The following is a 144,179-nucleotide window of genomic DNA, read 5'->3' as shown; positions in this document are numbered from 1 at the left end:
ATGCATCGCCCCGCCTCCAGAGTGAAATACACTATATCATTCTTTGCAATTGGGCAAAATATTTCTCCACCCATTTTTGTTTTCTTTTGTCAGAAAACGCAAATGCACTTTAGTTGCGCTGTACACGTGTCAGATCGTGGTGGAATAACGTTAGTGGAAATAGAAACTTGGCTATGGGATCGCATTTCTTGGTGGAGAAGAGCGCTGAGTGACAGCAACAGAGGAAAAAAGTCATTTCACTCTGGGAAAAATGTATATCTTTAATGTATATATTTCAATGTTTACAATTTATCATGACAGCGGTCTGTTAATAACTTAACTGAGAACTCTGCAGCCTCTCTGCCTTCAGTCCTTCATAAAGCGCTGCAGTAGTCCATGCCAAGCACTGATGAAGGGTACAGAGCTTGGAACAGCTGCTATCTGCATAGCTGGACTATACGGCTCTGTACGATGGCCAGAGGTATAATATACACCAGCAGTCCTGCATCCGTTCACCCCAGGCTCTGGTGAAGGGTACAGAGCTTGGAACAGCTGCTATCTGCGTAGCTGGACTATATGGCTCTGTACGATGGCCAGAGGTATAATATACACCAGCAGTCCTGGAAGCATTCTTGGCTTTTCAGGGAAATAAAGGAATGGTTTGCATCATCGCTCTCAGGCCTGAAGTGAAGCACTATGGGAGAATCTTCTAGCTCAAGTGAAGCAGAATATTTCCAAGTACCATCGGTTTTATAAAGCTAAATGTGTATTTTGATGAGAATGTAATGAAGAGTACAGATGTTTATCATGTGACCCCCTGCGTCTCTTTACTCTGATAGAAGCATTACACCACAAGCTGATAATGTAGCAGCCATTATCCAGAGTCACATCAGAGAGGGATCCTTCTGTTTGCCACATTGGCTGGCAATCTATTGATGTATGGCCACCTTATATGCCAGGAATCATGACTCCCTCTCCGTGCTCTCGTTCCACCGATGTCCCCGATGAGATTCTGTGCCTTCGGGAGTCGGAAGCATGCGGGTCGCTGAGTGCTTGAGAAGACAGGCGCAGCCGTACTGCACATGCGCAAGCCTGGACTGACATGTGCGCAGTGCGAATCCGCTCGTCTTACAAAGTACTTGGTGGTGCGAGGACTGCCGAAGCCTTCATGAGGAGTCCCGAAGGTGTATCCGACCAGCTGACTGAAAAGCTTCTAAGGGGCGACATTGGTGGAACGGGGGAATGGAGAGAGGGCTGGGAAAGCACTACGGAATCCCTAGACTTTATTTCTCAGCGTCGCTACACAAGCGCTTTGGTACAAAGGCCTTTGAGTTCAATTTGCAACATCTCCCTCACGACGAGCACTCCCCAATCCATCTTCCTCCATCCTCCGGCCCGCGAGTATGCGCGATGTTACACGACGGGCAGGGACAGATCTAGACCAAGTTGCGCCTGGGGCAAGGTCAGGTTTTTGCACCTAAAGGTCAGGTTTTGGCGCCTAAGCTGCCATTCCCCATCCAGTTTTGGCGCCTAAAGGTCAGGTTTTGGCGCCTAAACTGCCATTCCCCATCCAAATTTTTCTGCCTTTTTAAGAATTCAACAAGCTGCGCCTGGGGCAAGAGACCCGTCTGCCCCCCCCCCCCCCCCCCCTAGATCCATCCCTGACGACAGGAGTCGTTGGGAATCTACCTGGTCCGAACCGCTGTGTCCGATGCTTAAAGGGGCACTTCAGCCTGGAATAAAAAATCAGTTTTACTTGCCTGGTGCTTCTACCAGCCCCCTGCAGCCGTCCTGTGCCCTTGCAGTCTCTCACAGAGGCTCCGGTCCCCCGCCGCCAACTGGTTTCGTTTTCATTAACCAGTTCGGCCTATCTGGACGAGCTTCCTCGTCCAGATAGGCACTGGTGCTGCCGCCGGCTCGTGCGCGCGATCGGGCGCGCCCCCGCGCGCGCTCCCGCTGCCCGCCGCTAGCCCCCCGATCAGTGAATGGGAATATAATTCCCATTCACCGATCTAACTTCCCCGCAGAAATACCGACGCTTTCTCTCCAGAGAGCGCGGTATTTCTGCCCCCAGGAAACAACTTCTCAGCATTTTAGTTCCTAGATGCGAGCTGGTTCGCATCTAGGACTTTTTTCACTGTGGCCATCTTGTGGCCAAATAGTAAACTGCACCCACATACATTTTTGATAAAAAAAAAACATTATTTTACATTTAAAATTAGCAGTTTCCCTCCCACACCAAAAATTACCCACATACACTTTTTTTATTTAAAAAAAAAAAAAACAACAATTAAAAAAAAAAAAAAAACAACATAAATAGTTACCCAAGGGTCTGAACTTTTTAAATATGCATGTCAAGAGAATATGTTATTATATTATTTAAAATTATAAGCTTATAAATAGTGATGGACGCAAATTGAAAAAATGCACCTTTATTTCTAAATGAAATATCGGCACCATAAATTGTGATAGGGACATCGTTTAAATGGTATAATAAGCGGGACAGATGGGCAAATAAAATACATGCGTTTTAATTACGGTAGCGTATATTAATTTCAAACTATAATGGCCAAAAACTGAGAAATAATGAATTTCTTCCGTTTTTTTCTTATTCTTCCTGTTAAAATGCATTTACAGTAAAGTGGCTCTTAGCAAAATGTATCACCCACAGAAAGCCTAATTGGTGGCGGAAAAAACGAGCTATAGATCAATTCATTGTGATAAGTAGCAATAAAGTTATAGGCGAATGAATGGGAGGTGAACGTTGCTCGGATGCATGAGATTTTCGGACCGCGGCGCTGAACCGGTTAACAGGCCCTGACAGGGAGTAGGCCACAAGTCTCCTTCTTCATGTTCCCGTCCTCAATAGCGTCCTGCACAGACGCAGGACGCTATTGCAGACAGGAGTGCAAAGAAAAATATGCGTGTCCAGGTCTGTCGGGCCTGTTAGCGAAAACTAAACTAGCTGGAGGCGGGGGACCGGAGGCTCTGTGAGTGACTACGAGGGCACAGGACGGCTGCAGGGGGCTGGTAGAAGCCCCAGGCAAGTAAAACTGATTTTTTATTCCAGGCTGAAGTGTCCCTTTAACTATGCGCTTTTTCAGCGCTGCGTAATATGTTGGCGCTTTATAAATACAATAAATAAATAAATATGTGCTTATCGCTGCGCAGGGCAACATCGTTTAACATGCTTGTGTTAAACAATGTTTCTCGATGTCAGGTAACATCGCCGCAAGTACTGCCCGGTGGGTACACAGCCTTAGTTTAAGCCCCAGCTACACAAGCAAATGGAATCTAGAGGTCGACCTGGGGTCAACATAAACTCAATCTGAGCTTCGTACACACTAGCCCTCACTGATTAACTGACATTTTTCTGCAGTTGGATTGCCTGTTAAACTGACATTAAGCTGAACTCAAAGGTCCGAGTACTTAAAGAGAACCTGTACTGAGTAAAAATATTTAAAACAAACACATGAGGTAACTTCAAATGAACATTACATAGTTACCTTGCCATCAGTTCCTCTCAGAAGCGCACCATTTTCTTCTGACAATAATCCCTTCCAGTTCTGACAATATTTTGTCAGATCTGAAATATATCAGTTGCTGTCAGTAAAATATCAGTTGCTGTCAGTTACAGCTGAGAGAAAAACTGATGTACCAGGTAATGTCCATGTTTCCCTATGGCTCAAGTGGGCGATGTTACAGTTTAACTGTGTGCTGACCAGAAAGCTGTTATGGGTAATGGCCATTTTCAAAATGGATTACGGAAAATTCCCTTGATCACAGTGAACAAACAGGACGCGGGAGAGGAGAAAGACACTGAGGAGTAGACTACATGGAAGGTAAGTATGACTTGTGTGTGCTTATTTTGACTTTTAATTTTCAGTTCAGGTTTTCTTTAACCTCCTTGCCGGTTATCCCGAGCTCAGCTCGGGGTAACCTGCGCAGGAGGATATCTCAGGCCCCGCTGGGCCGATTTGCATAATTTTTTTTTTGTTACAAGCAGCTAGCACTTTGCTAGCTGCTTGTAACTTCCGATCGCCGCCGCTCGCCGCCGATCCGCCGCAATCCGCCGCGCCGAGTCGCTCCCCCCCGCCCCAGAGCCCTGCGCTGCCTGGCCAATCAGTGCCAGGCAGCGTTGAGGGGCGGATCGGGATTCCCTATGACGTCCCGACGTCCATGACGTCGGTGACGTCATCCCGCCCCGTCGCCATGGCGACCGGGGAAGCCCTGCAGGAAATCCCGTTCTCAACGGGATTCCCTGCATACTCTGATCGCCGAAGGCGATCGGAGTGGGTGGGGGGATGCCGCCGCTTAGCGGCTATCATGTAGCGAGCCCTTGGCTCGCTACATGATTTAAAAAAAAAAAAAATTAAAAAAATGTGCGCCGCTGCCTCCTTGCCGGATTTTTTAGACCGGCAAGGAGGTTAAAGGGAACCTGAAGCGAGTAAAATTATTGAAAATAAACACTTGACGTAGCTGTAAATGTATATTACATACTGACCTCGCAATCAGTTCCTCTCAGCTCACCATTTTCTTCTTAAAGTGATCCCTCCCAGTTCTGACATAATTTTGTCAGAACTGAAATATACCCGTTGCTGTCAGTTATATATCAGCAGCTGTCAGTTTCAACTGAATGTGTAAGGTAACGTCCATGTTTCCCTGTGGCTCAAGTGGGTGATATTACAGTTTAACAGTGTGCTGACCGGGAAGCTGTTATGGGGTAATGGCCATTTTTAAAATGGAGGATGGAGAATTCCATTGATCACAGTGGACAAGCAGGACGCAGGAGAGGAGAAAGAGATTGAGGAGTAGACTACACAGGATGTAAATATGACCTGTGTATGGTTATTTTGACTTTTTATTTTCAGTTCAGGTTCTCTTTAAATTGAAAAGCTAATACAATTTCTATCCCTTTACAACTTACAGAATTGTTTTCTTTTTATTGCTGTCTGTGCTCCAGTTAGAGGTATGGGTCCTTATTCAATTGACTTTTTCTCCAAGGAGATTATTTTTCATCTTCTGTTTAAAATAACTTTTCATCCCTCTGCAATTGAAAAAGTACCAAAAAGTACTGTAAAAATTACTCTGAGCATTTTCTTGCTTGCTGGTGGCTTAAAGAGAACCCGAGGTGGGGTTCTAACAATGCTATCCGCATACAGAGGCTGGGTCTGCCTATACTGCCCAGCCTCTGTTGCTATCCAGATCCCCCCTAAGCCCCCCCTGCGCTCTGCTATCCCCCATAAATCACAGCGTGTTGCAGAGGGCTGTGTTTACCTCTGTACTGTCAGTCTCGGCACTCCCCCCGCCTCCTGCATGGCTCTGGTCCCCGCCCGTATCCCTTCCCTCCCTGCTGATTGGAGGAAAGGGATGTGGGCGGGGACAGGAGCTTTGCAGGAGGCGGGGGGAGCGCCGAGACTGACACTACAGAGGTAAACACAGCCCGCACAGCGCAGCTGTGATTTATGGGGGATCTGGATAGCAACAAAGGCTGGGCAGTATAGGCAGATCCAGCCTCTGTATGCGGATAGCATTGTCAGAACCCCACCTCGGGTTCGGGGGGGGGGGGGGGGGTCAGGGGCAGATGGAAAACAGAGGCATGTTCTCTGCCTCATGGTGTGCTGCTTTGTCCCTACACCGCCACTCTGACACCCCCCCCCCCGACCCCTCCCCGTCTGCCCCCCGGATCAGGTAGCCTACTTTTTTATTTTATGAGCCAACCTCTGGCTCTCTTTAAAAGGCATTTTATTTATAAGCTGTGAATATCTCATGTAACTCAAAAAAGTGAACTGAATAAAGGCTGGAGTCTCACTTGCTGTCATTAGTGACATAATATCCAGTAAGGGGAAATCACACAGGGGCAAAGACAGCAATACAAAACATTTACTATCATTACCAATCCTACAAAAAAAGCCTTGAATGGTTTTCAGACTACAGCAGTCCTGGGCAGCCCGATGACCAGCCGCCAACAATGATGCTTTGTCTGATAGTGGAGATTTAGGACAAAATGTGCCCATGTGATGTTTTGTTTGTGGCATGTTACAAATGATTACTGTTATGTTGGATTATTGACCTTTCCATAGTGTGCCGCTTCAGACGCTCATGTCTGGGACGGTTCCTTGCGTCGTGTATTCAGCTCTACTGCTCCTCCCGATTCTTGTGATGTTGTCAGACGCTCACAGCTGGGGCAGTTCCTTGCATCGTGTATTCAGCTCTGGTGCTCCTCCCGATTGTTGTGATGTTGTCAGACGCTCACAGCTGGGGCAGTTCCTTGCATCGTGTATTCAGCTCTGGTGCTCCTCCCGATTGTTGTGATGTTGTCAGACGCTCACAGCTGGGGCAGTTCCTTGCATCGTGTATTCAGCTCTGGTGCTCCTCCCGATTGTTGTGATGTTGTCAGACGCTCACAGCTGGGGCAGTTCCTTGCATCGTGTATTCAGCTCTAGTGCTCCTCCCGATTGTAGTGACGATGTCAGACTATCATGGCTGGGGCGGTTCCTCGCGTCGTGTATTCAGCTCTAGTGCTCCTCCCGATTGTAGTGACGATGTCAGACTATCATGGCTGGGGCGGTTCCTCGCGTCGTGTATTCAGCTCTGGTGCTCCTCCCGATTGTTGTGATGTTGTCAGACGCTCACGGCTGGGGCGGTTCCTCCTGTCGTATATTCAGATCTAGTGCTCCTCCCAATTGTTGCATGCTTGCCTGCATGCAACAGGCACGCATGCCTGTTCTGTGGATCCCAGCTACGGCTTCGTCTATCGATTGAAGAAAAGATTTAATTTTTTAAGCGTGTTTTAACACTTTTTTGTATAATATGAAACATTCTTGATGAGTAAAATAAAAATTAAAAAGTAAAAATAAAACGCTGTATGTTTGATGATCTCAATGTCTTTCCTTCTGATGTGCTGCTGCTATTTCTGCACTAATGGTCAGTGTTCTCCCCAGGCTCTTTTAGCCGGGTGCTGCACCCGGCTAGTTTTGGTGACCACCAGGGCCGGATTTGTACTTTTTACCGCCCTAGGCCAACTATCACCAGCCGCCCCATGACCAACAGCAATCCCCCCCACTGCCAATCTCTGCCCCTGTCCTTCTTTGTAGTGAAGTAGTGAACCGGAACTCATTTTTTAAAACTTGTGTACCCATTATCAGGTTCAAGAGTAGTTGTTTCACATAGATCCCATAACTATCTGACTGATTCCTCAGTGTGATTACAGCAGAGCGCTCCTTCTCCTTCTCCTCCTACCTAGTTTTTCTAGTGCAGCCACATAAATGGATCTGGTCTCTGAAGTTTTCCATTGGCCTGAAGATGGTCTGTGACGAGTCACTGTGACAAGAGCATGTTCAGGCCAATGGAAAGCTGCACAGATCAGGTCCATTTATATGTGATGAGTCAGCCATGTCACTGGGAAGGAGGCTATAGACATCTCACATTAAATGTTGTCCTTTGCTGCAGCCAAACACCTCCCTACACACACAGAGCGTCATGGGGCCCTAGTGCAGTACCACTGCATGGCCTATTTCCACCACAGCCCTACTTATAAAGGAATACCTGGGGAGGGGGAGGTGCCCTGGGAAGATCAGATCCAGCTCCCAGCAGTCTATCAGATCCTTTGCTTTACTTCTGATTCTCTCCATGGTGCCGCTTTCACATTCAAAAGATCCAGCTACTGCGCATGTACGGGCCTGTCTGCACACCTACTCGATCATACCTTATGGCCAGGAGCGGTTTGCAAATGCTCCTGGCTATGGGGGCGTGATTGAGGAGGCACCCAGATGGGCCCACGCATGTGCAGTAGCATTCGACACTGGGTGACTATCAGATGTTTTGGAGGGGCCAGTGGTACTCTGGAGGAGGTCCAAATTACAGCTAGTTAGGGACCTGATAGACTGGGGGCCTGGAAGAAGCCCCAGGGAAGAAAATCTGAACCAGCCCAAATCCGTGTTCATTTAAAGTGAGCCTTTCGCTGCAGCCTAGCCCTTCTTCCCCACAGACGCCCCTTCAGCCAGAACCCCCCCCTCCATTAAACATGCCTTTAAGGAAACCTAAACTGAAAGGAGTGTAGAATCTGTCATATTCATTACTTTTTAAAAAGATCAGTTGTTTCTAGTGCAATGTTTTAGCCTGGGTACATAGTCACACAACTGCAGCAAGCATGCAGCCAGTGAAAGCAGATGGGAGTAAGAAAACCTGGTCTGCATGCATGTTATACCTGAACATAATATCTGAGGAAGAGATAAAACAACACAACAGCCAGGAACATGTTAAAAACAGACAGACCTCTGCCCCGAATCCCTGGAAATTCCCTCACATCCCCCCACACCATTCCAGCACAGGCAGACTGCTAATACCATACACTCACCCACATGCACACAGTTAGTTCCATTTGCAGAGCGTCCCTCTCAGCAGGAGATGTGGAGAAGAAGATAAGCCTGACGCTCCGGTCTCCTCCACGTGAAGCTTCAGGGGGCGGGGAGCAGGGGAAGACTGGGACCTTTTGGCCTGGAGGGAAAACACAAACTAGAGGCCCAGTTGCATGGCAGCCCCAGCCCAAATGACGTCACATGCGCCCCACATGCTATATACCTATAGTCATGTGGTCGCCAATGCAGAAAAACTTCAAGAATACTAGAGGGACAACATGACAGGTAAAGTATAAATGCACAGGCACCGTGGGGCACATAATACATTTTGAGAGGCAACGGCCATGGTTTCCATCGCGTTCATAGTTTATTATTGTACTTCACAACCACATCGGCCTGAGATTTCCCAGCATCTCAGATTAAACTACTTTCCACCCAAAATAAGTCAAATTGTTGATTGAGCATGCTTGTGGTGGCACAGATTTTTATCCGATTGGATAATAATGATTGATGAGGTTGGTGGATCGGCCAGCCCTAAATCATTAAATGAGAGGCAGCCTGGGGGGAAATCTCCCCCCTTCCCCCCTGGCCAGTCCTCCCCTGGCGGGGAGGTGAAACCAACAAATCACCAGCCAAAACACCAGCCAGTCTGGATCGAAACTGGAGTTGCATGGATGCTGCCCTGCACGTCTGTGTGCGTTATCCTTGCTGACTGCTTGCGTCCTTGAAGTAATCCCGAAGAGGCAGGCCCCACTCTGTTGTGTGCCTCTGTACATTTGGACTGGTCCATGGGCTTCCGATGCACCTCTGCATCCTAACGATGTCTCTTAGCAGCTTCCCTGCCTCGCCACCGCAGAGTTCCTTCTTCCCCCTGCCGCTGCCAACCACGTGTGCTTTCATCCCTGTCAGCGTGTTAGTCACACATGCCTGCCTCACTTACTGCAGCCGCCGCTGCTATCTGTAAACTTATGCAGGGCGGCTCTGGAAGGACCAGGTCTGACTGCCTCTTGCTGGCTGCTGCTTCCATCTGCAGTGTGGAGGAGTCAGGACTGAATCGGCATAATATTTAGCGCGGTCGGTGATCTTGTTTGCTGTATACAAATGCCTCCTGCCCATCAGCCGCCCTACACAAGGTTGATTTTTCTGCCGCCCTAGGCCATGGCCTAGGTGGCCTAGCCAGAAATCCGGCCCTGGTGACCACCCGGCTGTCATCGGCTCACCTCCTCCTATGCTATAAGCAGAATTGCTCTGAGAAGCACTGGCCCTGCATTCTCATCTCGCCCCACCCGGCTACATTTTCATGCCACCTGGCTGGAAAACATTTCTGGGGAGAACACTGATGGTGTTTGGGAATAAAGGAACCTGAAGTTTATAAATTCAATAAATAATAATAATAGAGTTTGAGTACATTCGAATTCGGGTTCGGGTCAAATTCGGATTCGGCCGGTTCGAATGGACTTGAATTCGATTCGGGTGGATTCGAATCCAGAGGAAAATTTGGCCATGATCACGAATTCGTGATTCTAAACCCGCCGACTTTAAGGGTTAATTGTAAAGCCCCCTTAAATGCCAGAATCAGCAAATTTGCAGGTTATGTTAACCTCCTTGCCGGTTATCCCGAGCTCAGCTCGGGGTAACCTGCACAGGAGGATTTCTCAGGCCCCGCTGGGCCGATTTGCATAATTTTTTTTTGTTACATACATGCAGCTAGCACTTTGCTAGCTGCTTGTAACATCCGATCGCCGCCGATTCGCCGCTACCCACAGCGCCGCCACCCCCTCCCGCCCCAGACCTGATTTTGGTGCCACCCCCCAATCCTCTTCGCATGCACGCACGCACACACACAGGCCCATTGCAATTCACCTTTTCCTCTGGAGATATCTCCTAGGACAGTGGTTCCCAACCTTTTTGAAGTTGTGACACATCACACCAAACGCTCAGATCTCCGTGACACATATTTATAACAGAAAAACACTAATAATAACCACAAAATGGATGAAAAGAGTCCATTATCCTGAATACACTTAAAAATTAAGCCTAGAATCTTTTAGGAATATTAATAAAAACATCAGTTAGACAGTTAGGGCCCCCCCGAAATTTGGAATGATAGCACGGCACCAACAATTTGCACCGAGCGTTATAGCCGCAGTGCATCCCCCACCCAAAAAAAAAATGTTCTCAGACTCAGTATAGGTAGGAAGGTAGCCAGCCAGGTATAGGTGCCCCCAGTATGGGATCTCATGTGTAGGTGCCCTCAATATAGGTAGCCAATCATAGGTGCCCCAGTATAGGAAGTCAGATGTAGTTAGAGCAGGGCTAGAAGGAAATGGGCCTGGTACACACAATGCATTTTCCCATCAGATCAACAGGAACTTTCCCATCGCTCTTTAATTTCCAGCATGTCTGATCTACTTCTGGTTGAGAAAGGGATCAGTTTTTGAGATTAGTACTGCACATTGAAAGCAGATTACACAAGCAAGAAATTATCGAATGGTGGGAAACTTCCTTGTTGACCTGACTGGAAAATTGTATGAGCTATACCCAGCCTTAAAGGTGGCCACACACCATACAATTTTTTAAATATCTGTTCAATTTAAGAATTGCAATCAATTTTTCTGACTGATTGTAACATTTCAAAAATATGACCAATGTACCACACACGTATCTTCAATTTTCCCCCAATTATGATAAAAAGGATTGGAAAATCTGAGAAAATTGCTAGGGTGTGTATATTAACCTCCCTGGCGGTAAGCCCGAGCTGAGCTCGGGCTATGCCGTGCAGGGGGAGATCTCAGCCCCTGGTGGGGCGATTTTCATGCTGTAAATTGCTGTGCGCGCAGCCAGCACTTTGCTAGCCGCGCGCACAGCTTGATCGCCGCCGCTCTGCGGCGATCGGCCGCACGCAGCGGCGAAAGAGGCCCCCCCCCCGCCAGAGCCCTGCGCTGCCCGGACCAATGAGTTCCGGGCAGCGCTATGGGCTGGATCGGAGGTGTCTGACGTCAGGACGTCGGCTGACGACCATGACGTCATCCCGATCGTCGCCATGGCGACAGGAGAAGCCAAACAGGGGAACGCGTTATATACGCGTTCCCCTGTTTGCTATAGATGCCGGCGACGATCGCACTAGAGGGACACATGCGCCCTCTAGTGGTGTTTCATGTAGCTACCACTCTGGTAGCTTTACATGAAACAAAAAAAACAAAAAGTTTTTTTGCCAATTTGGCAAAAAAAATTAACCGCCAGGGAGGTTAATAAACTGACAATCTAACACACACCATACAATCTTTAAAAACATTGAAAAGAAATATCTGGCATTCTGGATCGACATAAATGCGCTAAAAAAGCGCACCCATTCACTTGCATTGAGGTGCGCTTTCCAGCTCAACGCACAGAAATGCAGCAACCCTACGTTTCTGTAACGCTGCTCAGTGCAGCGCAAAGAGGTGAACCAGCTGCATTTAGTTACATGGGAAAGTAAATACCTTGCTGATCGCACAGGGCAGTGCGCTGGGAAAAGCGCACAGAAACGGCCCTGATGTGAACGAGGCCATAGTGATCTCGCTCTGCAGCGAGTGAACACATAGATACAGTGACCAGATTTTTGTAGGCTCAACCTGGGACGGGGGGAATTGGGGGGGGCTGCGCGCCGCGCCGAAAAATAGGGGGTGTGGACGCGCAGCGCACCGCGCCGAAAAGTGTGGTGTCTGCAGCACGCGCGAAAAATGGGCGTGGCCATGACATTCTATGGGCGAAGCTAACGTAATGATGCAACAGCGAGGCATAAGAAAGCAGTGTTTACGCCGTGATGTGGTCAAACGTGGATTCACATCATAGGTGTGCAGAAACTGTGTGATGCTATTTAATAGTATACCGTCACCCCAAAGCAGCAAACACAGCCAACTATGACCATTAAATAATAAATGCAGCAACAGTTACCCCGGACACCAGAAAATAAATGCAATGGGCAACATGTCAGCACAAAATAAACGCATTGCGGGCAACATTTCAGCACAAAATAAACGCATTGCGGGCAACATTTCAGCACAAAATAAACGCATTGCGGGCAACATGTCAGCATAAAATAAACGCAATGGGGGCAAACATGTCAGCACAAAATAACCGCAATGGGGCAAACATGTCAGCACAAAATAAACGCAATGGGGGCAACATTTCAGCACAAAATAAACGCACTGCGGGCAAACATATCAGTACAAAATAAACGCACTGCGGGCATACATGTCAGTACAAGATAAACGCACTGCGGGCAAACATGTCAGTACAAGATAAACGCACTGCGGGCAAACATGTCAGTACAAGATAATCGCACTGCGGGCAAACATATCAGTACAAAATAAACGCACTGCGGGCATACATGTCAGTACAAGATAAACGCACTGCGGGCATACATGTCAGTACAAGATAAACGCACTGCGGGCAAACATGTCAGTACAAGATAAACGCACTGCGGGCAAACATGTCAGTACAAGATAAACGCACTGCGGGCAAACATGTCAGTACAAGATAAACGCACTGCGGGCAAACATGTCAGTACAAGATAAACGCACTGCGGGCAAACATGTCAGTACAAGATAAATGTACTGCGGGCAAACATGTCAGTACAAGATAAACGCACTGCGGGCAAACATGTCAGTACAAGATAAACGCACTGCGGGCAAACATGTCAGTACAAGATAAACGCACTGCGGGCAAACATGTCAGTACAAGATAAACGCACTGCGGGCAAACATGTCAGTACAAGATAAACGCAATGCGGGCAAACATGTCAGTACAAAATGAACACAATTTGGGCAAACATGTCAGTACAAAATGTACACAATTTGGGCAAACATGTCAGTACAAAATGTACACAATGTGGGCAAACACTTCACCTGCAAGAAAAAGCATTTACTCACCTGGCAGAAGACATCCCCTCACGCAGCCGGCCTCTGGTGCCTCTGGTGTGTGCAGCTCCCCCTGGCCTGGACGATCTTCAATCTCCCGCTCAGTCTCTCACAGGCAGAGCAGGGCTACGGCAAGATGGCGTCCGGAGGCGGAGCCCTGTACTGGAGACACAAATAGTCTCCAATACAGGGCTCCGCCTCCGGACGCCATCTTCCCGTAGCCCTGCTCTGCTTGTGCCTGCCGGAGGAGGACAATGCAGGCTGGAGCGGGGCTGCGGGGAATGAACTAGCGCATGTACGGTTCATGTACATGGACGTCCCGCTGCTAAAAGCGGGACGTTTCCCGGGACCTCATGCAGCCTGGGACAGCGCCCCCCGAAGGCGGGACGCGTCCCGGGTAAAGCGGGACGTATGGTCACCGTAACATAGCTCAGCTCCCAGTCTCTTGCCTGACCTGAAGTCTTGACCCTGGCTGGCTTGCAGTGAAGTGTGCTTATCCTGGCCAGGCCTGTCTCAATCCCTATGTCCCCCTCTAATAAGGATGGAAAAGAGGGCTGCTGAAGGAAAGCACTATGTGAGAAGAGGGCTGGAGCCTGAAGGCAATTTGCTAGCAGCTGCCAGAAGTCAGTGAAAGACACCCTATGTGATTCCAGTCAGCTTTCCAGCAACAGCAGCGAACTTGTTTGAAAAACAGAAGCTGGCAGCTTGTGAGGTTAGGTAATACACACCCTCTACACAGACACCACACACACTTTATATACACACTTCACTTGGGGGAGCGGTGGAGAGGCTGGGGGCGGGGCTCTGCAGACTCCTCCAGCATCACTACAGTACACAGCACTTAGAGAGGGGTGGAGAGGCTGGGGCGGGGCTCTGCAGACTCCTCCAGCATCACTACAGTACACAGCACTTGGGGAGGGGTGCGCACTCCCGCATGTAAACACGCCGCCCGCCGCTCGCCCGGAGATCAATGAATGGGAAAATCCATTCCCATTCGTTGATCTAAGCCCTGCAATGATCCGCTGCTTTGCCGATAAGCAGCGCGATCATTGTAAAAATAAAACTTATCCTAAAAAATCTGCGCTCATATGCCACAAGTAGACCTCAACAGTTTACCACAGTGCTCCAATAAAAGTTCAGTTCTTTCCCTCCGGTACACTGTGTTGCATCCACGCTGTTACCAGTATCACTTTAGGCCACACGTCATATGCAAAGAAAGGGAAGAAAAAACACATATAGTGTAACACTGCGATTGCCTTAGAGCCACCACCTCCCACGTGTGGTAATCGCCGTCACCTCACTCCAAACAAACACCTAGTGCCAGGGACACCCCCCTTCGTGCCCGCACTCACCCCTGAGTCCTCCCAATTATCCGGAGGCAGGAATGATAGCTTTGGGGGGTCAGATGTTAAACTCCGTAGATAATATCCACTTTCTCCAGAAGAGAACTCTAAAACTAAAAAGCGCCACAATAGTGTAAAATCTTCTTTTAATAATAAAAAAAGGTAAAGAATATTGCACTCACAAGCGGAGGTAGATCACAAGCATGTAAATACAGATATAGTTCCCGGGCAACCGCTCTGTAAGATGCCGTCCTGGATTCAACTCTCACGCTCGCGTCCTCCCCACTACTTCCTCCTTCCTTGTTTGCCAGTTACGAGTGCCGTAGCTCCGCCCTATGCATTTCGTCAGCTAGTGACTCATCAGGGGCTGACGGCACTCAGGTAAACCGGCGGCTAAAAGCATCATTAGCTCCTCCCCCTCCACGGCGCATTGAAAAAATCTTTATTAAAATTGTGAACAAAAATATAAAATTTAAAAATCGCAACGGCATTCCTCCAGAGCCGTTCCCCTTACATATATGCACCTATCCTAGTACATATCAACACTCCTAATCTAAAACATTATATAGCATCTCCCTCCGCGTACTGTTTGAAGTACCCCCAATCTGCGTTAAACGATCAATACCCTCCACTCTCCAGTCTGTTATTGTAACCAACATATAGGTAAATTGATATTAGAAATAGATACAGAATAAAAATAAATTAAAATAAACACATCCTGAAATCAACCCTTCCCATACATATTCAGACTCATGCCGTACTGATAAAACAGTTTAAATCTAAATCCACATTTAACCCTTTAGGGGCCAATGTATCTAGTTTGTATATCCATTGCGTCTCTTTTTTAGATATTTCCCGAACTTTATTGCACCCCCTCCAGGCCGGAATTAGTTTATCCACACCACAAAAGAACATATGTGTAGGATCACATTGATGCACTCTCTTAAAATGTAGCGACACACTGTGCAATTCAAATCCTTTACGGATATTCACAATGTGCTCACCAATCCTGTCCTTCAGTGGCCTGGTGGTGCGGCCCACATATTGTAGGCCACAAGTACACCAGATCACATAAACGACATAGGAGGTAGAGCACGTAATAAAGTTCCCTAATTTAAATGGACAGCCACTCACGTTGGAGATTATTTCCTTTATCCTTACTCCTTTTGCTTCTCTGCAGCATTTACATCCCTTACAAGGGAAAAAACCTTCTGATTGCCACCCAGTAAACCGTGACTGGGTAGGTGGTGACACACAACTCGGAGCTAGTTGGTTTTTCAAATTAGGGGCTCTTCTATATGTAAATGATGGTTTAGAGGGTAATACCCCCTTTAGGACATGATCCCCCCGTAAGATATCCCAATGTTTTCTGAATATAGATTCCACCTGTCTATGTTGTGAGGAAAAATTAGAGAAAAAAGAAAAACGATCCAATTCGTTTATACTCACCTCTTTCTGTGAATGTATCAAATCCCTCCGATCTAAACCTGCAACTTCCTGTTGTACCTCTCCTAACCAATCTCGGCTATACCCCTTCTCAATAAATCTCTCCTTCAAAATATCAGACTGTAAAAAGTAGTCCCCCATGTTTGAACAGTTCCTCCGAACACGGGTGAACTGTCCCTTAGGGACCCCCCTTAACCAACTAGGGTGGTGACAACTCATTGTCTCTATATAACCATTCCTATCTGTTGGCTTAAAATGACATCTTGTGTCAAAGCCTGTTCCCTTTCTGGTGATCTCTAGGTCTAGGAAGTGTATACTCACCTTACTATGTTCAAAAGTTAGTTGAATGTTAGATCTCAGGTTATTAACATCAGACATAAATTGCATGAATTCCTCCTCATCTCCTTTCCAGAAGATGAGGAGGTCATCTATATACCTTTTCCATAGGACAATCCGGTCACCCCCTAATTCTATCGCCTCCTCCTCCCATAGGGCCATATAAAGATTAGCCAGGGAAGGGGCAAACGATGCCCCCATGGCACAGCCGTGTATCTGTCTAAAAAAATCCCCCTTATGCCAGAAAAAATTCTTTCTAAGGGCGAAATCTAAAAGCTCAGTGATGAAATTAATCCGGGCTGTAGGGACTTCCACTTCCTGTGCCAAAAGGTCCCTAACTGCATCTATCCCCCCTTCGTGTGGGATGTTGGTATATAATGAACCAACATCTGCAGTGGCCATCAAGATATCACCTTCTATACAAAAGGAATCCAAAATTTGTAATACGTTTGGTGTCCTTCAGAACCCTCGGCAGAGCCTGCACCACCGGCTGTAGATAACTGTCTATATATTGACCTAATCTGTGGGTCAGAGAACCCACTCCACTTAGTATTGGTCGGCCAGGGGGATTGACAGGGTCCTTATGGACTTTGGGCAACTGATAGATGACGGGCACTCTCGGGGCGGAGGGAACGAGAAAATCACATTCCCTCTTCTCCAAAAGCCCCGCCATCATGCCCTCATCCAACAGGAGTGCCAATTCCCTTTTGTATTGCACTGTTGGGTTACCCGGAAGCTTCTCATACGTAGACACATCATAAACTAATTTATCCAGTTCTTGGAAATATTGTTCTTTCCTCAAGATCACCACCCCACCCCCCTTATCCGCAGATCTCACCACAAGGTCCTTTCCCTGTAACAGTGAGGTGACGGCGATTACCACACGTGGGAGGTGGTGGCTCTAAGGCAATCGCAGTGTTACACTATATGTGTTTTTTCTTCCCTTTCTTTGCATATGACGTGTGGCCTAAAGTGATACTGGTAACAGCGTGGATGCAACACAGTGTACCGGAGGGAAAGAACTGAACTTTTATTGGAGCACTGTGGTAAACTGTTGAGGTCTACTTGTGGCATATGAGCGCGGATTTTTTAGGATAATTTTACTTATTGTTTACACAAACGATTTAAATACGCGAACCACGTCTGCAAAGTTTTACTGTTGATCCTAAGCGCAATTTTGTGGATTTATTTGTAAAAATAAAACTTACCCAGCCTCCAAGTACTTCCTCCAAGCGCTTGGAGGTCACATTAAACAAAAATTTACTGTTGCCATCTTGTGGCCAAATAGTAAAACTACACCCTAAAGCATTTTTCACATACAAATTCATTACTTATACACAAAAAATTAACTCATTACCTCCCACACTCCCCATTTTTTTTTTTTTGTAATTCAAAAAAAAAATTACAAAATGTATAATTAAAAATAATACATAAATAGTTACCTTAGGGACTGAACTTTTAAAATGTTTATGTCAGGAGGGTACAACACTGTTACTTAAAGGAGAACTGTAGTGAGAGGTATATGGAGGCTGCCATATTTATTTCCTTTTAAGCAATACCAGTTGCCTGGCTATTCAGCTAATCCTCTGCCTCTAATACTTTCAACCATAGGCCCTGAACAAGCATGCAGGAGATCAGGTGTTTCTGACAAATTAGACAGATATGACAAGATTAGCTGCATGCTTGTTCCTGGTGTGATTCAGACACTTCTTCAGCCAAATAGACCAGCAGGGCTGCCAGGCAACTGGTATTGCTTAAAAGGAAATAAATATGGCAGCCTCCATATCCCTCTCACTACAGTTCTCCTTTAATAAACTGCGGGCTTGTAATTAGGGATGGACGCAAAACTGAAAAAAATGCACCTTTATTTCTAAATAAAATATTGGCGCCAAACATTGTGATAGGGACATAATTTAAACGGTTTTATAATCGGGACAAATGGGCAAATACATTTCATGGGTTTTAATTACTGTAGCATGCATTATTTAAAAACTATAATATAACTATAAACGTATCCATGACAACTCCAGACTGCTTCTCTGACTGGGGCAATCCCTCCTGCTACTGCTCTGCTCCGCCCCATACACTCCTACAAGCTGCGAGAGGAGGACTACATCTCCCAGCATGCCTCAGCGCCCTTTATTTCAGAGAAAATCAGAGCTGTGTGGGGCGGCTGAGGCATCGGCTCTTTTAAAACTGAGAGCCGGCTCTTGTCGTTCGCAGCAAAGAGCCGGCTCTTAGAGCCGACTCGTTCGCGAACGACCCATCACTAGTACACAGCACTTGGGGAGGGGGTGGAGAAGCTGGGAGCAGGGTGCTATACAAAAGACCATGCTGAACACTGAATAGGGACTATCTACAAATCTTTGTATGATTCCTTATCAGTGGCTGAGCAGATGCAGTCATTTGAAAAATTGTGCAGAAAGCTGTTTTCTCTCCATGCCCATAGCTCAGGAAAGGGCTAAGAAACGCCCCCCCCCACCAGGGCCCCTGTCGGTTCTGGGTCCCCCTGCGGCTGCATCCCTAGCAGGGTCTATAGTTTCACCGCTAATTTCAGGGGCCCAATGCTGGACTGGGGCTGCGGAGGGGAGGCTATAACACCGGTATTACTAACATCACTGAAGCCTGCCATGGCAGCGACACGTCGGACTGAGATATGATATATTCCTCCTCCGCACCTGTTGAAAGTCTAATTATCAGGCGGCTGGGGAAGCGGTTTGTACATGAAGGCTGTAATGACTCTATCAATGTTTGTTCAGAACTGCAGAAAAATGTTCTATTTATTTGTTGATACCAGGAAAGTGTTCCATTTTCTAGTAATTACTTCCTGATGAGGCACCTTTTTATAATTCCGCTCACAAATTAACTGGAAAGAACTGAATAAATGGAGGTGATTAAATGTCCAGCAGAGCAAGGCATTAAATCCCGCGGCTGGAGAAGCAGAGATTACGCCTCGCGCCTCTCACCCTGCTGGCGGGAATCGCTGATTGCTACAGGTCAGTCTTGGGGATTACGCACAGGATATGTTCCTCATCACTGCACATTGTACAACGTATATTAGACACACAACGGGAGCGTTCCAGAAACACCGGCCAAACCAAACACCTGCCACACAGGTTAACCGGGCAGTAGAAAGCAAGAGAAATACTGATCATTTCTGTGCCCTCAGACCGGGTGCTCAGAAAGACGGCAGCTCCATACTGCACATGCGCAAGTGCATGAGAGAGGGCGTACTCGCGCATGCGCAGTATGGAGCTGCCGTCTTCCGCAGCACTCGGCCTCCCGAAGACTTCCCCAAGCGACAGAAAGCAGTATACGGTCCATCGGTCGAAGACTGCTAACGTGGGAGCCCAGCGCTAGAACGCGGGCACCGTAGGAGGAACAGGAAGGCTCTGTATGACCCAGAGCCATTCTTCTCTTTAGGTAACTATATTTTTGCTTTTTTACAAAAAAAATACGCTTCAGACTCCCCTTAACACTTAACAAACAAAAAAAACTTTATTTTTAATGGGATACTGTCACTTTAATTTAAAAAAAAACTATTTTTTTTTCCTCTTTGTAACTTTATGCTTATCAGGGGCATTCCCCCAAATGTTAATGTGTCCTCACTCGTGCTCCCACGTCACCCCCACCCCCACGTGGGAGCACGAGTGAAGAAGGAGCGGCTGGACTCGTGGCGACCACATAGGTGAGCGATTTTAATGCACAGCCATGGCGGGGGGAGAAGGGGAGGGGGAGGGCATTAACATTCGGGGGGACAGCAGCTGGCGTTCTGTCACATTTAGCACTTGCCGTGATATTGAACGCTGTGCAACCAATCGACCACATCGGCTCGAGATTTTCCAGCTTCCTTAATCGATACAGTGGACCAATTTAAACTTGAAATCAGTCATATTGCGGCACCGATTTTCATGCAATTTGATCATTCTTGAATTGAATAGTTGATAGTCTGCAAAACTGCCAGATGTATGGCTACCTTAAAGAAGATCTGAACTCAAAACTTTCTCTTTGCTCTAAAAGATAAGCAACAGCATAATAACCATTACATAGTTACATACTTATTTGGGCTGAAAAAAGACATACGTCCATCGAGTTCAACCAGAAAACTAAGTACAACACCAGCCTCACCTGAGGAAGGGCTCCGCCCGAAACATGTAGTGTTATCGCCTGCTCCAATACAGCTTGTTGCTGCATACAGCTCCAGAGTGCCGTGTCTTTCTTTATCGTTCTGCTCCCTCACATATCCCTGCTGATCCAGAGGAAGGCACAAAACCAGCCTGCTCCCTCACATATCCCTGCTGATCCAGAGGAAGGCACAACACCAGCCTGCTCCCTCACATATCCCTGCTGATCCAGAGGAAGGCACAACACCAGCCTGCTCCCTCACATATCCCTGCTGATCCAGAGGAAGGCACAACACCAGCCTGCTCCCTCACATATCCCTGCTGATCCAGAGGAAGGCACAACACCAGCCTGCACCCTCACATATCCCTGCTGATCCAGAGGAAGTCACATCACCAGCCTGCTCTCTCACATATCCCTGCTGATCCAGAGGAAGGTACAACACCAGCCTGCTCCCTCACATATCCCTGCTGATCCAGAGGAAGGCACAACACCAGCCTGCTCCCTCACATATCCCTGCTGATCCAGAGGAAGGCACAACACCAGCCTGCTCCCTCACATATCCCTGCTGATCCAGAGGAAGGTACAACACCAGCCTGCTCCCTCACATCTCCCTGCTGATCCAGAGGAAGGTACAACTCCAGCCTGCACCCTCACATATCCCTGCTGATCCAGAGGAAGGTACAACACCAGCCTGCACCCTCACATATCCCTGCTGATCTACAGGAAGGCACAACACCAGCCTGCTCTCTCACATATCCCTGCTGATCCAGAGGAAGGTACAACACCAGCCTGCTCCCTCACATATCCCTGCTGATCCAGAGGAAGGCACAACACCAGCCAGCACCCTCACATGTCCCTGCTGATCCAGAGGAAGGCACAAACCAGCCCGCTCCCTCACATATCCCTGCTGATCCAGAGGAAGGCACAACACCAGCCTGCTCCCTCACATATCCCTGCTGATCCAGGGGAAGGCACAACACCAGCCTGCTCCCTCACATATCCCTGCTGATCCAGAGGAAGGCACACAGCACCAGCCTGCACCCTCACATATCCCTGCTGATCCAGAGGAAGACACAACACCAGCCTGCTCCCTCACATATCCCTGCTGATCCAGAGGAAGGTACAACACCAGCCTGCCCCCTCACATATCCCTGCTGATCCAGAGGAAGGTACAACACCAGCCTGCACCCTCACATATCCCTGCTTATCCAGAGGAAGGCACAACACCACCCTGCACCCTCACATGTCCCTGCTGATCCAGAGGAAGGTACAACACCAGCCTCCACCCTCACATATCCCTGCTGATCCAGAGGAAGGTACAACACCAGCCTGCTCCCTCACATGTCCCTGCTGATCCAGAGGAAGGCACAACACCAGCCTGCTCCCTCACATATCCCTGCTGAACCAGAGGAAGGCACAACACCAGCCTGCACCCTCACATATCCCTGCTGATCCAGAGGAAGGTACAACACCAGCCTGCTCCCTCACATATCCCTGCTGATCCAGAGGAAGGTACAACACCAGCCTGCTCCCTCACATATCCCTGCTGATCCAGAGGAAGGCACAACACCAGCCTGCTCCCTCACATATCCCTGCTGATCCAGAGGAAGGCACAACACCAGCCTGCTCCCTCACATATCCCTGCTGATTCAGAGGAAGGCACAACACCAGCCTGCACCCTCACATATCCCTGCTGATCCAGAGAAAGGCACAACACCAGCCTGCTCCCTCACATATCCCTGCTGATCCAGAGGAAGGTACAACACCAGCCTGCTTCCTCACATATCCCTGCTGATCCAGAGGAAGGTACAACACCAGCCTCCACCCTCACATATCCCCGCTGATCTAGAGGAAGGCACAACACCAGCCTGCTCCCTCACATATCCCTGCTGATCCAGAGGAAGGCACACAGCACCAGCCTGCACCCTCACATATCCCTGCTGATCCAGAGGAAGACACAACACCAGCCTGCTCCCTTACATATCCCTGCTGATCCAGAGGAAGGTACAACACCAGCCTGCCCCCTCACATATCCCTGCTGATCCAGAGGAAGGTACAACACCAGCCTGCACCCTCACATATCCCTGCTGATCCAGAGGAAGGCACAAAACCAGCCTGCACCCTCACATGTCCCTGCTGATCCAGATGAAGGTACAACACCAGCCTCCACCCTCACATATCCCTGCTGATCCAGAGAAAGGTACAACACCAGCCTGCTCCCTCACATCTCCCTGCTGATCCAGAGGAAGGTACAACACCAGCCTGCTCCCTCACATATCCCTGCTGATCCAGAGGAAGGCACAACACCAGCCTGCTCCCTCACATATCCCTGCTGATTCGGAGGAAGGCACAACACCAGCCTGCACCCTCACATATCCCTGCTGATCCAGAGGAAGGCACAACACCAGCCTGCTCCCTCACATATCCCTGCTGATCCAGAGAAAGGTACAACACCAGCCTGCTCCCTCACATATCCCTGCTGATCCAGAGGAAGGTACAACACCAGCCTCCTCCCTCACATATCCCCGCTGATCCAGAGGAAGGCACAACACCAGCCTGCACCCTCACATATCCCTGCTGATCCAGAGGAAGGCACAACACCAGCCTGCTCCCTCACATATCCCTGCTGATCCAGAGGAAGATACAACACCAGCCTGCACCCTCACATATCCCTGCTGATCCAGAGGAAGGCACACCAGCCTGCTCCCTCACATCTCCCCGCTGATCCAGAGGAAGGTACAACACCAGCCTGCTCCCTTACATCTCCCCGCTGATCCAGAGGAAGGTACAACACCAGCCTGCACCCTCACATATCCCTGCTGATCCAGAGGAAGGCACAACACCAGCCTGCTCCCTCACATATCCCTGCTGATCCAGAGGAAGGCACAACACCAGCCTGCACCCTAACATATCCCTGCTGATCCAGAGGAAGGCACCCCAGCCTGCTCCCTCACATGTCCCTGCTGATCCAGAGGAAGGCACAACACCAGCCTGCTCCCTCACATCTCCCCGCTGATCCAGAGGAAGGTACAACGCCAGCCTGCACCCTCACATATCCCTGCTGATCCAGAGGAAGGCACAACACCAGCCTGCTCCCTTACATATCCCTGCTGATCCAGAGGAAGGCACAACACCAGCCTGCTCCCTCACATCTCCCCGCGGATCCAGAGGAAGGTACAACACCAGCCTGCACCCTCACATATCCCTGCTGATCCAGGAGGAAGGCACAACACCAGCCTGCTCCCTCACATATCCCTGCTGATCCAGAGAAAGGCACAACACCAGCCTGCAGTCTCACATATCCCTGCTGATCCAGAGGAAGGCACAACACCAGCCTGCTCCCTCACATATCCCTGCTGATCCAGAGGAAGGCACAACACCAGCCTGCTCCCTCACATATCCCTGCTGATCCAGAGGAAGGCACAACACCAACTTGCACCCTCACATATCCCTGCTGATCCAGAGGAAGGCACAACACCAGACTGCACCCTCACATATCCCTGCTGATCCAGAGGAAGTCACACCAGCCTCCTCCCTCACATATCCCTGCTGATCCAGAGGAAGGCACAACACCAGCCTCCTCCATCACATATCCCCGCTCATCCAGAGGAAGGCACAACACCAGCCTCCTCCCTCACATATCCCCGCTGATCCAGAGGAAGGCACAACACCATCCTGCTCCCTCACATATCCCTGCTGATCCCGAGGAAGGCGCAACACCATCCTGCACCCTCACATATCCCTGCTGATCCAGAGGAAGGCACAACACCAGCCTGCTCCCTCACATATCCCTGCTGATCCAGAGGAAGGCACAACACCAGCCTGCTCCCTCACATATCCCTGCTGATCCAGAGGAAGACACAACACCTGCCTGCTCCCTCACATATCCCTGCTGATCCAGAGGAAGGTACAACACCAGCCTGCACCCTCACATATCCCTGCTGATCCAGAGGAAGGCACAACACCAGCCTGCACCCTCACATGTCCCTGCTGATCCAGAGGAAGGCACAAACCAGCCCGCTCCCTCACATATCCCTGCTGATCCAGAGGAAGGCACAACACCAGCCTGCTCCCTCACATATCCCTGCTGATCCAGGGGAAGGCACAACACCAGCCTGCTCCCTCACATATCCCTGCTGATCCAGAGGAAGGCACACAGCACCAGCCTGCACCCTCACATATCCCTGCTGATCCAGAGGAAGACACAACACCAGCCTGCTCCCTCACATATCCCTGCTGATCCAGAGGAAGGTACAACACCAGCCTGCCCGCTCACATATCCCTGCTGATCCAGAGGAAGGTACAACACCAGCCTGCACCCTCACATATCCCTGCTGATCCAGAGGAAGGCACAACACCACCCTGCACCCTCACACGTCCCTGCTGATCCAGAGGAAGGTACAACACCAGCCTCCACCCTCACATATCCCTGCTGATCCAGAGGAAGGTACAACACCAGCCTGCTCCCTCACATATCCCTGCTGATCCAGAGGAAGGCACACAGCACCAGCCTGCACCCTCACATATCCCTGATGATCCAGAGGAAGACACAACACCAGCCTGCTCCCTCACATATCCCTGCTGATCCAGAGGAAGGTACAACACCAGCCTGCCCCCTCACATATCCCTGCTGATCCAGAGGAAGGCACAACACCAGCCTGCACCCTCACATATCCCTGCTGATCCAGAGGAAGGTACAACACCAGCCTGCTCCCTCACATATCCCTGCTGATCCAGAGGAAGGTACAACACCAGCCTGCTCCCTCACATATCCCTGCTGATCCAGAGGAAGGCACAACACCAGCCTCCTCCCTCACATATCCCTGCTGATCCAGAGGAAGGCACAACACCAGCCTGTTCCCTCACATATCCCTGCTGATTCAGAGGAAGGCACAACACCAGCCTGCACCCTCACATATCCCTGCTGATCCAGAGGAAGGCACAACACCAGCCTGCTCCCTCACATATCCCTGCTGATCCAGAGGAAAGTACAACACCAGCCTGCTCCCTCACATATCCCTGCTGATCCAGAGGAAGGTACAACACCAGCCTCCTCCCTCACATATCCCCGCTGATCCAGAGGAAGGCACAACACCAGCCTGCTCCCTCACATATCCCTGCTGATCCAGAGGAAGGCACACAGCACCAGCCTGCACCCTCACATATCCCTGATGATCCAGAGGAAGACACAACACCAGCCTGCTCCCTCACATATCCCTGCTGATCCAGAGGAAGGTACAACACCAGCCTGCCCCCTCACATATCCCTGCTGATCCAGAGGAAGGTACAACACCAGCCTGCACCCTCACATATCCCTGCTGATCCAGAGGAAGGCACAACACCAGCCTGCACCCTCACATGTCCCTGCTGATCCAGATGAAGGTACAACACCAGCCTCCACCCTCACATATCCCTGCTGATCCAGAGGAAGGTACAACACCAGCCTGCTCCCTCACATATCCCTGCTGATCCAGAGGAAGGCACAACACCAGCCTGCTCCCTCACATATCCCTGCTGAACCAGAGGAAGGCACAACACCAGCCTGCACCCTCACATATCCCTGAAGATCCAGAGGAAGGTACAACACCAGCCTGCTCCCTCACATCTCCCTGCTGATCCAGAGGAAGGTACAACACCAGCCTCCTCCCTCACATATCCCTGCTGATCCAGAGGAAGGCACAACACCAGCCTGCTCCCTCACATATCCCTGCTGATCCAGAGGAAGGCACAACACCAGCCTGCTCCCTCACATATCCCTGCTGATTCGGAGGAAGGCACAACACCAGCCTGCACCCTCACATATCCCTGCTGATCCAGAGGAAGGCACAACACCAGCCTGCTCCCTCACATATCCCTGCTGATCCAGAGGAAGGTGCAACACCAGCCTGCTCCCTCACATATCCCTGCTGATCCAGAGGAAGGTACAACACCAGCCTGCACCCTCACATATCCCTGCTGATCCAGAGGAAGGCACAACACCAGCCTGCTCCCTCACATATCCCTGCTGATCCAGAGGAAGGCACAACACCAGCCTGCTCCCTCACATATCCCTGCTGATCCAGGGGAAGGCACAACACCAGCCTGCTCCCTCACATATCCCTGCTGATCCAGAGGAAGGCACACAGCACCAGCCTGCACCCTCACATATCCCTGCTGATCCAGAGGAAGACACAACACCAGCCTGCTCCCTCACATATCCCTGCTGATCCAGAGGAAGGTACAACACCAGCCTGCCCCCTCACATATCCCTGCTGATCCAGAGGAAGGTACAACACCAGCCTGCACCCTCACATATCCCTGCTGATCCAGAGGAAGGCACAACACCACCCTGCACCCTCACATGTCCCTGCTGATCCAGAGGAAGGTACAACACCAGCCTCCACCCTCACATATCCCTGCTGATCCAGAGGAAGGTACAACACCAGCCTGCTCCCTCACATATCCCTGCTGATCCAGAGGAAGGCACAACACCAGCCTGCTCCCTCACATATCCCTGCTGAACCAGAGGAAGGCACAACACCAGCCTGCACCCTCACATATCCCTGCTGATCCAGAGGAAGGTACAACACCAGCCTGCTCCCTCACATATCCCTGCTGATCCAGAGGAAGGTACAACACCAGCCTGCTCCCTCACATATCCCTGCTGATCCAGAGGAAGGCACAACACAGCCTGCTCCCTCACATATCCCTGCTGATCCAGAGGAAGGCACAACACCAGCCTGCTCCCTCACATATCCCTGCTGATTCAGAGGAAGGCACAACACCAGCCTGCACCCTCACATATCCCTGCTGATCCAGAGGAAGGCACAACACCAGCCTGCTCCCTTACATATCCCTGCTGATCCAGAGGAAGGTACAACACCAGCCTGCTCCCTCACATATCCCTGCTGATCCAGAGGAAGGTACAACACCAGCCTCCTCCCTCACATATCCCCGCTGATCCAGAGGAAGGCACAACACCAGCCTGCTCCCTCACATATCCCTGCTGATCCAGAGGAAGGCACACAGCACCAGCCTGCACCCTCACATATCCCTGCTGATCCAGAGGAAGACACAACACCAGCCTGCTCCCTCACATATCCCTGCTGATCCAGAGGAAGGTACAACACCAGCCTGCCCCCTCACATATCCCTGCTGATCCAGAGGAAGGTACAACACCAGCCTGCACCCTCACATATCCCTGCTGATCCAGAGGAAGGCACAACACCAGCCTGCACCCTCACATGTCCCTGCTGATCCAGATGAAGGTACAACACCAGCCTCCTCCCTCACATATCCCTGCTGAACCAGAGGAAGGCACAACACCAGCCTGCACCCTCACATATCCCTGCAGATCCAGAGGAAGGTACAACACCAGCCTGCTCCCTCACATCTCCCTGCTGATCCAGAGGAAGGTACAACACCAGCCTGCTCCCTCACATATCCCTGCAGATCCAGAGGAAGGTACAACACCAGCCTGCACCCTCACATATCCCTGCTGATCCAGAGGAAGGCACAACACCAGCCTGCTCCCTCACATATCCCTGCTGATCCAGAGGAAGGCACAACACCAGCCTGCTCCCTCACATATCCCTGCTGATCCAGGGGAAGGCACAACACCAGCCTGCTCCCTCACATATCCCTGCTGATCCAGAGGAAGGCACACAGCACCAGCCTGCTCCCTCACATATCCCTGCTGATCCAGAGGAAGACACAACACCAGCCTGCTCCCTCACATATCCCTGCTGATCCAGAGGAAGGTACAACACCAGCCTGCCCCCTCACATATCCCTGCTGATCCAGAGGAAGGTACAACACCAGCCTGCACCCTCACATATCCCTGCTGATCCAGAGGAAGGCACAACACCACCCTGCACCCTCACATGTCCCTGCTGATCCAGAGGAAGGTACAACACCAGCCTCCACCCTCACATATCCCTGCTGATCCAGAGGAAGGTACAACACCAGCCTGCTCCCTCACATATCCCTGCTGATCCAGAGGAAGCCACAACACCAGCCTGCTCCCTCACATATCCCTGCTGAACCAGAGGAAGGCACAACACCAGCCTGCACCCTCACATATCCCTGCTGATCCAGAGGAAGGTACAACACCAGCCTGCTCCCTCACATATTCCTGCTGATCCAGAGGAAGGTACAACACCAGCCTGCTCCCTCACATATCCCTGCTGATCCAGAGGAAGGCACAACACCAGCCTGCTCCCTCACATATCCCTGCTGATCCAGAGGAAGGCACAACACCAGCCTGCTCCCTCACATATCCCTGCTGATTCAGAGGAAGGCACAACACCAGCCTGCACCCTCACATATCCCTGCTGATCCAGAGGAAGGCACAACACCAGCCTGCTCCCTCACATATCCCTGCTGATCCAGAGGAAGGTACAACACCAGCCTGCTCCCTCACATATCCCTGCTGATCCAGAGGAAGGTACAACACCAGTCTCCTCCCTCACATATCCCCGCTGATCCAGAGGAAGGCACAACACCAGCCTGCTCCCTCACATATCCCTGCTGATCCAGAGGAAGGCACACAGCACCAGCCTGCACCCTCACATATCCCTGCTGATCCAGAGGAAGACACAACACCAGCCTGCTCCCTCACATATCCCTGCTGATCCAGAGGAAAGTACAACACCAGCCTGCCCCCTCACATATCCCTGCTGATCCAGAGGAAGGTACAACACCAGCCTGCACCCTCACATATCCCTGCTGATCCAGAGGAAGGCACAACACCAGCCTGCACCCTCACATGTCCCTGCTGATCCAGATGAAGGTACAACACCAGCCTCCTCCCTCACATATCCCTGCTGAACCAGAGGAAGGCACAACACCAGCCTGCACCCTCACATATCCCTGCAGATCCAGAGGAAGGTACAACACCAGCCTGCTCCCTCACATCTCCCAGCTGATCCAGAGGAAGGTACAACACCAGCCTGCTCCCTCACATATCCCTGCAGATCCAGAGGAAGGCACAACACCAGCCTGCTCCCTCACATATCCCTGCTGATCCAGAGGAAGGCACAACACCAGCCTGCTCCCTCACATATCCCTGCTGATTCGGAGGAAGGCACAACACCAGCCTGCACCCTCACATATCCCTGCTGATCCAGAGGAAGGCACAACACCAGCCTGCTCCCTCACATATCCCTGCTGATCCAGAGGAAGGTACAACACCAGCCTCCTCCCTCACATATCCCCGCTGATCCAGAGGAAAGCACAACACCAGCCTGCACCCTCACATATCCCTGCTGATCCAGAGGAAGGCACAACACCAGCCTGCTCCCTCACATATCCCTGCTGATCCAGAGGAAGATACAACACCAGCCTGCACCCTCACATATCCCTGCTGATCCAGAGGAAGGCACACCAGCCTGCTCCCTCACATATCCCTGCTGATCCAGAGGAAGGCACAACACCAGCCTGCTCCCTCACATATCCCTGCTGATCCAGAGAAAGGCACAACACCTGCCTGTTCCCTCACATATCCCTGCTGATCCAGAGGAAGGTACAACACCAGCCTGCTCCCTCACATATCCCTGCTGATCCAGAGGAAGGTACAACACCAGCCTGCACCCTCACATATCCCTGCTGATCCAGAGGAAGGCACAACACCAGCCTGCTCCCTCATATCCCTGCTGATCCAGAGGAAGGCACAACACCAGCCTGCTCCCTTACATATCCCTGCTGATCCAGAGGAAGGCACAACACCAGCCTCCTCCCTCACATATCCCCGCTGATCCAGAGGAAGGAACAACACCAGCCTGCTCCCTCACATGTCCCTGCTGATCCAGAGGAAGGCACAACACCAGCCTGCTCCCTCACATATCCCTGCTGATCCAGAGGAAGGCACAACACCAGCCTGCACCCTCACATATCCCTGCTGATCCAGAGGAAGGCACAACACCAGCCTCCTCCCTCACATATCCCCGCTGATCCAGAGGAAGGCACAACACCAGCCTGCACCCTCACATATCCCTGCTGATCCAGAGGAAGGCACAACACCAGCCCTCTCCCTCACATATCCCTGCTGATCCAGAGGAAGGCACAACCCCAGCCTGCACCCTCACATGTCCCTGCTGATCCAGATGAAGGTACAACACCAGCCTCCTCCCTCACATATCCCTGCTGAACCAGAGGAAGGCACAACACCAGCCTGCACCCTCACATATCCCTGCAGATCCAGAGGAAGGTACAACACCAGCCTGCTCCCTCACATCTCCCTGCTGATCCAGAGGAAGGTACAACACCAGCCTGCTCCCTCACATATCCCTGCAGATCCAGAGGAAGGTACAACACCAGCCTGCACCCTCACATATCCCTGCTGATCCAGAGGAAGGCACAACACCAGCCTGCTCCCTCACATATCCCTGCTGATCCAGAGGAAGGCACAACACCAGCCTGCTCCCTCACATATCCCTGCTGATCCAGGGGAAGGCACAACACCAGCCTGCTCCCTCACATATCCCTGCTGATCCAGAGGAAGGCACACAGCACCAGCCTGCACCCTCACATATCCCTGCTGATCCAGAGGAAGACACAACACCAGCCTGCTCCCTCACATATCCCTGCTGATCCAGAGGAAGGTACAACACCAGCCTGCCCCCTCACATATCCCTGCTGATCCAGAGGAAGGTACAACACCAGCCTGCACCCTCACATATCCCTGCTGATCCAGAGGAAGGCACAACACCACCCTGCACCCTCACATGTCCCTGCTGATCCAGAGGAAGGTACAACACCAGCCTCCACCCTCACATATCCCTGCTGATCCAGAGGAAGGTACAACACCAGCCTGCTCCCTCACATATCCCTGCTGATCCAGAGGAAGGCACAACACCAGCCTGCTCCCTCACATATCCCTGCTGAACCAGAGGAAGGCACAACACCAGCCTGCACCCTCACATATCCCTGCTGATCCAGAGGAAGGTACAACACCAGCCTGCTCCCTCACATATCCCTGCTGATCCAGAGGAAGGTACAACACCAGCCTGCTCCCTCACATATCCCTGCTGATCCAGAGGAAGGCACAACACCAGCCTGCTCCCTCACATATCCCTGCTGATCCAGAGGAAGGCACAACACCAGCCTGCTCCCTCACATATCCCTGCTGATTCAGAGGAAGGCACAACACCAGCCTGCACCCTCACATATCCCTGCTGATCCAGAGGAAGGCACAACACCAGCCTGCTCCCTCACATATCCCTGCTGATCCAGAGGAAGGTACAACACCAGCCTGCTCCCTCACATATCCCTGCTGATCCAGAGGAAGGCACAACACCAGCCTCCTCCCTCACATATCCCCGCTGATCCAGAGGAAGGCACAACACCAGCCTGCACCCTCACATATCCCTGCTGATCCAGAGGAAGGCACAACACCAGCCCTCTCCCTCACATATCCCTGCTGATCCAGAGGAAGGCACAACCCCAGCCTGCACCCTCACATGTCCCTGCTGATCCAGATGAAGGTACAACACCAGCCTCCTCCCTCACATATCCCTGCTGAACCAGAGGAAGGCACAACACCAGCCTGCACCCTCACATATCCCTGCAGATCCAGAGGAAGGTACAACACCAGCCTGTTCCCTCACATATCCCTGCTGATTCAGAGGAAGGCACAACACCAGCCTGCACCCTCACATATTCCTGCTGATCCAGAGGAAGGCACAACACCAGCCTGCTCCCTCACATATCCCTGCTGATCCAGAGGAAAGTACAACACCAGCCTGCTCCCTCACATATCCCTGCTGATCCAGAGGAAGGTACAACACCAGCCTCCTCCCTCACATATCCCCGCTGATCCAGAGGAAGGCACAACACCAGCCTGCTCCCTCACATATCCCTGCTGATCCAGAGGAAGGCACACAGCACCAGCCTGCACCCTCACATATCCCTGATGATCCAGAGGAAGACACAACACCAGCCTGCTCCCTCACATATCCCTGCTGATCCAGAGGAAGGTACAACACCAGCCTGCCCCCTCACATATCCCTGCTGATCCAGAGGAAGGTACAACACCAGCCTGCACCCTCACATATCCCTGCTGATCCAGAGGAAGGCACAACACCAGCCTGCACCCTCACATGTCCCTGCTGATCCAGATGAAGGTACAACACCAGCCTCCACCCTCACATATCCCTGCTGATCCAGAGGAAGGTACAACACCAGCCTGCTCCCTCACATATCCCTGCTGATCCAGAGGAAGGCACAACACCAGCCTGCTCCCTCACATATCCCTGCTGAACCAGAGGAAGGCACAACACCAGCCTGCACCCTCACATATCCCTGAAGATCCAGAGGAAGGTACAACACCAGCCTGCTCCCTCACATCTCCCTGCTGATCCAGAGGAAGGTACAACACCAGCCTCCTCCCTCACATATCCCTGCTGATCCAGAGGAAGGCACAACACCAGCCTGCTCCCTCACATATCCCTGCTGATCCAGAGGAAGGCACAACACCAGCCTGCTCCCTCACATATCCCTGCTGATTCGGAGGAAGGCACAACACCAGCCTGCACCCTCACATATCCCTGCTGATCCAGAGGAAGGCACAACACCAGCCTGCTCCCTCACATATCCCTGCTGATCCAGAGGAAGGTGCAACACCAGCCTGCTCCCTCACATATCCCTGCTGATCCAGAGGAAGGTACAACACCAGCCTGCACCCTCACATATCCCTGCTGATCCAGAGGAAGGCACAACACCAGCCTGCTCCCTCACATATCCCTGCTGATCCAGAGGAAGGCACAACACCAGCCTGCTCCCTCACATATCCCTGCTGATCCAGGGGAAGGCACAACACCAGCCTGCTCCCTCACATATCCCTGCTGATCCAGAGGAAGGCACACAGCACCAGCCTGCACCCTCACATATCCCTGCTGATCCAGAGGAAGACACAACACCAGCCTGCTCCCTCACATATCCCTGCTGATCCAGAGGAAGGTACAACACCAGCCTGCCCCCTCACATATCCCTGCTGATCCAGAGGAAGGTACAACACCAGCCTGCACCCTCACATATCCCTGCTGATCCAGAGGAAGGCACAACACCACCCTGCACCCTCACATGTCCCTGCTGATCCAGAGGAAGGTACAACACCAGCCTCCACCCTCACATATCCCTGCTGATCCAGAGGAAGGTACAACACCAGCCTGCTCCCTCACATATCCCTGCTGATCCAGAGGAAGGCACAACACCAGCCTGCTCCCTCACATATCCCTGCTGAACCAGAGGAAGGCACAACACCAGCCTGCACCCTCACATATCCCTGCTGATCCAGAGGAAGGTACAACACCAGCCTGCTCCCTCACATATCCCTGCTGATCCAGAGGAAGGTACACCACCAGCCTGCTCCCTCACATATCCCTGCTGATCCAGAGGAAGGCACAACACAGCCTGCTCCCTCACATATCCCTGCTGATCCAGAGGAAGGCACAACACCAGCCTGCTCCCTCACATATCCCTGCTGATTCAGAGGAAGGCACAACACCAGCCTGCACCCTCACATATCCCTGCTGATCCAGAGGAAGGCACAACACCAGCCTGCTCCCTTACATATCCCTGCTGATCCAGAGGAAGGTACAACACCAGCCTGCTCCCTCACATATCCCTGCTGATCCAGAGGAAGGTACAACACCAGCCTCCTCCCTCACATATCCCCGCTGATCCAGAGGAAGGCACAACACCAGCCTGCTCCCTCACATATCCCTGCTGATCCAGAGGAAGGCACACAGCACCAGCCTGCACCCTCACATATCCCTGCTGATCCAGAGGAAGACACAACACCAGCCTGCTCCCTCACATATCCCTGCTGATCCAGAGGAAGGTACAACACCAGCCTGCCCCCTCACATATCCCTGCTGATCCAGAGGAAGGTACAACACCAGCCTGCACCCTCACATATCCCTGCTGATCCAGAGGAAGGCACAACACCAGCCTGCACCCTCACATGTCCCTGCTGATCCAGATGAAGGTACAACACCAGCCTCCTCCCTCACATATCCCTGCTGAACCAGAGGAAGGCACAACACCAGCCTGCACCCTCACATATCCCTGCAGATCCAGAGGAAGGTACAACACCAGCCTGCTCCCTCACATCTCCCTGCTGATCCAGAGGAAGGTACAACACCAGCCTGCTCCCTCACATATCCCTGCAGATCCAGAGGAAGGTACAACACCAGCCTGCACCCTCACATATCCCTGCTGATCCAGAGGAAGGCACAACACCAGCCTGCTCCCTCACATATCCCTGCTGATCCAGAGGAAGGCACAACACCAGCCTGCTCCCTCACATATCCCTGCTGATCCAGGGGAAGGCACAACACCAGCCTGCTCCCTCACATATCCCTGCTGATCCAGAGGAAGGCACACAGCACCAGCCTGCTCCCTCACATATCCCTGCTGATCCAGAGGAAGACACAACACCAGCCTGCTCCCTCACATATCCCTGCTGATCCAGAGGAAGGTACAACACCAGCCTGCCCCCTCACATATCCCTGCTGATCCAGAGGAAGGTACAACACCAGCCTGCACCCTCACATATCCCTGCTGATCCAGAGGAAGGCACAACACCACCCTGCACCCTCACATGTCCCTGCTGATCCAGAGGAAGGTACGACACCAGCCTCCACCCTCACATATCCCTGCTGATCCAGAGGAAGGTACAACACCAGCCTGCTCCCTCACATATCCCTGCTGATCCAGAGGAAGCCACAACACCAGCCTGCTCCCTCACATATCCCTGCTGAACCAGAGGAAGGCACAACACCAGCCTGCACCCTCACATATCCCTGCTGATCCAGAGGAAGGTACAACACCAGCCTGCTCCCTCACATATCCCTGCTGATCCAGAGGAAGGTACAACACCAGCCTGCTCCCTCACATATCCCTGCTGATCCAGAGGAAGGCACAACACCAGCCTGCCCCCTCACATATCCCTGCTGATCCAGAGGAAGGTACAACACCAGCCTGCACCCTCACATATCCCTGCTGATCCAGAGGAAGGCACAACACCAGCCTGCACCCTCACATGTCCCTGCTGATCCAGATGAAGGTACAACACCAGCCTCCTCCCTCACATATCCCTGCTGAACCAGAGGAAGGCACAACACCAGCCTGCACCCTCACATATCCCTGCAGATCCAGAGGAAGGTACAACACCAGCCTGCTCCCTCACATCTCCCAGCTGATCCAGAGGAAGGTACAACACCAGCCTGCTCCCTCACATATCCCTGCAGATCCAGAGGAAGGCACAACACCAGCCTGCTCCCTCACATATCCCTGCTGATCCAGAGGAAGGCACAACACCAGCCTGCTCCCTCACATATCCCTGCTGATTCGGAGGAAGGCACAACACCAGCCTGCACCCTCACATATCCCTGCTGATCCAGAGGAAGGCACAACACCAGCCTGCTCCCTCACATATCCCTGCTGATCCAGAGGAAGGTACAACACCAGCCTCCTCCCTCACATATCCCCGCTGATCCAGAGGAAAGCACAACACCAGCCTGCACCCTCACATATCCCTGCTGATCCAGAGGAAGGCACAACACCAGCCTGCTCCCTCACATATCCCTGCTGATCCAGAGGAAGATACAACACCAGCCTGCACCCTCACATATCCCTGCTGATCCAGAGGAAGGCACACCAGCCTGCTCCCTCACATATCCCTGCTGATCCAGAGGAAGGCACAACACCAGCCTGCTCCCTCACATATCCCTGCTGATCCAGAGAAAGGCACAACACCTGCCTGTTCCCTCACATATCCCTGCTGATCCAGAGGAAGGTACAACACCAGCCTGCTCCCTCACATATCCCTGCTGATCCAGAGGAAGGTACAACACCAGCCTGCACCCTCACATATCCCTGCTGATCCAGAGGAAGGCACAACACCAGCCTGCTCCCTCATATCCCTGCTGATCCAGAGGAAGGCACAACACCAGCCTGCTCCCTTACATATCCCTTCTGATCCAGAGGAAGGCACAACACCAGCCTCCTCCCTCACATATCCCCGCTGATCCAGAGGAAGGAACAACACCAGCCTGCTCCCTCACATGTCCCTGCTGATCCAGAGGAAGGCACAACACCAGCCTGCTCCCTCACATATCCCTGCTGATCCAGAGGAAGGCACAACACCAGCCTGCACCCTCACATATCCCTGCTGATCCAGAGGAAGGCACAACACCAGCCTCCTCCCTCACATATCCCCGCTGATCCAGTGGAAGGCACAACACCAGCCTGCACCCTCACATATCCCTGCTGATCCAGAGGAAGGCACAACACCAGCCCACTCCCTCACATATCCCTGCTGATCCAGAGGAAGGCACAACCCCAGCCTGCACCCTCACATGTCCCTGCTGATCCAGATGAAGGTACAACACCAGCCTCCTCCCTCACATATCCCTGCTGAACCAGAGGAAGGCACAACACCAGCCTGCACCCTCACATATCCCTGCAGATCCAGAGGAAGGTACAACACCAGCCTGCTCCCTCACATCTCCCTGCTGATCCAGAGGAAGGTACAACACCAGCCTGCTCCCTCACATATCCCTGCAGATCCAGAGGAAGGTACAACACCAGCCTGCACCCTCACATATCCCTGCTGATCCAGAGGAAGGCACAACACCAGCCTGCTCCCTCACATATCCCTGCTGATCCAGAGGAAGGCACAACACCAGCCTGCTCCCTCACATATCCCTGCTGATCCAGGGGAAGGCACAACACCAGCCTGCTCCCTCACATATCCCTGCTGATCCAGAGGAAGGCACACAGCACCAGCCTGCACCCTCACATATCCCTGCTGATCCAGAGGAAGACACAACACCAGCCTGCTCCCTCACATATCCCTGCTGATCCGGAGGAAGGTACAACACCAGCCTGCCCCCTCACATATCCCTGCTGATCCAGAGGAAGGTACAACACCAGCCTGCACCCTCACATATCCCTGCTGATCCAGAGGAAGGCACAACACCACCCTGCACCCTCACATGTCCCTGCTGATCCAGAGGAAGGTACAACACCAGCCTCCACCCTCACATATCCCTGCTGATCCAGAGGAAGGTACAACACCAGCCTGCTCCCTCACATATCCCTGCTGATCCAGAGGAAGGCACAACACCAGCCTGCTCCCTCACATATCCCTGCTGAACCAGAGGAAGGCACAACACCAGCCTGCACCCTCACATATCCCTGCTGATCCAGAGGAAGGTACAACACCAGCCTGCTCCCTCACATATCCCTGCTGATCCAGAGGAAGGTACAACACCAGCCTGCTCCCTCACATATCCCTGCTGATCCAGAGGAAGGCACAACACCAGCCTGCTCCCTCACATATCCCTGCTGATCCAGAGGAAGGCACAACACCAGCCTGCTCCCTCACATATCCCTGCTGATTCAGAGGAAGGCACAACACCAGCCTGCACCCTCACATATCCCTGCTGATCCAGAGGAAGGCACAACACCAGCCTGCTCCCTCACATATCCCTGCTGATCCAGAGGAAGGTACAACACCAGCCTGCTCCCTCACATATCCCTGCTGATCCAGAGGAAGGCACAACACCAGCCTCCTCCCTCACATATCCCCGCTGATCCAGAGGAAGGCACAACACCAGCCTGCACCCTCACATATCCCTGCTGATCCAGAGGAAGGCACAACACCAGCCCTCTCCCTCACATATCCCTGCTGATCCAGAGGAAGGCACAACCCCAGCCTGCACCCTCACATGTCCCTGCTGATCCAGATGAAGGTACAACACCAGCCTCCTCCCTCACATATCCCTGCTGAACCAGAGGAAGGCACAACACCAGCCTGCACCCTCACATATCCCTGCAGATCCAGAGGAAGGTACAACACCAGCCTGTTCCCTCACATATCCCTGCTGATTCAGAGGAAGGCACAACACCAGCCTGCACCCTCACATATCCCTGCTGATCCAGAGGAAGGCACAACACCAGCCTGCTCCCTCACATATCCCTGCTGATCCAGAGGAAAGTACAACACCAGCCTGCTCCCTCACATATCCCTGCTGATCCAGAGGAAGGTACAACACCAGCCTCCTCCCTCACATATCCCCGCTGATCCAGAGGAAGGCACAACACCAGCCTGCTCCCTCACATATCCCTGCTGATCCAGAGGAAGGCACACAGCACCAGCCTGCACCCTCACATATCCCTGATGATCCAGAGGAAGACACAACACCAGCCTGCTCCCTCACATATCCCTGCTGATCCAGAGGAAGGTACAACACCAGCCTGCCCCCTCACATATCCCTGCTGATCCAGAGGAAGGTACAACACCAGCCTGCACCCTCACATATCCCTGCTGATCCAGAGGAAGGCACAACACCAGCCTGCACCCTCACATGTCCCTGCTGATCCAGATGAAGGTACAACACCAGCCTCCACCCTCACATATCCCTGCTGATCCAGAGGAAGGTACAACACCAGCCTGCTCCCTCACATATCCCTGCTGATCCAGAGGAAGGCACAACACCAGCCTGCTCCCTCACATATCCCTGCTGAACCAGAGGAAGGCACAACACCAGCCTGCACCCTCACATATCCCTGAAGATCCAGAGGAAGGTACAACACCAGCCTGCTCCCTCACATCTCCCTGCTGATCCAGAGGAAGGTACAACACCAGCCTCCTCCCTCACATATCCCTGCTGATCCAGAGGAAGGCACAACACCAGCCTGCTCCCTCACATATCCCTGCTGATCCAGAGGAAGGCACAACACCAGCCTGCTCCCTCACATATCCCTGCTGATTCGGAGGAAGGCACAACACCAGCCTGCACCCTCACATATCCCTGCTGATCCAGAGGAAGGCACAACACCAGCCTGCTCCCTCACATATCCCTGCTGATCCAGAGGAAGGTGCAACACCAGCCTGCTCCCTCACATATCCCTGCTGATCCAGAGGAAGGTACAACACCAGCCTGCACCCTCACATATCCCTGCTGATCCAGAGGAAGGCACAACACCAGCCTGCTCCCTCACATATCCCTGCTGATCCAGAGGAAGGCACAACACCAGCCTGCTCCCTCACATATCCCTGCTGATCCAGGGGAAGGCACAACACCAGCCTGCTCCCTCACATATCCCTGCTGATCCAGAGGAAGGCACACAGCACCAGCCTGCACCCTCACATATCCCTGCTGATCCAGAGGAAGACACAACACCAGCCTGCTCCCTCACATATCCCTGCTGATCCAGAGGAAGGTACAACACCAGCCTGCCCCCTCACATATCCCTGCTGATCCAGAGGAAGGTACAACACCAGCCTGCACCCTCACATATCCCTGCTGATCCAGAGGAAGGCACAACACCACCCTGCACCCTCACATGTCCCTGCTGATCCAGAGGAAGGTACAACACCAGCCTCCACCCTCACATATCCCTGCTGATCCAGAGGAAGGTACAACACCAGCCTGCTCCCTCACATATCCCTGCTGATCCAGAGGAAGGCACAACACCAGCCTGCTCCCTCACATATCCCTGCTGAACCAGAGGAAGGCACAACACCAGCCTGCACCCTCACATATCCCTGCTGATCCAGAGGAAGGTACAACACCAGCCTGCTCCCTCACATATCCCTGCTGATCCAGAGGAAGGTACAACACCAGCCTGCTCCCTCACATATCCCTGCTGATCCAGAGGAAGGCACAACACAGCCTGCTCCCTCACATATCCCTGCTGATCCAGAGGAAGGCACAACACCCGCCTGCTCCCTCACATATCCCTGCTGATTCAGAGGAAGGCACAACACCAGCCTGCACCCTCACATATCCCTGCTGATCCAGAGGAAGGCACAACACCAGCCTGCTCCCTTACATATCCCTGCTGATCCAGAGGAAGGTACAACACCAGCCTGCTCCCTCACATATCCCTGCTGATCCAGAGGAAGGTACAACACCAGCCTCCTCCCTCACATATCCCCGCTGATCCAGAGGAAGGCACAACACCAGCCTGCTCCCTCACATATCCCTGCTGATCCAGAGGAAGGCACACAGCACCAGCCTGCACCCTCACATATCCCTGCTGATCCAGAGGAAGACACAACACCAGCCTGCTCCCTCACATATCCCTGCTGATCCAGAGGAAGGTACAACACCAGCCTGCCCCCTCACATATCCCTGCTGATCCAGAGGAAGGTACAACACCAGCCTGCACCCTCACATATCCCTGCTGATCCAGAGGAAGGCACAACACCAGCCTGCACCCTCACATGTCCCTGCTGATCCAGATGAAGGTACAACACCAGCCTCCTCCCTCACATATCCCTGCTGAACCAGAGGAAGGCACAACACCAGCCTGCACCCTCACATATCCCTGCAGATCCAGAGGAAGGTACAACACCAGCCTGCTCCCTCACATCTCCCTGCTGATCCAGAGGAAGGTACAACACCAGCCTGCTCCCTCACATATCCCTGCAGATCCAGAGGAAGGTACAACACCAGCCTGCACCCTCACATATCCCTGCTGATCCAGAGGAAGGCACAACACCAGCCTGCTCCCTCACATATCCCTGCTGATCCAGAGGAAGGCACAACACCAGCCTGCTCCCTCACATATCCCTGCTGATCCAGGGGAAGGCACAACACCAGCCTGCTCCCTCACATATCCCTGCTGATCCAGAGGAAGGCACACAGCACCAGCCTGCTCCCTCACATATCCCTGCTGATCCAGAGGAAGACACAACACCAGCCTGCTCCCTCACATATCCCTGCTGATCCAGAGGAAGGTACAACACCAGCCTGCCCCCTCACATATCCCTGCTGATCCAGAGGAAGGTACAACACCAGCCTGCACCCTCACATATCCCTGCTGATCCAGAGGAAGGCACAACACCACCCTGCACCCTCACATGTCCCTGCTGATCCAGAGGAAGGTACAACACCAGCCTCCACCCTCACATATCCCTGCTGATCCAGAGGAAGGTACAACACCAGCCTGCTCCCTCACATATCCCTGCTGATCCAGAGGAAGCCACAACACCAGCCTGCTCCCTCACATATCCCTGCTGAACCAGAGGAAGGCACAACACCAGCCTGCACCCTCACATATCCCTGCTGATCCAGAGGAAGGTACAACACCAGCCTGCTCCCTCACATATCCCTGCTGATCCAGAGGAAGGTACAACACCAGCCTGCTCCCTCACATATCCCTGCTGATCCAGAGGAAGGCACAACACCAGCCTGCTCCCTCACATATCCCTGCTGATCCAGAGGAAGGCACAACACCAGCCTGCTCCCTCACATATCCCTGCTGATTCAGAGGAAGGCACAACACCAGCCTGCACCCTCACATATCCCTGCTGATCCAGAGGAAGGCACAACACCAGCCTGCTCCCTCACATATCCCTGCTGATCCAGAGGAAGGTACAACACCAGCCTGCTCCCTCACATATCCCTGCTGATCCAGAGGAAGGTACAACACCAGCCTCCTCCCTCACATATCCCCGCTGATCCAGAGGAAAGCACAACACCAGCCTGCTCCCTCACATATCCCTGCTGATCCAGAGGAAGGCACACAGCACCAGCCTGCACCCTCACATATCCCTGCTGATCCAGAGGAAGACACAACACCAGTCTGCTCCCTCACATATCCCTGCTGATCCAGAGGAAAGTACAACACCAGCCTGCCCCCTCACATATCCCTGCTGATCCAGAGGAAGGTACAACACCAGCCTGCACCCTCACATATCCCTGCTGATCCAGAGGAAGGCACAACACCAGCCTGCACCCTCACATGTCCCTGCTGATCCAGATGAAGGTACAACACCAGCCTCCTCCCTCACATATCCCTGCTGAACCAGAGGAAGGCACAACACCAGCCTGCACCCTCACATATCCCTGCAGATCCAGAGGAAGGTACAACACCAGCCTGCTCCCTCACATCTCCCAGCTGATCCAGAGGAAGGTACAACACCAGCCTGCTCCCTCACATATCCCTGCAGATCTAGAGGAAGGCACAACACCAGCCTGCTCCCTCACATATCCCTGCTGATCCAGAGGAAGGCACAACACCAGCCTGCTCCCTCACATATCCCTGCTGATTCGGAGGAAGGCACAACACCAGCCTGCACCCTCACATATCCCTGCTGATCCAGAGGAAGGCACAACACCAGCCTGCTCCCTCACATATCCCTGCTGATCCAGAGGAAGGTACAACACCAGCCTCCTCCCTCACATATCCCCGCTGATCCAGAGGAAAGCACAACACCAGCCTGCACCCTCACATATCCCTGCTGATCCAGAGGAAGGCACAACACCAGCCTGCTCCCTCACATATCCCTGCTGATCCAGAGGAAGATACAACACCAGCCTGCACCCTCACATATCCCTGCTGATCCAGAGGAAGGCACACCAGCCTGCACCCTCACATATCCCTGCTGATCCAGAGGAAGGCACAACACCAGCCTGCTCCCTCACATATCCCTGCTGATCCAGAGAAAGGCACAACACCTGCCTGTTCCCTCACATATCCCTGCTGATCCAGAGGAAGGTACAACACCAGCCTGCTCCCTCACATATCCCTGCTGATCCAGAGGAAGGTACAACACCAGCCTGCACCCTCACAAATCCCTGCTGATCCAGAGGAAGGCACAACACCAGCCTGCTCCCTCATATCCCTGCTGATCCAGAGGAAGGCACAACACCAGCCTGCTCCCTTACATATCCCTGCTGATCCAGAGGAAGGCACAACACCAGCCTCCTCCCTCACATATCCCCGCTGATCCAGAGGAAGGAACAACACCAGCCTGCTCCCTCACATGTCCCTGCTGATCCAGAGGAAGGCACAACACCAGCCTGCTCCCTCACATATCCCTGCTGATCCAGAGGAAGGCACAACACCAGCCTGCACCCTCACATATCCCTGCTGATCCAGAGGAAGGCACAACACCAGCCTCCTCCCTCACATATCCCCGCTGATCCAGAGGAAGGCACAACACCAGCCTGCACCCTCACATATCCCTGCTGATCCAGAGGAAGGCACAACACCAGCCCTCTCCCTCACATATCCCTGCTGATCCAGAGGAAGGCACAACCCCAGCCTGCACCCTCACATGTCCCTGCTGATCCAGATGAAGGTACAACACCAGCCTCCTCCCTCACATATCCCTGCTGAACCAGAGGAAGGCACAACACCAGCCTGCACCCTCACATATCCCTGCAGATCCAGAGGAAGGTACAACACCAGCCTGCTCCCTCACATCTCCCTGCTGATCCAGAGGAAGGTACAACACCAGCCTGCTCCCTCACATATCCCTGCAGATCCAGAGGAAGGTACAACACCAGCCTGCACCCTCACATATCCCTGCTGATCCAGAGGAAGGCACAACACCAGCCTGCTCCCTCACATATCCCTGCTGATCCAGAGGAAGGCACAACACCAGCCTGCTCCCTCACATATCCCTGCTGATCCAGGGGAAGGCACAACACCAGCCTGCTCCCTCACATATCCCTGCTGATCCAGAGGAAGGCACACAGCACCAGCCTGCACCCTCACATATCCCTGCTGATCCAGAGGAAGACACAACACCAGCCTGCTCCCTCACATATCCCTGCTGATCCAGAGGAAGGTACAACACCAGCCTGCCCCCTCACATATCCCTGCTGATCCAGAGGAAGGTACAACACCAGCCTGCACCCTCACATATCCCTGCTGATCCAGAGGAAGGCACAACACCACCCTGCACCCTCACATGTCCCTGCTGATCCAGAGGAAGGTACAACACCAGCCTCCACCCTCACATATCCCTGCTGATCCAGAGGAAGGTACAACACCAGCCTGCTCCCTCACATATCCCTGCTGATCCAGAGGAAGGCACAACACCAGCCTGCTCCCTCACATATCCCTGCTGAACCAGAGGAAGGCACAACACCAGCCTGCACCCTCACATATCCCTGCTGATCCAGAGGAAGGTACAACACCAGCCTGCTCCCTCACATATCCCTGCTGATCCAGAGGAAGGTACAACACCAGCCTGCTCCCTCACATATCCCTGCTGATCCAGAGGAAGGCACAACACCAGCCTGCTCCCTCACATATCCCTGCTGATCCAGAGGAAGGCACAACACCAGCCTGCTCCCTCACATATCCCTGCTGATTCAGAGGAAGGCACAACACCAGCCTGCACCCTCACATATCCCTGCTGATCCAGAGGAAGGCACAACACCAGCCTGCTCCCTCACATATCCCTGCTGATCCAGAGGAAGGTACAACACCAGCCTGCTCCCTCACATATCCCTGCTGATCCAGAGGAAGGTACAACACCAGCCTCCTCCCTCACATATCCCCGCTGATCCAGAGGAAGGCACAACACCAGCCTGCTCCCTCACATATCCCTGCTGATCCAGAGGAAGGCACACAGCACCAGCCTGCACCCTCACATATCCCTGCTGATCCAGAGGAAGACACAACACCAGCCTGCTCCCTCACATATCCCTGCTGATCCAGAGGAAGGTACAACACCAGCCTGCCCCCTCACATATCCCTGCTGATCCAGAGGAAGGTACAACACCAGCCTGCACCCTCACATATCCCTGCTGATCCAGAGGAAGGCACAACACCAGCCTGCACCCTCACATGTCCCTGCTGATCCAGATGAAGGTACAACACCAGCCTCCTCCCTCACATATCCCTGCTGAACCAGAGGAAGGCACAACACCAGCCTGCACCCTCACATATCCCTGCAGATCCAGAGGAAGGTACAACACCAGCCTGCTCCCTCACATCTCCCTGCTGATCCAGAGGAAGGTACAACACCAGCCTGCTCCCTCACATATCCCTGCAGATCCAGAGGAAGGCACAACACCAGCCTGCTCCCTCACATATCCCTGCTGATCCAGAGGAAGGCACAACACCAGCCTGCTCCCTCACATATCCCTGCTGATTCGGAGGAAGGCACAACACCAGCCTGCACCCTCACATATCCCTGCTGATCCAGAGGAAGGCACAACACCAGCCTGCTCCCTCACATATCCCTGCTGATCCAGAGGAAGGTACAACACCAGCCTCCTCCCTCACATATCCCCGCTGATCCAGAGGAAGGCACAACACCAGCCTGCACCCTCACATATCCCTGCTGATCCAGAGGGAGGCACAACACCAGCCTGCTCCCTCACATATCCCTGCTGATCCAGAGGAAGATACAACACCAGCCTGCACCCTCACATATCCCTGCTGATCCAGAGGAAGGCACACCAGCCTGCTCCCTCACATATCCCTGCTGATCCAGAGGAAGGCACAACACCAGCCTGCTCCCTCACATATCCCTGCTGATCCAGAGAAAGGCACAACACCTGCCTGTTCCCTCACATATCCCTGCTGATCCAGAGGAAGGTACAACACCAGCCTGCTCCCTCACATATCCCTGCTGATCCAGAGGAAGGTACAACACCAGCCTGCACCCTCACATATCCCTGCTGATCCAGAGGAAGGCACAACACCAGCCTGCTCCCTCATATCCCTGCTGATCCAGAGGAAGGCACAACACCAGCCTGCTCCCTTACATATCCCTGCTGATCCAGAGGAAGGCACAACACCAGCCTCCTCCCTCACATATCCCCGCTGATCCAGAGGAAGGAACAACACCAGCCTGCTCCCTCACATGTCCCTGCTGATCCAGAGGAAGGCACAACACCAGCCTGCTCCCTCACATATCCCTGCTGATCCAGAGGAAGGCACAACACCAGCCTGCACCCTCACATATCCCTGCTGATCCAGAGGAAGGCACAACACCAGCCTCCTCCCTCACATATCCCCGCTGATCCAGAGGAAGACACAACACCAGCCTGCTCCCTCACATATCCCTGCTGATCCAGAGGAAGGTACAACACCAGCCTGCCCCCTCACATATCCCTGCTGATCCAGAGGAAGGTACAACACCAGCCTGCACCCTCACATATCCCTGCTGATCCAGAGGAAGGCACAACACCACCCTGCACCCTCACATGTCCCTGCTGATCCAGAGGAAGGTACAACACCAGCCTCCACCCTCACATATCCCTGCTGATCCAGAGGAAGGTACAACACCAGCCTGCTCCCTCACATATCCCTGCTGATCCAGAGGAAGGCACAACACCAGCCTGCTCCCTCACATATCCCTGCTGAACCAGAGGAAGGCACAACACCAGCCTGCACCCTCATATATCCCTGCTGATCCAGAGGAAGGTACAACACCAGCCTGCTCCCTCACATATCCCTGCTGATCCAGAGGAAGGTACAACACCAGCCTGCTCCCTCACATATCCCTGCTGATCCAGAGGAAGGCACAACACCAGCCTGCTCCCTCACATATCCCTGCTGATCCAGAGGAAGGCACAACACCAGCCTGCTCCCTCACATATCCCTGCTGATTCAGAGGAAGGCACAACACCAGCCTGCACCCTCACATATCCCTGCTGATCCAGAGGAAGGCACAACACCAGCCTGCTCCCTCACATATCCCTGCTGATCCAGAGGAAGGTACAACACCAGCCTGCTCCCTCACTTATCCCTGCTGATCCAGAGGAAGGTACAACACCAGCCTCCTCCCTCACATATCCCCGCTGATCCAGAGGAAGGCACAACACCAGCCTGCTCCCTCACATCTCCCTGCTGATCCAGAGGAAGGCACACAGCACCAGCCTGCACCCTCACATATCCCTGCTGATCCAGAGGAAGACACAACACCAGCCTGCTCCCTCACATATCCCTGCTGATCCAGAGGAAGGTACAACACCAGCCTGCCCCCTCACATATCCCTGCTGATCCAGAGGAAGGTACAACACCAGCCTGCACCCTCACATATCCCTGCTGATCCAGAGGAAGGCACAACACCAGCCTGCACCCTCACATGTCCCTGCTGATCCAGATGAAGGTACAACACCAGCCTCCTCCCTCACATATCCCTGCTGAACCAGAGGAAGGCACAACACCAGCCTGCACCCTCACATATCCCTGCAGATCCAGAGGAAGGTACAACACCAGCCTGCTCCCTCACATCTCCCTGCTGATCCAGAGGAAGGTACAACACCAGCCTGCTCCCTCACATATCCCTGCAGATCCAGAGGAAGGCACAACACCAGCCTGCTCCCTCACATATCCCTGCTGATCCAGAGGAAGGCACAACACCAGCCTGCTCCCTCACATATCCCTGCTGATTCGGAGGAAGGCACAACACCAGCCTGCACCCTCACATATCCCTGCTGATCCAGAGGAAGGCACAACACCAGCCTGCTCCCTCACATATCCCTGCTGATCCAGAGGAAGGTACAACACCAGCCTCCTCCCTCACATATCCCCGCTGATCCAGAGGAAGGCACAACACCAGCCTGCACCCTCACATATCCCTGCTGATCCAGAGGAAGGCACAACACCAGCCTGCTCCCTCACATATCCCTGCTGATCCAGAGGAAGATACAACACCAGCCTGCACCCTCACATATCCCTGCTGATCCAGAGGAAGGCACACCAGCCTGCTCCCTCACATATCCCTGCTGATCCAGAGGAAGGCACAACACCAGCCTGCTCCCTCACATATCCCTGCTGATCCAGAGAAAGGCACAACACCTGCCTGTTCCCTCACATATCCCTGCTGATCCAGAGGAAGGTACAACACCAGCCTGCTCCCTCACATATCCCTGCTGATCCAGAGGAAGGTACAACACCAGCCTGCACCCTCACATATCCCTGCTGATCCAGAGGAAGGCACAACACCAGCCTGCTCCCTCATATCCCTGCTGATCCAGAGGAAGGCACAACACCAGCCTGCTCCCTTACATATCCCTGCTGATCCAGAGGAAGGCACAACACCAGCCTCCTCCCTCACATATCCCCGCTGATCCAGAGGAAGGAACAACACCAGCCTGCTCCCTCACATGTCCCTGCTGATCCAGAGGAAGGCACAACACCAGCCTGCTCCCTCACATATCCCTGCTGATCCAGAGGAAGGCACAACACCAGCCTGCACCCTCACATATCCCTGCTGATCCAGAGGAAGGCACAACACCAGCCTCATCCCTCACATATCCCCGCTGATCCAGAGGAAGGCACAACACCAGCCTGCACCCTCACATATCCCTGCTGATCCAGAGGAAGGCACAACACCAGCCTGCTCCCTCACATATCCCTGCTGATCCAGAGGAAGGCACAACCCCAGCCTGCTCCCTCACATATCCCTGCTGATCCAGAGGAAGGCACAACACCAGCCTGCACCCTCACATATCCTTCCTGATCTAGAGGAAGGCACAACACCAGCCTGCACCCTCACATATCCCTGCTGATCCAGAGGAAGGCACAACACCAGCCTGCTCCCTCACATCTCCCCGCTGATCCAGAGGAAGGTACAACACCAGCCTGCTCCCTTACATCTCCACGCTGATCCAGAGGAAGGTACAACACCAGCCTGCACCCTCACATATCCCTGCTGATCCAGAGGAAGGCACAACACCAGCCTGCTCCCTCACATATCCCTGCTGATCCAGAGGAAGGCACAACACCAGCCTGCACCCTAACATATCCCTGCTGATCCAGAGGAAGGCACCCCAGCCTGCTCCCTCACATGTCCCTGCTGATCCAGAGGAAGGCACAACACCAGCCTGCTCCCTCACATCTCCCCGCTGATCCAGAGGAAGGTACAAAGCCAGCCTGCACCCTCAAATATCCCTGCTGATCCAGAGGAAGGCACAACACCAGCCTGCTCCCTTACATATCCCTGCTGATCCAGAGGAAGGCACAACACCAGCCTGCTCCCTCACATCTCCCCGCGGATCCAGAGGAAGGTACAACACCAGCCTGCACCCTCACATATCCCTGCTGATCCAGAGGAAGGCACAACACCAGCCTGCTCCCTCACATATCCCTGCTGATCCAGAGGAAGGCACAACACCAGCCTGCACCCTCACATATCCCTGCTGATCCAGAGGAAGGCACAACACCAGCCTGCTCCCTCACATATCCCTGCTGATCCAGAGGAAGGCACAACACCAGTCTGCACCCTCACATATCCCTGCTGATCCAGAGGAAGGCACAACACCAGCCTGCACCCTCACATATCCCTGCTGATCCAGAGGAAGGCACACCAGCCTGCTCCCTCACATATCCCTGCTGATCCAGAGGAAGGCACAACACCAGCCTCCTCCCTCACATATCCCTGCTGATCCAGAGGAAGGCACAACACCAGCCTGCTCCCTTACATATCCCTGCTGATCCAGAGGAAGGCACAACACCAGCCTGCTCCCTCACATCTCCCCGCGGATCCAGAGGAAGGTACAACACCAGCCTGCACCCTCACATATCCCTGCTGATCCAGAGGAAGGCACAACACCAGCCTGCTCCCTCACATATCCCTGCTGATCCAGAGGAAGGCACAACACCAGCCTGCACCCTCACATATCCCTGCTGATCCAGAGGAAGGCACAACACCAGCCTGCACCCTCACATATCCCTGCTGATCCAGAGGAAGGCACAACACCAGCCTGCTCCCTCACATATCCCTGCTGATCCAGAGGAAGGCACAACACCAGCCTGCTCCCTCACATATCCCTGCTGATCCAGAGGAAGGCACAACACCAGCCTGCACCCTCACATATCCCTGCTGATCCAGAGGAGGGCACAACACCAGCCTGCACCCTCACATATCCCTGCTAATCCAGAGGAAGGCACACCAGCCTGCTCCCTCACATATCCCTGCTGATCCAGAGGAAGGCACACCAGCCTGCTCCCTCACATATCCCTGCTGATCCAGAGGAAGGCACAACACCAGCCGGCTCCCTCACATATCCCTGCTGATCCAGAGGAAGGCACAACACCAGCCTGCACCCTCACATATCCCTGCTGATCCAGAGGAAGGCACAACACCAGCCTCCTCCCTCACATATCCCTGCTGATCCAGAGGAAGGCACAACACCAGCCTGCTCCCTCACATATCCCTGCTGATCCAGAGGAAGGCACAACACCTGCCTGCTACCTCACATATCCCTGCTGATCCAGAGGAAGGTACAACACCAGCCTGCTCCCTCACATATCCCTGCTGATCCAGAGGAAGGCACAACACCAGCCTGCACCCTCACATATCCCTGCTGATCCAGAGGAAGGTACAACACCAGCCTGCTCCCTCACATATCCCCGCTGATCCAGAGGAAGGCACAACACCAGCCTGCTCCCTCACATGTCCCTGCTGATCCAGATGAAGGTACAACACCAGCCTCCTCCCTCACATATCCCTGCTGAACCAGAGGAAGGCACAACACCAGCCTGCACCCTCACATATCCCTGCAGATCCAGAGGAAGGTACAACACCAGCCTGCTCCCTCACATCTCCCTGCTGATCCAGAGGAAGGTACAACACCAGCCTGCTCCCTCACATATCCCTGCAGATCCAGAGGAAGGCACAACACCAGCCTGCTCCCTCACATATCCCTGCTGATCCAGAGGAAGGCACAACACCAGCCTGCTCCCTCACATATCCCTGCTGATTCGGAGGAAGGCACAACACCAGCCTGCACCCTCACATATCCCTGCTGATCCAGAGGAAGGCACAACACCAGCCTGCTCCCTCACATATCCCTGCAGATCCAGAGGAAGGCACAACACCAGCCTGCTCCCTCACATATCCCTGCTGATCCAGAGGAAGGCACAACACCAGCCTGCTCCCTCACATATCCCTGCTGATTCGGAGGAAGGCACAACACCTGCCTGCTACCTCACATATCCCTGCTGATCCAGAGGAAGGTACAACACCAGCCTGCTCCCTCACATATCCCTGCTGATCCAGAGGAAGGCACAACACCAGCCTGCTCCCTCACATCTCCCCGCTGATCCAGAGGAAGGTACAACACCAGCCTGCTCCCTTACATCTCCACGCTGATCCAGAGGAAGGTACAACACCAGCCTGCACCCTCACATATCCCTGCTGATCCAGAGGAAGGCACAACACCAGCCTGCTCCCTCACATATCCCTGCTGATCCAGAGGAAGGCACAACACCAGCCTGCACCCTAACATATCCCTGCTGATCCAGAGGAAGGCACCCCAGCCTGCTCCCTCACATGTCCCTGCTGATCCAGAGGAAGGCACAACACCAGCCTGCTCCCTCACATCTCCCCGCTGATCCAGAGGAAGGTACAAAGCCAGCCTGCACCCTCAAATATCCCTGCTGATCCAGAGGAAGGCACAACACCAGCCTGCTCCCTTACATATCCCTGCTGATCCAGAGGAAGACACAACACCAGCCTGCTCCCTCACATCTCCCCGCGGATCCAGAGGAAGGTACAACACCAGCCTGCACCCTCACATATCCCTGCTGATCCAGAGGAAGGCACAACACCAGCCTGCTCCCTCACATATCCCTGCTGATCCAGAGGAAGGCACAACACCAGCCTGCACCCTCACATATCCCTGCTGATCCAGAGGAAGGCACAACACCAGCCTGCTCCCTCACATATCCCTGCTGATCCAGAGGAAGGCACAACACCAGTCTGCACCCTCACATATCCCTGCTGATCCAGAGGAAGGCACAACACCAGCCTGCACCCTCACATATCCCTGCTGATCCAGAGGAAGGCACACCAGCCTGCTCCCTCACATATCCCTGCTGATCCAGAGGAAGGCACAACACCAGCCTCCTCCCTCACATATCCCTGCTGATCCAGAGGAAGGCACAACACCAGCCTGCTCCCTTACATATCCCTGCTGATCCAGAGGAAGGCACAACACCAGCCTGCTCCCTCACATCTCCCCGCGGATCCAGAGGAAGGCACAACACCAGCCTGCACCCTCACATATCCCTGCTGATCCAGAGGAAGGCACAACACCAGCCTGCTCCCTCACATATCCCTGCTGATCCAGAGGAAGGCACAACACCAGCCTGCACCCTCACATATCCCTGCTGATCCAGAGGAAGGCACAACACCAGCCTGTTCCCTCACATATCCCTGCTGATCCAGAGGAAGGCACAACACCAGCCTGCTCCCTCACATATCCCTGCTGATCCAGAGGAAGGCACAACACCAGCCTGCACCCTCACATATCCCTGCTGATCCAGAGGAGGGCACAACACCAGCCTGCACCCTCACATATCCCTGCTGATCCAGAGGAAGGCACACCAGCCTGCTCCCTCACATATCCCTGCTGATCCAGAGGAAGGCACAACACCAGCCTCCTCCCTCACATATCCCTGCTGATCCAGAGGAAGGCACAACACCAGCCTGCTCCCTTACATATCCCTGCTGATCCAGAGGAAGGCACAACACCAGCCTGCTCCCTCACATCTCCCCGCGGATCCAGAGGAAGGTACAACACCAGCCTGCACCCTCACATATCCCTGCTGATCCAGAGGAAGGCACAACACCAGCCTGCTCCCTCACATATCCCTGCTGATCCAGAGGAAGGCACAACACCAGCCTGCACCCTCACATATCCCTGCTGATCCAGAGGAAGGCACAACACCAGCCTGCACCCTCACATATCCCTGCTGATCCAGAGGAAGGCACAACACCAGCCGGCTCCCTCACATATCCCTGCTGATCCAGAGGAAGGCACAACACCAGCCTGCTCCCTCACATATCCCTGCTGATCCAGAGGAAGGCACAACACCAGCCTGCACCCTCACATATCCCTGCTGATCCAGAGGAGGGCACAACACCAGCCTGCACCCTCACATATCCCTGCTGATCCAGAGGAAGGCACACCAGCCTGCTCCCTCACATATCCCTGCTGATCCAGAGGAAGGCACACCAGCCTGCTCCCTCACATATCCCTGCTGATCCAGAGGAAGGCACAACACCAGCCGGCTCCCTCACATATCCCTGCTGATCCAGAGGAAGGCACAACACCAGCCTGCACCCTCACATATCCCTGCTGATCCAGAGGAAGGCACAACACCAGCCTCCTCCCTCACATATCCCTGCTGATCCAGAGGAAGGCACAACACCAGCCTGCTCCCTCACATATCCCTGCTGATCCAGAGGAAGGCACAACACCTGCCTGCTACCTCACATATCCCTGCTGATCCAGAGGAAGGTACAACACCAGCCTGCTCCCTCACATATCCCTGCTGATCCAGAGGAAGGCACAACACCAGCCTGCACCCTCACATATCCCTGCTGATCCAGAGGAAGGTACAACACCAGCCTGCTCCCTCACATATCCCCGCTGATCCAGAGGAAGGCACAACACCAGCCTGCTCCCTCACATGTCCCTGCTGATCCAGATGAAGGTACAACACCAGCCTCCTCCCTCACATATCCCTGCTGAACCAGAGGAAGGCACAACACCAGCCTGCACCCTCACATATCCCTGCAGATCCAGAGGAAGGTACAACACCAGCCTGCTCCCTCACATCTCCCTGCTGATCCAGAGGAAGGTACAACACCAGCCTGCTCCCTCACATATCCCTGCAGATCCAGAGGAAGGCACAACACCAGCCTGCTCCCTCACATATCCCTGCTGATCCAGAGGAAGGCACAACACCAGCCTGCTCCCTCACATATCCCTGCTGATTCGGAGGAAGGCACAACACCAGCCTGCACCCTCACATATCCCTGCTGATCCAGAGGAAGGCACAACACCAGCCTGCTCCCTCACATATCCCTGCAGATCCAGAGGAAGGCACAACACCAGCCTGCTCCCTCACATATCCCTGCTGATCCAGAGGAAGGCACAACACCAGCCTGCACCCTCACATATCCCTGCTGATTCGGAGGAAGGCACAACACCTGCCTGCTACCTCACATATCCCTGCTGATCCAGAGGAAGGTACAACACCAGCCTGCTCCCTCACATATCCCTGCTGATCCAGAGGAAGGCACAACACCAGCCTGCTCCCTCACATCTCCCCGCTGATCCAGAGGAAGGTACAACACCAGCCTGCTCCCTTACATCTCCACGCTGATCCAGAGGAAGGTACAACACCAGCCTGTTCCCTCACATATCCCTGCTGATCCAGAGGAAGGCACAACACCAGCCTGTTCCCTCACATATCCCTGCTGATCCAGAGGAAGGCACAACACCAGCCTGCTCCCTCACATATCCCTGCTGATCCAGAGGAAGGCACAACACCAGCCTGCACCCTCACATATCCCTGCTGATCCAGAGGAGGGCACAACACCAGCCTGCACCCTCACATATCCCTGCTGATCCAGAGGAAGGCACACCAGCCTGCTCCCTCACATATCCCTGCTGATCCAGAGGAAGGCACAACACCAGCCTCCTCCCTCACATATCCCTGCTGATCCAGAGGAAGGCACAACACCAGCCTGCTCCCTTACATATCCCTGCTGATCCAGAGGAAGGCACAACACCAGCCTGCTCCCTCACATCTCCCCGCGGATCCAGAGGAAGGTACAACACCAGCCTGCACCCTCACATATCCCTGCTGATCCAGAGGAAGGCACAACACCAGCCTGCTCCCTCACATATCCCTGCTGATCCAGAGGAAGGCACAACACCAGCCTGCACCCTCACATATCCCTGCTGATCCAGAGGAAGGCACAACACCAGCCTGCACCCTCACATATCCCTGCTGATCCAGAGGAAGGCACAACACCAGCCGGCTCCCTCACATATCCCTGCTGATCCAGAGGAAGGCACAACACCAGCCTGCTCCCTCACATATCCCTGCTGATCCAGAGGAAGGCACAACACCAGCCTGCACCCTCACATATCCCTGCTGATCCAGAGGAGGGCACAACACCAGCCTGCACCCTCACATATCCCTGCTGATCCAGAGGAAGGCACACCAGCCTGCTCCCTCACATATCCCTGCTGATCCAGAGGAAGGCACACCAGCCTGCTCCCTCACATATCCCTGCTGATCCAGAGGAAGGCACAACACCAGCCGGCTCCCTCACATATCCCTGCTGATCCAGAGGAAGGCACAACACCAGCCTGCACCCTCACATATCCCTGCTGATCCAGAGGAAGGCACAACACCAGCCTCCTCCCTCACATATCCCTGCTGATCCAGAGGAAGGCACAACACCAGCCTGCTCCCTCACATATCCCTGCTGATCCAGAGGAAGGCACAACACCTGCCTGCTACCTCACATATCCCTGCTGATCCAGAGGAAGGTACAACACCAGCCTGCTCCCTCACATATCCCTGCTGATCCAGAGGAAGGCACAACACCAGCCTGCACCCTCACATATCCCTGCTGATCCAGAGGAAGGTACAACACCAGCCTGCTCCCTCACATATCCCCGCTGATCCAGAGGAAGGCACAACACCAGCCTGCTCCCTCACATGTCCCTGCTGATCCAGATGAAGGTACAACACCAGCCTCCTCCCTCACATATCCCTGCTGAACCAGAGGAAGGCACAACACCAGCCTGCACCCTCACATATCCCTGCAGATCCAGAGGAAGGTACAACACCAGCCTGCTCCCTCACATCTCCCTGCTGATCCAGAGGAAGGTACAACACCAGCCTGCTCCCTCACATATCCCTGCAGATCCAGAGGAAGGCACAACACCAGCCTGCTCCCTCACATATCCCTGCTGATCCAGAGGAAGGCACAACACCAGCCTGCTCCCTCACATATCCCTGCTGATTCGGAGGAAGGCACAACACCAGCCTGCACCCTCACATATCCCTGCTGATCCAGAGGAAGGCACAACACCAGCCTGCTCCCTCACATATCCCTGCAGATCCAGAGGAAGGCACAACACCAGCCTGCTCCCTCACATATCCCTGCTGATCCAGAGGAAGGCACAACACCAGCCTGCACCCTCACATATCCCTGCTGATTCGGAGGAAGGCACAACACCTGCCTGCTACCTCACATATCCCTGCTGATCCAGAGGAAGGTACAACACCAGCCTGCTCCCTCACATATCCCTGCTGATCCAGAGGAAGGCACAACACCAGCCTGCTCCCTCACATCTCCCCGCTGATCCAGAGGAAGGTACAACACCAGCCTGCTCCCTTACATCTCCACGCTGATCCAGAGGAAGGTACAACACCAGCCTGCACCCTCACATATCCCTGCTGATCCAGAGGAAGGCACAACACCAGCCTGCTCCCTCACATATCCCTGCTGATCCAGAGGAAGGCACAACACCAGCCTGCACCCTAACATATCCCTGCTGATCCAGAGGAAGGCACCCCAGCCTGCTCCCTCACATGTCCCTGCTGATCCAGAGGAAGGCACAACACCAGCCTGCTCCCTCACATCTCCCCGCTGATCCAGAGGAAGGTACAAAGCCAGCCTGCACCCTCAAATATCCCTGCTGATCCAGAGGAAGGCACAACACCAGCCTGCTCCCTTACATATCCCTGCTGATCCAGAGGAAGACACAACACCAGCCTGCTCCCTCACATCTCCCCGCGGATCCAGAGGAAGGTACAACACCAGCCTGCACCCTCACATATCCCTGCTGATCCAGAGGAAGGCACAACACCAGCCTGCTCCCTCACATATCCCTGCTGATCCAGAGGAAGGCACAACACCAGCCTGCACCCTCACATATCCCTGCTGATCCAGAGGAAGGCACAACACCAGCCTGCTCCCTCACATATCCCTGCTGATCCAGAGGAAGGCACAACACCAGTCTGCACCCTCACATATCCCTGCTGATCCAGAGGAAGGCACAACACCAGCCTGCACCCTCACATATCCCTGCTGATCCAGAGGAAGGCACACCAGCCTGCTCCCTCACATATCCCTGCTGATCCAGAGGAAGGCACAACACCAGCCTCCTCCCTCACATATCCCTGCTGATCCAGAGGAAGGCACAACACCAGCCTGCTCCCTTACATATCCCTGCTGATCCAGAGGAAGGCACAACACCAGCCTGCTCCCTCACATCTCCCCGCGGATCCAGAGGAAGGCACAACACCAGCCTGCACCCTCACATATCCCTGCTGATCCAGAGGAAGGCACAACACCAGCCTGCTCCCTCACATATCCCTGCTGATCCAGAGGAAGGCACAACACCAGCCTGCACCCTCACATATCCCTGCTGATCCAGAGGAAGGCACAACACCAGCCTGTTCCCTCACATATCCCTGCTGATCCAGAGGAAGGCACAACACCAGCCTGCTCCCTCACATATCCCTGCTGATCCAGAGGAAGGCACAACACCAGCCTGCACCCTCACATATCCCTGCTGATCCAGAGGAGGGCACAACACCAGCCTGCACCCTCACATATCCCTGCTGATCCAGAGGAAGGCACACCAGCCTGCTCCCTCACATATCCCTGCTGATCCAGAGGAAGGCACACCAGCCTGCTCCCTCACATATCCCTGCTGATCCAGAGGAAGGCACAACACCAGCCGGCTCCCTCACATATCCCTGCTGATCCAGAGGAAGGCACAACACCAGCCTGCACCCTCACATATCCCTGCTGATCCAGAGGAAGGCACAACACCAGCCTCCTCCCTCACATATCCCTGCTGATCCAGAGGAAGGCACAACACCAGCCTGCTCCCTCACATATCCCTGCTGATCCAGAGGAAGGCACAACACCTGCCTGCTACCTCACATATCCCTGCTGATCCAGAGGAAGGCACAACACCAGCCTGCACCCTCACATATCCCTGCTGATCCAGAGGAAGGTACAACACCAGCCTGCTCCCTCACATATCCCCGCTGATCCAGAGGAAGGCACAACACCAGCCTGCTCCCTCACATATCCCTGCTGATCCAGAGGAAGGCACAACACCAGCCTGCACCCTCACATATCCCTGCTGATCCAGAGGAAGGTACAACACCAGCCTGCTCCCTCACATATCCCTGCTGATCCAGAGGAAGGTACAACACCAGCCTGCACCCTCACTTATCCCTGCTGATCCAGAGGAAGGAACAACACCAGCCTGCACCCTCACATATCCCTGCTGATCCAGAGGAAGGCACAACACCAGCCTGCTCCCTCACATATCCCTGCTGATCCAGAGGAAGGCACAACACCAGCCTGCTCCCTCACATATCCCTGCTGATCCAGAGGAAGGCACAACACCAGCCTGCACCCTCACATATCCCTGCTGATCCAGAGGAGGGCACAACACCAGCCTGCACCCTCACATATCCCTGCTGATCCAGAGGAAGGCACACCAGCCTGCTCCCTCACATATCCCTGCTGATCCAGAGGAAGGCACACCAGCCTGCTCCCTCACATATCCCTGCTGATCCAGAGGAAGGCACAACACCAGCCTGCTCCCTCACATATCCCTGCTGATCCAGAGGAAGGCACAACACCAGCCTGCACCCTCACATATCCCTGCTGATCCAGAGGAAGGCACAACACCAGCCTCCTCCCTCACATATCCCTGCTGATCCAGAGGAAGGCACAACACCAGCCTGCACCCTCACATATCCCTGCTGATCCAGAGGAAGGTACAACACCAGCCTGCTCCCTCACATATCCCTGCTGATCCAGAGGAAGGCACAACACCTGCCTGCTACCTCACATATCCCTGCTGATCCAGAGGAAGGTACAACACCAGCCTGCTCCCTCACATATCCCTGCTGATCCAGAGGAAGGCACAACACCAGCCTGCACCCTCACATATCCCTGCTGATCCAGAGGAAGGTACAACACCAGCCTGCTCCCTCACATATCCCTGCTGATCCAGAGGAAGGCACAACACCAGCCTGCTCCCTCACATATCCCTGCTGATCCAGAGGAAGGTACAACACTAGCCTGCACTCTCATATATCACTGCTGATCCAGAGGAAGGTACAACATCAGCCTGCACCCTTACATATCTCTGCTGATCCAGAGGAAGGTACAACACCAGCCTGCTCCCTCACATATTCCTGCTGATCCAGAGGAAGGTACAACACCAGCCTGCACCCTCACATATCCCTGCTGATCCAGAGGAAGGCACAACACCAGCCTGCTCCCTCACATATCCCTGCTGATCCAGAGGAAGGCACAACACCAGCCTGCACCCTCACATATCCCTGCTGATCCAGAGGAAGGTACAACACCAGCCTGCACCCTCACATATCCCTGCTGATCCAGAGGAAGGCACAACACCAGCCTGCTCCCTCACATATCCCTGCTGATCCAGAGGAAGGCACAACACCAGCCTGCACCCTAACATATCCCTGCTGATCCAGAGGAAGGCACCCCAGCCTGCTCCCTCACATGTCCCTGCTGATCCAGAGGAAGGCACAACACCAGCCTACTCCCTCACATCTCCCCGCTGATCCAGAGGAAGGTACAACGCCAGCCTGCACCCTCACATATCCCTGCTGATCCAGAGGAAGGCACAACACCAGCCTGCACCCTCACATATCCCTGCTGATCCAGAGGAAGGCACAACCCCAGCCTCCTCCCTCACATATCCCTGCTGATCCAGAGGAAGGCACAACACCAGCCTGCTCCCTCACATATCCCTGCTGATCCAGAGGAAGGCACAACACCTGCCTGCTACCTCACATATCCCTGCTGATCCAGAGGAAGGTACAACACCAGCCTGCTCCCTCACATATCCCTGCTGATCCAGAGGAAGGCACAACACCAGCCTGCACCCTCACATATCCCTGCCGATCCAGAGGAAGGTACAACACCAGCCTGCTCCCTCACATATCCCCGCTGATCCAGAGGAAGGCACAACACCAGCCTGCTCCCTCACATATCCCTGCTGATCCAGAGGAAGGCACAACACCAGCCTGCACCCTCACATATCCCTGCTGATCCAGATAAAGGTACAACACCAGCCTGCACCCTCACATATCCCTGCTGATCCAGAGGAAGGTACAACACCAGCCTGCACCCTCACATATCCCTGCTGATCCAGAGGAAGGAACAACACCAGCCTGCACCCTCACATATCCCTGCTGATCCAGAGGAAGGCACAACACCAGCCTGCTCCCTCACATATCCCTGCTGATCCAGAGGAAGGCACAACACCAGCCTGCTCCCTCACATATCCCTGCTGATCCAGAGGAAGGCACAACACCAGCCTGCACCCTCACATATCCCTGCTGATCCAGAGGAGGGCACAACACCAGCCTGCACCCTCACATATCCCTGCTGATCCAGAGGAAGGCACACCAGCCTGCTCCCTCACATATCCCTGCTGATCCAGAGGAAGGCACACCAGCCTGCTCCCTCACATATCCCTGCTGATCCAGAGGAAGGCACAACACCAGCCTGCTCCCTCACATATCCCTGCTGATCCAGAGGTTGGCACAACACCAGCCTGCACCCTCACATATCCCTGCTGATCCAGAGGAAGGCACAACACCAGCCTCCTCCCTCACATATCCCTGCTGATCCAGAGGAAGGCACAACACCAGCCTGCTCCCTCACATATCCCTGCTGATCCAGAGGAAGGCACAACACCTGCCTGCTACCTCACATATCCCTGCTGATCCAGAGGAAGGTACAACACCAGCCTGCTTCCTTACATATCCCTGCTGATCCAGAGGAAGGCACAACACCAGCCTGCACCCTCACATATCCCTGCTGATCCAGAGGAAGGTACAACACCAGCCTGCTCCCTCACATATCCCCGCTGATCCAGAGGAAGGCACAACACCAGCCTGCTCCCTCACATATCCCTGCTGATCCAGAGGAAGGTATAACACTAGCCTGCACTCTCACATATCACTGCTGATCCAGAGGAAGGTACAACACCAGCCTGCACCCTTACATATCTCTGCTGATCCAGAGGAAGGTACAACACCAGCCTGCTCCCTCACATACTCCTGCTGATCCAGAGGAAGGTACAACACCAGCCTGCACCCTCACATATCCCTGCTGATCCAGAGGAAGGTACAACACCAGCCTGCACCCTCACATATCCCTGCTGATCCAGAGGAAGGCACAACACCAGCCTGCTCCCTCACATATCCCTGCTGATCCAGAGGAAGGCACAACACCAGTCTGCACCCTCACATATCCCTGCTGATCCAGAGGAAGGCACAACACCAGCCTGCACCCTCACATATCCCTGCTGATCCTGAGGAAGGCACACCAGCCTGCTCCCTCACATATCCCTGCTGATCCAGAGGAAGGCACAACACCAGCCTCCTCCCTCACATATCCCTGCTGATCCAGAGGAAGGCACAACACCAGCCTGCTCCCTTACATATCCCTGCTGATCCAGAGGAAGGCACAACACCAGCCTGCTCCCTCACATGTCCCCGCGGATCCAGAGGAAGGTACAACACCAGCCTGCACCCTCACATATCCCTGCTGATCCAGAGGAAGGCACAACACCAGCCTGCTCCCTCACATATCCCTGCTGATCCAAAGGAAGGCACAACACCAGCCTGCACCCTCACATATCCCTGCTGATCCAGAGGAAGGCACAACACCAGCCTGCTCCCTCACATATCCCTGCTGATCCAGAGGAAGGCACAACACCAGCCTGCTCCCTCACATATCCCTGCTGATCCAGAGGAAGGCACAACACCAGCCTGCACCCTCACATATCCCTGCTGATCCAGAGGAGGGCACAACACCAGCCTGCACCCTCACATATCCCTGCTGATCCAGAGGAAGGCACACCAGCCTGCTCCCTCACATATCCCTGCTGATCCAGAGGAAGGCACACCAGCCTGCTCCCTCACATATCCCTGCTGATCCAGAGGAAGGCACAACACCAGCCTGCTCCCTCACATATCCCTGCTGATCCAGAGGAAGGCACAACACCAGCCTGCACCCTTACATATCCCTGCTGATCCAGAGGAAGGCACAACACCAGCCTCCTCCCTCACATATCCCTGCTGATCCAGAGGAAGGCACAACACCAGCCTGCTCCCTCACATATCCCTGCTGATCCAGAGGAAGGCACAACACCTGCCTGCTACCTCACATATCCCTGCTGATCCAGAGGAAGGTACAACACCAGCCTGCTCCCTCACATATCCCTGCTGATCCAGAGGAAGGCACAACACCAGCCTGCACCCTCACATATCCCTGCCGATCCAGAGGAAGGTACAACACCAGCCTGCTCCCTCACATATCCCCGCTGATCCAGAGGAAGGCACAACACCAGCCTGCTCCCTCACATATCCCTGCTGATCCAGAGGAAGGCACAACACCAGCCTGCACCCTCACATATCCCTGCTGATCCAGATAAAGGTACAACACCAGCCTGCACCCTCACATATCCCTGCTGATCCAGAGGAAGGTACAACACCAGCCTGCACCCTCACATATCCCTGCTGATCCAGAGGAAGGAACAACACCAGCCTGCACCCTCACATATCCCTGCTGATCCAGAGGAAGGCACAACACCAGCCTGCTCCCTCACATATCCCTGCTGATCCAGAGGAAGGCACAACACCAGCCTGCTCCCTCACATATCCCTGCTGATACAGAGGAAGGCACAACACCAGCCTGCACCCTCACATATCCCTGCTGATCCAGAGGAGGGCACAACACCAGCCTGCACCCTCACATATCCCTGCTGATCCAGAGGAAGGCACACCAGCCTGCTCCCTCACATATCCCTGCTGATCCAGAGGAAGGCACACCAGCCTGCTCCCTCACATATCCCTGCTGATCCAGAGGAAGGCACAACACCAGCCTGCTCCCTGACATATCCCTGCTGATCCAGAGGTTGGCACAACACCAGCCTGCACCCTCACATATCCCTGCTGATCCAGGGGAAGGCACAACACCAGCCTCCTCCCTCACATATCCCTGCTGATCCAGAGGAAGGCACAACACCAGCCTGCTCCCTCACATATCCCTGCTGATCCAGAGGAAGGCACAACACCTGCCTGCTACCTCACATATCCCTGCTGATCCAGAGGAAGGTACAACACCAGCCTGCTTCCTCACATATCCCTGCTGATCCAGAGGAAGGTACAACACCAGCCTGCTCCCTCACATATCCCCGCTGATCCAGAGGAAGGCACAACACCAGCCTGCTCCCTCACATATCCCTGCTGATCCAGAGGAAGGTATAACACTAGCCTGCACTCTCACATATCACTGCTGATCCAGAGGAAGGTACAACACCAGCCTGCACCCTTACATATCTCTGCTGATCCAGAGGAAGGTACAACACCAGCCTGCTCCCTCACATATTCCTGCTGATCCAGAGGAAGGTACAACACCAGCCTGCACCCTCACATATCCCTGCTGATCCAGAGGAAGGCACAACACCAGCCTGCTCCCTCACATATCCCTGCTGATCCAGAAGAAGGCACAACACCAGCCTGCACCCTCACATATCCCTGCTGATCCAGAGGAAGGTACAACACCAGCCTGCACCCTCACATATCCCTGCTGATCCAGAGGAAGGTACAACACCAGCCTGCACCCTCACATATCCCTGCTGATCCAGAGGAAGGCACAACACCAGCCTGCTCCCTCACATATCCCTGCTGATCCAGAGGAAGGCACAACACCAGCCTGCTCCCTCACATATCCCTGCTGATCCAGAGGAAGGCACAACACCAGCCTCCTCCCTCACATCTCCCTGCTGATCCAGAGGGAGGTACAACACCAGCCTGCCCCCCTTACATATCCCTGCTGATCCAGAGGAAGGCACAACACCAGCCTGCACCCTCACAAATCCCTGCTGATCCAGAGGAAGGTACAACACCAGCCTGCACCCTCACATATCCCTGCTGATCCAGAGGAAGGTACAACACCAGCCTGCTCCCTCACATATAACTGCTGATCCAGAGGAAGGCACAACACCAGCCTGCTCCCTCACATCTCCCTGCTGATCCAGAGGAAGGTACAACACCAGCCTGCACCCTCACATCTCCCTGCTGATCCAGAGGAAGGCACAACACCAGCCTGCTCCCTCACATATCCCTGCTGATCCAGAGGAAGGCACAACACCAGCCTGCACCCTCACATATCCTTGCTGATCCAGAGGAAGGCACAACACCAGCCTCCTCCCTCACATATCCCTGCTGATCCAGAGGAAGGCACAACCCCAGCCTGCTCCCTCACATATCCCTGCTGATCCAGAGGAAGGCACAACACCAGCCTGCACCCTCACATAACCCTGCTGATCCAGAGGAAGGTACAACACCAGCCTGCACCCTCACATATCCCTGCTGAACCAGAGGAAGGAACAACACCAGCCTGCACCCTCACATATCCCTGCTGATCCAGAGGAAGGCACAACACCAGCCTTCTCCCTCACATATCCCTGCTGATCCAGAGGAAGGTACAACACCAGCCTCCTCCTTCACATATCCCTGCTGATCCAGAGGAAGGCACAACCCCAGCCTGCTCCCTCACATATCCCTGCTGATCCAGAGGAAGGCACAACACCAGCCTGCACCCTCACATAACCCTGCTGATCCAGAGGAAGGCACAACACCAGCCTGCACCCTCACATCTCCCTGCTAATCCAGAGGAAGGCACAACACCAGCCTGCACCCTCACATATCCCTGCTGATCCAGAGGAAGGCACAACACCAGCCTGCACCCTCACATCTCCCTGCTGATCCAGAGAAAGGCACAACACCAGCCTGCACCCTCACATAACCCTGCTGATCCAGAGGAAGGCACAACACCAGCCTGCTCCCTCACATATCCCTGCTGATCCAGAGGAAGGCACAACACCAGCCTGCTCCCTTACATATCCCTGCTGATCCAGAGGAAGGCACAACACCAGCCTGCTCCCTCACATCTCCCCGCGGATCCAGAGGAAAGTACAACACCAGCCTGCACCCTCACATATCCCTGCTAAACCAGAGGAAGGCACAACACCAGCCTGCTCCCTCACATATCTCTGCTGATCCAGAGGAAGGCACAACACCAGCCTGCACCCTCACATATCCCTGCTGATCCAGAGGAAGGCACAACACCAGCCTGCACCCTCACATATCCCTGCTGATCCAGAGGAAGGCACAACACCAGCCTGCACCCTCACATATCCCTGCTGATCCAGAGGAAGGCACAACACCAGCCTGCACCCTCACATATCCCTGCTGATCCAGAGGAAGGCACACCAGCCTGCTCCCTCACATATCCCCGCTGATCCAGAGGAAGGCACAACACCAGCCTCCTCCCTCACATATCCCCGCTGATCCAGAGGAAGGCACAACACCATCCTGCTCCCTCACATATCCCTGCTGATCCAGAGGAAGGCACAACACCAGCCTGCTCCCTGACATATCCCTGCTGATCCAGAGGAAGACACAACACCAGCCTCCTCCCCCACATATCCCCGCTGATCCAGAGGAAGGCACAACACCAGCCTCCTCCCTCACATATCCCCGCTGATCCAGAGGAAGGCACAACACCATCCTGCTCCCTCACATATCCCTGCTGATCCCGAGGAAGGCGCAACACCATCCTGCACCCTCACATATCCCTGCTGATCCAGAGGAAGGCACAACACCTGCCTGCTCCCTCACATATCCCTGCTGATCCAGAGGAAGGTACAACACCAGCCTGCACCCTCACATATCCCTGCTGATCCAGAGGAAGGCACAACACCAGCCTGCTCCCTCACATATCCCTGCTGATCCAGAGGAAGGCACAACACCAGCCTGCACCCTAACATATCCCTGCTGATCCAGAGGAAGGCACACCAGCCTGCTCCCTCACATGTCCCTGCTGATCCAGAGGAAGGCACAACACCAGCCTGCTCCCTCACATCTCCCCGCTGATCCAGAGGAAGGTACAACGCCAGCCTGCACCCTCACATATCCCTGCTGATCCAGAGGAAGGCACAACACCAGCCTGCTCCCTTACATATCCCTGCTGATCCAGAGGAAGGCACAACACCAGCCTGCTCCCTCACATCTCCCCGCGGATCCAGAGGAAGGTACAACACCAGCCTGCACCCTCACATATCCCTGCTGATCCAGAGGAAGGCACAACACCAGCCTGCTCCCTCACATATCCCTGCTGATCCAGAGGAAGGCACAACACCAGCCTGCACCCTCACATATCCCTGCTGATCCAGAGGAAGGCACAACACCAGCCTGCTCCCTCACATATCCCTGCTGATCCAGAGGAAGGCACAACACCAGCATGCACACTCACATATCCCTGCTGATCCAGAGGAAGGCACAACACCAGCCTGCACCCTCACATATCCCTGCTGATCCAGAGGAAGGCACAACACCAGCCTGCACCCTCACATATCCCTGCTGATCCAGAGGAAGGCACACCAGCCTGCTCCCTCACATATCCCTGCTGATCCAGAGGAAGGCACAACCCCAGCCTCCTCCCTCACATATCCCTGCTGATCCAGAGGAAGGCACAACACCAGCCTCCTCCCTCACATATCCCCGCTGATCCAGAGGAAGGCACAACACCAGCCTCCTCCCTCACATATCCCCGCTGATCCAGAGGAAGGCACAACACCATCCTGCTCCCTCACATATCCCTGCTGATCCCGAGGAAGGCGCAACACCATCCTGCACCCTCACATATCCCTGCTGATCCAGAGGAAGGCACAACACCAGCCTGCTCCCTCACATATCCCTGCTGATCCAGAGGAAGGCACAACACCAGCCTGCTCCCTCACATATCCCTGCTGATCCAGAGGAAGGCACAACACCTGCCTGCTCCCTCACATATCCCTGCTGATCCAGAGGAAGGTACAACACCAGCCTGCTCCCTCACATATCCCTGCTGATCCAGAGGAAGGCACAACACCAGCCTGCACCCTCACATATCCCTGCTGATCCAGAGGAAGGCACAACACCAGCCTGCAGCCTCACATATCCTTGCTGATCCAGAGGAAGGCACAACACCAGCCTCCTCCCTCACATATCCCTGCTGATTCAGAGGAAGGCACAACCCCAGCCTGCTCCCTCACATATCCCTGCTGATCCAGAGGAAGGCACAACACCAGCCTGCACCCTCACATAACCCTGCTGATCCAGAGGAAGGTACAACACCAGCCTGCACCCTCACATATCCCTGCTGAACCAGAGGAAGGAACAACACCAGCCTGCACCCTCACATATCCCTGCTGATCCAGAGGAAGGCACAACACCAGCCTTCTCCCTCACATATCCCTGCTGATCCAGAGGAAGGTACAACACCAGCCTCCTCCTTCACATATCCCTGCTGATCCAGAGGAAGGCACAACCCCAGCCTGCTCCCTCACATATCCCTGCTGATCCAGAGGAAGGCACAACACCAGTCTGCACCCTCACATAACCCTGCTGATCCAGAGGAAGGCACAACACCAGCCTGCACCCTCACATCTCCCTGCTAATCCAGAGGAAGGCACAACACCAGCCTGCACCCTCACATAACGCTGCTGATCCAGAGGAAGGCACAACACCAGCCTGCACCCTCACATATCCCTGCTGATCCAGAGAAAGGCACAACACCAGCCTGCACCCTCACATAACCCTGCTGATCCAGAGGAAGGCACAACACCAGCCTGCTCCCTCACATATCCCTGCTGATCCAGAGGAAGGCACAACACCAGCCTGCTCCCTTACATATCCCTGCTGATCCAGAGGAAGGCACAACACCAGCCTGCTCCCTCACATCTCCCCGCGGATCCAGAGGAAGGTACAACACCAGCCTGCACCCTCACATATCCCTGCTGATCCAGAGGAAGGCACAACACCAGCCTGCTCCCTCACATATCTCTGCTGATCCAGAGGAAGGCACAACACCAGCCTGCACCCTCACATATCCCTGCTGATCCAGAGGAAGGCACAACACCAGCCTGCTCCCTCACATATCCCTGCTGATCCAGAGGAAGGCACAACACCAGCCTGCACCCTCACATATCCCTGCTGATCCAGAGGAAGGCACAACACCAGCCTGCACCCTCACATATCCCTGCTGATCCAGAGGAAGGCACAACACCAGCCTGCACCCTCACATATCCCTGCTGATCCAGAGGAAGGCACACCAGCCTGCTCCCTGACATATCCCTGCTGATCCAGAGGAAGACACAACACCAGCCTCCTCCCTCACATATCCCCGCTGATCCAGAGGAAGGCACAACACCAGCCTCCTCCCTCACATATCCCCACTGATCCAGAGGAAGGCACAACACCATCCTGCTCCCTCACATATCCCTGCTGATCCCGAGGAAGGCGCAACACCATCCTGCACCCTCACATATCCCTGCTGATCCAGAGGAAGGCACAACACTTGCCTGCTCCCTCACATATCCCTGCTGATCCAGAGGAAGGTACAACACCAGCCTGCACCCTCACATATCCCTGCTGATCCAGAGGAAGGCACAACACCAGCCTGCTCCCTCACATATCCCTGCTGATCCAGAGGAAGGCACAACACCAGCCTGCACCCTAACATATCCCTGCTGATCCAGAGGAAGGCACACCAGCCTGCTCCCTCACATGTCCCTGCTGATCCAGAGGAAGGCACAACACCAGCCTGCTCCCTCACATCTCCCCGCTGATCCAGAGGAAGGTACAACGCCAGCCTGCACCCTCACATATCCCTGCTGATCCAGAGGAAGGCACAACACCAGCCTGCTCCCTTACATATCCCTGCTGATCCAGAGGAAGGCACAACACCAGCCTGCTCCCTCACATCTCCCCGCGGATCCAGAGGAAGGTACAACACCAGCCTGCACCCTCACATATCCCTGCTGATCCAGAGGAAGGCACAACACCAGCCTGCTCCCTCACATATCCCTGCTGATCCAGAGGAAGGCACAACACCAGCCTGCACCCTCACATATCCCTGCTGATCCAGAGAAAGGCACAACACCAGCCTGCTCCCTCACATATCCCTGCTGATCCAGAGGAAGGCACAACACCAGCCTGCACACTCACATATCCCTGCTGATCCAGAGGAAGGCACAACACCAGCCTGCACCCTCACATATCCCTGCTGATCCAGAGGAAGGCACAACACCAGCCTGCACCCACACATATCCCTGCTGATCCAGAGGAAGGCACAACCCCAGCCTCCTCCCTCACATATCCCCGCTGATCCAGAGGAAGGCACAACACCAGCCTCCTCCCTCACATATCCCCGCTGATCCAGAGGAAGGCACAACACCAGCCTCCTCCCTCACATATCCCCGCTGATCCAGAGGAAGGCACAACACCAGCCTCCTCCCTCACATATCCCCGCTGATCCAGAGGAAGGCACAACACCATCCTGCTCCCTCACATATCCCTGCTGATCCCGAGGAAGGCGCAACACCATCCTGCACCCTCACATATCCCTGCTGATCCAGAGGAAGGCACAACACCAGCCTGCTCCCTCACATATCCCTGCTGATCCAGAGGAAGGCACAACACCAGCCTGCTCCCTCACATATCCCTGCTGATCCAGAGGAAGGCACAACACCTGCCTGCTCCCTCACATATCCCTGCTGATCCAGAGGAAGGTACAACACCAGCCTGCTCCCTCACATATCCCTGCTGATCCAGAGGAAGGCACAACACCAGCCTGCACCCTCACATATCCCTGCTGATCCAGAGGAAGGTACAACACCAGCCTGCTCCCTCACATATCCCCGCTGATCCAGAGGAAGGCACAACACCAGCCTGCTCCCTCACATATCCCTGCTGATCCAGAGGAAGGTACAACACTAGCCTGCACTCTCACATATCACTGCTAATCCAGAGGAAGGTACAACACCAGCCTGCACCCTTACATATCTCTGCTGATCCAGAGGAAGGTACAACACCAGCCTGCTCCCTCACATATTCCTGCTGATCCAGAGGAAGGTACAACACAAGCCTGCACCCTCACATATCCCTGCTGATCCAGAGGAAGGCACAACACCAGCCTGCTCCCTCACATATCCCTGCTGATCCAGAGGAAGGCACAACACCAGCCTGCACCCTCACATATCCCTGCTGATCCAGAGGAAGGTACAACACCAGCCTGCACCCTCACATATCCCTGCTGATCCAGAGGAAGGTACAACACCAGCCTGCACCCTCACATATCCCTGCTGATCCAGAGGAAGGCACAACACCAGCCTGCTCCCTCACATATCCCTGCTGATCCAGAGGAAGGCACAACACCAGCCTGCTCCCTCACATATCCCTGCTGATCCAGAGGAAGGCACAACACCAGCCTCCTCCCTCACATATCCCTGCTGATCCAGAGGGAGGTACAACACCAGCCTGCACCCTCACATATCCCTGCTGATCCAGAGGAAGGCACAACACCAGCCTGCACCCTCACAAATCCCTGCTGATCCAGAGGAAGGTACAACACCAGCCTGCACCCTCACATATCCCTGCTGATCCAGAGGAAGGTACAACACCAGCCTGCTCCCTCACATATCCCTGCTGATCCAGAGGAAGGCACAACACCAGCCTGCTCCCTCACATCTCCCTGCTGATCCAGAGGAAGGTACAACACCAGCCTGCACCCTCACATCTCCCTGCTGATCCAGAGTAAGGCAAAACACCAGCCTGCTCCCTCACATATCCCTGCTGATCCAGAGGAAGGCACAACACCAGCCTGCACCCTCACATATCCCTGCTGATCCAGAGGAAGGCACAACACCAGCCTCCTCCCTCACATATCCCTGCTGATCCAGAGGAAGGCACAACCCCAGCCTGCTCCCTCACATATCCCTGCTGATCCAGAGGAAGGCACAACACCAGCCTGCACCCTCACATAACCCTGCTGATCCAGAGGAAGGTACAACACCAGCCTGCACCCTCACATATCCCTGCTGATCCAGAGGAAGGAACAACACCAGCCTGCACCCTCACATATCCCTGCTGATCCAGAGGAAGGAACAACACCAGCCTGCACCCTCACATATCCCTGCTGATCCAGAGGAAGGTACAACACTAGCCTGCACTCTCACATATCACTGCTGATCCAGAGGAAGGTACAACACCAGCCTGCACCCTTACATATCTCTGCTGATCCAGAGGAAGGTACAACACCAGCCTGCTCCCTCACATATTCCTGCTGATCCAGAGGAAGGTACAACACCAGCCTGCACCCTCACATATCCCTGCTGATCCAGAGGAAGGCACAACACCAGCCTGCTCCCTCACATATCCCTGCTGATCCAGAGGAAGGCACAACACCAGCCTGCACCCTCACATATCCCTGCTGATCCAGAGGAAGGCACAACACCAGCCTGCTCCCTCACATATCCCTGCTGATCCAGAGGAAGGTACAACACCAGCCTGCACCCTCACATATCCCTGCTGATCCAGAGGAAGGCACAACACCAGCCTGCACCCTCACATATCCCTGCTGATCCAGAGGAAGGTACAACACCAGCCTGCTCCCTCACATATCCCCGCTGATCCAGAGGAAGGCACAACACCAGCCTGCTCCCTCACATATCCCTGCTGATCCAGAGGAAGGTACAACACTAGCCTGCACTCTCACATATCACTGCTGATCCAGAGGAAGGTACAACACCAGCCTGCACCCTTACATATCTCTGCTGATTCAGAGGAAGGTACAACACCAGCCTGCTCCCGCACATATTCCTGCTGATCCAGAGGAAGGTACAACACCAGCCTGCACCCTCACATATCCCTGCTGATCCAGAGGAAGGCACAACACCAGCCTGCTCCCTCACATATTCCTGCTGATCCAGAGGAAGGCACAACACCAGCCTGCACCCTCACATATCCCTGCTGATCCAGAGGAAGGTACAACACCAGCCTGCACCCTCACATATCCCTGATGATCCAGAGGAAGGTACAACACCAGCCTGCACCCTCACATATCCCTGCTGATCCAGAGGAAGGCACAACACCAGCCTGCTCCCTCACATATCCCTGCTGATCCAGAGGAAGGCACAACACCAGCCTGCTCCCTCACATATCCCTGCTGATCCAGAGGAAGGCACAACACCAGCCTCCTCCCTCACATATCCCTGCTGATCCAGAGGGAGGTACAACACCAGCCTGCACCCTCACATATCCCTGCTGATCCAGAGGAAGGCACAACACCAGCCTGCACCCTCACAAATCCCTGCTGATGCAGAGGAAGGTACAACACCAGCCTGCACCCTCACATATCCCTGCTGATCCAGAGGAAGGTACAACACCAGCCTGCTCCCTCACATATCCCTGCTGATCCAGAGGGAGGCACAACACCAGCCTGCTCCCTCACATCTCCCTGCTGATCCAGAGGAAGGTACAACACCAGCCTGCATCCTCACATCTCCCTGCTGATCCAGAGGAAGGCACAACACCAGCCTGCTCCCTCACATATCCCTGCTGATCCAGAGGAAGGCACAACACCAGCCTGCACCCTCACATATCCCTGCTGATCCAGAGGAAGGCACAACACCAGCCTCCTCCCTCACATATCCCTGCTGATCCAGAGGAAGGCACAACCCCAGCCTGCTCCCTCACATATCCCTGCTGATCCAGAGGAAGGCACAACACCAGCCTGCACCCTCACATAACCCTGCTGATCCAGAGGAAGGTACAACACCAGCCTGCACCCTCACATATCCCTGCTGATGCAGAGGAAGGAACAACACCAGCCTGCACCCTCACATATCCCTGCTGATCCAGAGGAAGGCACAACACCAGCCTTCTCCCTCACATATCCCTGCTGATCCAGAGGAAGGTACAACACCAGCCTGCTCCCTCACATATCCCTGCTGATCCAGAGGAAGGCACAACACCAGCCTGCACCCTCACATAACCCTGCTGATCCAGAGGAAGGTACAACACCAGCCTGCACCCTCACATATCCCTGCTGATCCAGAGGAAGGAACAACACCAGCCTGCACCCTCACATATCCCTGCTGATCCAGAGGAAGGCACAACACCAGCCTTCTCCCTCACATATCCCTGCTGATCCAGAGGAAGGTACAACACCAGCCTGCTCCCTCACATATCCCTGCTGATCCAGAGGAAGGCACAACACCAGCCTGTACTCTCTTATCTCCCTGCTGGTCCAGAGGAAGGCACAACACCAGCCTCCTCCCTCACATATTCCTGCTGATCCAGAGGAAGGCACAACCCCAGCCTGCTCCCTCACATATCCCTGCTGATCCAGAGGAAGGCACAACACCAGCCTGCACCCTCACATAACCCTGCTGATCCAGAGGAAGGCACAACACCAGCCTGCACCCTCACATCTCCCTGCTGATCCAGAGGAAGGCACAACACCAGCCTGCTCCCTCACATATCCCTGCTGATCCAGAGGAAGGCACAACACCATCCTGCACCCTCACATATCCCTGCTGATCCAGAGGAAGGCACAACACCAGCCTGCTCCCTCACATATCCCTGCTGATCCAGAGGAAGGCACAACACCAGCCTGCACCCTCACATATCCCTGCTGATCCAGAGGAAGGCACAACACCAGCCTGCACCCTCACATCTCCCTGCTGATCCAGAGGAAGGCACAACACCAGCCTGCACCCTCACATAACCCTGCTGATCCAGAGGAAGGTACAACACCAGCCTGCTCCCTCACATATCCCTGCTGATCCAGAGGAAGGCACAACACCAGCCTGCTCCCTCACATATCCCTGCTGATCCAGAGGAAGGCACAACACCAGCCTGCACCCTCACATATCCCTGCTGATCCAGAGGAAGGCACAACACCAGCCTGCACCCTCACATCTCCCTGCTGATCCAGAGGAAGGTACAACACCAGCCTGCTCCCTCACATATCCCTGCTGATCCAGAGGAAGGCACAACACCAGCCTGCTCCCTCACATATCCCTGCTGATCCAGAGGAAGGCACAACACCAGCCTGCACCCTCACATATCCCTGCTGATCCAGAGGAAGGCACAACACCAGCCTGCTCCCTCACATATCCCTGCTGATCCAGAGAAAGGCACAACACCAGCCTGCACCCTCACATATCCCTGCTGATCCAGAGGAAGGCACAACATCAGCCTGCTCCCTCACATATCCCTGCTGATCCAGAGGAAGGTGAAAAAAACCTTACAAGGCATGTAGATAAATGATAGTAACAGAGGTGCCAAAATAGAATAAAATAGTTAAAAACTGTTCAAAAGGAGGGGGGTAGGTGGACACCACCCTCAGGTATATAATGACCAGTCAATGAGTCGTTATAAAGGAACAGTAAAATTTATTGTAAGCTCTCCAAGTATGCAACGCGTTTCACGGGTCAAACGCCCGCTTCATCAGGCAATCAAAAGTTGGAGATACACTATGGAGAGAAACAGAAACAAAAAACACTATACCAGAGGTTGCTAGGTTCACAGATGGACCAGGTCAAATGCAACGGTATGTCAATAATTGATTAAATAAAATTAAATTAAGTACATTAAATCATAAGATCTGCATAACAGTTAGGCCCGGTTCACATTAGCGGTTGTTTGCCAAACGGACCGGATGACCTGACCGGATCCGGACCGGATCCGGATCGGAACCGTACGGTTCTGATCCGGATCCGATCCGGATCCGGTTAGGTTGCATCAGGTGTCCATCAGGATGCGATCCGGATCCGTTTGGCAAAAGTTCGTTAAAAACAAAAAAAAAGTTGGGGTCTGGGAGGTCAGCAGAAGGGGGACCTGTGGAATCAGGCCCTCTGCTGTTTAGCACTCACCTCCACCTCCGACATGCTGCCAACATCTCCGGATCCGGATCCAGCTGTGCTGCTCCACTCCAAAATGCTTGCCCATGTGTCCCCATCCAATATCGCCGCAACAATCCCCATAGGAAGTGGGGTAGAACATCCGGATTTCTCAGCCAGTGTGTTGTGCGCTCTCCGGTTCCCATTGGTTTGTATTGGCCGGATGGTGCAGTCCGGCTCCGCCCCGGATACGGCTGCCGGAGGAGCCGGATGAAAAAATAGCGCATGTTGGAACGGAGGCCGGAGTCCGGATCCGGCCCGGATCCGGTCCGGCTCCGGTTCGGCAGAACGGACGCATGTGAACGGACGCATAGGCTTTCATTGCTATGCCGTGCGTCCGTTCCGTCCGTTCTGCAAGCGGTGCGGCTCCGGCACGGCGATTCCGGAGGGCCACCGCAAGTGTGAACCGGGCCTAACTGCTATATATGAGACCAGTTACGTTATGCATGCAAATATTAAAGAAGATTTTGCCCAAACTTAAAAACATATTTTAGCCAACCAAATAAGAAATTATATGCAAAATCCAGTGCCAGGTAACAAAGACAGACAGTGCAAGCATATGCCAAAGTGCATGATGTGATAGCAATGGTAGAGAAAGCCATTTTCTAGGTACAGAAAAAATCAATCACCACTAATAGTCTGGCTATCAATCTGGTATATATGTATACAAAGTTTGGAGTATGCTAGATCAATAAACTACTGTGCATCTGAAGTGGAGGAAAATGCTTTGAAGGACTAAAGTGCAAATGCATAAAGCTGAAGGCCCAAGGTGAACTACCACTGTGTTCACCCAGAGATCACTAAAGTGCTATTAAGTAATAACCCAGCGCATAATAACTTATCACTGCTGTGTCAATCAATGGGCCAAGCGCCTACTGTAGGAGTCTGAGGCGGCTGGCTCAGAGTAATAAACTGTAACTGGCACCAAAGCGAATGGTTCCGTGCGCCGGAAGCGTCACTTTCTGACGACTTCCGGCAGCACGATTTGACTTAGGGGTAGTTTGGTGTGACGCTAACGTCGCACCGCACAAGGCGTATTGGTAAGGGATGATGGGAAGAACGCGTCGCATCCGCACTGACGTGAGTAGTGGGCGGTGTATGTGCAATGCACGGCCTTACAAGGCATGGTCCAATTAGCCCCAAAAGTGAAAAAATTCCTTCCCGACTCCAGATGGCAATCAGATAAAATCCCTGGATCAACATAATTAGGCATTACCTAGTAATTGTAGCCATGGATGTCTTTCAACGCAAGGAAAGCATCTAAGCCTCCTTTAAATGCAGGTATAGGGCTCGATTCACAAAGCGGTGCTAACCCAGTTAGAGACTTTAGGCATGATAACCATTGCACCACTCTGGTGAAAAGCCAGTTTAGGTGTGATAAGTTTAGGCATGATAAGTTTAGGTGTGATAAATTTAGGCATGCTAAGTTTAGATAAGTTTAGATCGCTTGCAAAGTCCCGCACGCAAAGCAGCGCCATTAAACTTTATACGAAGTGCACCAGTCTTTGCTAGCGTAAAACTTTTGATCAGCTGTGCACTGCGGTGCTAACGCAGTTGGTGCTTAAACTTATCATGCCTAAACTTATCACACCTAAACTTATCATGCCTAAACTTATCACACCTAAACTTATCACACCTAAACTTATCATGCCTAAACTGAGTTTAGGCATGATAAAGGGCTTTTCACCAGGGTGCTAACTGTTAGCACCGCTTTGTGAATCAGGCCCATAGAGTTTGCCATAATGACTTCCTGTGGCAATGCATTCCACATCTTAATCACTCTTACTGTAAAGAACCCTTTCCTAAATAAATGGCTAAAACGTTTTTCCTCCATGCGCAGATCATGTCCTCTAGTCCTTTGAGAAGGCCTAGGGACAAAAAGCTCATCCGCCAAGCTATTATATTGCCCTCTGATGTATTTATACATGTTAATTAGATCCCTTCTAAGGCGTCTTTTCTCTAGACTAAATAAACCCAGTTTATCTAACCTTTCTTGGTAAGCGAGACCTTCCATCCCAGGTATCAATTTTGTTGCTCGTCTCTGCACCTGCTCTAAAACTGCAATATCTTTCTTGTAATAGTTACCTTAGGGTCTGAACGTTTTTTTAATATGTATGTCAAGAGGGTAAATTACTATTATTTTTTAAAGAGAACTCGAGGCGGTGCGGGGGGGGGGGGGGGGGGGCAGATGGGACACAGAGGCATTTTCTTTGCCTCATGACATACCACTGGGTCCCCCCAACGCCGCTCTGTGCCCCCCCCCCACCGAAATTAGCAACAATATTTGCCGCTATTTTGGAGGGTAATGGGAGGAGAGGGGTTCCCTGCTGAAAACGCCCACTGGGGGGCATTCTAGCCATGTTTCCAGAGCTGTCATTGGGCAGCTGTCTCTCCCTGACCGCGCCCCCTGCCGCTCCCCCGCATTCCTGCGCGCTGAGAATCTCTCTCTCCATCCAGCATCATGACCCAGATGTCACGAAAATGAAAGTGATCGAATGCAGGGGAACAGAGTGGCGGGGAGGGCAGCTACCTGATCCATCCAGCCTCCCGGATTAGGTAGCATATTTTTTTATTTTTATGAGCCCACCCCGGCCTCTCTTTAAATTATGGGCTTGTAAATAGCGATAGATGCAAAACTGAAAAAATGCACCTTCACTTCCAAATAAAATATTGGCACCATATATTGTGAAAGGGACATCATTTGAAAAATGTAATAACCGGAACAAATGGGTAAATACAACACGTGGGTTTTAATTATGGTAGCATCTATTATTTTAAAACTATAATGAGGGAAAACTGAGAAACAATGATTTATTTCCATTTTTTTCTTAATATTCCCGTTAAAATGCATTTAGAATTTTTTTTTTTTTAACAAAATGTACCACCCAAAGAAAGCCTAATCGGTTGCGGAAAAAAAAAAAGATATAGATCATTTTGTTGTGATTAGTGATAAAGTTATTGGTGAATGAGGAGAAGCGCTGAAATGATGCATTAGGTACAAAAACACTTAGGGCCCATTTACACTTAAAGAGACACTGAAGCGAAAAAAAAAATGATGATATTATGATTTGTATGTGTAGTACAGCTAAGAAATAAAACATTAAGATCAGATACATCAGTGTAATTGTTTCCAGTACAGGAAGAGTTAAGAAACTCCAGTTGTTATCTCTATGCAAACAAGCCATTAAGCTCTCCGACTAAGTTAGTCGTGGAGAGGGCTGTTATTTGACTTTTATTATCTCAACTGTTCCTGGACTATATACTTTTCCTCTGCCAGAGGAGAGGTCATTACTTCACAGACTGCTCTGAAAGACTCATTTTAAATGCTGAGTGTTGTGTAATCTGCACATATTATAGAATGATGCAATGTTAGAAAAAACACTATATACCTGAAAATAAAAGTATGAGAATATTTTCTTTGCTGCTAATCTTCTAGTAATTATTCATAGTACACAACCAATTTATTATATCATATTTTTTTTTCGCTTCAGTGTCTCTTTAATCAGTTGGTGTGCATTAGTACGCGTTTTTTCCATAGCAGTGCAAAAAGAAAAAGATTTCAGTTTTCTTTCAGTTATAACTGAGAGCAACGGGGCCAAAAGGTAGGAACACACTAGGCAGAATCGCATATGCGTTTTCCACTATGTGCTATGGAAACCGCATATGCGATCCTGCTTAGTGTGCTCCTACCCCAAAGGGCTCATTCCCATCATACACGCATCTGTGCGCATTTGGAAGCGCGTATGATGTGCGACACGCAAGAAGAGCATAGACAGCCCTTCTGCCGTTGACATCATATGTGCCGAGCAGCAGTACGATGCGCTTGCGTACTGCTGCCTGCATGCTCACAGTGCTGACCCATTCACTGTCAATGGATGGGATCAGCAGTGCAGCGGGAAGCAGCACAGATGGCGTGTGATCGTACGTGTGTTGCGTTCCGATCGCACGGCCATTTGTGCTGCATAGATGTGAACGAGGCCTAAAGGTGGCCACACACAATACAATAAAATGATCCGATTTTACAGCAATTCGATAAAAACAATCGGATCTCCCCAAAAAATTGAAAGTTGTTTTTCATTCGACTGAAAAATCCGATCGGATTTCCCGTTTTCTTCGATTCAGAATGCCAGATATTTTTTCTTCAATCTTTGTAAAGATTGTATGGTGTGTGTTAGATTGTCGATTTATTAATATACAATCATTTTTATCATAATTGGGGAAAAATTTAACGTGTGTGGTACATTGGTCAGATTTTTGAAATGTTACAATCAGTCAGAAAAATTTATTGCAATTCTTAAATTGAACAGATATTTAAAAAATTGTATGGTGTGTGGCCACCTAAAGGCTGAAGTGGAAAACATTTCTTTGTTACAGCTGTGCTTTCAAATTAGCCTCTCTGCCATGGCAGTCAGCTGACACAGCTGGGAATTCAAATTACAACTTGTGATTAGTCACAGATGAGGGGGAATAGACTGGCTAATATAAATACATACAGGGTGCATTTCTCTCCGTTTTCCTTCTGTCCTGTGCAAGAGTTCAGGTCCCCTTGGATGGATGGATTGTATTGGTTAGTTCAGCACGTGGTGAAGGCTGTGTAGAGCCTGAATAATGAGTGGCATGGAAATAGACCCCTCCCACCTCCTTATACAGCACATCCGCCTCACATCTGCCGCTGGTCTCCCGTAGACTGGCGGGGGGCGGAGCTATGTGAGGAATGGATCCATCTGCAGAATGCCGGGGGCGGAGCTATGTGTGGATACATCCGCCTCACATCTGCCGCTGGTCTCAGGAAGCCGCGCGGGGGGCGGAGCTATGTGAGGAATGGATACATTTGCCTCACATCTGCTGCTCCGCGAAGTCTCCGCCCCCTTCAGCCGGGATATTCGAACCAGCCAATGGGCGGGGGAGGACAGGACAGCAGCGGCCAATGAGAGAGGAGAGGGGCGGGGCGGAGGCTGCGGCGGAGGATTTGATCGCGCTATGGCGGCGGAGGCTGAGGGGGAGACGAGGCGGTCCCGGTGAGTGACACGGTCGGGAGAGACGCGGGCTGCCGCTATAGCCGTGCTGGGGGGAGGGGGGTCTCCATGGAGATGACAGAGGCACGCGGGCGCCGTGTCAGGGGGAGGGAAGGTTATAGTAGTGGGGGCTCCCTGCTGGGGCTGCTCCTGCGGCCTCTCCTCTCCATGCTGCTCCTCCGCTCACTTCCACACTCTCATGTATTTACTATATACTGCTCCTCTGACGTCACTGCAGCTGTGGCACTACAAGAGCCAGTATATACTGCTCCTCTGACGTCACTGCAGCTGTGATACTACAAGAGCCGGTGTTCCGACGTGATAACCTACACGTCGAATTTGCCTACATCCACTATCAAACGTATAGCGTGTAGGATAAAGTGTTGGAGCACCGGCATATACTGCTCCTCTGACGTCACTGCAGCTGTGGCACTACAAGAGCCAGTATATACTGCTCCTCTGACGTAACTGCGGCTGTGGTACTACAAGACCCGGCATATATGTCACTGCAGCTGTGATACTACAAGAGCCGGCATATACTGCTCCTCTGACGTCACTGCAGCTGTGATACTACAAGAGCCGGCATATACTGCTCCTCTGACGTCACTGCAGCTGTGGTACTACAAGACCCGGCATATATGTCACTGCAGCTGTGGCACTACAAGAGCCAGCATATACTGCTCCTCTGACGTCACTGCGGCTGTGGTACTACGAGAGCCAGCATATACTGCTCCTCTGACGTCACTGCAGCTGTGGTACTACGAGAGCCAGCATATACTGCTCCTCTGACGTCACTGCAGCTGTGGTACTACGAGAGCCAGCATATACTGCTCCTCTGACGTCACTGCGGCTGTGGTACTACGAGAGCCAGCATATACTGCTCCTCTGACGTCACTGCAGCTGTGATACTACAAGAGCCGGCATATACTGCTCCTCTGACGTCACTGCAGCTGTGGTACTACGAGAGCCAGCATATACTGCTCCTCTGACGTCACTGCAGCTGTGGTACTACGAGAGCCAGCATATACTGCTCCTCTGACGTCCTTGCAGCACTACAAGAGCCGGCATATACTGCTCCTCTGACGTCACTGCAGCTGTGATACTACAAGAGCCGGCATATACTGCTCCTCTGACGTCACTGCAGCTGTGGTACTACAAGACCCGGCATATACTGCTCCTCTGACGTCGCTGTGGTACTACAAGACCCGGCATATACGTCACTGCAGCTGTGGCACTACAAGAGCCGGTATATACTGCTCCTCTGACGTCACTGCAGCTATGATACTACAAGAGCCGGCATGTACTGCTCCTCTGACGTCACTGCAGCTGTGATACTACAAGAGCCGGCATATACTGCTCCTCTGACGTCACTGCAGCTGTGATACTACAAGAGCCATCATATACGGCTCCTCTGACGTCACTGCAGCTGTGATACTACAAGAGCCGGCATATACTGCTCCTCTGACGTCACTGCAGCTGTGATACTACAAGAGCCGGCATATACTGCTCCTCTGACGTCACTGCAGCTGTGGCACTACAAGAGCCAGTATATACTGCTCCTCTGATGTCACTGCAGCTGTGGCACTACAAGAGCCAGTATATACTGCTCCTCTGATGTCACTGCAACTGTGATACTACAAGAGCCGGCATATACTGCTCCTCTGACGTCACTGCAGCTGTGATACTACAACACCCAGCATATACTGCTCTGACGTCACTGCAGCTGTGGCACTACAAGAGCCAGTATATACTGCTCCTCTGACGTCACTGCAGCTGTGGCACTACAAGAGCTGGCATATACTGCTCCTCTGACGGCACTGCAGCTGTGATACTACAAGAGCCGGCATATACTGCTCCTCTGACGTCACTGCAGCTGTGATACTACAAGAGCCGGCATATACTGCTCCTCTGACGTCACTGCAGCTGTGGTACTACAAGAGCCGGCATATACTGCTCCTCTGACGTCACTGCAGCTGTGGCACTACAAGAGCCGGCATATACTGCTCCTCTGACGTCACTGCGGCTGTGGTACTACGAGAGCCGGCATATACTGCTCCTCTGACGTCACTGCAGCTGTGGTACTACAAGAGCCGGTATATACTGCTCCTCTGACGTCACTGCAGCTGTGATACTACAAGAGCCGCATATACTGCTCCTCTGACGTCACTGCAGCTGTGATACTACAAGAGCCGGCATATACTGCTCCTCTGACGTCACTGCATCTGTGGTACTAAAAGAGCCGGCATATACTGCTCCTCTGACGTCACTGCAGCTGTGTTAGTACAAGAGCTGGCATATACTGCTCCTCTGACGTCACTGCAGCTGTGATACTACGAGAGCCGGTATATACTGCTCCTCTGACGTCACTGCAGCTGTGGTACTACAAGAGCCGGCATGTACTGCTCCTCTGACGTCACTGCAGCTGTGATAGTACAAGAGCCGGCATATACTGCTCCTCTGACGTTACTGCAGCTGTGGTACTACAAGAGCCGGCATATACTGATCCTCTGACGTCACTGCAGCTGTGATACTACAAGAGCCGGCATGTACTGCTCCTCTGACGTCACTGCAGCTGTGATACTACAAGAGCCAGCATATACTGCTCCTCTGACGTCACTGCAGCTGTGATACTACAAGAGCCGGCATATACTGCTCCCCTGACGTCACTGCAGCTGTGGTACTACAATACCCAGCATATACTGATCCTCTGACGTCACTGCATCTGTGGTACTACAAGAGCTGGCATATACTGATCCTCTGACGTCACTGCAGCTGTGGTACTACAATACCCAGCATATACTGATCCTCTGACGGCACTGCAGCTGTGATACGAGAGCCGGTATATACTGCTCCTCTGACGTCACTGCAGCTGTGATACTACAAGAGCCGCATATACTGCTCCTCTGACGTCACTGCAGCTGTGGCACTACAAGAGCTGGCATATACTGATCCTCTGACGTCACTGCAGCTGTGGCACTACAAGAGCCGCATATACTGCTCCTCTGACGTCTGCAGCTGTGGCACTACAAGAGCTGGCATATACTGATCCTCTGACGTCACTGCAGCTGTGATACTACAAGAGCCGCATATACTGCTCCTCTGACGTCACTGCAGCTGTGGCACTACAAGAGCTGGCATATACTGATCCTCTGACGTCACTGCAGCTGTGATACTACAAGAGCCGCATATACTGCTCCTCTGACGTCACTGCAGCTGTGGCACTACAAGAGCCGGCATATACTGCTCCTCTGACGTCACTGCAGCTGTGATACTACAAGAGCCGCATATACTGCTCCTCTGACGTCACTGCAGCTGTGGCACTACAAGAGCTGGCATATACTGATCCTCTGACGTCACTGCAGCTGTGGCACTACAAGAGCCGCATATACTGCTCCTCTGACGTCTGCAGCTGTGGCACTACAAGAGCCAGCATATCCTGCTCCTCTGACGTCACTGCAGCTGTGATACTACAAGAGCCGGCATATGCTGCTCCTCTGACGTCACTGCAGCTGTGATACTACAAGAGCCGGCATATACTGCTCCTCTGACGTCACTGCAGCTATGATAGTACAAGAGCCGGCATATACTGATCCTCTGACGTCACTGCAGCTGTGATACTACAAGAGCCGGCATATACTGCTCCTCTGACGGCACTGCAGCTGTGATACTACAAGAGCCGGCATATACTGCTCCTCTGACGTCACTGCAGCTATGATAGTACAAGAGCCGGCATATACTGATCCTCTGACGTCACTGCAGCTGTGATACTACAAGAGCCGGCATATACTGCTCCTCTGACGGCACTGCAGCTGTGATACTACAAGAGCCAGCATATACTGCTCCTCTGATGTCACTGCAGCTGTGATACTACAAGAGCCGGCATATACTGCTCCTCTGACGTCACTGCAGCTGTGATACTACAAGAGCCGGCATATACTGCTCCTCTGACGGCACTGCAGCTGTGATACTACAAGAGCCGGCATATACTGATCCTCTGACGTCACTGCAGCTGTGGCACTACAATAGCCAGCATATACTGCTCCTCTGATGTCACTGCAGCTGTGGTACTACAAGAGCCGGCATATACTGCTCCTCTGATGTCACTGCAGCTGTGGTACTACAAGAGCCGGCATATACTGCTCCTCTGATGTCACTGCAGCTGTGGTACTACAAGAGCCGGCATATACTGCTCCTCTGACGTCACTGCAGCTGTGGTACTACGAGAGCCAGCATATACTGCTCCTCTGACGTCCTTGCAGCACTACAAGAGCCGGCATATACTGCTCCTCTGACGTCACTGCAGCTGTGATACTACAAGAGCCGGCATATACTGCTGCTCTGATGTCACTGCAGCTGTGATACTACAATAGCCAGCATATACTGCTCCTCTGATGTCACTGCAGCTGTGGTACTACAAGAACCGGCATATACTGCTCCTCTGATGTCACTGCAGCTGTGGTACTACAAGAGCCGGCATATACTGCTCCTCTGATGTCACTGCAGCTGTGGTACTACAAGAGCCAGCATATACTGCTCCTCTGATGTCACTGCAGCTGTGGTACTACAAGAGCCGGCATATACTGCTCCTCTGTCACTGCAGCTGTGGCACTACAATAGCCAGCATATACTGCTCCTCTGATGTCACTGCAGCTGTGGTACTACAAGAGCCGGCATATACTGCTCCTCTGACGTCACTGCAGCTGTGGCACTACAATAGCCAGCATATACTGCTCCTCTGATGTCACTGCAGCTGTGGTACTACAAGAGCCGGCATATACTGCTCCTCTGATGTCACTGCAGCTGTGATACTACAAGAGCCGGCATATACTGCTCCTCTGACGTCACTGCAGCTGTGGTACTACAAGACCCGGCATATATGTCACTGCAGCTGTGGCACTACAAGAGCCAGCATATACTGCTCCTCTGACGTCACTGCGGCTGTGGTACTACGAGAGCCAGCATATACTGCTCCTCTGACGTCACTGCAGCTGTGGTACTACGAGAGCCAGCATATACTGCTCCTCTGACGTCACTGCGGCTGTGGTACTACGAGAGCCAGCATATACTGCTCCTCTGACGTCACTGCAGCTGTGATACTACAAGAGCCGGCATATACTGCTCCTCTGACGTCACTGCAGCTGTGGTACTACGAGAGCCAGCATATACTGCTCCTCTGACGTCACTGCAGCTGTGATACTAAAGAGCCGGCATATACTGCTCCTCTGACGTCACTACAGCTGTGGCACTACAAGAGCCAGCATATACTGCTCCTCTGACGTCCTTGCAGCACTACAAGAGCCGGCATATACTGCTCCTCTGACGTCACTGCAGCTGTGATACTACAAGAGCCGGCATATTCTGCTCCTCTGACGTCACTGCAGCTGTGGTACTACAAGACCCGGCATATACTGCTCCTCTGACGTCGCTGTGGTACTACAAGACCCGGCATATACGTCACTGCAGCTGTGGCACTACAAGAGCCGGTATATACTGCTCCTCTGACGTCACTGCAGCTATGATACTACAAGAGCCGGCATGTACTGCTCCTCTGACGTCACTGCAGCTGTGATACAAGAGCCGGCATATACTGCTCCTCTGACGTCACTGCAGCTGTGATACTACAAGAGCCATCATATACGGCTCCTCTGACGTCACTGCAGCTGTGATACTACAAGAGCCGGCATATACTGCTCCTCTGACGTCACTGCAGCTGTGATACTACAAGAGCCGGCATATACTGCTCCTCTGACGTCACTGCAGCTGTGGCACTACAAGAGCCAATATATACTGCTCCTCTGATGTCACTGCAGCTGTGGCACTACAAGAGCCAGTATATACTGCTCCTCTGATGTCACTGCAACTGTGATACTACAAGAGCTGGCATATACTGCTCCTCTGACGTCACTGCAGCTGTGATACTACAACACCCAGCATATACTGCTCTGACGTCACTGCAGCTGTGGCACTACAAGAGCCAGTATATACTGCTCCTCTGACGGCACTGCAGCTGTGATACTACAAGAGCCGGCATATACTGCTCCTCTGACGTCACTGCAGCTGTGATACTACAAGAGCCGGCATATACTGCTCCTCTGACGGCACTGCAGCTGTGATACTACAAGAGCCGGCATATACTGATCCTCTGACGTCACTGCAGCTGTGGCACTACAATAGCCAGCATATACTGCTCCTCTGATGTCACTGCAGCTGTGGTACTACAAGAGCCGGCATATACTGCTCCTCTGATGTCACTGCAGCTGTGGTACTACAAGAGCCGGCATATACTGCTCCTCTGATGTCACTGCAGCTGTGGTACTACAAGAGCCGGCATATACTGCTCCTCTGACGTCACTGCAGCTGTGGTACTACGAGAGCCAGCATATACTGCTCCTCTGACGTCCTTGCAGCACTACAAGAGCCGGCATATACTGCTCCTCTGACGTCACTGCAGCTGTGATACTACAAGAGCCGGCATATACTGCTGCTCTGATGTCACTGCAGCTGTGATACTACAATAGCCAGCATATACTGCTCCTCTGATGTCACTGCAGCTGTGGTACTACAAGAACCGGCATATACTGCTCCTCTGATGTCACTGCAGCTGTGGTACTACAAGAGCCGGCATATACTGCTCCTCTGATGTCACTGCAGCTGTGGTACTACAAGAGCCAGCATATACTGCTCCTCTGATGTCACTGCAGCTGTGGTACTACAAGAGCCGGCATATACTGCTCCTCTGTCACTGCAGCTGTGGCACTACAATAGCCAGCATATACTGCTCCTCTGATGTCACTGCAGCTGTGGTACTACAAGAGCCGGCATATACTGCTCCTCTGACGTCACTGCAGCTGTGGCACTACAATAGCCAGCATATACTGCTCCTCTGATGTCACTGCAGCTGTGGTACTACAAGAGCCGGCATATACTGCTCCTCTGATGTCACTGCAGCTGTGATACTACAAGAGCCGGCATATACTGCTCCTCTGACGTCACTGCAGCTGTGGTACTACAAGACCCGGCATATATGTCACTGCAGCTGTGGCACTACAAGAGCCAGCATATACTGCTCCTCTGACGTCACTGCGGCTGTGGTACTACGAGAGCCAGCATATACTGCTCCTCTGACGTCACTGCAGCTGTGGTACTACGAGAGCCAGCATATACTGCTCCTCTGACGTCACTGCGGCTGTGGTACTACGAGAGCCAGCATATACTGCTCCTCTGACGTCACTGCAGCTGTGATACTACAAGAGCCGGCATATACTGCTCCTCTGACGTCACTACAGCTGTGGTACTACGAGAGCCAGCATATACTGCTCCTCTGACGTCACTGCGGCTGTGGTACTACGAGAGCCAGCATATACTGCTCCTCTGATGTCACTGCAGCTGTGATACTACAAGAGCCGGCATATACTGCTCCTCTGACGTCACTGCAGCTGTGGTACTACAAGACCCGGCATATATGTCACTGCAGCTGTGGCACTACAAGAGCCAGCATATACTGCTCCTCTGACGTCACTGCGGCTGTGGTACTACGAGAGCCAGCATATACTGCTCCTCTGACGTCACTGCAGCTGTGGTACTACGAGAGCCAGCATATACTGCTCCTCTGACGTCACTGCGGCTGTGGTACTACGAGAGCCAGCATATACTGCTCCTCTGACGTCACTGCAGCTGTGATACTACAAGAGCCGGCATATACTGCTCCTCTGACGTCACTACAGCTGTGGCACTACAAGAGCCAGCATATACTGCTCCTCTGACGTCCTTGCAGCACTACAAGAGCCGGCATATACTGCTCCTCTGACGTCACTGCAGCTGTGATACTACAAGAGCCGGCATATACTGCTCCTCTGACGTCACTGCAGCTGTGGTACTACAAGACCCGGCATATACTGCTCCTCTGACGTCGCTGTGGTACTACAAGACCCGGCATATACGTCACTGCAGCTGTGGCACTACAAGAGCCGGTATATACTGCTCCTCTGACGTCACTGCAGCTATGATACTACAAGAGCCGGCATGTACTGCTCCTCTGACGTCACTGCAGCTGTGATACTACAAGAGCCGGCGTATACTGCTCCTCTGACGTCACTGCAGCTGTGATACTACAAGAGCCATCATATACGGCTCCTCTGACGTCACTGCAGCTGTGATACTACAAGAGCCGGCATATACTGCTCCTCTGACGTCACTGCAGCTGTGATACTACAAGAGCCGGCATATACTGCTCCTCTGACGTCACTGCAGCTGTGGCACTACAAGAGCCAGTATATACTGCTCCTCTGATGTCACTGCAGCTGTGGCACTACAAGAGCCAGTATATACTGCTCCTCTGATGTCACTGCAACTGTGATACTACAAGAGCCGGCATATACTGCTCCTCTGACGTCACTGCAGCTGTGATACTACAACACCCAGCATATACTGCTCTGACGTCACTGCAGCTGTGGCACTACAAGAGCCAGTATATACTGCTCCTCTGACGTCACTGCAGCTGTGGCACTACAAGAGCTGGCATATACTGCTCCTCTGACGGCACTGCAGCTGTGATACTACAAGAGCCGGCATATACTGCTCCTCTGACGTCACTGCAGCTGTGATACTACAAGAGCCGGCATATACTGCTCCTCTGACGTCACTGCAGCTGTGGTACTACAAGAGCCGGCATATACTGCTCCTCTGACGTCACTGCAGCTGTGGCACTACAAGAGCCGGCATATACTGCTCCTCTGACGTCACTGCGGCTGTGGTACTACGAGAGCCGGCATATACTGCTCCTCTGACGTCACTGCAGCTGTGGTACTACAAGAGCCGGTATATACTGCTCCTCTGACGTCACTGCAGCTGTGATACTACAAGAGCCGCATATACTGCTCCTCTGACGTCACTGCAGCTGTGATACTACAAGAGCCGGCATATACTGCTCCTCTGACGTCACTGCATCTGTGGTACTAAAAGAGCCGGCATATACTGCTCCTCTGACGTCACTGCAGCTGTGATACTACGAGAGCCGGTATATACTGCTCCTCTGACGTCACTGCAGCTGTGGTACTACAAGAGCCGGCATGTACTGCTCCTCTGACGTCACTGCAGCTGTGATAGTACAAGAGCCGGCATATACTGCTCCTCTGACGTTACTGCAGCTGTGGTACTACAAGAGCCGGCATATACTGCTCCCCTGACGTTACTGCAGCTGTGGTACTACAAGAGCCGGCATATACTGCTCCCCTGACGTCACTGCAGCTGTGGTACTACAATACCCAGCATATACTGATCCTCTGACGTCACTGCATCTGTGGTACTACAAGAGCTGGCATATACTGATCCTCTGACGTCACTGCAGCTGTGGTACTACAATACCCAGCATATACTGATCCTCTGACGTCACTGCAGCTGTGATACGAGAGCCGGTATATACTGCTCCTCTGACGTCACTGCAGCTGTGATACTACAAGAGCCGCATATACTGCTCCTCTGACGTCACTGCAGCTGTGGCACTACAAGAGCTGGCATATACTGATCCTCTGACGTCACTGCAGCTGTGGCACTACAAGAGCCGCATATACTGCTCCTCTGACGTCTGCAGCTGTGGCACTACAAGAGCTGGCATATACTGATCCTCTGACGTCACTGCAGCTGTGATACTACAAGAGCCGGCATATGCTGCTCCTCTGACGTCACTGCAGCTGTGATACTACAAGAGCCGGCATATACTGCTCCTCTGACGTCACTGCAGCTATGATAGTACAAGAGCCGGCATATACTGATCCTCTGACGTCACTGCAGCTGTGATACTACAAGAGCCGGCATATACTGCTCCTCTGACGGCACTGCAGCTGTGATACTACAAGAGCCGGCATATACTGCTCCTCTGACGTCACTGCAGCTATGATAGTACAAGAGCCGGCATATACTGATCCTCTGACGTCACTGCAGCTGTGATACTACAAGAGCCGGCATATACTGCTCCTCTGACGGCACTGCAGCTGTGATACTACAAGAGCCAGCATATACTGCTCCTCTGATGTCACTGCAGCTGTGATACTACAAGAGCCGGCATATACTGCTCCTCTGACGTCACTGCAGCTGTGATACTACAAGAGCCGGCATATACTGCTCCTCTGACGGCACTGCAGCTGTGATACTACAAGAGCCGGCATATACTGATCCTCTGACGTCACTGCAGCTGTGGCACTACAATAGCCAGCATATACTGCTCCTCTGATGTCACTGCAGCTGTGGTACTACCAGAGCCGGCATATACTGCTCCTCTGATGTCACTGCAGCTGTGGTACTACAAGAGCCGGCATATACTGCTCCTCTGATGTCACTGCAGCTGTGGTACTACAAGAGCCGGCATATACTGCTCCTCTGACGTCACTGCAGCTGTGGTACTACGAGAGCCAGCATATACTGCTCCTCTGACGTCCTTGCAGCACTACAAGAGCCGGCATATACTGCTCCTCTGACGTCACTGCAGCTGTGATACTACAAGAGCCGGCATATACTGCTGCTCTGATGTCACTGCAGCTGTGATACTACAATAGCCAGCATATACTGCTCCTCTGATGTCACTGCAGCTGTGGTACTACAAGAGCCGGCATATACTGCTCCTCTGATGTCACTGCAGCTGTGGTACTACAAGAGCCGGCATATACTGCTCCTCTGATGTCACTGCAGCTGTGGTACTACAAGAGCCAGCATATACTGCTCCTCTGATGTCACTGCAGCTGTGGTACTACAAGAGCCGGCATATACTGCTCCTCTGTCACTGCAGCTGTGGCACTACAATAGCCAGCATATACTGCTCCTCTGATGTCACTGCAGCTGTGGTACTACAAGAGCCGGCATATACTGCTCCTCTGACGTCACTGCAGCTGTGGCACTACAATAGCCAGCATATACTGCTCCTCTGATGTCACTGCAGCTGTGGTACTACAAGAGCCGGCATATACTGCTCCTCTGATGTCACTGCAGCTGTGGTACTACAAGAGCCGGCATATACTGCTCCTCTGACGTCACTGCAGCTGTGATACTACAATAGCCAGCATATACTGCTTCTCTGATGTCACTGCAGCTGTGATACTACAAGAGCCGGCATATACTGCTCCTCTGACGTCACTGCAGCTGTGACACTACAACAGCCATCATATACTACTCCTATGACGTCACTGCAGCTGTGATACTACAAGAGCCGGCATATACTGCTCCTCTGACGTCACTGCAGCTGTGGTACTACAAGAGCCAGCATATACTGCTCCTCTGACGTCACTGCAGCTGTGATACTACAAGAGCCGGTATATACTGCTCCTCTGACGTCACTACAGCTGTGGCACTACAAGAGCCAGCATATACTGCTCCTCTGACGTCACTGCAGCTGTGATACTAAAGAGCCGGCATATACTGCTCCTCTGACGTCACTACAGCTGTGGCACTACAAGAGCCAGCATATACTGCTCCTCTGACGTCACTGCAGCTGTGATACTACAAGAGCCGGTATATACTGCTCCTCTGACGTCACTACAGCTGTGGCACTACAAGAGCCAGCGTATACTGCTCCTCTGACGTCACTGCAGCTGTGGCACTACAAGAGCCGGTGTTCCAACATTTTAGCATACAAATGCTACTGAGCATGTGCAAAGTCATGCAGGTCATACATTAACCTCATAATGCCCATCAGCAGCATTAACCTTTGCAACCCCAGTTAGCTGCCTGGGTGCTGATGTGCATTCCGTCACTGCAGCTGTGATACTACAAGAGCCAGTATATACTGCTTCTCTGACGTCACTGCAGCTGTGATACTACAAGAGCCAGCATATACTGCTCCTCTGACGTCACTGCAGCTGTGATACGAGAGCCGGCATATACTGCGCCTCTGACGTCACTGCAGCTGTGATACTACAAGAGCCAGCATATACTGCTTCTCTGACGTCACTGCAGCTGTGATACTACAAGAGCCGGCATATACTGCGCCTCTGACGTCACTGCAGCTGTGATACTACAAGAGCCGGCATATACTGCGCCTCTGACGTCACTGCAGCTGTGATACTACAAGAGCCAGCATATACTGCTTCTCTGACGTCACTGCAGCTGTGATACTACAAGAGCCGGCATGTACTGCTCCTCTGACGTCACTGCAGCTGTGATACTACAAGAGCCGGCATATACTGCTCCTCTGACGTCACTGCAGCTGTGATACCACGAGAGCCAGCATATACTGCTCCTCTGACGTCACTGCAGCTGTGGCACTACAAAAGCCAGCATATACTGCTCCTCTGATGTCACTACAGCACTACAAGAGCCGGCATATACTGCTCTTGTAGTATCACAGCTGCAGTGACGTCAAAGGAGCAGTATATGCTGGCTTTTGTAGTGCCACAGCTGCAGTGACGTCAGAGGAGCAGTATATACTGGCTCTCGTAGTATCACAGCTGCAGTGACGTCAGAGGAGCCGTATATACCGGCTCTTGTAGTATCACAGCTGCAGTTTCGTCAGAGGAGCAGTATATGCTGGGTGTTGTATTATCACAGCTGCAGTGACGTCAGAGGAGCAGTATATGCCGGCTCTTGTAGTGCCACAGCCGCAGTGACGTCAGAGGAGCATGCTCCTCTGACATCACTGCAGCTGTGGCGCTACAAGAGCCAGCATATACTGCTCCTCTGATGTCACTGCAGCTGTGGCACTACAAGAGCCAGCATATACTGCTCCTCTGACGTCACTGCAGCTGTGATACTATGAGAGCCAGTATATACTGCTCCTCTGACGTCACTGCAGCTGTGGCACTACAAGAGCCGGTCCTCTGACGCGGAGCAGTGCTTTTCAGCGCTGCTAGATTTGGGCGCAGCCGGCGCCTCCATAGACTACAATAGGAATCACTCCTATTGCAGCGCTCAGTGAGTAACGTCGGCGCTGTCAGACGGAGCCGAGGTTGCTTAAAAAACACAATAATTCGGCCTCCAGCAATCGCTGGAAGCCGAATTATTTCATTCCCCCACTATCCATGGCGGCCTGAAGGGGGAATAGTAACTTTAACGGCCCGGACTTGTGCAGAAGCAGGATCAGCCGTATAACAGCTGGATCCTGCGCCCAAGTCTACCAGCGCCGATTTCAAATGTACTCTTCTGACGTCACTGCAGCTGTGATACTACGAGAGCCAGCATATACTGCTCCTCTGACGTCACTGCAGCTGTGATACTACGAGAGCCGGTATATACTGCTCCCCTGATGTCATTGCAGCTGTGGCACTACAAGAGCCGGCATATACTGCTCCTCTGACGTCACTGCAGCTGTGGCACTACAAGAACCAGCATATATACTGCTCCTCTGACGTCACTGCAGCTGTGATACTACAAGAGCCGGCATATACTGCTCCTCTGACGTCACTGCAGCTGTGATACTACAAGAGCCGGCATATACTGCTCCTCTGACGTCACTGCAGCTGTGATACTACAAGAGCCGGCATATACTGCTCCTCTGACGGCACTGCAGCTGTGATACTACAGGAGCCAGTATGTACTGCTCCTCTGATGTCACTGCAGCCGTGGCACTACAACACCCAGCATATACTGCTCCTCTGACGTCACTGCTGCTGTGATACTACAGGAGCCAGTATATACTGCTCCTTTGATGTCACTGCAGCTGTGGCACTACAAGAACCAGCATATACTGCACCTCTGACGTCACTGCAGCTGTGGCACTACAAGAGCCAGCATATCCTGCTCCCCTGACGGCACTGCAGCTGTGATACTACAAGAGCCGGCATATGCTGCTCCTCTGACGTCACTGCAGCTGTGATACTACAAGAGCCGGCATATACTGCTCCTCTGATGTCACTGCAGCTGTGATACTACATGAGCCAGTATATACTGCTCCTTTGATATCACTGCGGCTGTGGCACTACATGAACCAGCATATACTGCTCCTCTGACCACACTGCAGCCGTGACACTACATCAGCCAGCATATACTGCACCTCTGACGTCACTGCAGCTGTGGCACTACAAGAACCAGCATATACTGCTCCTCTGATGTCACTGCAGCACTACAAGAGCCGGCATATACTGCTCCTCTGATGTCACTGCAGCACTACAAGAGCCAGCATATACTGCTGCTCTGATGTCACTGCAGCACTACAAGAGCCGGCATATACAGCTCCTCTGACATCACTGAAGCTGTGACACTACAAGAGCCGGCATATACTGCTCCTCTGATGTCACTGCAGCACTACAAGAGCCGGCATATACAGCTCCTCTGACATCACTGAAGCTGTGACACTACAAGAGCCGGCATATACTGCTCCTCTGATGTCACTGCAGCACTACAAGAGCCGGCATATACAGCTCCTCTGACATCACTGAAGCTGTGACACTACAAGAGCCGGCATATACTGCTCCTCTGATGTCACTGCAGCACTACAAGAGCCGGCATATACTGTGCGCATGGACCTCCTGACCCTATCCAACAAGAGCTTATCGGATATGTTCTTGTGGCTGCGCTCCCCATCGTGTGTCTCCATACTGCGCTTGCATGAGTACTGCCATGTCTGCTCAGTAAGCTGAAACCACTTGTCCACGAGTGGCACCATGCTACTGCACAGGCCTGGCTGTACTCGCGCAGGCACAGTATGGCCAGGGTCCTGGGCAGCGGCGGTGGTCTTGTGGAGGATGTGGGACGGCTCTGGAGGACCCAGAAGATTCCCTCTTTTCAGGTATCAACCTTTTTATTTAAAACTCCTCAGGTTCACTTCTTCACTGCCTCTGCGCTCCATGTCGCGTTCCATCACTCCGACACTGTCTACTTCCAGCCTTGAATGGAGGACGTATCAGAGTGATGGAATGTGACGTGGAGCGCAGCAGCCAGAGGCGGCCCCCGCGCTGTGCCTTGCATGTCTAGAGACTCGGTATCAAGGCATTTGGAGCAGAGTATCGCATTTGTGAGTTCTCCCCAGTAAAGAATAACTAGAAACCTACGATGGCATTGTACTGAATTTATGAATTATTATACTATATACAATCTTTATCAGTTATTTCGAATGTAATCCTATTTTTTTCATCCTTTTGTGTGATTCAGTACTGCGCAGTGCTTGCAGATAACACAATACCGGTCAGTGGAAATGTTTCTTTATCACTGAACAGTAACCAGAAGATTAATTATTCATAATGCAGTGACTGCCGCTGTCACCACTGCTGGCGGTTCTGGCAGAGGCAGAACAAACGCTCACCGCTGTCATTCAGCTGATAATTGGGGACTGGCTGTGAGATCACGGGAGGAGTTCTGGCTGTCAGAAAATGACATTGTATACTGGCTGCCATGCTTATCATATACTACCATACACTGTCTCGCAAACTTCCATAGTTCCTTATTGCTTATTGTGGGACGATTTCACATGGATACTTTAGTTGCATGTATGTAGAGGACGGTGGAACATGGACAGGGCACTGATGTTAAAGGGGAACTGATGTTAAAGGGGAACTAAAGAGAGGTATATGGAGCCTGCCATGTTTATTTCCTTTTAAGCAATACCAGTTGCCTGGCAGCCCTGCTGATCCTCTGCCTCTAATACTATTAGCCGTAGACCCTGAACAAGCATGCAGCAGATCAGGTGTTTCTGACTTCAAAGTCGGGTCTGACAAGATTAGCTGCATGCTTGTTTCTGGTGTTATTCAGGTACTACTGCAGAGAAATAGACCAGCAGGACTGCCAGGCAACTGGTATTGATTAAAAGGAAATAAATATGGCAGCCTCCGTATACCTCTTACTTCAGTTCCCCTTAAAAAATACTAAGAATTAATAGCAAGTCTGGCTGCCAGGTAACTAGGTATGTTGGATAATTGGTATACAAAGGAGAATACAGCGGCTGGCACTACGGCGGCACTCAAAACATATCACAACTTGCAATCCAAAAATGCATAGATTCCACCGGGTAATTGCACATGTAAAGCCCAGCGTGCTCAGGATCCAGAAACACAGATATCAAGCTCATTCACCAAATAGATAATGAAGATCCGGCACTGCCTCTGAAGACGCTACTGAAGCGAAACGGACGTTAGGCGGGCCGTTCTCACCACCATGCCCCACAACCTTCACTAACCACAACGGGTATGTGCACTTTACATGTTTGTACTGCATGAATATTTTTTGAATACCTCTTGCATATTGAAAGAGCCGCTGGCAATAAAGCTCTTTTTAAGCTAGAAGCAGTGGCGGATCTTCATTATCTATTTGGTGAATGAGTATGTTGGATAATGTTTGCACGCCACACATTGCAGTGTTCAAAGGTAATTTCACCCCAGGCTTGTTTCAGGTCCTACGTGCCATTAGAGCTGCATGTATGGTGCCGTGTATCAGGGTTGTGGAGTCGAACTCCAGGAGTCAGAGCTATTTTGGGTACCTGGAGTTGTAGTCGGTGGTTTCATAAACTGAAGAGTCGGATGATATTTGTACCAAATCCACAACCCTGGTAAGAATTAGACTGAGTCTGAGTCAAGGAGATTTTTGTACCAACTCCACAGCCCTGCCGTGTGAGGTGCTGTGTATGATGCCATTGAAGCACCGTGGCTGTGTATAGTGCCGTGTATGGTGCTGTGGCCGTGTATGGTGCCATTGAAGCACCGTGGCTGTGTATAGTGCCGTGTATGGTGCTGTGGCCGTGTATAGTGCCATTGAAGCACCGTGGCTGTGTATAGTGCCGTGTATGGTGCCGTGTCCGTGTATAGTGCCATTGAAGCACCGTGGCCGTGTATAGTGCCGTGTATGGTGCCATTGAAGTACCGTGGCCGTGTGAAGTGCTTTCTGTGTATGGTGCCATTGAAGTGCCGTGGCCGTGTGAGGTGTCGTGTATGGTGCCATTACAGTGTTTTGGCTGTGTGAGGTGCTCTGTATGGTGCCATTGAAGGGCCGTGTATGGTGCTGTATATGGTGGCATGGCCGTGTGAGGTGCTGTGTATGGTTCCGTGGCCGTGTGAGGTGCTGTGTATGGTGCCGTGGCCGTGTGAGGTGCTGTGTATGGTGCCGTGGCCGTGTGAGGTGCTGTGTATGGTGCCGTGGCCGTGTGAGGTGCTGCGTATGGTGCCGTGGCCGTGTGAGGTGTCGTGGCTGTGTATGGTGCCATTGAAGTGAGGTGTAGTGTATGGTGCCATTGACGGGCCGTGTGAGGTGTAGTGTATGGTGCCATTGCAGTGTAGTGGCTGTGTATGGTGCCATTGAAGTGCCATGGCCGTGTGTTGTGCCGTGGCCGTGTGAGGTGTCGTGTATTGTGCCATTGCAGTGTCGTGGCTGTGTATGGTGCCATTGAAGTGCCGTGGCCATGTGAGGTGCTTTGTATGGTGCCATTGACGGGCCGTGTGAGGTGTAGTGTATGGTGCCATTGCAGTGTAGTGGCTGTGTATGGTGCCATTGAAGTGCCGTGGCCGTGTGAGGTGTAGTGTATGGTGCCATTGCAGTGTAGTGACTGTGTATGGTGCCATTGAAGTGCCGTGGCCGTGTGAGGTGCTGTGTATGGTGCCATTGCAGTGTAGTGACTGTGTATGGTGCCATTGAAGTGCCGTGGCCGTGTGAGGTGCTGTGTATGGTGCCATTGAAGTGCCGTGGCCATGTGAGGTGCTGTGTATGGTGCCATTGTGGTGCTGTATGTGTGAAGTGCCGTGTAGGGTGCTGTTTGCTGTGTACGGTGCCGTGTCTGCACTGAGGGGACACACAATGCTCCATTGTAGCCAGGAATATGCCAGGAATGTGCATGGGTTGTGTCCTCCATGCCCGGCGCTCCGCTCGCACTTCCATATTCATGCCGCTCCAGAAGCTCCGCGCTCTCCTGTAAGGCTTCTCTCTGTTCCGTGTTTCTTGTCTGTCTGCTCTGCAGTCGGTGGTCTGTAGGGATATCGCTGATGGTGGAGATGCCGGTATTGTGAACGCTTTGTCTGGGGTCTCTTTAGCGTTGTCATCCCTTCAGGGAAAAGCTAAGCGTTCCAGCAACATGCTTCAGAGGGGGGCGCTGTGGAGTTTTATCACAATGGCCATGTCTGTATGTCTGGGGCTCATGTACATTTTTCCCGTTAGTCCTAAATTGCGAGCGCTGACCTGTGATCTTATACTGGTGCAGGAATAATATCTCACAATGCTGCTCTGTGTTTTGGCTCTCTTGGTTGTACAGCGTTGCTGGGAGTGTTTGCTGTATGTGACGCTTTACTGGTGTATTTAGCGAAGCTTTTTGGCACTTTCTTAGCTGTGTTACGTATTTATTGCTGCATATGCTCTGATTTTGGGCAGAAGGAGGAAAACCTTTGGCAGAACATAGTTCCTGTATCCTGCCGGCTGATGGTCTCCGAGTCTTCAACCATTGTTAAAAGGAACCCAAGGTGTGAGACCGATAGGCTGCGATATATTTATTTCCTGTTACTATACCAGTTGCGTGGCTGTCCTGCTGGTCTATTTGGCTGCAGTAGTGTCTGAATCACACCTGAAACAAACCTGCAGCTAATCCAGTCACACTTCAGTCACCTGATCTGCTGCATGCTTGTTCAGGGGCTATGGCTAAAAGTATTAGATCAGCAGGACAGCCAGGCAATCTGCCTTGTTTTAAAGGAAATAAACATGTCCGCTTCCATATCCCTCTCACCTCAAGTTCCTTTCAAAGGGACACTTAAGTAAAAAAAAAAAAAAAAAATGAGTTTTACTCACGTAGGGCTTCCAATAGCCCCCTGCAGCTGTCCGGTGCCCTCGCTGTCTCCCTCCGATCCTCCTGGCCCCGCCGGCAGCCACTTCCTGTTTCGGTGACAGGATCTGACAGGCTGGGGACGCGAGTGATTCTTCGCGTTCCTGGCCCCAATAGTGCCATCTATGCTACTATAGCATATATCATATACCATATAGCAGCATAGAGGGTGCTAATGTGTCTGGGAATGTGAAGAATCACTCGCGTCCCCAGCTTGTCAGCTCTTGTGACCGAAACAGGAAGTGGCTGCCGGCAGGGCCAGGAGGATCAGAGGGAGACGGCGAGGGCACCGGATAGCTGCAGGGGGCTATTGGAAGCCCTAGGTGAGTAAAACTTTTTTTTTTTTTTTACTTAAGTGTCCCTTTTAATGTTTTTCCCTATTGGGCAGATGTCACATCATTTCACTTTACATCAGCGCTGTCATTAGGACAAGAATTAAGGTGCCCATATACACTTACTGATTTTCCTGTTCAATTACTTGCAGATTTTGACTGATGGGATTGGCTGGAAGGAAAATCTAGGCTGAATGGGGGTGGGCGGGAGCAGTGGTAGATTGATGGCCTATAACTGTGCTTTGGAAGGGGGTGGGCGGGAGCAGTGGTAGATTGCAGCATAGAGGGTGATATAGCGGCTGGGAACGCGGAGAATCACTCGCGTTCCCAGCCTGTCGGCAGCTGTCGCCGAACCCGGAAGTAGCCGCCGGCGGGGACAGGAGGATCGGAGCGGGGCTGCGAGGACACCATACAGCTTCAGGGGGCTGAGGGATGCCCCAGGTGAGTAAAAATCATTTTTTTTATTTTAAGTATTCCTTTAAGGGGAAATATTCCCAATTTGTAATTGAGAGAATGTTTTGTAGTGGATAGAACAGACTAACATTTATATCTGTAGCAGCTACTCTTCTCATTGCTGAAGCCTTGCTAAAGTATACCCTCAGGTCCTCCCCTCCATCCTGGTTCCCTCCCCTGCTCCCTGTCCTCAGCATGTGTCCTCCCCTCCAGCCTGGTTCCCTCCCCTGCTCCCTGTCCTCAGCATGTGTCCTCCCCTCCAGCCTGGTTCCCTCCCCTGCTCCCTGTCGCCACCTGCTTTCTGCCTGCCTGGATCAAATTACATCTCTTTTCACAGAGAGGAGAGACAGGAGAACTGCTGCAGTCTGTCTTATCCTATCTGTTTGCTATAATTCTTATTTCTGATGCCCGGATTAGATCACATCTCTTTTTACAGTGGTGTAGGCTGGAAGCAGGGCATGAGGTTGGAGTTATGACCTCAATCCCCCAGCATCCTTTGCACCTATGGTTTGGAAAGAAAAATCAACCTGGCCTAATTTCACACTGGGGATGGGGATTTCAAGACCATATGTGGAATAAAGTGAGAAAATTATTATTATGTGTGATTTTATATATCTTGGCAAGTTATCAGTTTTAAAGCAAACTGTAATTGATAATTTAGGTACTCTTAATTCTAATTCTATGCATCTTGTTTTGTCTGGTCCAGTTGTGAGCTTGCATGAAACGTGTATGCAGGCATATCATGTGACCGCCGTCTCTAGGGCTGTTGCTGGGCACATGATACTGCTTGCGGTGATTGAATGTGATCTAGGTGACCAGTTCCTATAGACTTGTTTCTCTCTTCCAGCGAGGCGCTGCGCAGCATTGTCATCTGTAATGACGCCGCTCTGCGGAGCCAGCCCGTCGTCTACAATCCAGACTTCTTTGTGGAAAAGCTTCGGCATGAGAATCCCGAGGTCTTCACTGAGCTGGTGGTCAGTAACATCACCAGAATCCTGGATCTCCCCGGCACTGAGCTGGCCCAGCTGATGGGAGAGGCGGATCCCAAACTTCCCGGGCAGAACGGGGCGGCCACTGCCTTCTTCAGGTCCCTCAACTTCCTCAAGCGAAAAGGTCAGTGACATCACTCTCTCTATAGGGCCCTAAAAATCTGCAGTACCTTCACTTCTGTGCTTTGTGTGCCTGAGATCTCATTACTGGGGGTATTTATACTTGCCTGGGGCTTCCTCCAGCCCAATGAGGTGCGAGGCCTCCCTCGTCGGACGCTCCATTGCCTTGTAATATATTGTGCAAGTTTCACATTTGAAAATTTGCATGCGATTTTTCGTGCTCCTAGTAGAATCGTAGTCTTAGATGCTGGTTTCCTGCCGCTCGCTGACCTCCACCACTTGGGGCAGCACAGGTGACAGTAACGAATGGAAGATGGCAAAGCTGCTAATCTTTTCGTGTCACCCGTAACCTCTCCTCCAATTCTCTTTGTTTCACAGCTTGGTCGTCGCACCTCCCTGCCAACCTCCAGTGTGCATACAGGCATGCTGGGTACACACGTTGTGATTTCCTGCACGATCCGCGGGATCGTTTATCTCCGACATGTTCGATCGGGATTCGATGGATACAGCCATCGATTTTTGCATACTTAAAGAGAAACTCCGACCAAGAATTGAACTTTATCCCAAATCAGTAGCTGTTACCCCCTTTTACATGAGAAATATATTCCTTTTCACAAACAGACCACCAGGGGGCTCTGTATGACTGATATTGTGGTGAAACCCCTCCCACAAGAAACTCTGAGGACCGTGGTACTCCTGGCAGTTCCCTGTCTGAACCTTGTTGCATTGTGGGAAATAGCTGTTTACAGCTGTTTCCAACTAACAAAAAAGCAAACAGCAGCTACATCACCTGCCAGCAGTAAAAATGTCACCATGTGATAAATGTCAGAATGTAAATCAGGGATTTAAAAGATTTCACAATGGGCAAACACTGACTAAATCATTTATACATCATTATTGTAAAAATGAAGCACTTTTTTTTTTAATTACATCATTTTTCACTGGAGTTCTTCTTTAAGTATGCAAAATCGACGGCTCTATCCATCGAAACCCGATCAAACATGTTGGAAATAAGCGGAAAATCACAACGTGTGTAGCCAGCATTAGACTAATGCGATATGTTACAATGCAGTACTGTGAACAGCCCCATAGAATTGTATGGGCAGTAAGATGTGCTCTTGCGCTGCTGGAACAGGTGGGATTTGATTGCCCTGGGGAGGCACATTTACATTTGGAAGGATTGCAGCCAAGGGTTCCACTGCGATGTCGCAAGCAGTTACCGCCATGCACCCATCAACATCGGGCTGAGATTTCCCAGCATACTCAATCGATTCATCCACCTGATATCGGTTGAATTGTCAATCGCAATCGGGCATGCTTATTGCGGTACAGATTTTCATCCAATTCGATAAAATTATCAGATGGTTGATTGACTCGAAAAATTGATGTGTCAGTCTTAAAGGACACCTGTAAGCAGTTAAAAAAGAAAAGTGTTTAACTTAGCTGGGGCTTCTATCCGCCCCCCTGCAGTCGTCCTGTGACTGCGCTTGGACAAACCAATCCTCCGGTACCCGCTGCGGCTCCCCTTTTTTTGTTTTGATTTTTTTTTTTTAATTTGTGCTGACTTTTAAGTCGCAAGCTACTGCGCCTACGTGGCCATGGCCACGCACTTCCTTGCACACGCTCTTGTCGCAGGCACAGTATCAGAAAACTTTGTACTGCGCAGGACGCTTCCGGCGACAGGTGTGTACGCGAGGCCAGGGCTGGGTAGGCGCAGTGGCCTCTTGCTGAAAATGAAAGTGATCTGCGGCGGGGACCAGAGGATCGGTTTGTCCCGGCGCGGGTCTTCAGGGGGCCGGTAGAAGCACCAGGTAAGTTAAACTCTTATAATAAGGGCTTTGTGCATCAGTGACGTCTGTCTTCTGTAACACAGTACGAAGTGACCGTCCTCCACTTCTGAACTTTATATAAAACTTGGAACATTATACATGCTGCAGATAAGCGGGTGCGCGAGTACAGCCGTGGCTCTGGACACGATGCGCAGCAGTCCCGCGGCTTTCATGTCTGCTCATCAGAGAAAAATAACACCTTTCATGTTCCCTGTGTCTCTGGGAAATGCTGCTTAATAACCCCCCTCTCTCTTCCTGTCTCCTCTCTGCAGAAAAAGGCATCGTCTTTGGAGCACCTCTGACAGAAGAAGGCATAGCGCAAATCTACCAGCTTATTGAGTACCTCCACAGGAGTAAGTGCCTCTCCCATCTGCCTGCACTCCGCTGAAGTGTCCTCCTTGTTCACCAGAGCGAGGGAGATTGTAGCAGCTGTGATGACAGTACTGCAGGAAGTACCATTACTGAACTCCTTCTGAATATCCGCAATCTGACTCCGTTCTGTGTACCATAATAATAATAATAATTATATAGCACTGCCATCTTCTGCAGCACTTTACAAAGTACATAGCCATGTCACTAACTGTCCTCAGAGGAGCTCACTCTAATCCTACCATAGTCATAGTGTAATGTCCTCCCATATTATTATTATGTATTTATATAGCACTGACCTCTTCTGCAGCACATTACAGAGTACGTAGCCATGTCACTGACTGTCCTCATAGGAGCTCACACTCTAATCCTACCATAGTCATAGACTAATGTCCTACCATATTATTATTATGTATTAATATAGCACTGACATCTTCTGCAGCACATTACAGAGTACACAGTCATGTCACTGACTGTCCTCAGAGCAGCTCACACTCTAATCCTACCATAGTCATAATCTAGTAGCCTACTATATTATTAGTAATGATTATTATTTATATAGCAATGACATAGTCAAATTCTGCCATGTTTGTTTCCTTTTAAACAATACCAGTTGCCTGGCAGTCCTGCTGCTATTTGGCTGCAGTAGTGTCTGAATCACACACCCGGAACAAGCATGCAGCTAATCCAGTCACACTTCAGTCAGCGCACCAGATTTGCTGCATGCTTGTTCAGGGGCTGTGGCTAAAAGTATTAGAGGCAGAGGTGCAGCAAGACAGCCAGGCAATCTGTATTGTTTAAAAGGAAATAAATATGGCAGCCTCCATATAACTCTCACCTCGTTATCACTTTCAGAATCGCCTGAGGACAGCATTGGGCAATGCGATGATGTAAAGATTTGCTATATAACTTCATAATAGTAATCATTTCCTGACCGTTACTTGGTAGCGCCGTTTCTGGCCGCAGCCTGCTCCGTGTGACCGATGTCTTTATCGTCCTCGCAGATCTCCGCACGGAAGGTCTGTTCAGAATTCCCGGGAACAGCAATCGGCAGCAGATTCTGAAGGACAGCCTGGATAGCGGGACAGATGTTGACGTGGATTCTGGTGAGTTTCATCCGAACGATGTCGCCACCCTCCTGAAGATGTTCCTGGGAGAGCTGCCGGAACCGTTACTGACGCACCGCCATTACCACGCCCACCTAAAGATCGCAGGTACAGAACCGCCATACAGACGCTTGTCATTAATCGGGAGTGTTCAGGCTAAGGGGAATTATCACTGACATGGCTGCTTCTATCAGCAGACATCTAATATACAATATATGCAAACTGCTGCAGAAGGCGTGAGAATCTCGCTCTGATCATTCATCATTTAGGGCACCGCAGAGCTCTTTTTCAGTCCGGTTTCATTTTTTAAAGCAAGCTCCAATTGACTTGCATTAACCACTTAAGCCCACAGGGTTGTTTATTTTTTGCATCTGAGCAACTTTCACCTCCCATTAATTTTCCAATAACTTTATCACTACTCATCACAATGAATTGGTCTATATGTTGTTTTTTCCGCCACTAATAAGGCTTTCTTTGTGTGATACATTTTGCTAAGAATTTATTTGATTCTAAATCCATTTTAACAGGAATATTAAGAAAGAAATGGAGAAAAATCATTATTTCTCAGTTTTTGGCTTTAGTTTGAAATTAATACATGCCTCCATAATTAAAACCCATGTATTGTATTTGCCCATTTGTCCCGCTTATTACACCATTTAAATTATGTCCCTATCACAATGTATGGCGCCAATATTTTATTTGGAGATAAAGGTGCATTTTTTCAATTTGCATCCATCACTATTTACAAGCCCATAATTAAAAACATTATATTAATATACTTTTTTTGACATGCATATTTAAAAAGTTCAGACCCTTAGGTAGCTATTTGTTTTGTTTTTGTTTTTTATTGTAATTTTTTTTGTTTTTGTATGAAAAACTGTATATTTTTGGTGTCTGAGTTAAACAGCTAATTATAAATGTAAAAAAGTGTGTGTGTGTGTGTGTGTGTGTAGTTTTACTATTTGGCCACAGTGAAAAAGTCCTGGAAGCGTGATAGTACGCTTCCAGGAAGAAGAATGAAGACGGGGAACTTTTTGAAACTCAGAAGAACCGTAGCCTCTGATGAGACGCTGTCGGCTTTTCTGTGGGAGGCTTCGATCAATGAAAGGGATCTATAATCCATTTCATTGATCGCTGGCTAACGGCCGGCGGCGGGAGCGCACGCGGCCCCACGGGAGTGAGCGCAGTCCAACTGGACGAGAATGTTCATCCAGTTCTGCTTAAGTGGTTAAAATATTACATGGAGGTGGTAAAATTGTATTATTTTAAGTATTTATATAGCGCCAACATCTTACGCAGCGCTGTTGTCACTAACTGTCCCTCAGAGGGGCTCACAATCTAATCTCTGCCATAGTCCTATGTCTATGTATGTATTGTGTAGTGTGACGCTGGAGCATCTGCGGGTTGGTGTCCATCATGCGCAGTGACGTACGCTGACGGAAGTCTTGTAAGTTTATGGCGCTGCACATATTTTAAACAGTCCGCCGCATGAATATGCATTGCGCATGCACGGAAGCGTATTTTGACAATGCACCTCCGCGCACACAGGAAGTGATTGCTAGAGAGCCCTACTTCCTTCTTGGCTTGCAGCCAGAAGGGAAATTGCAGCGGTAATCCCTGAAGGCTATTTTTTTAGCGGTGCATTGCGCTGATTAGCAGCGTGAAACCGGCCTGTCTGATGCTGTGTAGGGGATGCATGCGGACGTGCAGGTACAGGCGTGCACACATGATGCTACCTTGTCCCCCTTAACCACCCTGGCGTTCTATTAAGATCGCCAGGGAGGCTGCGGGAGGGTTTTTTTTTTAAAGAAAAAAAAAACTATTCCATGCATGAAAGCCCACTAGAGGGCGCTCCCGATCCGTAATTCTGATCGCCTCCGGCGGTCAGAATTAACAAGGAAGGCCGCAATGAGCGGCCTTCCTTGTTTTGCTTACTTCATCGCCATAGCGACGAGCGGAGTGACGTCATGGACATCAGCCGACGACCTGACGTCAGCCGCCTCCAATCCAGCCCTTAGCGCTGGCCGGAACTGTTTGTTCCGGCTACGCTGGGCTCGGGCGGCTGGGGGGACCCTCTTTCGCCGCTGCTCACGGCGATCAGGTAGCACACGCGGCTGGCAAAGTGCCGGCTGCGTGTGCTGCTTTTTATTTCATTAAAATCGGCCCAGCAGGGCCTGAGTGGCACCCTCTGGCGGTAATGGACGAGCTGAGCTCGTCCATACCGCTAAGGTGGTTAAACCCCTCACCCCCACCCCCCATTTTATTTGGCTGCCTTGGTTTTCTGCTGTGGTTCAGTTTTAGGAATGCCAGTCAGGTCCGATCTGGGTGGACTTCTCACTACCAGTTACTATTAGATGATAAATGAAAATTGCGCAAAAGGTGGATCAGCGCATCACCAGGCCGCCTCCGAATGGCCTCCAATCAGAGGTGCGCTGATCCACCTTTTGTGCAATTTTCAAGTTTACTTGGTGGCGCACCCAGGCTATGCATAGGTTAGGATTTAGTTAGTGTTATGTCCCCTCCCATAGGGGGATGACTTCTCCGCAGTGGGAGGGACGAGTACTTAACAAGTTGCATGCAAGCTGTTACAGGAAACCAACATCCTCCTCTAGTGGTAGACAGGTCATGTGTATGCTCGGTGTGTATTCGATCCCACAGGTGGGGCTTGCACTCTCTTGCAGGTAGGCACTTGCCTGTTTTTGAGTAGCGCTGTTCATTTCCTTGCTATGTACTAATTTAATTCATTTTTGGTCAGCTGCTCCCACTTAACAGCCATGCTTTTGGTGTATATGCAGAGCTTCTGTTTGGGTTCAAGGTGCGTTTGTAGTTCTTGGGGGGGCTCAGCGCATCTTTGATTGGAGGCCATTCGGAGGCGGCCTGGTGTTGCGCTGATCCACCTTTTGCGCAATTTTCAATTTTCGATTTTATTTGATTAGCCGCACCCAGGCTATGCATATACATAGGTTAGGATTTAGTTAGTGTTAGGCCCCTCCCATGGAGGATTGACTTCTTCGCAGTGGGAGGGACGAGTACTTAACAAGTTGCATGCAAGCTGTTACAGGAAACCAGCATCCTCCAGTGGTAGACAGGTCATGTGTATGCTCGGTGTGTATTATATCCCACAAGTGGGGCTTGCACTCTCTTGCAGGTAGGCACTTATCTGTTTGTAAGTAGCGCTGTTCATTTCTTTGCCATTTACTGTTAGCAATACAATTATGATTTTTGGATACAGGGTTCCTTATTTTAAGATGAGCTAGAATTCCTGAATTTAGCCAGTCCCAGTTCATCTCTATACAGTAGATAAACTTTTTTTTTTTTTTATGGAGGAAAAAGAACTAAACCAACGATGTCGCCTTTTTGATTGTGTATTTTAACAGACTTGATGCTTCTCGATGATAAAGGTAACCGGACGGGCGCACCGGATAAAGAGCGACAAATCGAGGCCCTGCAGCTCCTGTTCCTGCTGCTCCCATCCCCCAACAGAAATCTCCTCAAACTGCTTCTGGATCTGCTCTATCAGACGGCAAAGAAACAAGAACGGAACAAGATGTCCGCCCACAACCTGGCTCTGATGTTCGCCCCGCACATCCTGTGGCCCAAGAACGTGAGTAATAAAGCAATCTTGCCTCAGGTGGGAGGCTTAATAATAATTGGACACAAGAAAAGATGACTCGTTTCGTGGGACCTGCCCAGTTCCTCAGGTCTATAGTAGTGTTTTTATGCAGCTGTATGGATGGACTGGGGACACTCCCCACGTTGGCCAGTGATTGGCCAATGCAGCAACCAGTGGAGTCTTCTCACAATCTAATGTGCACAGCTCTCCCTTCACTTGCGCGAAAAGATTCGGTTCTTTCAGCTTTTAGGCTTTTTAATGGGAAGGAACTCTTATTCTGATAAAGCAAAATCTTTATAGCAGAAAGTAGGCAGGTGAAGGCACACACAGCTCGCACCTGCACAGTAGAGCGGACCAGATTGAGCTCGGCTTACGCTCCTGGAGCCCGAACGGAAAGCCGCTTCTGCGCACAGTGCCAGCAAGCCTTTCGGGGGTTCCACCGCTGGATCGCTTCTGCTGAGGACTAAAAAAGCTTCTTTAGGATCCAGAGGCTTCTCCCTCCCAAGGTAAGTACCCCTGTCAGTTAAAGTGCACCTGAACTGAAATGTGACCTGAGATAAGCATGGGTGTACATGTGGTGCTAAGCCTGCTCAAAACTTGCCTGTGTCCACTTTAAAAAAAATAAATAAATATGTAGAACCTAAACACTTTTATCTGGCTGAGCAAACACTGCTGTTGACAGCAGAGAAATGAAGCCGAGAAGCTCAATATTTGTTTTTGTTGGAAGCTAAATGAACCAGATCTTATGTCACACTTACATGGCTGCTATGAAAACTTCAGAGATCACATTTAACTTGTGAAAATAGGAATATGAGACACTAGGAAAGCTCCATATACAACTACAGTATTCTCTCTTGGTTTGTTTTCATTTCAGGTTTGTTTTAGTGACTGTGTTTTTGGCTGTAATAAGTTCCTGTATCGGACTTCCTGTTTGACTTCTACTGCTTTCTTTGTGTTATAGGTCACCGCCAATGACCTGCAAGAACATATAATAAAGCTCACAAATGGGGTGACGTTTATGATAAAACATTCACAAAAACTATTTAAGGTAAGTGACAGCGGTTTGTATGTGCTCTTATTTTATTTATCTTTAGGCTCTTTAAGCAAAATCTTTGTCCTGTTGCTCTAGCGTACCTGAGCTGTGACAAAACGTAACATGGCGGGCTACAGCACCCACTGCTGACCAGGTTTCTTCTGCATGGTGACTGGGCAAAGACAAAACTAACATGAAGAAATGTGTAACAAAGTGAGAGAGCCCTGCCCTTGTGAGCTTACAATCTAAACTGCTTCTGAGCAGTTATAAACCACCTAATTCCTGCTTTCTGTGCTGCGATGCAGCTTGGCTGCTGGAGAGACATTGTCGCTGAGGTTTAGCTTTAGTTCCAGAACTCTGAGACAAGGCAGTGTGTGGGCACTAGGCATGCACTTCCCGCTATTCAGCAGTAGCCACGCCCCCGTGTGTCAGAGTGCTCGCAGGGAAGCCAGCCCATCAGGGTGATCAGGTGATGAGCTTTAGCTTTAGTACCGGAGCTCTGAGACAAGGCAGTGTGTGGGCACTAGGCGGCACAAAGCATGCACTTCCCGCTATTCAGCAGTAACCACGCCCACGTGTAAGACCGGCCCATCAGGGTGATCAGGTGATGAGGTTTAGTTCCAGAACTCTGAGACAAGGCAGTGTGCGGGCACTCGGCGGCACAAAGCATGCACTTCCCGCTATTCAGCAGTAGCCACGCCCCCGTGTGTCAGAGCGCTCACAGGGAAGCCGGCCCATCAGGGTGATCAGGTGATGGATTCCGAATACTCTGATTTGCTAGTCACAATTAGAGATTGACCACCGAGATGCCGGGAATTCTGGCTTGCATGCAGACTGCTCCTGTAGAGAAAACCTTTTGTACACGACGATAATGCATTTCAGAGAGATGTCGTTCCCATTATAGGGGGTCTGAGCCATTCGGCAGGTGTGATTTTTGGTGTTACCTCACATTTATTCACCATAGCGAACAGGCTGTGGAAATGCGCACTAAATCATGTCTGCGCTTGAATTCCTAGGTAAATATTTGCATGTGTTTTTATAATGTGTAGATTGGGGTTGCAAGTCTTGAAACTAAAGTACCGTATTTTTCAGACTATAAGACGCACCCAGTCTTAGAGGACAAAAATCAGGGGAAAAATTATATACTAAACCTGGTGCATCCATGGTGAGGGGCATCTTGTGGATTCTGCCCCCTTATTCCTCTTGTGTCTGCCATGTGTCCTCTGCTGTCTTCCTTGTATCCCTCTCTATGCCCCTTTGTGTCCTCCTGTGTCCTCCTCTGCATTGCGGCGGGTTGGAGGTTCGTATTGTCAGGCCTTCACTAGTCAGGGACTCCCTGCATTTGGACTAGAAGACGCAGTGACACTCCCCCCCCCCCCCCCCACACACACACACACACACACACACACACACACACACATACACGTGTATACACATACACACGCGTACACACACACACGTACGTAAGTACACACACACACACACACACGTACACACACACACACACACACACACACACACACACACACACACACACACACACACACACACACACGTGTACACACACACACGTGTACACACACACACACACACACACACGTGTACACACACACACACACACACACACACACACACACACACGTGTACACACACACACACACACGTGTACACACACGCGCACACACACGTGTACACACACGCGCACACACACGTGTACACACACGCGCACACACACGTGTACACACACGCGCACACACACGTGTACACACACGCGCACACACACGTGTACACACGCACACACGTGTACACGTGTACACACGCACACACGTGTACACGTGTACACACGCACACACGTGTACACGTGTACACACGCACACACGTGTACACACGCACACACGTGTACACACGCACACACGTGTACACACACACATGCACGTACACACGTGTACACACACACGTGTACACACACACGTACACACACGCACACGTACACACACACACGTGTACACGCACACGTACACACACGCACACGTACACACACACGTGTACACGCACACGCACACACACGCACACGTACACACACGCACACGTACACACACACACGTGTACACGCACACGCACACGTACACACACACACGTGTACACACACACACGCACACACGTGTACGCACACACGCACACGTACACACACACACGTGTACACACACACGCACACACGTGTACGCACACACGCACACACACGCACACGCACGCACGCACACGCACACGTGTACACACACACACACACACTTATTATTATTAAGTTATAAAGTGCCAACACATTCCGTGGCGCTGTACAAAGTAAGAAACGAACATGGGGTACATAATACAGACAATGGTGTACACCAATATACAAGATACATAATTAGTGACAAATTACCAAAACGATACGGTACTGGTAATGACAGTGATAAAAGTAACATGATGAATAAAATGTATAATGATTTCCAGGAAACAAGAGGGAGAGAGCCCTGCCCTTACAAGCTTACAATCTAGTGCTGAAACCATGTTTCAAAATGCCTTAATTTACAATGTATAGCTACAGGACTGACACCTCATTATAATTACTGTAGACTTTGCATTGACCATATTCAGTTCACTCATTCAGAGTACATCAATTAGCGTCCCCCCTTGTTTTTCCATGACGCTGCGCATCCCTTCGAGTTGCCATGCCAACGTAGCGTCCCTAAAGATGTCTTACCTCCGATGCATCAAGCGTACTTAACGCTAATTTGTACAATGCCTTCTATCGCTGATGAGCCTGAAAAGCGAATGAAATCTTCCCACTTCTACAAAAGTATACATTAGTCGTTCAGTAATTGCTGCATTTCTAAGAAAACAATTCAGTGGGGGGAGGAGATGGAGGAAGTCTGTAAGCGGAATGCTGAGATTCTCCTATATGGCTTCACTGGGAGTAAAGAGAATCATCCACTTCATCTAAAGGGAGTCCATACTGGTGCCCAGTCACTTGTCCGACATCCAGAGGAGAGGTCTTCTGGCCCAGAGAGGTTAATTGCGGGAATCGTGGAGGAGACCCTTTTAGCAGAAGGTTTGCAGAGTCCAAGGCTCACCTCTTAGCCAGCCAGGGCATTGATATGTTTGCTCCTATATCCCTCCTGCATATTCACATTGCTTGCTAGCCTTTGTATTGGGCGTACACTGGGAAGGAGATCTGCCTGCATGTAAAAAGGCAGCTGGAGACCGCTACTAGTGTAATACAGGTAAAATTACAGCTATTCTATTACAACGGTAAAATATCAGTAATAGTTACTGATATTTTACAATTATCCCACCCTACTCTTACACAGAACCCTCCCTCTACCGGTGCTGAACCTTAATAGACAACTGAAGTCAGAGAGATGTGGAGGCTTCAATATTTATTTATTTTAAAAGCAATACCAGTTGCCTGGCAGCCCTGCTGATCCTCTGCCTCTAATACTTTTTACCCATATCCCCTGAACAAGCATGCAGCAGATCAGGTGTTTGACATTATTCTCAGATGTGACAAGATTAGCTTCATGCTTGTTTCTGGTGTTATTCAGACACTACTCCAGCCAAATTCATCAGCAGGCAACTGGTATTGTTTAAAAGCAGATAAATATGGCAGCCACCATATCACTCATTTCAGTTCCCAATTAACCTTAAAATTCCAAGCTGGAATTATTCCTAATGACCATTTCATTTCAGACCCTCCAATAACTCTGCTGCCCAAGGGGCGCAGAGGGATTAGAATGTCGTCTTTTCTATATAAAAATGCTATTTTGCGTCATCTGCAGATCTTTATCTCTGTTTTTGTGAAACTGATCTTATGACGAATACAGACATCCAGTTTTGATTGGCTAATTTTACAATTTCCATGCAGTAGGTGGCCCTACAGATTTCGAATACTTTTCAAGTGGACCCAAATTAAAAATACAAGATTTCAGAAATAAAATCTATTTTATAACTTATAATAATAAATAGCAGCCTTTTTTCAGCTGCATGATGACTAATATAAAATATTTTACATTTATTGGAGGAACCCCCCCCCCTTCCTTTCATATTGCCGGGACAGAATCCGGCAGACTGGTGGAGTAGATGGTGTCCGGCAATGGAGGAATTGCTAATGGCTGCCCCCTGTGTAACCCTAGTTATGAGAAGAGAAGGGTGAAAAGCATGCACTGAAATGCTCATAGGCTTGAAGGAGTGTTTATTTATCTGTGTATGTGTCAGAGTGGTGCAACTAAATATTTAGAATTAAAAAAATGTTTGGTTTGGGTCCGCTTTAACAGACTCTGTAGGTAAGCTCTCATACTACATGGCGTTGGTAAAATTAACCAGTGATTGGCCAATTTTAATTGAAAGTGTGTGCTGGGATTCAGGCCGGAGTTCCTCCCTAATGTGGCCTTGAATGTTGTGGAGGTATTGCTGTCAGCCGTTCCCTTATCTGAAGTGTGATTTTTGCTTCCAGGCCCCTCCATACATACGGGAATTTGCGCGGATGCATTTCAGTGGACATCGGACTCCGGCAAAGGTAAGCAGAATAACGCCGTATCCGTCGGAGAAGATGGAGGCGCTGCTGTCTGTAGGGGCTCATTCACTGCAACATTATTATTATTATTATTATTATTATTATACATTTATATAGCAGAGTGGGTGATGGATTCCAAGTTTCCTTTCTACTCCCTCTTTTCTGTCGGGCTGCTGCTGCTGATAATCCACCACACTTTCCATGTGTTTGATTATAGATTTAAAGGGTACCTGAATTAAGTAAAACTATCCAAGGTGGTCATACCTGGGGCTTCTTCAGTGCCTCCATAAGCTGCATGACGCTTCCACATGTCCTGTCCTGTCCACACGGCCTCCTCATTGTGTTCCCAAGTGGCTCTGTGCAGCAGCAGAGGGCGGGACATCCTGTATACATGCAAGCACAGTGTGCAGCAGCTGAGGGCGGGGCAGATGCAGTGTGCAGCAGCAGAGGGCGGGACATCCTGTATACATGCAAGCGCAGTGTGCAGCAGCTGAGGGGGCGGGGTATACACAGTGTGCAGCAGCTGAGGGCGGGACATCCTGTATACATGCAAGCGCAGTGTGCAGCAGCTGAGGGCGGGGCAGATGCAGTGTGCAGCAGCAGAGGGCGGGACATCCTGTATACATGCAAGCGCAGTGTGCAGCAGCTGAGGGGGCGGGCATACAGTGTGCAGCAGCAGAGGGCGGGGTATCCTGTATCCATGCATGCACATTGTGCAGCAACTGAGGGTGGGGCATCCTGTATCCATGCAAGCGCAGTGTGCAGCAGCTGATAGCGGGGCATACGCAGTGTGCAGCAGCTGAGGGCGGGACATCCTGTATACATGAATGCGCCGTGTGCAGCAGCTGAGGGCGCGACATCCTGTATACATGCATGTGCAGCAGCTGAGGGCGGGACATCCTGTATCCATGCATGTGCAGCAGCTGAGGGCGGGGCATCCTGTATCCATGCATGGGCTGTGTGCAGCAGCTGAGGGCGCGACATCCTGTATACATGCATGCGCAGTGTGCAGCAGCTCAGGGCGGGACATCCTGTATCCATGCATGTGCAGCAGTTGAGGGCGGGGCATCCTGTATCCATGCATGGGCTGTGTGCAGCAGCTGAGGGCGTGACATCCTGTATACATGCATGCGCAGTGTGCAGCAGCTGAGGGCGGGACATCCTGTATCCATGCATGTGCAGCAGCTGAGGGCGGGACATCCTGTATCCATGCATGCGCCGTGTTCAGCAGCTGCGGGCGGGGAATCCTGTATCCATGCATGCGCCGTGTTCAGCAGCTGCGGGCGGGGAATCCTGTATACATGCATGCGCCGTGTGCAGCAGCTGCGGGCGGGGAATACTGTATACATGCATGCTCCATGTGCAGCAGCTGAGGGCGGGGAATCCTGTATACATGCATGCGCCGTGTTCAGCAGCTGCGGGCGGGGAATCCTGTATCCATGCATGCGCCGTGTGCAGCAGCTGAGGGCAGGTATCCTGTATCCATGCATGTGCAGCAGCGGAGGGCGGGGACTTCCTGTATCCATGCATGCGCCGTGTGCAGCAGCTGAGGGCGGGACATCCTGTATCCATGCATGGGCTGTGTGCAGCAGCTGAGGGCGGGCCATCCTGTATCCATGCATAGGCTGTGTGCAGCAGCTGAGGGCGGGACATCCTGTAACCCTTGCATGCGCCGTGTGCAGCAGCTGAGGGCGGGCCATCCTGTATCCATGCATGGGCTGTGTGCAGCAGCTGAGGGCGGGACATCCTGTATCCATGCATGGGCTGTGTGCAGCAGCTGAGGGGGGGACATCCTGTATCCATGCATGTGCAGCAGCTGAGGGCGGGACATCCTGTATCCATGCATGGGCTGTGTGCAGCAGCTGCGGGCGGGGAATCTTGGGCAGGTCAGTAACCAGGCATGCGCAGGATGCTGCTGACCTAGGCTGCAGCCCAGCTTTGGAGGCGCATGCATGAGAAGGGCGCATGGAGTGGACATATACTTATAGCTGCAGCAGCCCTTGTCTCAATTTAAAGTAAAATTTAAGGTCACGTTTGCTTTCACTATAGTGCAACCAAATGTTCAGTGTCGGTATGAATGAGGCAGCAATCCAATGCAGATATCTGTGGGGGTGACCGCGTGTATAAACAGCCATAACTGTGACAATACAAAACCCCACAGTGCTCATTTCTGCTTAATATGGGGAACAAGAGAACAGGGTAGCCCCCACACAACCGCCCCTAAAAGCATGAATGGGTGGGACCCCGAGACCCTGGTGATAACCCTGACTATAGGACCAGTCCCAGCCACACAACCAGGCACACTAGCCAGCAGAGGGTGCTAGATACACTGAGCCCAGCGGATCATAGTTAGCAGGGCTGGATTTAGGCCAAGGCCACCTAGGCCATGGCCTAGGGCACCACAGGAGCAAGGACACCAAAGCAGCAGGCTAAACTGGTGCAGTATTTGCAAGATTGCAAATGGTGCAATGCAGAGAGATCAGGCGAGCACCTGACCGCGCTACTCTGCTGCTACCCGCCTGTGCAGCAGCCACCTTGCTCTCTGTGCACGTTTGCATTGTGGCCGACGGCTATGGACTTGGGCAGTTTTGGAGACGGAAAGGAAGAGGAAGCTTCTGCACTGGAGATAAGTGGAGAATTGAGTGACACTGATGGCTAGCTGGCTACCTATACTGAAATGGGGGTGGGAAAAGGAGGGATTAAGGGAGTCATCTGGCTACGTATACTAGAGGAAAAGGGGAGAGGGTGATTTGGCTACCTATACTGGGGGGGGGGGGGTGGAATCATCAGGCTACCTATACTGGAGGGAAGGGGAGTGGAGTCATCTGGCTACCTATACTGGAAGGGTCATCTTGTTACCGATACTGAAGGGTGGGGTGGGGAGGCTGGTGACAGTGGCCTTTGGCGGTAAAGAGTACAAATCCGGCCCTGATAGTTAGCAATGCTGAATGCACACAGTGCTGGTTTAGGTTTGTGTCTCCCCATTCCTGCTTCTCCCTGTGGCTTCCACGAGTGGCGCGGTCACTAACGTATGACGTGGTGGCTGAGGCAGTGGCTGCCGCAGAGCTGTTGCCTCCGGTGGGTTTCGGTTTCCTGTTGCTGAACTGCCACAATGGAACAATTGTTAAAGCGAATCTGTACTCTAATATTCTTACAATAAAAAGCATACCATTCTATTCCTTATTTTTCTCCTGTGCCCCTCTGTGCTGTTTCTGCCACTCTGCTGCAATCCTGGCTTGTAATTAACAGTTTTAGGCAGTATTTACAAACAAACTAACCAGCTTGTAATAGGCTCACATAAACAGAGTGTGTGAGTCATACAGAGCTTGGAGAGGGTGTGTAAAGCTTCTGCCAATGACAAGCAGTGCTGCACATTCCACACATTCCAGCCTCAGCCCGACAGACACGACAGAGGAAAGGAGATAAGATTTATTACAGAGACAGTGCAAGTAGGAGAGGCTGCAGTAAGACAGACCACATTAGAACAGTAATAGGAACTTATAGGACAGAAGAAATAAGGCACACAATTTTGTTAGTCTCTTTAAAGCGGATCCGAGATGAAAAACGAACTATAACAAGTAACTTGTCTATATATCTTATCTAAAGTTTAGATAGTTTACACAGCAAATCTAGCTGCAAACAGATTTAATAGAAAATTATTTCTTCCTGTGATACAATGACAGCAGCCATGTTGTTTGTAAACATTACACAGAAGCAGGCTTATCTGCATCTTCAGCACTCAGCCTGTGAAAAAAACCTAACCCCCCTCCCCTCTGCCTCTGAAATCAATGGCTAGTAACACCTCCTCCTCCTCCTGCCCAGACTGAGCTCCCATGAGCCCTTGCTACTGCCAAGGCTCTCTGAAAACCTGTGGGAGTGGGTTGTTTAGTTTATAGGGAATTAGAGTATTAAAACAAAAACAAAAAAGTATTTGGCTTGAGGAATGCCCTATAAACAATAGGAAAAAACACAAATATGCAATGAGTAAGAGTTCACCTCTGATCCACTTTAATCATGAGTAGTCGGAAGCCATATTTTTACGTGGTTGGCCGCCATTGGTCCGTGGTGACTCTGCACTGCCTGAATTTCCCGTTGGCCTTTGCAGGATGATCTGGATCTGCAGCCCTCTCACAGCTGGAGTGAATTTCCATTTCTAAGAGGTCAGAAGAGAAGCAGACAAGCTCTGTCTCCGTCATCCACAGAATCGCAGCAGGATATGACGCAGCAACGCACGGAGCAGGCGCTACGCGAGCTCTTCCAGCACGTGCACAACATGCCGGAGTCTGCCAAGAAGAAGAAGCTCATCCGCCAGGTATGTGACGTGTGCAAATACGATATGTGCAAGACTGTGACACTGCTTTTCCACTGGAGCCGGCACACCTGCAGCAAGCGTGCAGCCAGTGGAGTCCCACCTTATACTGCTGGCCATGTTGCTGTACACTAGGCTTGTGCTGCCATCTGCTGGATACATTTTGTATAACCGCTTGGAGAAAATAAACAAAAACCTTGTAGTGTATTGAATTTGATAATGGGCATTTGAGAGAATAAGGGCTTGTTCACAAGGGCGACTACTGGCAACTGTGCAAGTCGTTTACTGCTGGGATTGGACTGTGTCCCACACTCTGATGAATGGAAGCGTTCATCTCAATGCGTTTGCTGGCAAATGCATGTCATGGTGGATAGAATTTTCTGAGATGCTACTTGTGGAGTCCAGTGGTGGCTGTGCTTGGCGGTTCCGTGTGTTCCATGGAGCTCAAAATGTAGTGTGACAAGGAAATGACGGAAACGGATGTCTCTTTTCTGTTCCGTTACATCTGCTAAATGCACCACCAGCAGTTTCCCATGCGATCTGGCCCTGAATTATACTTACAAAAGTGTGCCGTACCAATGGCCACACAGGCTGTTGAGGAGAACAAATCTGACCCCCTCAAAGAGTTGCTCTCTGCATTGGAATCGAACAGAAATGGGTTAATACACTATATAATTATTCAGAGGCTTACAGGTGACCTAAAATATTAAGGAGATGATAGTGGACTTGCCTCCTCCAAGAAGTCTCAGAATTGCAAAAAACCAAAAGCTCATAAATGGCACCGCGTTTCTCGTAACTAAGCCTGCTTCATCAGGGAAGTGAGAGGGTGAAGTAAACCTACAGTGAGTGTAAACATTCCTAAACAAATATCAAATGCATACGGTAAACCAAATTTGGATATGTGTGTGTATACACAAGACAAGTAACATTTCATATGGCCCTTTTCACCCGGCAGACTCCAAGCGCCAAAGCTGCAGCCACTAGGGGGCGCGCTCAGTAGGCAGTCGTAGCGTTCAGAACTCCTTACTGAATAGATGCAGCTTACTGAAAAGGAAGAGCTGAGATTTGATCCCTGGTCTCCTGTGTCAGAGGCAGAGCCCTTAAAGAGAACCCGAGGTGGGGTTCTGACAATGCTATCAGCACACAGAGGCTGGGTCTGCCTATACTGCCCAGCCTCTGTTGCTATCCCAAACCCCCCTAAGTTCCCCCTGCGCTCTGCTGTCCCCCATAAATTACAGCCGCGCTGTGGACACACAGCGTCATGTTTACCTCTTTACTGTCACTCTTGTCGCTCCCCCCCCCCCCCCCCCGCCTCCTGCATAGCTCCAGTCCCCGCCTGCGTCCCTTCCCTCCAATCAGCGGGGAGTAAAGGGGCGGGGACCGGAGCTATGCAGGAGGCGGGGGGAGCGGCGAGAGTGACAGTAAAGAGGTAAACATGACACTGTGTGTCCACAGCGCGGCTGTGATTTATGGGGGACAGCAGAGCGCAGGGGGAACTTAGGCAGTGCTGGGCCGAAATTACGCATTAGCGTAATTACGCATCGTAATTCACTACAAATGCACCGTAAGCGTTACGTGTAAGGTTACGGTATTACGCGTAATTAATTACGCGTAGACCGTAGGGTTACGTTTTACGCGTAACAAATTACGCGTAAGACAGTAAACTCCCATTGAAATTACACAGTCTGCCGTAATCGCGTAATATTACGCTCCCGTATAATATAAAAAAGCCGCCGACTTTAAGGGTTAATAGCAAAGCCCCCTTAAGTGCTAAGAGCCTCCAGCCTTGGAGAATATATTAAGGAGATCAGAAGGAATAAGAGGAAAATTTTTTTTTTCAAAAAGACCTTATAGTTTTTGACAAAATCGATGTTAAAGTTTCAAAGGAAAAATATATACATTTAAAAACCCGCCGACTTTAACGGTTAATAGCAAAGCCTGCTTAAAATTTAGGAACACCAAATTCACAGGGTGTATTAAGGGGATCAGTGGGAATAAGAGGAAAAAAAAAATTTCAAAAAGACCTTATAGTTTTTGAGAAAATCGATTTTTAAGTTTCAAGGGCGAAAATGTCTTTTAAATGCGGAAAATGTCAGTTTTTTTTGCACAGGTAACAATAGTGTTTTATTTTCATAGATTCCCCCAAGTGGGAAGAGTTTTACTTACTTCGTTCTGAGTGTGGGAAATATAAAAAAAAAACGACGTGGGGTCCCCCCTCCCAGACCTCTTTAACCCCTTGTCCCCCATGCAGACTGGGATAGCCAGAATGCGGAGCACCGGCCGCGTGGGGCTCCGCACCCTGACTATACCAGCCCGCATGGTCCATGGATTGGGGGGTCTCGGAAGGGGAGGGGCAGCCAAGCTTTCCCCTCCCCCTCCGAGCCCTTGTCCAATCCAAGGACAAGGGGCTCTTCTCCACCTCCGATGGGCGGTGGAGGTGGAGGCCGCGATTTCCTGGGGAGGGGTTCATGGTGGCATCTGGGAGTCCCCTTTAAAAAGGGGTCCCCCAGATGCCCACCCCCCTCCCAGGAGAAATGAGTATAGAGGTACTTGTAGTACCCCTTACCCATTTCCTTTAAGAGTTAAAAGTAAATAAACACACAAACACATAGAAAAAGTATTTTAATTGAACAAAAAACATAACCACGAAAAAAGTCCTTTAATATTCTTAATTAACCATTAATACTTACCTGTCCCTTTAAAAGCCAGTTCCCACGCAATATCCTCGGAAATATACTAATCAGTTACAATGTAACAAAGTTATTACAATGTAACAACTTTGTTACTTTGTAACACCACGCACCCGACGTCACTCGCCGCTCACCCCGCCGGCCGCCGCATACACGCTAGTCCCCGCCGGCTCCCGCCGTCCACTCCGCCCACACCTGTCACTCATATACATGCTGGCACCCATGGGTGCCAGCATGTATATAGGTGACATGTGGGAGAGGCGGGGAGGGCAGCGGAGCCGGCGGGGACTTAGCGTCCCTTCACCCGACAGAGCTCTGAGCTATATTAGCTCAGAGCTCTCGAAAGCATCTTTGTATTTGGGCTCCAAGGAGCCCCATTGGTCCTTAGCAGACCAATGGGGTTCCTTCAAATCAGCTGTCGGGTCCTGCAGCACAGACGCGGCGGCGGCGGTGAGTGACGTCGGGTGCGGCGTAGTTACAATGTAACAAAGTTGTTACATTGTAATAACTTTGTTACATTGTAACTGATTAGTATATTTCCGAGGATATTGCGTGGGAACTGGCTTTTAAAGGGACAGGTAAGTATTAATGGTTAATTAAGAATATTAAAGGACTTTTTTCGTGGTTATGTTTTTTGTTCAATTAAAATACTTTTTCTATGTGTTTGTGTGTTTATTTACTTTTAACTCTTAAAGGAAATGGGTAAGGGGTACTACAAGTACCTCTATACTCATTTCTCCTGGGAGGGGGGTGGGCATCTGGGGGACCCCTTTTTAAAGGGGACTCCCAGATGCCACCATGAACCCCTCCCCAGGAAATCGCGGCCTCCACCTCCACCGCCCATCGGAGGTGGAGAAGAGCCCCTTGTCCTTGGATTGGACAAGGGCTCGGAGGGGGAGGGGAAAGCTTGGCTGCCCCTCCCCTTCCGAGACCCCCCAATCCATGGACCATGCGGGCTGGTATAGTCAGGGTGCGGAGCCCCACGCGGCCGGTGCTCCGCATTCTGGCTATCCCAGTCTGCATGGGGGACAAGGGGTTAAAGAGGTCTGGGAGGGGGGACCCCACGTCGTGTTTTTTTTTTATATTTCCCACACTCAGAACGAAGTAAGTAAAACTCTTCCCACTTGGGGGAATCTATGAAAATAAAACACTATTGTTACCTGTGCAAAAAAACTGACATTTTCCGCATTTAAAAGACATTTTCGCCCTTGAAACTTAAAAATCGATTTTCTCAAAAACTATAAGGTCTTTTTGAAAATTTTTTTTTTCCTCTTATTCCCACTGATCCCCTTAATATACCCTGTGAATTTGGTGTTCCTAAATTTTAAGCAGGCTTTGCTATTAACCGTTAAAGTCGGCGGGTTTTTAAATGTATATATTTTTCCTTTGAAACTTTAACATCGATTTTCTCAAAAACTATAAGGTCTTTTTGAAAAAAAAAATTTTCCTCTTATTCCTTCTGATCTCCTTAATATATTCTCCAAATTTGAGGCTCTTAGCACTTAAGGGGGCTTTGCTATTAACCCTTAAAGTCGGCGGCTACCAAACATTGATCCATGCGTCAACTTTTCCGCTTGGCAGCATGACCGTACGCATTAATGGCTAGTAGGATTTTACGCGTAAGCCTATAACGTAATAACCTGAATTACGGTATACTTACGCGTAATTGCGTAAGTGCTATGCGTAATTATAGACATGTACCGAAATTGAATGTCTATGCCGTAAGCGTAAATTCGTAATGCGTAATAGCGTAAAATTACGCGTAATGATCCGTAAGCGTAGCTTTCTCCATTACGACCAGCACTGAACTTAGGAGGGATGTGTAGAGATTCTTCATACTTTGCTGTTAATATTATGTATTTCTATAGCAGTGACCTCTTCTGCAGCGCTGTACATAGTATATTGTCTTGTCCCTCAGAGAAGCTCACAATCTAATCCTGCCATAGTCCTGGTCTAATGTCCTATCTTCTTATTATTATTATGTATTTATATAGCACTGACATTCTGCAGCACTGTACAGAGTACATAGTCATGTCACTGACTGTCCCTCCGTATACGATTAGTATTTATTTTGTAATTTGAGTCCACTTTCATTATTCATCTTTATCCTATTGTTTTAGTTCAATAAGCACAACCCGCGAACGCCGGAGCCTGCGGCTGGGAAGAAGCACGCTCGTTCTCGCTCCTTCAGCGGGATGATTAAGGTAATGCTCCGCTCAGTCCATGAGAAGGACCTGCTCTTGTCTAAAAGATGTTGTGACATATTGTAAAAGGCATATAAAATATTTCTGACAGTCTTGTAATACGGGCTGCTTCCCTCCTGCTCCTGGAGGCTGAATATACATGGGGTATAGTCTGGTCTGTGACCCCCAAATACTATCATACTGCAAGCACATCGAGTGCAGTCACGTCCCTTACCTGCTGTGTATCAGGGCGGAGTCTGTATCAGGGCGGAGTCTGCGCTGCTTACCTCTCACGTTCTGCTTCTGGGGGCTGAATATACATGGGGTATATTCTAGTCTGTGACTTGAGGTGATGAACTTTGATTCCATGCCACCCCCCATCTCATTTGCTCTGATGTGCCATCTTTGTGCTGCCTTGTGTGCACGCAGGGCAGAGATAGTGCCGTCCTGATAGCGCAGTGGTAGTATCTCTGCCTCTGAGGCAACCTCTCGTGAGGTCAGTTCTGCTTTCTACTGTAATTCAACTGCTGGATTAATTTTTGCCATCATGTCCCCTTTCAATGGAGTTCTAAAACAAGGAAACGTGTGTGTGTGTGTGTGTGTGTGTGTGTGTGTGTGTGTGTGTGTGTGTGTGTGTGTGTGTGTGTGTGTGTGTGTGTGTGTGTAAAGATCCCTTAAAGGAAACCTGTAATGTTTAAAAAAAAAAATATATAGTTTCACTTACCTAGGGCTTCTGCCAGTCCCCTGCAGCCACCCTGTGCCTGCGCCAGTACTCATCGATCCTCCTGTCCCCCACTGCGGCTCAGCTTCACTTTTTTGCTGATTTACAAATCGGCTGTCACTACGCTTGCACGGCCCTAGCTGCACGCGTCCTCATTCGCACTCTTGCGCAGGTTAAATAGAGATTTTTTGCAGGTGCAATGGGCAGCGACTTAAAGTGCACCTGCGCCGCGCCAGTGAGGATTGTTGAGTACTGCCATGGGCTCAGGGCGGCCGCAGGGGGCTGGCAGAAGCCCCAGGTAAGTGAAACATTTTTTAAGAGAATCTGTACTGTGAAAATTTTAAATAAAAATACCAGCCTGTTTGTTGTCTTCTCCTGGCCGCCAAACAGGAAATACATCATCAGAGCAGGTGCCTGTTTGCAGTGGCTCCTCTCAAATTTGATTTTACTGTTGCAGTGTTTCTCCCACTTATTGCCTTAGCTGATTGTCTGAGCTCTATACTGATCTTTCTGCACTCACAGCTGTTCACAAGGTCACAGCTCCTGAGCCTGCAGACGCTGGCTGTGAGCAGAGAACTTGCCTGTGACTCTTACACACTGCACACACAGAGCCCGCAGGGGGCATGGAAGAGGTGCGTATAACTTCTCCCTATCACAGCAGAGCAGTGCATTCCTTTCTGCCTTGACAAGGCTTGACAAAGGAAAGAAGATTAGATATATTACAGAGACTAGAAAAGGCTGCAGTAATCTAGACCACATTAGAACAGGTATAGGAACTTATAGGATAGAATAAATAAGGCTGAAAATTTTGTCTCTTTAAACATTACAGGTTTCCTTTAAACAATCATGTTTTCTATAAATGTATTAATAATTCTAATGTGCCAGCAAGCTGGGCTGTCAGTCTGATTCTCTGGCTTCAGCAGTCAGTCAAACACGGATTGGAGTTGTTCCTCATATGGACACTAGTTCTGGGCCTGTAAATTAGACGGTATTGAAGACAAAGAATCAGCACAACAGCCAGGCAAACAGCATAATCATATAAGGCAGCCTGCATTGGCATGCGTCATTTTCCATTTCGATGTTCTTGAGCTCTACTTGGGGTCGAGTTTATTATTCTGACTGTTTGTCCAGAAGGATTTCTTTGTATTTTTCAGACATTTCATCATTTTGGTTCCAGATAAACCATGTATAATGTTTCCTGTTTTATATACATCTGTGAGTGTAAAAATCTTTTCTCTGTAAATCTGAACAGCGTAAGGTGTTGGGCGGACAAGCCGCGTCAGAAAGAAAGAGTCGCACCATATCGCCGCCTCTCACGACAGAGGGGTCGCAAGTAAAAGAGAATGTAAAATATGTAAGTATGATGCACGGCGCTGAGCAGTGATGTCATAGTTAGTCTTGCTCTCCACGGTTTAATCACGAGTAACCACGATGGTTACTAGTGATTCAAATTAGCTCTTAATTGCCGCAGCTGAGCGGCTAGATGCGGCGGGTTAATTACCCATAATGCCGCTCTCCGCTCAGCGTTTTCAACGAGGTGCAATCGTCTATTGGAAGCGTTGCAAGCCTTGCTATGGAAGAGGAAATGCTCCATAGAGAGGCTTGCAACGTGTCCATTCGGATGCTAGCACCTCGTTGAAACGCTTGGGCGGAGAGCGGCATTATGGGTAATTAACCCCTCCGCATCCAGCTGCTGAGCTGCGGCAAATTGGAGCTAATTTGAATCACGAGTAACCACTGAGGTTACACGCCATTAATCCGCGGAGAGCAAGGCTAGTCATAGTGTCACAATTCAGCTACGCAACCTGTGTTATCTTCCTATGGACACGGACTTTGTGGCATACGTTTTTGTTGCTGTTTTTTCTTTTTGTGCTTCTCAAACCACTTATGTCTTTTGAATATAACTCCTGGGCCCAAAAAGCAGAGGTAGAGAATGCCTCGTGGCCATAAGAGCTCCAGCGCGGGCAACCGTGTGCCCACAGCAGAACCGATCAGGGCAAGGCACCACGTGGTGTCTCTACTACGGATGAGCAGTGAGATGGAAATGCTTCCAAAATTATGCAAATATATGCAGCTCGAAAAAGGACCAATCAATTTAAACCTGGGTTTAAATGGATTGGTCCATTTTCAAACTGCATATATTTGCATAAAAATTTGCATCAACTCGGAAGAATTTGCATTCTTCTGATCATCCCTAACCTCTACCCGATCGGTGCCACGTTAAACCGCAAAGATGATCATGCGCATGACCCCCACATAAGCCGTACTGATCATGTACATGACCCCCATTGTGGTGGCTGGTGATAGGCATAGATGAGGGAGCATTAGTGTTAGCCACAGATAGGACATATCTATAAACGCCGCAAGGAAAAATGAGGGCAAAAAATGTAATTTTCAGAATTTATGATCGAGAAAGTTTCAGCAAAAGCTACAAGTTGGAAAGCTTACAAAACGCCCACTTTTGAATAGCCCTGGTTGTTGGCTTTCCGTAATGGTGACGTTGTTTTCTCCTCAGGTATCCCAAGACTCCCCTGCACTGTACTTCACTCGGGCAAAGTTAAAACTCTCTGAAGACTGTCACAAGAAGAAAGAGGTTGGTTTACAGCACGGTATATTCTTCTTTCCTGCAAATAAACTTCCTTGTGCCCTGTGTTACAGGAGAAATAGAAGTGTATTCAGCAAAAAGAGTAGCAGGAGTGGCACCACCCACTATGCTCAGGAGCAATTTATTCAAGAACCATCACCGGCACAGACATATACAACAAGTGGCAGCGGGTGACGGCTTGACAGCCGTTTCGCAGCACTTCTGCTTCCTCAGAGACCGTTCAGTACCAGTATCAGTACCAGTCTCTGAGGAAGCGGAAGTGATGCGAAACTGCTGTTGCTGCATAAACTTGCATTTTGTATCGAGGGCACACCACTGGAGCGTAAACCATCACACTAAGGTCCTGCTGGTGCATTTGTTGCCGAAAATCTTTCTTCCTTTTGCACAATTAAATATGTGTAATTGTTAAAGTGAACCTGAGGCCATTTTAAGATAAAAAAAAAACCACTTGGCTAGAGAGAAGCCTCTGCATCCTGCCCATTACCCCCTCTAGATTACCGCGGCTGCTGTGGACCCTCCTGAAGATCACGGCCACTTTCCTCTCCTCTCATGCAGTGGTGCAGCCCTGCTGCGAGTACGTCTGCCCGGTAGCACAGTGCCGCTCGAGTGACGCCAGCTAACGGCACAGGCTCAGCCACTCTCATGCAGACTCTCGTGCTTGAAAGAGTGTGTGGTTGCCACCAGAAATCCAACAAGCTGTGTCTGATTTATTTTGGGGGTCCATGCATGGCAATGGAGGGGGGCAGGAGGACAGGGGAACCTCTGCAGGATTCACAGACTTCTCTCTTCTTTGGTAAGAATCAATTTATTAGCTTTATGTTCGCCTCGGGTACACTTTAAGCGCTGTTAAAAGCAGTCAATCCATCTGCACAACTCTATAAGCCCCTCCTGAGCGCCCGCAGGCTCCAGACGCCAGGGGTTAGAGAGACTGGTTTGCTGCAGAACTCATTGGGAAGCATGCGATGGGGATTGTGAGTAGGCTCAAGTTCTCCAGACATTTATAAAGTGTACCGAGGCAGTTCTGCACGTGACAAATGGTACACAAAGGCATGTTCCCATCTGAAGGACGTGCCTGTGTCCCCTCCGCACCGCTCTCAGCTCCTTCTGTGCAGTGCTAGGACCCCCCCATTTGCTGATAACTAGCTTGTTGGTAGACTATTGGAGAAGGGGTGTCCCTTACAGGATAGGCACTCCTGCATAACATCCCTTCCCTGCCTCTCAGAGCCTTCTCACTGGCTCTCCCCACCCCCTTCCCTGCCTTTTAGAGCCTTTTCACTGCCTCTCCCTGCCCCCATCCCCTTCGTGCCTTCTCACTGCCTCTCCCTGCCCCCTTCCCTGCCTCTCAGAGCCTTCTCACTGCCTCTCACCGCCCCTTCCCTGCCTCTCAGAGCCTTCTCACTGCCTCTCACCGCCCCTTCCCTGCCTCTCAGAGCCTTCTCACTGCCTCTTACGGCTCCCTTCCCTGCCCCTCAGAGCCTTCTCACTGCCTCTCCCTGCCCCCTTCCCTGCCTCTCAGAGCCTTCTCACTGCCTCTCCTTGCCCCCTTCCCTGCCTCTCAGAGCCTTCTCGCTGGATCTCCCCGCCCCCTTCCATGCCTCTCAGAGCCTTCTCACTGCCTCTCCCTGCCCCCTTCCCTGCCTCTCAGAGCCTTCTCACTGCCTCTCCTTGCCCCCTTCCCTGCCTCTCAGAGCCTTCTCGCTGGATCTCCCCGCCCCCTTCCATGCCTCTCAGAGCCTTCTCACTGCCTCTCCCTGCCCCCTTCCCTGCCTCTCAGAGCCTTCTCGCTGGATCTCCCCGCCCCCTTCCTTGCCCCTCAGAGCCTTCTCACTGCCTCTCCTTGCCCCCTTCCCTGCCTCTGAGCCTTCTCGCTGGATCTCCCCACCCCCTTCCATGCCTCTCAGAGCCTTCTCACTGGCACTCCTGCATAACATCCCTTCCCTGCCTCTCAGAGCCTTCTCACTGGCTCTCCCCACCCCCTTCCCTGCCTTTCAGAGCCTTCTTACTGGCTCTCCCCACCCCCTTCCCTGCCTCTCAGAGCCTTCTCACTGCCTCTCACCGCCCCTTCCCTGCCTCTCAGAGCCTTCTCACTGCCTCTCCCTGCCCCCTTCCCTGCCTCTCAGAGCCTTCTCACTGCCTCTTACGGCTCCCTTCCCTGCCCCTCAGAGCCTTCTCCCTGCCCCCTTCCCTGCCTCTCAGAGCCTTCTCACTGCCTCTCCCTGCCCCCTTCCCTGCCTCTCAGAGCCTTCTCGCTGGATCTCCCCGCCCCCTTCCCTGCCCCTCAGAGCCTTCTCACTGCCTCTCCCTGCCCCCTTCCCTGCCTCTCAGTGCCTTCTCACTGCCTCTCCCTGCCCCCTTCCCTGCCTCTCAGAGCCTTCTCACTGCCTCTCCTTGCCCCCTTCCCTGCCTCTCAGAGCCTTCTCGCTGGATCTCCCCGCCCCCTTCCATGCCTCTCAGAGCCTTCTCACTGGCTCTCCCCACCCCCTTCCCTGCCTTTCAGAGCCTTCTTACTGGCTCTCCCCACCCCCTTCCCTGCCTCTCAGAGCCTTCTCACTGCCTCTCACCGCCCCTTCCCTGCCTCTCAGAGCCTTCTCACTGCCTCTCCCTGCCCCCTTCCCTGCCTCTCAGAGCCTTCTCACTGCCTCTCAGAGCCTTCTCACTGCCTCTCCCTGCCCCCTTCCCTGCCTCTCAGAGCCTTCTCACTGCCTCTCCCTGCCCCCTTCCCTGCCTCTCAGAGCCTTCTCACTGCCTCTCCCTGCCCCCTTCCCTGCCTCTCAGAGCCTTCTCACTGCCTCTCCCTGCCCCCTTCCCTGCCTCTCAGAGCCTTCTCACTGCCTCTCCCTGCCCCCTTCCCTGCCTCTCAGAGCCTTCTCACTGCCTCTCCCTGCCCCCTTCCCTGCCTCTCAGAGCCTTCTCACTGCCTCTCACCGCCCCTTCCCTGCCTCTCAGAGCCTTCTCACTGCCTCTTACGGCTCCCTTCCCTGCCCCTCAGAGCCTTCTCACTGCCTCTCCTTGCCCCCTTCCCTGCCTCTCAGAGCCTTCTCGCTGGATCTCCCCGCCGCCTTCCATGCCTCTCAGAGCCTTCTCGCTGCCTCTCAGAGCCTTCTCGCTGCCTCTCAGAGCCTTCTCGCTGCCTCTCAGAGCCTTCTCGCTGCCTCTCAGAGCCTTCTCGCTGCCTCTCCACGCCCCCTTCCCTGCCTCTCAGAGCCTTCTCGCTGCCTCTCAGAGCCTTCTCGCTGCCTCTCAGAGCCTTCTCGCTGCCTCTCAGAGCCTTCTCGCTGCCTCTCCCTGCCCCCTTCCCTGCCTCTCAGAGCCTTCTCACTGCCTCTCCACGCCCCCTTCCCTGCCTCTCAGAGCCTTCTCACTGCCTCTCCACGCCCCCTTCCCTGCCTCTCAGAGCCTTCTCACTGCCTCTCAGAGCCTTCTCACTGCCTCTCAGGGCCTTCTCACTGCCTCTCAGGGCCTTCTCACTGCCTCTCAGGGCCTTCTCACTGCCTCTCAGGGCCTTCTCACTGCCTCTCAGAGCCTTCTCACTGCCTCTCAGGGCCTTCTCACTGCCTCTCAGGGCCTTCTCACTGCCTCTCAGGGCCTTCTCACTGCCTCTCAGGGCCTTCTCACTGCCTCTCCCCGCTCCCTTCCCTGCCCCTCAGAGCCTTCTCACTGCCTCTCCCTGCCCCCTTCCCTGCCTCTCAGTGCCTTTTCACTGCCTCTCCCCGCCCCCTTCCCTGCCTCTGAGCCTTCTCACTGCCTCTCCCCGCTCCCTTCCCCTCCTCTCAGAGCCTTCGCACTGCCTCTCCCCGCCCTCTTCCCTGCCTCTGAGCCTTCTCACTGGCTCTCCCCACCCCCTTCACTGCCTCTCAGAGCCTTCTCCCTGCCTCTGAGCCTTCTCACTGGCTCTCCCCACCCCCTTCCCTGCCTCTCCATGCCTCCTTTCTCCTCCTTTCTCCTCCTTTCTGTGAGAGCTGCATCTGCAGGATCGCGACCCCGAGGTTGTGGGTTTTTTTGTTTTGTCTTTTACAAAAATGTAACTGAAGGAAACTAGACAAAGGAGTGCGCAGTTATGGGTGCTACCTGATCCGGCCAGCCCCCTGGATCAGGTAGCATGGGTTTTTTTCTTGTTACCAGCTCAGGTTCTCTTTTTATAGAGACACTCATTTTACCTTATTTTCTTATTCAGCCTTCTTCAGCATTAAATTCCAAGCTGAATCGCTGCATCCCGTGGCAGAGGAAGTTATTTATAGCCCTGAAGTTCCACAACTTTGCAAGTCGTAGATCTTGCTGTCCAGGGAAGGCAGAGCTTTGCGCAGTAGCTCTGCCTCTACTCCAGTCAATTTCTGCCAATCTCCGCTTCTCCCCGCCCCTCTCAGCCTTCTTTCTTTGAGAGGGGCGGTGAGGGCCAAGATGGGCGGAGATTGACTGGATAAGAGGCAGAGCTACTGCGCATAGCTCTGCCTCTACCAGGCAGCAAAATCTACGACTTGCAAAGTTGTGGAACTTTGCTGGGCAATTTCAGGGCTATAAATAACTTGCTCTGCCACAGGATGCAGCGATTCAGCTTGGAATGTAAAGCTGAAGATGGCTGAATAAGAAAATCCGGTAAAAAATTAGACTTCGGTGTCTCTTTAAATCCGATTCCCAGCCGATTAAATCTGCCAGAATTAACATGTCAGGGCAGTCACAATTTTGATCGATTTCCAGCAGAAATAGATGGAATATAATCAGACGGGATGGAAAATCATTGCGCTGCATCCAATTGCATTATGCTGAAATCTATTGAAAAAACTGCCCTCTTTCTCAGCGCCACAAATAAGGGATTGCAGGTTCAAACAGGTACATGCTCCTGACTGTGTAATAATACTTGAATTGCGGTGGGAGGATATCAATTTATATACACTTTTAAAGGGAACCTTAACTGAGAGGTGATATGGATGTTTCCTTTTAAACAATACCAGTTGCCTGGCAGTCCTGCTGATCTTTGGCTGCAGTAGTGGCTGAATCACACACCTGAAACAAGCATGCAGCTAATCCAGTCTGACTTCAGTCAGTGCACCTGATCTGTATGCTTGTTCAGGGGCTGTGGCTAAAAGTATTAGAGACACAGGATCAGCAGCAGAGCCAGGCAACTGGTATTATTTTAGGTTCCCTTTAATCCACGTAGAATTATTTATTTGCAAAACCGTTCAATTCCTCTTTAAAACCAAAGTTCATCAGCAGGGCCAGTTCTAGACTTTTTCCCACCTGAGGCAAACTTGTAAGGATGCCTCCCTTGTTGAGTTTGGTAAAACAGTCTCTTCAATGAAATGGCTGTCTGCTCTCTGCTCAGCAACGCCACCTAGCAGCTGGGAGAAGGAATGGCATTGTGGATATACAAAAGGCATGTGGCAGCTGTTACAATTGCTGGTCTTCACCCCCAAAGGTGAGGCCATGGAGGGGCGGGAACCATGTGCCTTTGGTTGGGCAGAACTAGTCTTCACCCCTAGAGATGAGGCCATGGAGGGGCGGGAACCGTGTGCCTTTGGTTGGGCAGAACTAGTCTTCACCCCCAGAGATGAGGCCATGGAGGGGCGGGAACCGTGTGCCTTTGGTTGGGCAGAACTAGTCTTCACCCCCAGAGATGAGGCCATGGAGGGGCGGGAACCGTGTGCCTTTGGTTGGGCAGAACTAGTCTTCACCCCCAGAGATGAGGCCATGGAGGGGCGGGAACCATGTGCCTTTGGTTGGGCAGAACTAGTCTTCACCCCCAGAGATGAGGCCATGGAGGGGCGGGAACCGTGTGCCTTTGGTTGGGCAGAACTAGTCTTCACCCCCACACGAGGCCATGGAGGGCGGGAACCGTGTGCCTTTGGTTGGGCAGAACTAGTCTTCACCCCCAGAGATGAGGCCATGGAGGGGCGGGAACCGTGTGCCTTTGGTTGGGCAGAACTAGTCTTCACCCCCACACGAGGCCATGGAGGGCGGGAACCGTGTGCCTTTGGTTGGGCAGAACTAGTCTTCACCCCCAGAGATGAGGCCATGGAGGGGCGGGAACCGTGTGCCTTTGGTTGGGCAGAACTAGTCTTCACCCCCACACGAGGCCATGGAGGGCGGGAACCGTGTGCCTTTGGTTGGGCAGAACTAGTCGGTGGCTATTGATTTCCTTGAACTCTGGCTCTAGTTGTTGAAGCCTTTGTGTTGGTGTGAATGAGGACCGTACTTAACATCACACTTCTTACTTAGAGAATATAATGCACATCTCATTCTATGTTACAGGGATCCAGCATATTGAAAAGGGCTCATCGCCTGTCGGCTCAGGAGACGTCCATCTGAGAGGTTGTGGCACTATGGCAGGGATGCTGTCTTGTTAAATGATCCTTTTCGTTGTTACTTTTCTATACAACATGTTTTTTTATCCTGTGGACAACTGTTACGTGAAGCTGTGACATAACTAATCCTGTGTAGACTTGTACCCAATCCCTGGGAGGTTTTATTGTAGCATTCTGCTTTTATGAACTTTTTTATTACTTTTATTTTTAACCTAGAAAAGCATTCTGTAACTAGTAAGCTATTGTCTGGATACTAAAGCCTTTAAACATGTGCCTGCATGTTTCTATCCGCAGCTTAATACAGTGTGATATTGTTCTGGAAGCTTTGTGAAATGTGGGCATTTGTTGGGACGGATTTCAGTTCTTCGTCTATTTTATGTAACAAGGGCTCGGGAATTAGAGATAAAAAGCTTTAGCTCTCAGTAGAGCGTGGCAGGGTTGGTGCGTCAGGTTGATCTTGCTGTCTGTCACCACGAAGTAAAGTTCTACTGACTTCCTGTACTGTTCATGGCAACAGGAAGGGTGGGAAATTTTATAAAGGGCACAGAGAGAAATTAACCATTTTACATAGTGCTGAAAAGGTTTTGACTGTTGGGCCGCTCTGCACGCTGGCGATAAACGCCTCTTCCTCTTTGTGGGTCAGGATGCAGCACCACATTTTGGCAGTAAGAGGCCCTGATTGTATTTCCGGATTGGGATGCTTTTCTTTAAAGGTCAACTGAACTGACAAGAATATAAAGCTGCCATGTTTATTTCCTTTTAAACAATATTCGTTGCCTGGCGGTGCTGCTGATCTATTTGGCTGCAGTAGCGTCTGAATCACACCAGAAATAAGTATGCAGCTTATCTTGTCTAATTTAACAATGTCAAACGCCTGACCTGCTGCATGCTTGTTCAGGAGCTATGGCTAAAAGTATTAAAGGCTGAGGATCTGCAGGATAGCCAGGCAACTGGTATTGCTTAAAAGGAAATAAACATGGCAGCCTCCATATAGCTCTCCAATTGCCCTTAAAGTCAGCAGTTCTGATTATTCGTGGTTCACCCATCCACATAATATAATGACCCTTCTGTCCTCCTGCCCTGAAAACACTTTTCCTGACTTCCCTAACCCATCCCTAACTAGTAAATGTACTCTATTTCCCCGCCCATCTTATAGAGGCCTAACCTTCCTTATGATCACTTCACCCTGACCAATACTCGGCATTCATCCTCTGTGCCTTCCATTCACCTTCCCTTCACCAAAGTCTCTCCTCGGCCAGTGACGGCACAGCCAGATTATCTCTGCTTCAGAACCGGTGCCCAAACATGATATGCTGAAACCCTCTGCTTGTATGTACACCATACCGGCAATGCCGCTTTGTCTGCTTCTATGTACACCAGACCGGCAATGCCGCGTGGTCTGCTTGTATGTACACCATACCGGCAATGCCACGTTGTCTGCTTCTATGTACGCCGTACCGCCAATGCCGCGTGGTCTGCTTCTATGTACGCTGTACAGGCAATGCCGCGTGGTCTGCTTGTATGTACGCTGTACCGCCAATGCCGCGTGGTCTGCTTCTATGTACACCATACCGGCAATGCCACGTTGTCTGCTTGTATGTACATCATACCGGCAATGCCGCGTGGTCTGCTTGTATGTACGCCGTACCGCCAATGCCGCGTGGTCTGCTTCTATGTACACCATACCGGCAATGCCGCGTGGTCTGCTTGTATGTACATCATACCGGCAATGCCGCGTGGTCTGCTTGTATGTACGCCGTACCGCCAATGCCGCGTGGTCTGCTTCTATGTACACCATACCGGCAATGCCGCGTGGTCTGCTTCTATGTACACCATACCGGCAATGCCGCGTGGTCTGCTTGTATGTACATCATACCGGCAATGCCGCGTGGTCTGCTTTTATGTACGCTGTACAGGCAATGCCTCATGGTCTGCTTGTATGTACGGCGTACATAGCAGCAGACCACGCGGCATTGCCTGTACGGCGTACATACAAGCAGACCACGCGGCATTGCCTGTACGGCGTACATACAAGCAGACCACGCGGCATTGCCTGTACGGCGTACATACAAGCAGACCACGCGGCATTGCCTGTACGGCGTACATACAAGCAGACCACGCGGCATTGCCTGTACGGCGTACATACAAATTTATATTTTTCTGTTTCTGTCATTTACAGTAGACAGTAAAAAGCTGACAGGTTTTGGACTAGTCCATCTCTTCATGGTGGACTCTCAATATTTACTCTATCCTTTACAAAAGCCCTCGCTGGAAAGTATCTATACAATGATGGCAGCCCCCTTCTTATTTGTTTGCACACTATTTTCTCAAATGGCCTGAGCTGTTACTGTTTAGCAAGTGTTGTTGAAAATAATAAAAAAAATACCCTAAGAATCCCCTGTTAGGAAATGGACTAGTCCAAACCTTTGTCAATGGCTACTACCATACCTACTGTAAGTGACAATAATATAAGCCAAAAAGTAATTTATAGTGCATTTTACTCCACAAGAAGTGTACATCTTCTATGCATGTAAGTTGTTTGCGTTAGTGGTCCTTTTCACTGTAAATGGCAGGAGTGCCAGTGCTGTTCTTGTGCTAGAAGCAGTGGCAGCACAGCAGCTGTTCTTGTGCTAGAAGCAGAGGCAGCACAGCAGCTGTTCTTGTGCTAGAAGCAGTGGCAGCACAGCAGCTGTTCTTGTGCTAGAAGCAGTGGCAGCACAGCAGCTGTTCTTGTGCTAGAAGCAGAGGCAGCACAGCAGCTGTTCTTGTGCTAGAAGCAGAGGCAGCACAGCAGCTGTTCTTGTGCTAGAAGCAGTGGCAGCACAGCAGCTGTTCTTGTGCTAGAAGCAGTGGCAGCACAGCAGCTGTTCTTGTGCTAGAAGCAGAGGCAGCACAGCAGCTGTTCTTGTGCTAGAAGCAGAGGCAGCACAGCAGCTGTTCTTGTGCTAGAAGCAGTGGCAGCACAGCAGCTGTTCTTGTGCTAGAAGCAGTGGCAGCACAGCAGCTGTTCTTGTGCTAGAAGCAGAGGCAGCACAGCAGCTGTTCTTGTGCTAGAAGCAGAGGCAGCACAGCAGCTGTTCTTGTGCTAGAAGCAGTGGCAGCACAGCAGCTGTTCTTGTGCTAGAAGCAGAGGCAGCACAGCAGCTGTTCTTGTGCTAGAAGCAGAGGCAGCACAGCAGCTGTTCTTGTGCTAGAAGCAGTGGCAGCACAGCAGCTGTTCTTGTGCTAGAAGCAGAGGCAGCACAGCAGCTGTTCTTGTGCTAGAAGCAGAGGCAGCACAGCAGCTGTTCTTGTGCTAGAAGCAGAGGCAGCACAGCAGCTGTTCTTGTGCTAGAAGCAGAGGCAGCACAGCAGCTGTTCTTGTGCTAGAAGCAGAGGCAGCACAGCAGCTGTTCTTGTGCTAGAAGCAGAGGCAGCACAGCAGCTGTTCTTGTGCTAGAAGCAGTGGCAGCACAGCAGCTGTTCTTGTGCTAGAAGCAGAGGCAGCACAGCAGCTGTTCTTGTGCTAGAAGCAGAGGCAGCACAGCAGCTGTTCTTGTGCTAGAAGCAGTGGCAGCACAGCAGCTGTTCTTGTGCTAGAAGCAGAGGCAGCACAGCAGCTGTTCTTGTGCTAGAAGCAGAGGCAGCACAGCAGCTGTTCTTGTGCTAGAAGCAGAGGCAGCACAGCAGCTGTTCTTGTGCTAGAAGCAGAGGCAGCACAGCAGTCGGAAGTAGTATTTTCTGAGCAGAGTTTGTTGTTTGTAGCTTTCAGCTCCGCTTCCCTTACGAGGTTCCTTCTCCCCACAGCTGTAATCTGTTTCTGACGGAAGCTGCTGAGCGGAGTACGTGTTACTGTCTGGTATTTTGTGTCTCTCGTGGGCAGCCGTGGCATGTGTAGGGTATAACGTACTCTACAGTGTGAATACTTTGTTTTTGCCTGTTGGCCCATTCATACTATGGGTGTTGTGCCATACCCCGCGCACATTCTTTTCATAACCGGGATATTTTCTGTGGAAAATGTGCGTTATCCAGAAATTGGCTCACAGTCCTTTCCAGCGTAATAGCGATAACTTGCCCATTGCGTTGTGTGGGCAGTGCGTGTGTATACACTGACATCGTTGTGTTAGTGTGAACACGGCCTTGTGGGAATGTGGCGGGGAAGTGAGTCTGCATGGTAGAGACAGAACCGAGTCTGGAAGCTGGGTGAGATCTCGCTTCTGGTTACAGAAGACCCCGGTTGGATGAGAACTCTCTTCTCACTATGTACAGTAAAACCCCAGTTGGGTTATTTGTTCAGAGTTGATCCATCTGTAAAACATTTGTCCTTGGTAGTCTGTCAGTGAATGTATAGATGTGTATGGAGCAGACAGGAGGAACATGTGTCAAGAGACTCTGGGAGGATGTAGCCAAATTAATCTGCTCCCAGAATTCCCTGCTGTTAGTATACATGGAACCTGTATGCGTTAAGGTGGCTGGACTTATTGAATCTGCAAGAAAACAGTGCCCCAATGTGCCATTCAAAATTGGTCGATCAAACCGGTTGGAAACTATTGATAAGGGTGGGATTGGCGGCCCATAGCATATCGCTGCATTGAGCAGTGCGACTCTCTTCAATAGATTTCATGCTGAAATCTATTAAACATCTGTCAGTGTGTGGAGGGATTGGATCAGATTATGGCCTGAGAGGGACCTACTTTGTAAGGCAGTGTATGGTCAGTTTTGAGAAGCTTTGTAATGTCATGTGACCATGCAGATGGTATTTTGTGTTTGGATTTATAGTTTAGAAGCAATAGCCTGCTCAGTAATAAACCATTGCCAGTAGGAGCTCCCTTTTAAAGAGACACTGAAGTGAAAAAAAAAAAATGATATAGTGTATTGGTTGTGTACTATGAATAATTACTAGAAGATTAGCAGCAATGAAAATATTCTCATACTTTTATTTTCAGGTATATAGTGTTTTTTCTAACATTGCATCATTTTATAATATGTGCAGATTACACAACACTCAGCATTCAAAATGAGTCTTTCAGAGCAGCCTGTGAAGTAATGACCTCTCCTCTAGCAGAGGAAAAGTAAATAGTCCAGGAACAGTTGAGATAATAAAAGTCAGATAACAGCCCTCTCCACGACTAAAGGGGCCCATACACTCAGCCGATTTTCTGGCCGACCGATCGATCCCGATCTATCGATCGTTTGCAAATCGGTTGGCCAATCGACCGATCGATGGCTGACTTCGATTGATTTCGATGGATTTTCATCGAGCTGGCAGGATGGAAAATTTAGGTCGATCTGATGAGATTGCTTATCAGTTTGCATTGGCCTTAATGGAAATCTGATGGCCAGAAAATGCCATCAGATAGAATTCCAATAGATTTCAAACTGAAATCTATTGGAATTCTATCCTGGTAAAAAAATGTTCTAAAAACGCATCAGATAGATCATCAGATGCATTTCTTATCTATCTGCTGCCAATCTGACGAGTGTATGGGCACCTTAACTTAGTCGGAGAGCTTAATGGCTTGTTTGCATAGAGATAACTGGAGTTTCTCAACTCTTCCTGTACTGGAAACAATTAGACTGATGTATCTGATCTTAATATTTTATTTCTTAGCTGTGCTACACATACAAATCATAATATCATCATTTTTTTTTTCGCTTCAGTGTCTCTAACTCCAGCATTAGTAAGGTTGGTAGCTGAGCCAGGGGCATAAAGACGGAATCAGAACGGCCGTGGTCATCATTCAGCGATTGGCCTAGATCTCTGCATTCCATGCCTCTCTCCTGGCAGCTGCTTTCACAATGCCACTAAACGTTTCTTTACCGTAAGCTCAGTCAGTCCAGTAATACAGTACAGTATCCGCTACTTGTCTGTGTCATTAACTGTAACTTCAGCAGCCAAACTACCAGCTTAGAAACAGAACTGTGGGCTTCCGTCTCCATCTGCCACCATTTAACAAATGATCCCAAAGCTTTAGCTTTTCAGTCTAAAAATATATGAAGGAATCAAAAATCTAGTCTTGTTTTGAACACTCATGCAGAAGCGGACACAGCAGCGAGTGGTGGGGAGTGTCACCTCGTGTTGTGTAGAAACTCCATACCTGAAGGCTGGACAGGCCGAGGAGACCTTACCCCCAGTCCTGTCAGGGCAGTCATGCCTGGAATATGTGTCGCTGGTTCCCGTTCAGCTGCCAGGGATTCCACAAGGGGGCAGCAGACCAGGACTGGTATACAGACTTTCTTGTGCTTCTGTTGCCCTACTTGACGGTAGTTCTGTGTTAAGATTCCCTCAGTTGCTATAAATGCTGAATGTGAAAGCGAGATCTACATGCCCGGGTTACAGAGATCTGACTGGGGGGGTCCTGGGTCAAACCTAGACGATGTAGGTAAAGTGCCCATATACACTTCGATTTTCACACTCGATTCCCTGCAGATTTGATCCGATAGGAATAGGTTATCTTCCGATCTATCAAATTTCAGTCAATTTTGCCTAAAAATCGATGAAGAGTATCAGTTGGACAGGATGGAAGATCTAGGCTGGTTGGGGCAGGAGCGGAATATATTGTAACTGCGAATGCGTGCGGGAAAAAGCAGAAAGCTGTTTAATTTACAATTGTGGGGGCTGTGAATGACATTATTCCCAAGCGGCCATCTATTACTGTGGCTAGTGCGGCATTTTGCCAAACAAGGATGTGTGTTGTGCCCTCTCACTTACAGTTGTGCTCATAGGTTTACATACACGGCAGCAGAATTTATGATTCTTAAAGAGAACCCGAGGTGGGTTTGAAGAATATTATCTGCATACAGAGGCTGGATCTGCCTATACAGCCCAGCCTCTGTTGCTATCCCAAACCCCCCTAAGGTCCCCATGCACTCTGCAATCCCTCATAAATCACAGCCACGCTGCTGACAAACAGCTTGTCAGAGCTGGCTGTGTTTATCTCTATAGTGTCAGTCTGCTGCTCTCCCCGCCTCCTGCAGAACTCCGGTCCCCGCCTGCATCCCTTCCCTCCCCGCTGATTGGAGGGAAGGGATGGGGGCAGGGACTGAAGCTATGCAGGAGGCGGGGGAGCAGCTGAGACTGACACTACGGATGTAAACACAGCCTCACAGCACGGCTGTGATTTATGGGGGATTGCAGAGTGCAGGGGGACCTTAGGGGGGTTTGGGATAGCAACAGAGGCTGGGCTGTATAGGCAGATCCAGCCTCTGTATGCAGATAACATTCTTTAAACACACCTCGGGTTCTCTTTAACAATTTTTCATAGACTATGAATAACACAAAAACTTTTCTGTTACTCATGGTTAGCGGTTGGCTGAAGCTATTTCTTGTCAAACAACGGTGTTTACTTTCGTTAAATCATAATTACTGCACAAATTACCCAAATCAAAAGTTGACATACCCCGGTGATTTGGCCTGATAACAACATGCACACAACTTGACACAAACTGATTACAGGTGAAGATAGTTACCTTTTTAAAGGGAACCTTGACCCTAAAAAAAAAAAAAAAAAAAGTTGCACTTCCCTGGGGCATCTACCAGGCTTTCTGTGCCCTCGACGTCAGCTACGTCTCCTCCGGTCCTCCGCCGCCAGCTAGTTTCGTTTTTGCCGACTGAGTCGGTGGGCCACCACACGTACTTTTACACGTGTTCCCACTGGTGCAGGAAGCTATTGTGGACCTTAACACTTAAATTTTAAAAATGTACGCGTTGACGGGTGCAACTCGTAAAAATGTACTTGTTAACGTCTGCAATAGTTTCCTGCACCAGTGGGAACGCGTGCAAAGGTACGTGTGGCGGCCAGCTGACTCCGAGTTGGCAAATTGGATTCACTTCAGAGTAATTTCTCTCCATATTCTAATGTGATAGTATATTGTGAGGGTATTGTTAATGCTAATTGACTTTGACAAAGACTCTATAGATCAGCAGGGGGTCCTTATAATATTTGAGTAACTCCCCCCCCCCCCAGCAGCATATATTGGGGTGAAAGGGCGTAACAAGTATGGGCTGGTGCACACCGAGCGACTTTTTCAGCGTTTCTGCAGATGCTTGCGGCTGCGGATCCGCTTGGTCAATGTATCTCAATGGGGTGGTGCACACCAGAGCGGGAGGCGTTTTGCAGAAACGAAAAATGCCGGGGTGAGGCATTTTTTGGATTGCGGGTGCGTTTCTGCCTCAATGGTAAGTATAGGAAAAACGCAAACCGCTCTGAAAAACGCCTGTTCAGAGCGGTTTTGCCGGCGTTTTTGTTACAGAAGCTGTTCAGTAACAGCTTTACTGTAACAATATATGAAATCTACTATACTGAAATCCGCTGCAGCAATCTGCAAAACGCCATAGAAAAATAACAAAGCGTTTCAAAATCTGCTAGCATTTTGCGGATCTGCTAGCGGTTTTTGGTGTGCACCAGGCCTATGTGTACAATACTCACCATATCCTGACAATCATTACAGATCTTGTGACAGCGGGGAATGCCTATGATGATCTAATCTGAGTCCTACAGAATGCTGTAGCAGCTGAATCTAATTACAGTTATTACAATGTGACTGGCTCACATTGATCACAGGGTCAGGAGACAATGAAATCGGCTCCTGATGGCCTGCAGGGCTCTTCTGTCATATTGTCGCAGCAGGAGGAGTGGTGCAGTCATTGAAATCTACACCCTGGCAGGGATGACCGGTTCCCAAACAGCGTAGATTTCAGCAGGTAAAGCTGAAGTAGAGACTGAACATTTTCTGTAGGGAATTACAGAATGGCTCGGCAGACGTTTGTGTGTCTTTTCTTTTAAATCCCAAATGCCTTCTCTCCACTCTCTCCATCCACACTTATCCATTTTCCTGCTTGATTCTCAGCAAATTGGGCCTCCCTAATCAAATCTGAATCAGTTTAAAAAGCTATTGCTGCAGCATGCCTAATCTTTCTGTTATTGGGGGGGGGCAAAGGGTGGGGGGGGTTGCCAATCAATAGTCACAGTGCTGCACTGCATCATATGGTGCAATGCTTTGGTTCAATGGATTTCCTGCTGTAATCTATTGAATATCAATGTGCTGTATGTAGTAGAACTAGATTGGTTGTTATGCCACATTGGGTGGCAATCGGTAAGTGTGTGGCTAGTCTTAGCAGGCAGCTCAATACCACTGGCCGGAAGTATTGGCACAAGTTACAGGGCTGGGAAAAGACTGAGGCCTCCCAGGACCACATTACAGCCCACAGCACTCACTACTGATGCCACTGGGGGGAGGAGTTGCTGTGTGCCACTGGGGGGAGGAGTTGCTGTGTGCCACTGGGGGAGGAGTTGCTGTGTGCCACTGGGGGAGGAGTTGCTGTGTGCCACTGGGGGAGGAGTTGCTGTGTGCCACTGGGGGAGGAGTTGCTGTGTGCCACTGGAGGAGGAGTTTAGGTCACAAACCTTTTTTTCTTTCACAGTACCACTTTTTTTCAGCCCTTTCAAGCAGTGATTAACTGTGTAGCTCAGTACTGTGACACAGGAATAGGTACCACTGTGTGACCATACGGCTGGTGGTAGCCCCCATATACTGTGAAGGTAGCCTTAGTGCCACACTGTTAGGGCAGAACCACTGGTCCTCTGCACAGCGTGTCATGTGATCTGTGCTGTGGCTAAATGTCGATCTCTGACGCAGGGTGTGTGTGTGTTGTGAGTGGTGGGAATGTTCATCTATGGCCCTTCATACTGTGACTCACAAATGTATATTGTGTACATTGCCGCAACTGCTGACATGTTTTCATTAGGAATTCTTAAACGTAAGCCTCATACACGCTAGATAAGTTATTTGACAAATGACCATCTCTAAAAAAAAAATTAGCTAAACGACAAAGATGCAAATCTGACTATTGGCCAAATATCATGCAGTAGTCTGGTGTGTGCACAAGTCATTCAAATGCCATTGTTTCAGAGCATGCGCTAAATGTGACTGTTGCCCACTCGGTTTATGAAAGACAATAGTTTGGAATATTGGTGTGTGAGATCGTCATTTAAAAGGGAAATGTGGTTTGAGCAACGCTACCTGTTTTGTGTGCACCAACTTTAAGGCCTTGTTCACCTTATAAATTGCCAGCCGTATCGCAAGCGCTGAGCAAATTATAAGGTGTTTTTACAATCGCTTTCTGAGCGATTTTTGCTTAAAAGGCGCATTTCTAAGCGCTTTTGTGGAGCAATTTTTTTTTCACTTACCGATGTCAGTAAGCAAGTGAACTCTTTGACCCATAAATGAATAAAAATGTATTTATTCATTAAAGCGCTCAGAAAATCGCAATTCAAAGTGCTTTTTCAAGATTTCCCTTTACCATCTATTGAATTGTAAACGCTCTGAAAATGGTGCAGGAGCCGCATTTGCGATTGGATAGAAAGCGCATCACTCATGTGGGCACACACACATAAGATTTTAACATAAGACTCCCTGCACATTGCACGCAATTCCGATTTTTAATCGTTACTGCATGCTGCGTTTGCTCCTCTGTTTTTCTGTTCATTGCATTCAGGGAAAATCGGAAATTGCAAATCGCAAATTGGATTTGCAGTGTGCAGGAAGCCCTTAAAGAGGAACTGTAACGACAAAACGGCCCCTGGGGGGTACTCACCTCGGGTGGGGGAAGCCTCCGGATCCTAATGAGGCTTCCCACGCCGTCCTCCGTCCCTCAGGGGTCTCGCTGCAGCCCTCCGTGCAGCGGTGACGTAATATTTACCTTCCTGGCTCCTGCGCAGGCGCTCTGACGGCTGTCGGCGCCGAAGTAGGCGGAAATACCCGATCGCCGTCGGGTCTGCTCTACTGCGCAGGCACAAGTTTCCGGTGTCTGCGCAGTAGAGCGGACCCAACGGAGATCGGGTATTTCCGTCTATTTCCGTGCCGAAAGTCGGCACAGCGCCCCCGCTGGAGCCAGCAAAGGTAAATATTGAACTGACAGTCGGCACAGTCGCCGGCTGTTCGGAGGGCTGCAGCGAGACCCCCGTGGGACAGAGGACGGCGTGGGAAGCCTCATTAGGATCCGGAGGCTTCCCCCACCCGAGGTGAGTACCCCCCAGGGGAGGTTTCTGATGTTACAGAGTCTCTTTAAGGCAATTCTTAAAATCGCCAGCGCTAAAGGCGAAATTGCCCTTAGTGTGAATAAGCCCTAAATCTGGTGTGTACAGACAGATCTAGAACAGGCCCATAATGTGACATGAATGAAAAACTATTTAAATACCACTAGGGGGAAATCCTGGAATCCTATATACTACTTACATAGCTGCCCTGAGTCAGCACAGAGCCCCCCTTATTCTGCTCTGTAACTTACTGTGAGGCCTCTGTTATTAACCATAGTGTACAGAGAGCTGTGTATACAGACCACCTCCATACACAGATCCCCAGACCAGTGCCGCTCCGCTATGGAATCCTCAGTGACAGCATCATGCTCCACCTGGCATCAGAGTTATACAGGCTGCCATCATGACAACTAGTATAAAGAAATGCTAGTTTCCTGGCTCTAATGCAGACCCTGTAAGCTGAATGCCTTCTGAGTCGCTTCCCAGGCAATGCAGATGAGGTAAGTCAGAACTCCGCACCTCTGTCTGGGTTCTGGGGAGTAATACAGAGAGTATTGCAGCCAGGGAGGCACTGCTGGGAAATCACTATATTTCACGGGATTGAGATGTCTGCTTCCATAGCACTCCAATTTAGGCTTCTTGCACACTGCAAGCGATTCAGATTCCGCTTTTTAATCAGTTTTTACCTCCGATTCAGATTTGCAGTGTGCAGGGAGCAAACTGCGAATCTGAATCGGAAGTAAAAACAGATTAAAAAGCAGAATCTGAATTGCTTGCAGTGTGCAAGAGGCCTTAAAGTGAACCGAGCACCTTTTTTTCACTCAGGACATTTCTATAGCACATGAAAAATGTATGCCGACTATCTGTTTCATTATTAAAATAAACTTTAATTTTACCTTGTATTTTACATTCAAAGTTGTTAAATTGGCCTGTTTGAGCAGACCTGCCGACCGTCCCCATCCGCAGAAAGTTCAGTAACCTCTAATTGTTTTATTGCGCTAATTACCAAGAGGTAAACCATGCCTTTCATCAAAGAGGGTGAATAATTAGGAGTGTGTTTTCAAAGCTATGCTTTGAAAACACACTCCTAATTATTCACCCTCTTTGCTTATTTTAATAATGAAACAGATAGTCGGCATACATTTTTCATGTGCTATAGAAATGTCCTGAGTGAAAAAAAGGTGCTCGGTTCACTTTAAGGTGTTCTTTAAAGTCCCTGAACTTCCGCTCTGAAGCAGAGAGAGGGGACGACTGCTCTCAGGAGTGCAGAGTGGAGGTTAGGGAATAATCCAGAGGTGGGGATGAAATTTACTCCATCTCTGCATCTCACTGATCATCCCTAACAGCAGCGTTACATGAAACCCTCT

General features: G+C 51.5%; 1 protein-coding gene across 1 annotated transcript; it reads left to right on the top strand.

The window, feature by feature from the left end:
- Window positions 1-79,661: 79,661 nt before the first annotated feature.
- ARHGAP19 (Rho GTPase activating protein 19) lies at window positions 79,662-133,262 on the top strand. The gene is made up of 12 exons (XM_068258817.1): window positions 79,662-79,885; window positions 100,227-100,492; window positions 102,590-102,670; window positions 103,691-103,900; window positions 107,170-107,396; window positions 108,367-108,453; window positions 112,928-112,990; window positions 117,093-117,299; window positions 122,107-122,190; window positions 124,143-124,244; window positions 125,406-125,483; window positions 131,742-133,262. The coding sequence occupies exons 1-12, from the start codon at window positions 79,689-79,691 to the stop codon at window positions 131,796-131,798; spliced, it is 1,659 nt and encodes a 552-aa protein (XP_068114918.1). The 5' UTR covers window positions 79,662-79,688; the 3' UTR covers window positions 131,799-133,262.
- The last annotated feature ends 10,917 nt before the right edge of the window (window positions 133,263-144,179 follow it).

This window comes from Hyperolius riggenbachi, chromosome 10 (assembly GCF_040937935.1).
Source record: "Hyperolius riggenbachi isolate aHypRig1 chromosome 10, aHypRig1.pri, whole genome shotgun sequence".
In the NCBI taxonomy this organism is placed as follows: domain Eukaryota; kingdom Metazoa; phylum Chordata; class Amphibia; order Anura; family Hyperoliidae; genus Hyperolius; species Hyperolius riggenbachi.
The sequence above is the reverse complement of the archived record's forward strand: the minus strand, read 5'-3'. Positions and strand labels throughout refer to the sequence as shown.

Excerpts from the sequence above, each read along its gene's own strand:
- ARHGAP19 (XM_068258817.1), top strand. The coding sequence starts at position 79,689 with ATGGATACATTTGCCTCACATCTGCTGCTCCGCGAAGTCTCCGCCCCC. Across the intron at positions 112,991-117,092 it reads GACATCGGACTCCGGCAAAG|GATGATCTGGATCTGCAGCC; the intron begins GTAAGCAGAATA and ends TGGCCTTTGCAG. Across the intron at positions 122,191-124,142 it reads CCTTCAGCGGGATGATTAAG|CGTAAGGTGTTGGGCGGACA; the intron begins GTAATGCTCCGC and ends AAATCTGAACAG.